General features: G+C 44.2%; 1 protein-coding gene across 12 annotated transcripts; it reads left to right on the forward strand.

Annotated features, from left to right (window-relative positions):
• The first annotated feature begins 46,939 nt into the window (after positions 1–46,939).
• LOC117760025 (ephrin type-B receptor 3-like) lies at positions 46,940–109,141 on the forward strand. Of its 12 annotated transcripts, none has more exons than XM_034582701.1 (16): positions 46,941–47,740; positions 77,497–77,561; positions 82,214–82,886; positions 86,707–86,862; positions 87,911–88,246; positions 90,570–90,706; positions 91,330–91,492; positions 91,909–92,017; positions 93,666–93,718; positions 94,264–94,470; positions 96,234–96,481; positions 96,991–97,206; positions 98,361–98,546; positions 99,230–99,429; positions 102,505–102,660; positions 104,662–109,141. In XM_034582701.1, exons 1-16 carry the CDS (start codon positions 47,677–47,679, stop codon positions 104,768–104,770), a joined length of 3,078 nt encoding a protein of 1,025 aa, XP_034438592.1. In that variant the 5' UTR covers positions 46,941–47,676; the 3' UTR covers positions 104,771–109,141. The 12 variants fall into 12 exon arrangements, with proteins under 12 accessions (XP_034438601.1, XP_034438592.1, XP_034438590.1 ...); XM_034582699.1 differs by having other exon boundaries at positions 46,942–47,740; positions 94,252–94,470; XM_034582705.1 differs by having other exon boundaries at positions 46,942–47,740; positions 94,264–94,386.
• The last annotated feature ends 35,038 nt before the right edge of the window (positions 109,142–144,179 follow it).

Genomic DNA, 144,179 nt, shown 5'->3' on the forward strand with positions numbered 1-144,179 from the left:
CTAACCCCTCTTCTCCCTTCACCTCACATCATGCACAGTCACTGCTCCCCTGCTCACTACTACATCCCCGATGGGCCAGCAGATCCAGATATGCAGCAGAGGAAGTGAGGAGGGAACATCAGGCTCCGCACCGCGTCGAGGAAACACGTCCTTTCACGGTCTGTGTCAGTTTGGTTCAATTCAGTCACTATCGTTCTATCTGTTTACATTGGATGTTTGCAATTGCTTTCCCAGTGTGGAGCAGGAACTGGGCGGGGGGGGGGGGGGGTATTTTGTGTGGTCTGCCCTCTCCCATGCTCCTGAGTCATTTTTTATTTAATAATGATGAAACATTAGATTGACGCTCAGGAAATTCATATTGCATCGCGGCGGATTCTTCAGCCAAACACCAACAAAACTACTTTGTAGATGCACTGTGAATGTTCCCAATGTCAACACGTGTATGTTTTCAATGGTAAAATGAAGCTTTTCTTTCACTCTGGTGAATTATGGTCAGTAAAACAGATGTTCTGATACAACCCTAAACTGGAACATTTCATTTTTCACCATTTATCTCACTGAAATAAAAACAAGGTTGTTTTTGGAGGCAAGAAATCTTGTTTTACTGATCCAGACCATGAAGTGGACAAATAAGGTGTTTTTAGGCTAACGATTGTTTTTTATCCTCCAAAAGCAAAAGTTTAAACTAGAAAAGAACTCAGTAGGGTGCATACCTCCACCAAGGCCCAACAGTCCCCTTATGAAACCACATTTATATTCAGTAGATTTGGAGTTTGATGTGGATATGCATGTCCCCTTGACCTCAACTGGGGTTTTTCATCAAGATTCATGAATTATTCTCTATCTCGAAATGTGAAAGAAAGTGAACAAAAATCCTGGATCTGCACCTAAATTAAATCAGTTCTTCCCTGACCACCAAGTTTTGTGGTAATCCGTCCAGTTGTATTCATGTTATCTTGCTTACAAACATACAAATAAACATACAAATGGAAAGGGCTGAAAAAATACCCTCCTTGAAGACTGGAAGATGATCCTGCAGGGTTCACTTGTTGAAAGGAAACAGTTGAAACCAAAAGAAGAAGTCTGGAATGAGCCAGCAAGTTCTCCCTTCCCTTTTCATGTCTTATTAAAAACATACCCCTGGATAATCTCTCATATCCTGCCTGTTAAAAAAGGCGTGCTGAAACTGCCACCAGAGAAACCAAGGGCAATTGTTTCCAGTGTAAAGTCATTAGAAGTCGTAATGAGTCTCAGGCAGATGATTCCAATGTCCTTTTCTTCTTCAGTCGTCCTTCGTGGGCAACAGACGACTGCGGAGGCATTCAAATGATTTCCCTGATTCTGGTGCAGAATAAGAAGAACAACGAATGATCGGCCCTCGTGGATATGAAGTTCAAAATGGGAATTCAATATCTAAACCATTCCACCCTGGAAAAAATGACAATAGTATTGACAATACCCTCTGTGACCCAGGCTGACTTTCAGCAAAACCCTGCACTTGATTGGATTTCTTTGTGGCATTGATCATGATTCACATGAGGCATGCTATGGAGGTTTTCTGCTTCTAATTCAAGCCCTGCCTGAAGCCCCAGCAGCTGACGTTAATGTGTTTATGTTGCCTTGCGAGTCTTTCTTTTGTGCTGGCTCCAGCGTGAGGATATGGTGGTACTTGCGGCAACAGAACGGTCCGAGTCCTCGACACGTGCATTCAATTTGTTCGTAAAATGATTTAATGAACCCCTTTGTTGCAGAACGGACAGTTGTGTTCGACGCTGATTATTGTTATAAAAAAAATGCCCCTTTACAGAGCATTTGTAATTTTTTTTACTCATACAAAGCCATCAAAGGGCTGCAAATGTCCCCCATTAATTAGGGCGGAATAGGTTACGGGAGAAGTAGCCGTTCGTATTGACTGGCAAAGTGGAAACAGTCCGCATTAGATTGAATGTAATTGCCTTATGGTTAGACACAGTAAGAACCATATGAGAGGTTTCATTTCCCCCTGCTACCCTCTCCTCTTAATGCCACTCCGCTGCTCTGCGAGAAGATACTACGCACTGTTCTATAGCCTTGTTACATTTAAGCACATGCATTTCTGTGTCAGGATAATGGACCTTGACATTGAGATGTATGAGGTGTGTCTGATCCAAGTGGCTGGGCCGGTGCTGAGATGGCTGATGGGGCGTGGGACGGGAATGGGCCCTGGCTTGCTTGGCTGATGAAAATATAGAGCAGATAAAAATAAACAGTCCCCTGCCCAAGTGTTGGGGAATGGTAAGCATAACCCCAATCAAAGTTAATGATGCCATATTAAACGGCATTTATTGAGAGCGAGGGAGACAACATCTGTGACATCTCGCATTCGGAGGAGAGATGGTAAACATGATGTGGCGGTTGGTGGCATTTATAGGCTTGTGAGCAGATGATGGTGAGGATGGGCGTGATGCTGAAGGGTCAATAAGACTCAATGGGATGCTGAGGAGAGATAGTAAAAGCGCTCCACTCCATAATGATGTTGTTTATGTAGAGTCATTTCTTACGCAGCCACAAACCTGCAGACAAAGGTATGATTCATTACTCAATGTCAACCACAAAGGGCTGATTGTATTAAAAGCATCTTCTGCATTTAGTCTGATCAGTTACGTCTCATGAAGGCTGAGCGCAGGACATAAATATCTTTGTGTATATGTCCACATTCTGTAATGTGTGCCCAGGATTTTTTTTTTTGAAGGTTATGCAGGAAAATTGCAAATGAACCAATTCCAGAGCAAAATATTTAAACCGGAGAGTTTTGTTTGTATTGCTACATTTTTCAGACCAAGTATGACTAAATGCCTCCTAATCAAATGGCGCCACTGTGCTGTGACTGCGCACCAGTTGTGAGTCCTAATCTCCGCTTCCCCAATCATGCTGCTATGTCTGCACATCGCTGGAACAACTGGGGTTCCTTCTCTTCTGGGCCTCTCCCGTTTCGTGGGGGTCACGGGGGCCTGACGGGGACGAGGGGAAGGCCCCAGGATGGGGAGGAGCAGCGGAGTTGACTTTGGCCTGAGACAGAGATTTCTGAGAGGAACTGGACCTGGACGTCTGAGCTACACCTGGCCCAGAACACAGGAGATGAGGCCCCAGGCCGGCATTCTTGGCCTGCTCGGCCCAAAATAAAACAGGTGGCGCTGGGTTCACGCTTCTTCGGCTGTCGCTCGCCATTGGCCAGAAGTAAGTATTTATTAAAGTGACTCAGCCACTCATAAACAGATATTAGCAAGGGATTTTCTCCAGCTCAGATTCGGCTCGGGGCTTAGCAAGCTGGGGCACCAAGTTATGATTTGGCAAAGGGACAACTTTCCGACTATTACATCATCGTCTAGGCACTGTGTGATGACCCCTCTAGCAGGATGCTCCAAAATAACAAGGTCAAAAATAATAAGGCGTCTTAGCACAGAACACAAGTTCTCTCAACTTTGTGTCTTTGCTTCTCAGCCGGTCCCTGAGATCGTGCCTTGGGGTCCAATCCAAGGTCAGCCACAAAAATTCATGCCCGACTAGGGAACGATCCAACAATGTACTGTCAGCAGTTCACATCTTTCCCGCTTACTTCTCAACCTCAAAATAAGATAAAAAAACAGTGCGAGTTCTGCTACATCCACAGTCTCGGGTTCTTCGACATCAGGTTGAATTGTTTCCAATCCAAAGATTCTGTGCATCTCTATCATATCCCATTACCTGTGAGTTTCTGTTCCGCTTTTTGGACGAGGAGACGTATTATTTTCCACTTTAATGGCATGATCTTTGTCAGCAGTCTGGAACAGGATTTTCACTTCTTCTTGCTTCAGTGGACAGAACCGTAGCAAGCCCGGCTGAAAAGATGTTGACAAAATAAGTGTGGGAGCTGGTTCACCGCCGGATACAGTACAAGAGAAGAAAGTGGGGATGAGTTGTTATTTTGTGTGAAGTTTTTCTCCTGGTGCAGAGACATTGACCTCACATTCATTTAATCTCTTAAAAACAGAATTACAAGATTTCTGTGTCTTGTACAATGTCTAAAAGTCAATGTTTTTGTCTCGTGTAATTACACAGCCTTGCTTTTTGAACTCTATTCATTCTAAGTGAAAGGGTCAAGCAGTTACTTTGTATAATTGCTTTACAAAATTTATCATTTTGAATATGATAAATTATGAAAAGGGACAAACTCTCCTGTTATGTTGTACCTCATTCATTATTTAAACTGTATTTATTCATGTCCAAACCTTACATCATATTTAACAGCATATATTCACAGCAGGGCTGCTGCAGTCTTGTTTTACTGTCTGCCGAGTAAAATCTTTGCAGCACCCATGGTTGACTGCTTAACTCAGTGACACTGTGACAGTCATTGTTGAAGAAAGGGAGGATTCTTGGTTCTCGTGGAACCTGTCAAGGTTTTTCAGACTGAGCCGTCATCACACAGAAACTCACTTCATCCTTACGTCATCTTCGCAAATGTCTGGCAGGGACAAGATTCCATAAATCGGCCATTACTGTCGATGCCTTTCTTATAAACATGATATAAACATGACGTTATTTCCTGCAAACTTGGCCCCAATTGAATGCGTCGTTTCGCTTTTGTACAGCTGCATTAGTGGTTTGCGAACAGATGTGTCCTAGTAATACATGCATTGTTTATATGCAAAGGATGAGGCAGCACTGATTAGCAAGAGACATTTTCTTTTCAACGCTGTGCCAAACCCTGGTACGCGTCATCGTGCATAGTACCAATATCTCAGTGTGAAGAGGTGCATTTCTCTGCAATGTGCAAGTGTTTCAGGGTTGTAGTCGAAGCTTTGTTTGGCTGTACAATTAAATTTGTTGTTGGAATGCCGACTCCAGAAAGACTGCTCCTTCATTACAAGTTCTCCAAGCAGAACTCACCAGAGGGAGAGGATTTCTGCTCCGGAGATCTGCCTCAACTTTCAGTTTCCTAACCATCGTGGCTAATTAGGGGCCACAAGCCTTTGGTCTCAGCCCCAGAGCTAGTGCTTCCTCACTCTTCCAAAAGGCCCCCAGGCACAGTGGGCATCAGAGGGCCACTGAAGAACTGTGTGGGGCAATGGAGCATACTGACTGTGTCACATACTGGGTCACTGTTTTTACCCAACTGAGCTTTGCCTCTTTATCGGCCCCCAACATCAGGGTCTGCTGGTCACACAAATTAAAGGGGCAATTAAGGCAGAGAGATCAAAGTAGACGACTGGAGGAGAAGCCACTGTGGAGACTTGAGCACTTTTATAAAGCAGCAACAGTCGAGCCTAATAGGAACCTGACCAATGAAAACACATCCCATTGTCCTCTGCTATTTCTCTGAAACAAAAAGAGGATTGTTTTAAAAATGTGTTGCATTCTGTTTAATCACTTGAGCATGCTGTTGCAACTTTACAAGATATGCATATAAACATTTTTGCATTAGCGCAAAGTATAGTTAAAATTAGCCGAGGGATATGTCAATTTTTCAACTTGTCAAAGAGGAGATTAAAAAGAGGGAAAGGTCTGCGGAGGATTTCAACAGCTGTGAGCCATCATTAAGATTCCTGTATCTCTGCTAATTTCCATCAGCATGACAGAGAAAAGGGGAAAAAGAACAATAAACAGCTTTCATCATTTCTCACTTATGTTTCGTTGTCTTGTGCTCGGCAGTAACTCTGTGCCAATCTCATGCCAGTCAAACAATTTCTTCAATGAAATGGGCTTCATGGATTAAAATGTAATTTGCTACAGTTAATGAAAATGCGTTCAGTATAAACACTGCAGAGCTTATTGAGTTGGGGCTTGGGAGGTGGGGGCTGGCTTTAAACAAAGAGAACTAACAGGTCTTTTGTGGAGAGGCTGTCTGATGTTTGCAGATGCTGCTCTTGGGAGGGACGAGATACCATTGGCTAATTTAATTTTGATACGCACGTAACGGTATCTGTCTTGGTGCATGTGGCCTTGTTTATCGTGGGTGCAAAGAGGCATTCTGAAGACCCGGGAATGTGTTTGTTCATACATGTGTCATTTCTCACGTGTGTGCTTCAAATCCTTGTGTAAGTCCTTGCAAATATGTCATGTCTTTGTTCTAATTCTAGCACCTGTCCTGACTCTTGAGAAACAGAGCAGACACAGAAAATCTGGGGCTAATTATAAACCACACCCTGCCTTTATAGCTGCTTTCAGACATGCGCTGAACTCCGCACTTCCACCGTATTTTCTCCGGAAGAGGTGCACGTGTAAACGTAAATGTCAGAGGGAGACGCTCCGCAGTTTCTGCAGACTTTATCAGCCTGGCCTCCTGGTATAATGTCCGTAGAAATCCAGGAGAAGTTGATGTGTGAACACAGAACGAGATTCCCCACTGAATTCACTGCGAGCGAGTGGGGTGGGGGGGGTTGATGTTGCATACTAACCCGCGACAGAAGCAAAACTGGAAAAAAAGACGAAGATGAGTTTGTGGTGACAAGAGCCGACACCGGTGTCTGTGTGTTGTCAAGAAAATCACGTCATCTCCGCAGCCAGTGAATACGTCACTTCCTGGCTCTGTCTGCTGCACCCGGCTGCTCCACTTCTCGCCTGAATAATGCAGAGGATTTGATGCTGTGTTGCCTCCCGCTGTGTTATGCATGTGTAGCCAATTCTCCGAGGTCAGGTCGGAAAACGGCTTGTGTTCGGTCTTAAATCTGTTTTTCCAGAAGGAAAACACGTTGCCGGGCAGCCACACCTGTCGAGTTAGGATTCTGCGTAACCACATTTTTCAGCCATGCCACGTTGCTCAGAAATATGCTCAAAATCATCCTGTGACTTCTATGTGTGACATCCAGAGAGCACATGCCGATCTATGTGTTTCCAACTCAGCAGATTCACCCTTGGAGAAAGTAGATCCCTGCAGAATGTGTGTGTGTGTACATATAGGAATGTGTTGTGTGTGGGTACATGTGTCTGTCCATGATCACATTTTTCTTGAGTGGGTGAATATCTTCTCATTGGAGTGTTTTGAAAGAATGTGTGTGTAGTCACAGACATTTGCATGCTTCACAACGCTTCACACACACCCCTGTGGCATTAATTTGTACACGGCGTACACTCATTAGGCTTGCGCTGCTATGTAGGAGCCATGTAACGGGGCAGGGGTTAGGTTATATCCACCGAGGAGCTGTGCGAGTTCGACTGTGTGTTGGGATTTGCCGAGAATGTTGTTGGCACCGTGTGTGCAAATCTATCTGTCCGAGAGCATTTGTCTGACTGAGTGTCTCCTCACATGTGTTTGTGTGTGAAGAAGCAACTTGTGGCGTGTCTCGTCCTCCTGGCGAGGGACGGGTTTTGCCTCGGAGTGGAATGCACTCTAAAAGCCCTCAGAGTAATTTGTTTTATGGAAAAAATGATCAGCAAAAGCCTTTAACAATCCTCCAATACCCAAATTTTAGACCACAGCACACACTCAGTGTCCATTAATACCCGCTGACAGGCTACAGGGTGGATAGAATAAGGAGAAAGCATAATCGCTGGGACTGCTTAAATGATAATGGATCAAATCTTATCAAGATGTTATATTACTCATCCATATTTCTTACAGATAAATAAACAATCATCAAAGAGTGATTTAAAATGTAAAATAGAAATATTGGATTCAGACGAGGTGTTAAAATGAGGCACGCAAGGGAACCGTGCTTTGGTGCCGGTGCAAACCCCTCTTAAGTGGTTATGGATAGAGGAATTGATTCGTGGGGGGCCAGGGTCAATCCTCTAACCTCCTGGTGATACTTTATTGATCGGAATTCGACCGCGACTCTGTGCCTTGAACATAAATTATCACCCGCTGACTTGTAAACCCAATCCTGCATTGGAAGAGACGCGGCACATGCTAAGTAATGACAGGTCGTCGGCAGCTGGGAAGAGATTCATAACACCAGACACCAAAGTATTAAATATTCAAGTGACAAAAAGGGGGATGAAAGGGTTCTAAGTGTCTCCACTTTGGTTTACGTATTGACTTATCGCCTGCTTAATGCACAAACCTGTGCCCGGTGTTTGACAACTTCAGTGTGAAGGGAAAATCTGATAAGATGGCCACTCAGAGCAAGAAATACAATCTCCTCTCTGCATTTGGCCCCCCATTAAATTTTGAGCAGAGCAATCAATAAGGAAAACAGATGTGTGTATTAAGTTATAAACAGCATGGGGCTCAAAGTGCACAGTCATGACTCCGTAACAACCAGACCGCTTTTGATCTGCAGTGTCTGACCGTTGGGGAATGGAGAGGGGGGGGGGGATTCACCGCCAATGGTAAGTCTTGTGCATGAGAAGGGATGCTGACACGAACGGGGCTGTCTGGCCGTGTGGCTTAAAATAAAGCTGTTAATAAAGGCCTCCGAGGTGAGGGATCGCAGAGGTTGAGTTGGGAGAAGGGAGTCGAGGGACCGCGCTGTCCTCCAGGATGTGGGTGGGACTCGCTGTCGCAGGACCCGAAGAGGTGCTTGTTACAGGAAAGCGACGGCGTCACCGAGAGCAAGAGGATCCACACATATGTACCTCGCCCGCACACTAACATTACACTGGCATCGCTGGCCTATCCATCTCATTGACAGGTCAGTGGCGTCAAGTGCCAGGGAGTGTGACATCGCAGACGCTGGAGTGTGCCCTACACACACACATACACGCATTGCTGGAGCCTCAAGACAACCCCCCCCCCCACCCCTACCCCCACCCCCGACTCACATCTGGAGAGGGGGGCAACTCGATCTGTGTCCAAAGCTTGGGGGGTCGTAGCAGGAAGGACGAGTGGGGGCCCTTTCACTTAAGCTGATCCCTTCCATGCAACCCTGCGGCACTTGCATATGAGGTCAAGATCGTAAAAGCTCAGAATGTACAGTTGCTGGGTTTGAAGAGGATCCGTGGACCACAGTGGGGGGGCGGCGGGTTGGTGGGGGGGGGGGGGGGGGGGGGGGGGCACTGGGGGGTGTTGAGTGTTTGGGTGTTTGTGTGCATGATTTTACTCTGAGTCACAGCTTGCCCTATAACAGTGTCAGAGAGGAGGTACTTGCCTGATGCCTTGAATACAGACTTGACTCTTTCTTTGCACACTGGGGGAAAATAGCTGCAGTTTTTTGACTGTGGAAATTTGTGTAAACATTAATGTCTGTGGGCGGTAGTGGAAAGCGGGAGGTCCCGGGCCAGTTGAGACTTTGCCCAACCTCAGCTGACCATATCTCCCCCATTCATCCGTGTCATGTGGATGGCATTGCATGCATGTGTGACTGTTTGACTTTCCCCCCGTAATGAAAGTTCCACGTGTGGCACATCAGACATGGCTGACGTTAGTTGTCCTTGCTGCTCACTGCTCTTCCTGGTCTGAGGAGCCACTCAGATTGCACACACACACAAATACACTGACACAGACACACACACACACACACACACAAAGCCCCTGGAGAACAAAACAACACATGTTTCTCCATTCGCCTTTCTCTGGGGGATGTATAGTGACAGGCTGAACTGTTTAAGCCTACACTTTCAAACCTCACTGAGACAATGGGGACTCTTCAGAGGACTTCTCTCCCTCAACCACAGAGAGCCAATTGAAAACTCGGGCAAGCGTATTTGAAGTTATTGTCCCAGGGATGTAAAAATGAAGTCATTCCGAACAAAACCTTCTTTTATCCCCTGAGGTATAACTTTTAAAGACACAAGCAACTTGTGTGATCGTGAGAATCAAACCAAAGACATTTTCAGGAACGATTTCAGAGGGGTAAAAATGTGTTTGTCGATTCCTCTTCGTTAATGGGTAATCAATGTGGCGGCAAGAGGGTCACTTCACTGCGAGATGCATTCCATCGAGCTGCAAATCAACCAAACCAACAAGTGCGTCCCCCCCCCAAAAAAGGACTTGTCACTGAACGGCGAGTGAACATTTTCTGACACAATACAAATCGCTATTCTGCAGAGCCGCTAAGAAAATTGCTTTGTGCTTTGGTATTCATCCCTTCTTACTTCCTCTCTTTCTCTCTGTATGCTGTTGGCAGTGGATGGTGACGACGGGATGGGATGGATCTTTAATAGATTTGTCTCGGGCAGCACAATGGGAGGAGGGATCGTTGTTAACATTATAACGTATCGATCGATTCGACTCCATTTCCCAAGGCCCTGTCAGACAGGGGCCATTACTCACAGCAGTCAGCCCCATCACCACCACACACACACACACACACACACACACACACACACACACACACACACACACACACACACACATCCCTTTCTCATGGCTGGCTGTGACAGTGCCTGTCTACATGATTTCACTATGCTCATGTCTTCTGACCCCTTACACTCTCGTTGTATCCTGTTTCTGTACAATTTACTCTTCATTTTCCCTCATGCACTTAAACAGGCAGTCGGGACGTGAGGACATGAATCCTACTTGAACCGAGGTACTGTAAACATCCACCATTGTTCATGCCAATTTATACTTATGCATTGAAGTGTGGTGGTCATGCCTCAGGGCCCAGCATACCAGTGGGGCATTGAGTGTTCAAAATAAATGAAGACAAGGAATTAATTGGAAAGTCTTGTTATTAAAGTCCAGCTGCACCAACCGGCCACCTCCTGTCCATTTTCATTCACATATAGAACAAAACAATTACATTTAGATATAATCATTTGACAGGTGCTTTTGTCCAAAGTGATGAACTATGCAATATAAAAAAAAGCCTTGGAGAGTGAGCGTCGTTACATGTTCCATGTTCCATGTTCCATGTTCCATCGAACCTTTTTTTAATTGGAAATGCTTTTTTTTTTTTCTTGGGGCAGAGCTGGATTCGCATAGATAGAGAGACAAAGGACATATTGAACGAGTAAGAGCTGCACTGTAACCCGCCATAATGTTATTGAGTGTGTTTTCTGACTGTGAGATCAGCTGCAATGGAAGGTGGAGTGAAAAGCTGGCCCTCATGGGGGTGGGGGGGGGGGGGGGGTGATATTATCTAAAATGGGGATAACGGTTACAATTTGACTTTATGACTTTCTTAATCATGCCCTTTGTTGTTCACATACGAAGTACCACAATAACATGTGTAACAAATAAAACAAGGAGAGCTTGAGGATGAAGTTCAAACTCATCAGCATTTCTCTACCCTTAACACAACAAGCTTTTCATTTTCATTTTCAAGTTGTTTTAAAGACAAAGATGGGACTCTGCTGGATATATTTCATTTTGATATAGGTAAGGAAACATGTTCTAAGTATTTCTGCCCAGCTGTGATGGTGAGACGGGCTGTAGTCCATTTATAGGTTGTTGTGAATGAAAAGGCTCATAAACATGGACAAGGAAACCTTCATTTAGGTGGGTGGTGGTGTAATGGTCTCCGTTTAGCATCAACTGTTATAGAGCTGAAAAACAACAAAATGTCCCACTGAAACCAATGTTAGTCATGTCGACGTTTTGAGGGAGAGAAAACAAAACTTTCTTCAAATACAACAATAGTCAGTGAGAAATCTCAACTAAAAAGCCAAGCAAAAGTACACATTCCCAGACTGGGGCCTTTAGACTAGACTCTCAGATCGAGGCCTTAACCCATGGGTGTCTGCAGTGTCTCTGTAGTGACACAGAGGATTTTTTTCTACCTGAGTCCCATGCATTTTAGTGTCTGTTCATAGACACTGATTCTGCTCAACTGTACAACACAGAGTAGGTAGAAGAAAGGCTAATATACCTTCTGCCTGATAATGCCGGACCAATCAGCTCTTTTTTCAACTTGAATGAGCAATTTCCATCAGAAGCCTCTCTCATTACCGTCATCGTTAATGCTCTACATTACAAAGCGAGTGTTAGAGAATACACTTAGCTTGTAAAATGCATTTACCCAGACATCCAGCTTTGTGGGGCAACAGTCAATGGTGAAGCCTCCGCAGAACTGCCAAGGTGGATACTGTACCTACATCATTATACAGAAGTATAATTCGGCCTTTGTTCTGGGTGGAGTTGAACAGCGAAGGGCAGTTGTGGGAATAGTAGGAAAAGACAGAGGGTTCTTTCTGGGCGGCAGATGTCTCCCAGCTGCACAGGCTGCATGGGATGGAACTGACAGGCTTGAAATGTCCAAAGACAATCGGGTTCAGAAGGACTGTCCAAGCCAATATCCAGGGCAATGGATCGTCCCAGATGTTAATGAGTTGCGATTGTTACCCGGCTACAGGCTTGACCTTGTTTAAAGGCCGTGGTGTGTGTGTGTGTCTCAGTTATGTTAGTCAAATGGAAAATGCTTTTGTTCACTACAAGCGCAAGATATCTTACTTGTCGTCTTTTCCCCTGTTTTCCCACACCACGGACATGACATCACTATCCCAGCTCTTTGTCCCATTGTTCCTGTCGCTTTCCAAAATAATAAAAAAAATAACACCCAGCTGTGATAGAAGTGGATCCATCACAAATGGTGAATCCAATTGCCCTGGCCTTCTCTGTCCCTGCCCATTTGATGACCTGCTGAAGATTGATGAGCAGAACACTCCAGGGTCAGTGAAGATACCTCCGTTGCCCCAACACCATGACGGTGAAAAGTCACCTATGATCCATCTTCTTTTCTTTCTCCCGATTCCCCTTGTTGAAAGATGGTATGGAAAATGGAGAGTGAGTTCTGATACTTAAATATCAATTTCCCAGGCGGTCACGCATCACCCTACAGGTTATCTGTCTCCTCTGTTATTCTTCCGAGGCTTGATTGACTCCAGACACATGCGAGCAACAGGCCTGCTGTTTGTGAAACTTTAGTTTTGAATTTCCTTTACGGGGTTACTGAGTTGCTGCTCCTTGTTTATCAAAAACCTGTTCCACTTTGTCGACTAATAAAAAATGTTTGTTATTGGCCTGATTATACAAACAGTTAGATGAAAAGCCTGGAGTTTGCCGTTAGTCTTTTAAGCATAGGATGCCATTTCCCTCCTGTCAGCCAAATAACTAAATTCACAAGCACATAATTGTCCAAGTATGTGCATTTGTGTCCCCAGTGCATGTGTATGGCCCTTTGAGAGACAACTGGGGCCCCAGTGTGAGAGAGGAGCAGGACACATAGACAGCCCTCGCCTGCATCCCAATTTGAAGATAATTAAAGGCAATGAAAAAGGAAACACTATCTGCTGGTGAAAAGGCACCCTCTCTTGCAGGACATGTTCTGGTGCACATCTTTTGTAGACAGTGGTCCACAAAGGATGTGCACAAAGGGCTGAATGAGTGACTGCGCAGCGGGGTTTGAATACTGACTGCAGGAACTGAACAAATTGCTGAGCCCACATGGAAAGAGGAAGCTGGAACCCCTGCACAGGGCACACACTGAGCTGAACACCAATAAGGTCATCTAAAGAAACAGCTGATTCAAGCAAGCATGACATCGGTATTTTTTGCAACTATACCTGGTGCCTGGATAATACAAACAAATCCTACAATATATAAATATAGAATACTGTTTACTATCATGAACCAAAGAAAGTGTCTCCAGTCGTTCATCAGCACAATCCAAACAAAAAATGTAACCTTGAAAGGTTTTTTCTCTTAAATTATCATTCATTTTTCAAATGATGTGTGAGTCAGTAATAAACTAAATTATGAGTGCAGTCTCATGGGTGGGCTAAAATATAATTAAAAACTGAACCTTGAATTTGATTTTACTGTCATTCGTTTACGTTTATTCTTATTTTGTGTCCTCCTGCATCGTAATTCAACAGAGCATCGCATTTTCACCTGTTCAAGGTCATTCATCACACTCTCCTGCATTCACTTATTTCATTATGCCAATAGTACGCCGTGTCTATTTTTAGGATCATCTAGCAAGAAGAAAACAGTGACAGCCACAGACTCACCATGTATTCATAGGATCTTTTTTCCCTGTGTGTCCCTGTCTCCTGCTGTCATCCTCCGTCCTGTGTACTCTTCTTTGTCAGGTTATCACCATCGTGGTCCATGGTCTTCCAGAGGAGGCCTCAGCTGCCCTTGAACTGAAGGAGGGAGGGAGGGGGGGGGGGTCAAGAAATTAATTTGTTGACTGGTTTCGGAGCTATACCCAGCACAGTCAGTGGCCGCGACCCTGCGCGAGCTGCAGTGAATTTTAATCACAGGTGAAGTTGGAGTTGGGGAATAGTTGCAGGGTTGTCCACACGTGAAGGACAGCCGGTGACAGCCCTCACTGCCTGCACTGCAGATCCTGACTCTGTGAGAAACAACATTTGTGAGGGTGTCTGTGTAGGAGGCGGACTGGAGAAAGGGAGCATGTTTAGGTGGCAACAAGTCAGAGATATATTGACAGCACACAGAGATTCATAGTGCTTAATGACACTGAAAAATCTCATATATGGTGCAAACTGACACCTCATGACAGATTGTCCAAGTGTGCATGTGTTAGAAAACAAGGTGGATAGAGATTTATAGAATAAGAGTTTTGTGTGATAGCCCTTGGTTAGAGAGAAGTGAACTACAAAAATCAACACTATTCTTGTGCTGGCAGAACCCTGTGGATTTAAGGATACTGGCCAAGTAAGTGCTTATGAATCAGTCTCAGTTTATTTTATTTTCACTCCATACTTCTGAACATAAAAACTTTTTTTTTACACAACAAAAGGTCATTGTGAAGGTTCTATGTACTCAAGAAATCAATAAAAAGAGGTCAAGTGAGCACCGATGACAGACAGCAGTATGGAAGGAATCCTAAAGCAACTGCGAAGCTTGATCAATAAAGCTGTTTTCTGAACTCAGACAAATGTCCATAAAACTGGTTCAACACATTCCCCAGGGTTCGTCTAACACATTTTAAGAATACAGCAGGAGATCGTCCCGGTCAGGTAGGTTCACAGGCGAGGAGCGGCCCCTGGGTAGAGCATGCAGGAGGCAGGACATATAGCACGTATACATTCTGCTACGGAAAAAAAATGTTTTTGATTAGACCGCATCCACACCAGCATCGGCCCTATTACCATCAAAAGCTCTCAAATATCGTTGTCTTTCCAAGTTGAAAGCTTTGTCTGCATCTTCTATGAATGGCAACTCTTTTCAATCCTGAGATATTTATATTTTTCCAGTCGAGTGTGGCTCGCTGTGAATTTTCTGTAGATTTTCCTATCGTATTCTCACATGGGCTCACTCAGACATTTTACCAGGGGGCTGGCGGAAGAAATGTCTGGATCACCAGACTCAGATATTTGCTGTCACGCATTAAAGCCCCTTCAGAAAATTTCAGGAAAATGTCCTGAATCCAGAGAATGTCTGAAAGTATTTGTATGTTAACACAATCAGCCTCAAAGATACAAAAGGATTGAAACCAATGCATCAGAAGCAGCTTCTTTCCATATGTCATTCTCCCTTGTCAAAACCTGAGCCTACTTTACCCACAATGCAACTTGACCATAGACTCTTTGGTGATTCAGGTGTGTTATGATCGTGATTCTTTTTAATAGCAAACTTGTAATCTTCAGCACTAATTTTCCCAATTTTCACTTTAATATCCCAGGCAAATTATCCGATTCCACATATGCAGTAGTAGCCTACTACCCCAAATCTGTAAAGCTCTTCTTTAATGATGCACTCCCTGATTTCGTAATAACCCCCATAACACAGTAAGTTCCCAAGCTAGTTACATCATATATTTTGAAACTCAACACAGTCCATGGGTGCCTGTCAAAATATCACAGTTAGCGGAGGAAATTAAGGGATTTGCTTAAATCCATGAAATTATAGCTTGTTCCACACACACACACACACTTAGAGGCCCCTGTTATGAAAACCCTTTACCAAATCTACCATTCAGGGAAACAACAAATGTTCCTGTCATGAAAGAGGAAACACATGCTCATAGGAAGTGAACAATTTGGTTTTGCAGTGCATGAACATAGAAGACTTGTTTAGTTGGAAAAAAATATTTTACAACAATACGAGTCACTGATGAAACACTTAACAGTGGGATATCAAATTTCAGAAATGATTTTGATTGGTGTGTATATTTCGGCTGCGGAGCTTTGACTTGGCTGTCTCTCAGCGTGGAAATGGAACGACCCCAAAAAGCAGTGCATCCGCCCGGGAAGAAACAGAAACAGATCTTTTCTTTTTCTGTTTTCTCGGCTAACAGAGGAGAAGACAAGTCAAATCCTGGATCTGATTTTGAGGTGGAAGTATTCTGCTTTGAATGGTGCTTTAAAGTGACTGTTACACGTGAGGCTTGGTTCAAAGATTTTTGGAAAGATTCCTTCTGGCGTAACTTTACCAGCTCAGCTCCTTTTGTGGAAGGAAATAAGTGCCGTTGCCGTGGCAACCATGGAAAAGTGAAGATTCTGATTCATGCTTCTCTGAAATCTTCAAAATCTGACTGCGATGTTTATACTGGAACTATTTATCCTCGAATTGATTGCATTTACTTATTTCCTATTGTTCGGAGAGTGGCTTCGGTCGTTTGCAATGAAGTACTTAAACCTCATGATGTCCAAAACAAGCAACAGTTTCCATACTTCTCTTTCCCCCGTGTGACAGATTTCTGCTGATCCACTAAATGATCCTTTATATTCTGCTCCCGAGGTCCCACAAACCTCTCCACTCGTTCCCTCCGCTTCTATCCATCCGGTCCCCCCCCCCCAAACACTCAGCATAGGGGTTGTGCTTGACTGAAGCATTATAATAGCTCAAGGAAATGGCCCTTCTTGAGAAACTTTCAGGGAGCTGTCAAAGGGAGAAGATTAATGCCTGGCTGGGCTCTCCAGGGGACTGGGGACTGGGGACTGGGGACCCCCCCCACCTCATTTCTCTCTTCCTTACCCATTTTATTCACCCACACCACACCTCCTCCTCCCCTCTCATCATCCTCGCACGGCCAACAATGGCATGTCCCACGCAAACGAAAGCTTCAGTAACAGAATCACGCAAAGTGCCAGACACACATTCATTTAACTTAGTCTCACTTTACTGAGACATTGTTGATATTTGCTTTTTTCCCCCTCATGGGACGCCAAAGTGCTCTGAGGACAATGCAGCATTGATGTTCTCATTATCCCTTCCTAGATGCCGTCTCAGGTTGGCATGATGAAACACGTAAACATTCGAATTACTGTCATTTTATAATCACCTCCACTTTAATCGTTTAAAAGGAAGGGAATTTGCCCGGATCTTTCAGCAGGGGGACAGAAATCTGCTGCCCCCCCCCAACTCTGACTTTTAGAAATAACAAAGTTAAAAGCACAGAAACGCGCAATGACAACGTTGCATTCATCAATGCTCACATTTGCCCACCATTGGCTCCTTCTCTGGCTGTTATCAAAACTTTGCTTCCTGTTGTTGACACTCCTGACACAGAGGCCTGTTCTGTCTCCGGGACTTTCTTCCTCTTTGCTCCCTCTCACTGTCTCTTCCTCCCTCTCCTCTGCCTCTTTCTCCATCCATCCCTCACGCTGGCTGTCTCCCATCATCTTCTCTACATCCTACAGTCGATGTACTTGACACCGAGGTCTGCTCTGCCTCTCTTTCCGTCTGTCTCCAGTCCTCCTCTCTGTCTCTCATCATCTTTCCGCCTTGTGAAATTGAAGAGCTTGACATGTGGGTCCAGTCTGTTTGTTATGTGTCCTGTTTAGATATTGGTTGGCTCCACACTAGGGGATAAATCAGGCCGATTTTGGGTACGATTCACCCTTCCTGACAATCCGCAATAATCAAGGACAGCATGCTTACCGGGAAGCGTCGCTAACTGGATGTTGTAAACTTGTGTTTAGAACTGAAACTGGCAACAACATAAATACAAGTTTTGCCAGGTGGACAAACTTAACAAACCTTCATGAGTTTCTGTCTCTGGAACCGGCACTTGGGAATCGTTTTGTCCTTTGTCTCGACTGGCTTGTTTAGCGTATGTGCATACTCATGATTCAAATATTACAAATCTGTTGCATCTGTCGTTATGTTTGTGGTCTCCCACAATTCTAAGATCAAGATTAAGATGAAAATCAGCAGTGGTCATAGAAGAATGAGGTGGACCTTTTGCAAGACCAATGTCCCTTTTTCCCGACTGCGACTTCCTTCGCACTCCCCTGTGTATTTCTTCACCACAAAATAAATCAGTGGCATATTTGCTAGTATACGCACAACTGTGTGTCATATTGAAAGAAAATATACAAGACTCGGCTCAGCTTTCAAACTGTGCACTGAAAGATCAATCCATATTCTTCCTAACGTCCATGTGGTTGACACGAGATGAGCGACACAGATATACATTTCAAGCTTGTAAACTCGGGCCCTGTGTCCTGCTGCACAGCTGCTGAGAAGATGGGAGGACGATCAACCACTCAAACATTCCTCACACTCTGTCTCTGTTCGCCCCCCCCCTCCCCTTCACCCTCGTATTCCTCAGTTTGCAGAGAGGCAGGGGAAGTCTCAGCGGGGCGCCCTCGCTCTCTCAGTTCTGTTGTGGAACCAGCCGTCCTCCTTGGGGACTGCTTATTTGAACTTTCCGAATCAGAATTTGTAACGATACAGAGCAAAGAAGAGAAGATGCAGCCCACAACAGAGCGGCGCACATCAGACCAAAGCGAGGAGGGGCCAGATCAAACACGCCCCTTATGGAGGAATGATGAACCCTCGGTGTGAAGCCTCCAATCTCATCCACAAACGCGGCTGCCGCATGCGAGACGCCTTGTGCCTCACACACTTTCCAAGTTTGTGACCTCAGTCTATCATTTGCATCCAAGCAGCGTAAACAAGCATGTTATTTATGCGGTATTCCCCGGGCCACCCACCCACCCATCCCCTCCACTGACGGCGCAGAGAGAGAGAATTAAACCCTTGGGGCGATCCATGATTTTCTGCAGCGTACACTTTGAACAAAGAAAGCAGACTGAAACCCCTCCTAGCAGAATTTTACGAGCCAAGATATTTCTTTTTTTACCCAATTCCAATTCACTGTTGTACATTTGTGTTGGCTCGGCTGCAGTGGCTGTGCGATAGAGATGACAGGGCTAATTACATAGCTCAGAAAACGTACACAGAGAAACGAAAACAATCTTGTTTTTCTGAACGTATAGGGCAGGCGTAGACAGCTGGTGGCACTGACCCCAAAGTCACACCGTATTTATTCTGCTGAAATAAACCAGCAGCATGGCGCTGGTTTTGTGCCACTCGGGGCTCGTCTGCGTTTGCGGAATCCTGCTGTTTTTTAAGTTCGGCCAAGTCAAACCAATAAGTTGAAACTAACTGTAATTCAAAAGAATGCACCGTCCTTTTTGATTGGACACAGGTGAAACCAGGCCAGTTCAGCTCTGAAGAGAAAAAGCTCCATGTATAGTGGTCTTAAGTCCTGGCCTGAACCTAATCTGGGTGTAAACTGAACTCGCCCCGAGGGGAAATACTATGAAGACCCTTTAACATCAGGTCTATCATGGATTATGGGGAATAAGAAAGGATTTACTATAAGTGCTCTGTGAAATCCGTTTATGCTGTATCTAGTAACTGCACTGATACGCAGCCATTTGTACAGAGAGCACGTAGTGACGGGACATATCAGTTTAAGTCCGTGTGTGTGGGAGTGGGGAGCTGTCAATGGAAAAATGAACAACCCTCATAATTCACTATTTTCATTTCAATTTCATTCAATAAATGTCAGGTTCAGTTGTTGAAACATTACATGCTCTGGAGTTTTAAAGGGGGTTCACTCCTCAAAGCAGAGAAATTGGCAGAGCTTGAGTTTGTGTGTATAGATTTAAGGCAATTCACAAAACAATTACTGCAGGCCCAATGCGTGTGCACAAACAGGCATATGGACATCTTGTTCACAGTTATAACTGTGTGGTCCATCACTGCAGCCAAAATCTAATTAGGTCAGACACCAACTGTAATGTCTATCTTTATGTTGGCAACAGACACATAATGGCGCGTTTGACAGCTCACGCTACAAAACCACTAAAAACACAACAACAGAGGAACTCGTACATGTATAATTGTGTGACTGGGGAGTTAAGGTCATGATTTCATGATTAAATGAAGGTGTTTTTTTCAAGTATTTCACAACAGGGTAAGCGACAAGGCTCTGGAAATCTTGTCCCTGTTTCCTTTTTAAATGGTTCATATAAACCAACGCGATCAGCCAACTAGTTGTCAAAGCAAACAAATCTGTGCTCAAAACAATATTGTAGAACAAATGAGAACACTACAATATTGAAAACTCAACTCAAAAATACTTGTTAGTCAAGAGCATCTGGTAAAGTAAAAAAAGAAAAGAAACACAATAGGAACTGTAGTCAACATCAAGACCACACATGTGCTAGAGAGGAAATGAGATATTATGTGAAAGCACATTAGTTGTTTGGAAAACATTGAAAAAGATGACGCTGTTCTTCATCTTGCATGGATGTGGCAATATGAGTCCCATTAAATCGAAATAAACCAAACAGAAATGCATTGATTTTCTAAAAAGTAAAATCAGACTTTGCTCTAGAGACTAATTTGAATAAAGTTAAAAACTTGCTCAACGGCTCAGTGGCCATGACCGCCTTTTGAGACATGCGTATGACTGACAGCCATAAAGACTCCGACATGGTCTTAAACTCTTTTCTGGTAGGTCTTTCCGTATCAGGAGTGATTAAGTATGCTTTCCTTTACCCAGCAGCTCAGAGCGTTGAAGGTGTGTAAAGTGTTATTGGCAGTAGCCCTGCCTGACCTTCCCCGGCACAGCTGCCTCCCCTTTAGCTAACAAGGTCGCGAGGGGTCACGGCTTAGCCAACCATGTGACCAGGAGGGGTCACAGGGGAGAGGTTATAAGATCAAGTCCACATCCAGAAAGGCCAGGGTTTAGGGGCACCGCAGTGAATTCAGTCACAAGGGTATGGTGCTAATGGTCAACCTGTTGTTTTGCTCCACAAACAATGGGCGCCAGTTTGTGCTTTACTATACTGTTTAAATAATAAAATAATGCTTTGTATTTTAAATGAAATCGAATAAAATAAAACCTCTCTCTCTTTCTCTCTCTGCCAAAAAGAGTGCCGTCACAGTTCATTATGGAAATGTTTCGACGTCGTGGATGTGTGTGTCCTGCTGAATAAAGCATAAGTACGGAAATGCAAGTCTCCTTTTTTTCTCACATCAAAGACAATCACATGCACGCACGCACAAATCACACGAGGACACCCGATTGTGTCAACCTGCATACATGAATTTTCTTTCCATTTCCTCCTTTGATCAACTTCTCAATCTCCTGTTTTTGTATATCATCCTTCCCCCATTTCATATCGTCACACACAAAGACGCGCACGTGCTAAATCTGCATGCACACGCTCCCCGGCGCACACCTCTGCAGTTGCACACACAGTTTCGCAGCCTCTCCCTTCGGTCTTTGCCTTCCTCTCTTCCCTCACATGGTTTGATTTCCTGATGTCTCCTATTAAAATAATCATATCTCTTCCTGCTCAGTTCTCCAGCCCTCGCAGATACTTTAGCAGACATTCAGAAGCACATGAAATGAGCTGATGAATTTGAAAAGTGCAGGTCTGATGAATTCTGATGAGATTCATGCGTCACTTTGATTGAACCTGCTCACTTCTCTATGCGGTGAAAGAACTCCACAGACTTTCCTGTGGCTCTTTGGCAGCGGGCACATTTGGTCTTACCTATATTTCACCCGCTTTTTCGAAATGAATTATCCTTCCACTTTGCACAAAGCATCATCACCGAATACATTGAGCGGTCCCCTCAGAATATCACTGCTCATGTTGCTGTCTCTGCTTAGCAAAGTCTAACTGCTCATCACTATGTCTCTGCCCCTGCAACCAATTGCCTGTGCAGACAAAACGTAAATATATGCCAAAGAAAGACTGCATTTAAATTGACTAATATAAGAAACAACTATAAACTGTGCACCATCAGTCTCTTCCACCACTGTATCCATACATGCTCTGTCCCATCACTGCTGGGGTTTGACCGGACATTTCAAGATATTAGACTGTTACTGACGGATAAGGTCAATTGTTAATGGGAATGTTATACAACTCAAGGTTTTGGGAGGCTCTTAGTTCTAGAGTTTATCCTTGCATATGAGATGAGTATGGTATGGTATGAGACGGTTTGAGATCAAGCTGAATTATTGAGAACTTGATCTACTTGGTATGGAGTTGGCAGAAGCTTTTTTTTTGTTTTGTTGTTGATATAAGCTCCAAAACATATCTTAATGTGACCCAGACTTATTGAGCCGCCCGGCAGCAGGGCAGAGATACACAAGTTATTGAGCACGCCTTGTACGTCTAACTAATGAGAGAATCCTGAAGTCGGGGGTGGGAGTTTATCAATATGTGAACTTGATTCTGCTATACATCTTGCCCCAAGGCCTCAAGCTGCTGGAAGATGTTGCTATATGACACACAAGCCAGCGAGCTATTGATTCCTGCATTAGCTGATACAATGTACACTCAGAGGATTTAAAGTTTTCAGACATGAACTCCAGAAAATGCCTGGAAGAATGCCTTTCACATATTAACAATGCAGCAGGAGACACATTCACAACAACATTCATGTTAAGGCTGGTGTCTTGGTAGAGCACATACAGGAGGCAGGACATGACATTATTCACCCAAAGCATCTCCAATCTTGTCGTTTTTTTCAAGATGACATTTTTCGTCACAATGCACCTCGTTTTCATCCTGAGACATTTGTCGTCTTTTTGCCTTTTTTTCAATTTTGTATCCGTTGCTGTGAATGTCCTCTTTAATTTTCTGGCTGTATTCTTAAATGGGTTTACTCATTTTCCTCGACATTTTAATGGGGGGCCGACAGGAAAGGTTCAAGAAGAATCACAGCAGAAACTGACATGTACGTTCTCACAGAGCCCTTCTGGAAAATTTTAGGAAAGTGTCTGTAGTTCAGTGCATGTCTGAAAGCAGCTTAAGTGAAAGGCTTAGGGTAGCGTAACAGAGCATTTAAAGAGAGAGAGGGGTAGGTTGAAGTGTGGTGGTTTTCAGTCTCAAAACGATGTGCATGTTGTAGCTTTAAGACCAGGTTGACCTCAGTTGACCCCATGGATGTGATAATCACCGATTGTCCTTTAACCACCATTAGGGTGTTGTGACAAATTCAAAAAACCTGAGAAATGTAAACCGTATCGTTCCGTGGGGGTTGAGAGTAGCATCACTGCAGGAAGATAAAATGATGATATCCACTTGCTTCCCCTCAGGTGCAGCTCAGGCACTATCTTACAAGTCGGACTTCTTATTGAAGCTTCAAAACTTTAGCAGAGGTTAACGTTTATCTCGCTTTAGATAAAAGGAAAACTCTCACTTATGGAATCCCGGGGGGATGGAGGTGATGGATTGATAATAATGAGGTTAGTTTATGAAAAATGCATTGAGGTTAAGCACAGTGGGATCAGATACATGGGCTGCTACTGCCACCTTTTACTGAACACACACACACAGACACACTCACACACACACACACACACACACACGCTCACACACACTCTGTTGTCACCTCCTGGCTTCCAGCAGTCTATAATGCTTTACTTTGTTCCCCCTGTCCACCCACCCAGACATCCACTCACTAATCTCCTTGCCTCATTGATGGCAACCAGTCGGTGTGACTTCTCACAGATAAAGTAGCCCTCAGATCACTCACCCCTCCCCGCTGTCCTTCCCCTTCCCGTCCTGCTGATTTCATCACTTCCCTACTGTCCAGCCATTGGACATTCAGGAGTCGAGTCACAAAGGAGGGCTGTGTGCTCCATCTGTGTCAGGATTAAACTGTTAACTAGGGTGTGACAAGCTGGGGAGGCCATGCCTTTGAAATGCAAAGTGAACATAAATGGGAGGTAATAACTATGATGTTTTTTCTCTCTCTCCTCCACACGAATGTTGGTATGAATTTTGTCAAGGATTAAATTCATTGTTTGCTAGGTATCGACTCAATTCTGCAGAGTGTTTGTTCTTGGTCTCGATCGCCCTGAGGTCTGCTGTGACTTTGAAGTGGTTTGGTTCCAAAAAATTTCAGCAATATTTCTTTAGGCCCTGAGAAATAATAAAATGTCCATAGCCAGAGAACGAAATTACTGGGCTGTTGCATTCCAATTCATCATATTAAAGGAATGTATTCATCCCCCAAAAAAAGAGAATGAATAAAAGAACACATGGGGATCGAGTGGAATAATCCTCTACCCCACTTGTGCTTGGGCCAATCTTTCTCTTTAATTACATGTGAACCAGGTCACTTTTGACAGCGTGGTTAAAGGAAAGATGGCAGCGGCTATGTGAGGAAAAGTCTCACCTCTTGTCACTTGCAAAGACTTTAACCATGTACAGATCACATATGGTGCGTCTGGTCTTGTGGAGACAAATAGGGACAAATGGTCAGGGGTTAGTGGTTTTATAATACCAGACAGCTTTGTGCTGTGAACCAGACTGGTGTAATAGAGAGTTGGCCCTAAAGCCTGAGGTGACAGATGAGGCAGGAAGTGTGGGCCACTTGGCCACCAGAACATCCTGTGTGACTTACTTTCAAAGGGACGGTGGCCAAGCTGTTTTTGGATAGCCGGGCTCCACAGCAGACTGAGTGCAGGTGTCCATTAGACGGCCATTACATCCAAAGCGGCCACATTTCAGGGAGTTAATCTGTAAGCCATCACAAGGCCCCATGCTGAAACAAGACCTGACTCTGAATAACGCAATTATGAGGTGCACGCACACATATAAACATGAATAATGAATGACTGCATGCTGAATAAATGCATTTCCAACCCTGGCATGTTGGCTAAAATCTGCCAGTTTTATTTGTTGAAAATCCAAATTTATGTTAATTTCCATCCCTTAGTATACGGCACTGCGAGCAAAATGGTTTGCATTTCAATGATAAATCCATACTGAGCCTCCACTCAGACATTTAAATCCAAAGTTGGAATTTCAATTGGAGAATTTTCATTTCAGGTTCCATTCATCTCCCCCGCCCTGCGAGCATCTTACTCTCCATCTGAGTGACACCCAGTCTTATTGTCTGTGGTCTATTTATCGGGATGGATGTGCATTTTACTGACAACCACATAATGGGAGCGAAAGCTGTATATTTTCAACATGGCGTAGTGTGGCATTAAGAAAGACTTCAACGCCAGTGGAAACCCGGGATCATATGGGTTACTGGGATGTGGACCAAGCCCACATGACAGGACAAAGAAGCTGCTGCAGATGAGAGGGAGTGAGTGGAGTCGGGACTGAGGCCAAAAGATGGTTACAATAAAAACACATGAGAGCGAGATCAAACCCAGAGATAACATGTTTCTTGTGATGTCTTCAACTTGTGTTTAAAGGGAATGTGGAAGAGAATCCATCTTGTATGTCATGAGGCTTTTTTCCAAAATGGCTCCATCAACATGTTGTGAGTTTTGGCTCTCCAATACACACAGTGTAATGAGCCAGGTCCAGCCCTCCAATAACAGGTCATTGCCAACTTCTTTTTCTTGACTCCTGAGAGCACTTCTTTACATAATGAAATGAAGCCTCCGTTTAATCCTTTGCCAGCAAGATACTTTTCACATTTACATCCAGCGCATCCACAATGGAAATTGTAATTTAATCATGCAGTACATTATTTATTTGCATTTTTCTGGGGCAACATGTTGTGGAGTCGCTGAGGAGACGAGAAGCGAGAACGAGACACAGAAAGATGGAGTGAGGCAAATATAAACGAGTTCACGAGGAGGAATGAGGATCAAGATGGAATTGCTCGCCTGCATGTCTGGCACACGGTTTTGGCATGGGATCGCTCTCCGCTTGTTGGTGCGGTAGCCACTGGCAACTCCACATAGTGGCTTCGTCAAAGATAGATGACATTTTAATCCAATTACGCATAAACCGCATTCTCGTCAGACCTTTCTCTGACCTGAAAAATCTTTCAAACATGTAACATCCATTTAATTGTTTGAAAGAGTGTAAAAGTTTAGCATGAGCTCTTTTTTTCCCCCTCCTTGCTGTGACTCACTGTATGTAAAGCTGTTTTCAGGTGAACTTTTCCCTCTCACAGCTGAAGAAATGCAGCAGGAGATTCCCTGGCTCAGATGCGTTCAGGAACATTTCGGGAACATTCAGGCATGACGTATGAATTCCACTGCAGAAAGCATTTGTGTTTGTTTACAATACATCAACACCAGCGTCGACCCTTCACATCTTCTATGTGTATGGCACCACTTTTTCATCCTGAGATATTTGCGTTCTCCCAGTTTTGCGTCCATCAGGTGTGAGAAACGTCTTCAACATGTCCACTTGTCCGCTGTGAATTTTCTGGACGTTTTCTTGTACTCTCCGTACATTTCACCAGGTGGCTGGCAAGAAAAGAAATCTAGAAAAAGTCCAGAGCGACTGCCTTGGACATTTGTGTTCACACACACAGCGCCTCTGGAAAACCTCAGGAAAATGTCCAGACTTCATGTTTGAAAACCGCTTTACTGTGAGTTACCTTCATATATGGCTATGAAGGAGCGCTGCATTGAAAACAACCTCCAGGATCTTGGCTCCCAATGTGAAAACTGTAACTACTAAGGTATCTGTAAAGTTACACGTGTCATCTAATGTATACTTACTCTCTATCAATGTCTTTTCACGAATGCAAAAAGGGATGTTTTTCTATATGAGAGACAGGGAAAATGTGCACCTCCCCTACATCTTCCCTGGATGTTCCACAGTCTGCAGGGTTGCCCAATCTCCTGCAATATATTTTCAGGTTCGGGGGGGGGGGGGATTATGGCATGACTGACACATTCTATCCTGCCATGAATCTTGCTGAAACAATGCTGTATATGAGATAAATCACAGCTGGCGAAGAGCAAGAATATCCTGACTGAACTCGTCTGCAGCAAACCACACTGTAAAACTCTGTGACATCTTTATGTTCTCAGAGGCTTGTTCCTGCTGTTGGAACCGCTCTGTATGAGTTTAAGATCAGTTATGTTCAGATGTCGGGTCAACAACGGTTCATATTTAACACCAACCTTAAAAAAGAAAGGAAAAAAAGAAAACAGAAACATCGCCTCAGCTCTTCTTACAGTCAAACTAATTCCACCAGTCGAGGCGTTCTTCAGGGCAGAGAGGGAGACCCCTCCTCCTATGGTGATTCACAAACACAGCCCTCTCCTTTCTCATTCATTATCTGCCTATTTGGAAGGACCCTCATCCATCAAGGACCCCGTAATTAGGCCTGTGGATTCAATTTGTCATCCACCCCCTTCATTTTTTGTGCCAATGAGGTGGAGAACAAAATATGTTTAATTCTGACAACAAGCGAATAATTGTAGCTAATTTGTCGCTGGCCACAGGAAGAGATGAGGTCGCGTAGCTCCGTTTTTTTTTTTTTTTTTCAGCTGTCAGATTTGGCAGAGCAGATATCTCTCTGTTTGGGGGGGGGGAATAGTGGTTTTATCAAACAGGTGCTTCATAGAAGAGTTGACCTGGCCTTTAAACAAGAAGTGGCATGCCATCTTTAACACATGAGAGTTGGCAGCAGCTTGATGAATATTGATTTGTGCTAAAAAGTAGAGTGAGGACGATCAAAGTTGCAGTTTGCACTTAAAAAGGCTGTTTTGAGTTTTTCTCAAGGCTGTTGTCAATGTTCGTCATTGTTGATGATTCTGTATTTTTTTTATTATTTCACCATAAAAGGTGTTGCTACTCCTCTGTTATAAGTCATTATTTGACTCTAATCTGAGATGCATTCACCAATTGAACTGAATATTTTTTTGCATTTGTGCCTATTAGCTGTATATTATATAGATGTGGAGGAAAAGAGTAGTGGTTACACTTGCACCAAAAAAGTGCTGCATAAAAAAGTGTAATAATACTGTAGTTGTACAGCAAGTTCACATATTTTGTCATATTTTTTCAGTATCAACGTATTTCGACTTTACAAACCTGGATAAAATATCCTCATTACGTTTACAGAGTGATCCGATCGAAATGTGTTTTCAAGAAAACATATTTTCTGCAGCAGTTTAGTTGTTTAGAGACAGAAGACAAGGAAGACAGAGGTGCTGCTTGTCTGGAATCTCTCCTCAGTCCAACCACCTCCACCTCAGGTGAACCAGCACCATTTCATTCCCCTCACGTCTGAATGCTAACACAAGTGCTAATAACAAGTAGCAGATGTCCAACTTTATGTAAGAACAGATATTTCACACCTCGTGAATAGTAAACAAAGCAAACCTACCAGCAGTATAAACAAGAATGAGTTTCAAGGAGTTAAACGTATCTTGGTCGCACCAAAAAGTCATTATTTAAAAAATAACCATGAACAAGGTAGATATGGATTATATAGACAAAATGTTGGACATTATTTTACCTCCATAGCCCTCAATCCTTCACAAACTTGCACAGACTTTTACACCAGGCACAAATTCAGTCAAGGAAAGGACAGTTGGGTGAAGGAGGTGGGGGGGGGTGCAAACAGAAAATGTAATTTGTTTTTCTCATTCGAGGGATGGCAGCCCAACTGCCACGCCCCCACACCCTGCACAGTCCTCCCTGCGAGCACCTTTCAATTTGTCAGATTAGCACCCCCATTGTACCTCTGGCATGTTCCAGGGACGCTCACCGGCACGGCACAGCACGGCAACCCCCTCCAGAGCACCGGCGCTACCCCCGCTCTCCTCACATCCTTTGGTCCAACCACTCCCTTTCTCTCCAATCGTATTAAGCTAATTAACCCCCCCCCCCCCCCCCCCCCCACCTTCACCAGTTTTGTTCAATCTCATTTAGTTGTTTCTGCCAACCCCCCCCCGACCCTGTCTTTAATCACGTTTCAGGTGAGCCTAATGCAGCTCTATACCAGAACCCTTGCTCTCGGGCATCATGAAAGAAGTGTGTCTTCATGTGTGATCGTTCAAACACTATCGACTGAAAAGGCAAAAATAAATTAATAAAATAAAAGCCTCAATCAGACCAAAAAATGAAAAGAAATCTGTTTCCATGGCAATATGGTATTAGTCAAGCTTCAAGTAGAATACCATATGACTGTTTCAGGTTAGACTCTTCTCTAAAGCTAGGGAGCCAGCAGAAGATACTACTGACAGAATGTACTCTGATCTATTTTTTCCTTTTTCATATTTTTAACCTTTAACCTACTTCCTGGTAGCTGAGGTTTGAATGCTTTTTTGAGAAAAGTCCTGCTCTGTGTGAAAGATTATATTCATGTCCCAAACAAGGCACTGGCCTGTGGAATGAAGCAACACATGCTATTTTAAACCTGAAGAAGAAGCAAGCAAACAGTATTATGTTACCCTCTCTATATTAAATTATAGAATGTTTACATTGCAAATTATCTGAGTTCATGTATTAAGTATTAAATATGAAACTTTGGTTAAGAGCTTATTTTATACAGTTTTAGAATTGTACTTGAATGGCACTCAGTAAAGAACACAACACTGCCAAGCCCCAACAATCTTAAATTCAACCAAGCTGAACCAAACTGCACACACTCATAGATATCAGTTTCCTACATCTGTGTTGTTTTTTTGTATCAAGATCTATGAATAATTTCTTGGAAAACTGGTGAAAATGTCACAAAACACCATATCTTGCCGTGTTCTAGAAAACGAAAGAAGCTTCCTGGATTTGCTCCTTTGTCCAGATCAGTGCCAAACTTTATTTTGTCCAGTGTCACATCCTTCCACCAAGTTTCGCGGAAAGCTGTTCAGTAGTTTCTGCATAATCCTGCTGAAAAACAAGCAAAACAATCAAACAAAGAAGGGCGGAAACATAAACTTCTTGGAGAAGGTCATAATTCAGTATACAGCAGTGTTTGTCCCTCAGAACCCGAGTGTGTTAACAGGGGAAACGTGGTGGAATGTGGTTTCTATTTTATACAAACCAGATTATTTCTATAGTTGCACTTTGCTATTGGAAACTTTGCAGTATTTCCATCACGCCTTCAAATACGCTCACCTTGACTTGTCTATCGATCCGACCACATGCTGTGGACTGCCAGGTGAAATATATAAAACATAAAGGTGAAGTCTACCTTTAATAATCTGACACTTACACACACAGGGAGGAGAGAGCAACACTCCTCTTCCCCGCAGCACACGTCTCATTGCAGAAGAGGATGTGACCTTTCCCCCTCAGGAAGGAACACTTATGTGCGATGAGAGACATTTTGTCACAGTCTCAGTCAAACGTGTCCAGGTTGCCCTCATTTAGAACAACAACCTTGAAGGCAGGATTATTTAGGTATGGCGTGTTTTACATTACACTGTCAAGCAGTTTCCAGTTAATGTCAAGGAGGCTGTTTGCGGTTTGTTGGTGTATAGTTTATATTTCCTCCAGACTTGGTGGAGAGATGGTGTGTGAGTGATAAGTGAGAGAAGAAAAACTTCAAATTCCCATTTGAGATGTTAAGTTGATGATCTTTTGTACAACAAAAAATATCCCTGCTCTAAATGTTTGCCCTTCCTTCTAAAATCTCAGCAGTTATCATTTCACTTCATGTTGTCCCTGGATTTCACTGTCGCCATTGTTTTTAGTCTTTCTTCACTAAGATCAATCACCACTTCACCTACACCCTCTTATCCAACACTTGTGTGTGTGTGTGTGTGTGTGTGTGTGTGTGTGTGTGTGTGTGTGTGTGTGTGTGTGTGTGTGTGTGTGTGTGTGTGCATGGTCATACTTCCGACATGAGGCATGGGCACGGCTGGGTCCTTCTATGTCCTCATCCTCTAAGCCCCTAGCCAGCCCCTTCCCCTATTGCACACCTTGCTGCCCACAGTGAGGGGTATCTCTCTTTGCTATTCATTTTTGGGGATTTCTACGTATTCCTTATTCATTACGGTCGAACTTGAATACAGATGGCTGAACCGTTGAACATTGTGAATCTCTGGTACAAAAATATCCACAAAAACGTTCTGAACCAAATGATCAAATTTAATGTTTAACCTCACCACCTCTCCTCCTGGAAATGCTAACCCTGTTGTTACATTTGAGATATTTTTAAAATCCCTCACACCCTGGTGAAGAGGGAAGGCAAAACAAAGTGGTTAACATCTTCATGTTAGTGGTTTGCTGTGAAACCCCAGAGTAGATAAATTGCAGCTTCAGCGTGGATTGGAAAGTCAGTGTCAAAAATGAAACCTGTGTCACGAGTGGTCGATAATCAAGCTTTCCAAATGTTTTCCAGGACATTAGTGACTTGCCCACCATCGTAATGCTTACAGCTTGGGGCTGTGAAAGTCAATTTCCTCTCCTTAACCGTCACACAGCTTGTAAGTTTGTTTGTTTTTGACACCCTGACTCTCAACAAATTCCTCCCCCAGCTAAACCAATAGAGCACCTTAAAAGCAAGAGCCACACCTCAACCACTGATCCTCGATTTTAAAGTTTGGATCCTGCCTTTTCTTTTGGCAGCATACATGCCAGAACCCCCTCGATGGATTAACGTAATGCTCGGAGAGACAGAGGGAGAAACGAGGAGGGGACGGAAGGAAGGATGAGCCCCTGTTAATGGGCGCTCCAGCGGCAGCTGACAGAAGCCACATTTTCAATAGGGTGTGAAATTCCGGCTCGGATGGGACCTCCGTCTGGGAAATAGCTGTAGGGACAAAGGGTGAGGGGAAACACGTCAGCCTGTCTGCCCGCACTGGTCCCATGAGCCTTCCCATCATGCCCAGGGAGAAAGGAGAGTTTATCTGTGGTTGCCGATGCTCAACCGATCTCCCCATTGACCTCAGAAGGGAAGCAGCCACAAAGGCCAACAAAACACTAGGTGAAGAGGTCCTGCGGTAGTGCTGTGCGGCCTGAGCTGTTACAGAAATAGCTATCGTGAGGCAACACCACCAGTCAGGAGCAAAGGGCAACAAATGAAGATAATGTTTCACATAAATGGAGCGAGAGCGCCAAGAATTCCAGCACGCTATCACTGTAATTTCCACATTGATGTAATGTGAGGAAAGACCTACTTTGATGAAAAGAGGACGCGTATAAAAGAATCAGCTGTCAACTGAAATGCACAGCTGTCACCACAGTATGGCTTTAAAGCAGCCTGAATACTTAGACACAAAGAAATGACAATGTAAGCCTTTTCACAAGAACGCCCCAGCAAGAAGGGAAAGAGGTAGATTTGAACAAAAGGTAACAACCGTCACTCTGGGAAGTTCCGTGTGCCAAATTGAGTTTGGAAACTTTCGTTAGGTTGATAAATGGCCCAGTTCTATCCCATTAGCAAGGACCTCGACCTTTATTGGACTCGGGTCACGCCCCGCTCTACTTCGCCTCACCTCGAACTCTGCGACACATTTCTCCAATAACAGCCCATTAATTAGTTGAGTGCATTACACTGTTCAGAGGTGGGACACTTCTTTGCCTGGAGCTGGCCACCCCGTCTCAGGCGGATAGACACATGCAAATCTGTTTGTTTCATCAAGTGTGAATTCAATTTGCGAGGTTCTTTTTAATCTAGAGCACCTTTGCCCCCAGCGCATAGGAGGAGACCACAGAGCTCCCGCGTCGCCCAAGTTTTGATGAAAACAAAGAAAAGGAAGGGCAAAGGGAGAAGGAGAGGACGACAAATAGGTGATGAAAGGCAAAGGTGGGCTGCCCCCCCCATCAGCACCCAGTCTGAACATTCACGCAGAACAGCAGAAAATGCCCGAAGACAAAATGACAAACAATGACAGATGTAAATAAACCCTAAAAGATAGTACCGGATGGAGAAGCGATAAAGAAAGAAATGGGATAAAAAAAAAAAGAGACTGACGTTATCAGCACTTCTGTGCCAATGCTCGCTGTTTGTAGTCTGTTTTGTCAGAGTGTTTCTCCTGCTTGTCTGTAGAATGTGTTCTGTTTCCCCTGCGGATGCAGCCAGTTGAGAAAACAGGGATTTGCTACAAAGGCAGAACAGCACTGTTGTGCTGGAGTGGGTGAAGGAGGGTACCACAGTCCCTTGTGCAAACTTTCCTGAAAGCATGAGAGGAGAAGTGTGGCTGATTTGTTCACATACATCCAGACCCACATAAAAGAATGCAAACACACAGAGACTTTAAAACACACTTTGATGTCTCCTCACACGACAAACACTTGTCCCACAAAAAAAGATTCTTAAACCCGCCCACTCAGGCCCAAATTCTGTTCTCATTTATCCAGTTGAGTAAACAAAAAAATATTGTCACCGCATATGCACTTACACACAAATAATACACACAGCTACGATTCTAACTCGTCTTCCAAACTGCAGATTCTGGTGATTAAGCACCGTGGAATGTGTTTAGGTGCTCAAGAAGAGACACTGTACTCTCTACTCACGATCCGTCATTCAGGTCTGAGTGGGTGTCCGCCCCTTTTTTGTTGTGTCAGTGGATGCTGATGACAGACAAGCAGTCTTGAGCCCGACAATGTCAGTGTCGAGGCATGCAGTGGCATGACATCGACTGTTATCACATGAATGTGAATCCGCCCCAAAAGCAACAGACTACAAATCACACAAACAGTTTCCATTTCAGGAAGAAGTTATGGGGGATGAGCAAAAGGCTCCCCAGGGCAAATGGAGAGGTTGTCTGTAGATCTATTTTATGTGGCGGGCTGCAGCTTTGTCACAGGAATGGTAATGTTTTGTGAGTCATTGTGGGAGTACAAAGTGATCTCTGTTTACTTGATCTCTTCTGCTGCGCTACAGCCATTAGCATTCTTATTCAGTTAGTTTTGCCAAGAACAATACATTATCAGACATGTTATTTATTTCAAAGTCAACACTTGCCAGGAGTAGTCTTCATAAACAACTGAATGTGCAACGTAGAGGATCACATACCTCGTTATGATGACAGTAGATGCAGAGGTCACCCAAAAATAAAAAAGCAACCGCACACATTATAGCTACTTTTATCTGCTGCCTTTGCTTTCTCATATATAAAAAGAAGATAAAAGATGAAGCTGAGGGAGACAAAAGGCTTGTTAGCCGTATTAGAACAGCAGGGGTTTAAACAGAAAATATGCAGTGTCATCAAAAATGACAAAGGAAGATGTCAACTGTCAGAAAAAGCGACATAAAAACAGATTAAGGCTTAAAAATAATAACTTTTTATGTTGTCACAAGATCACAGCTGAAGCGCTGGGGAGATTGAGCCTTCACAGTTGTATCCCCCAAAGTCTGGAACATGTTGCCTCTGCATGTTGGCTGGCCCGTATTAAAACATATGTTTATTCCTTGGCTCTTAGTCTGGGAGTTGTTTATTTTTTCTTTTGTTCAAAAGTTAAATGTAATTTCTTTTAATATTTGATTGCCTTTTAAATCGATCCTTGTGTTTTTATCGACTTGTTCTCTGCTATATCGATGTTATAGCACTTTGGTCATCTGTTGTCTTTGTTGTTAAATGTGCGTCAGAAAGAAATTAGAATTAGTTTAACAAGAACTGAGAACAAAATACTGCTGGCAAACAAATGATTTGTCCTTCTCCTTTTTTATTATTATTCCACTCGGTTTTCTGTGTTGCATTGTATCTTAGATTTACCATATAAATTCATTAATGTTTGCCATTCCTCTTTCCATTTTAGCTGACTGCAGCTCTGGCTTTTCTTGTTACACCCCGAAGAAAACCCTAAGTTCCAAAATATGTTTTCAGGCTCTGTGTGGTCTCACCCACTTTAGCCTTGTGAGGGTTCAGATACCTCATCCTCCAGTGAGCCAGGTATCTGCTTTGTAGTTCAGGCTACTTTGTTTCATTTTGTCCAAGAAAAACTTCCTTAATTGGATGAAAAATGTCTCTTAGTCTTTCTCCGTGCGACAGGAAACTTTTTCTTTTTTTTTAAACTGTGGAGATGAAACAGAGTGGAACCGTACGGGGTTTTCTATTTTTATTTTTTTCTCAGAGGATATTCTGTGTGATGACCCCAATTTTTCTCTGGGATTACCAGTGTGAAGGTCTGGGGTCTGGCTTTGCTCTGCGGAGCTAACTGTTCTGATGACAGGTCGCAGCAGCCCACAGGGACGAGGACAGACAGTCTTGACAAACACCACACCGCTGTGCTGCAGCACCTCAGAGGGTCACAGTAATCCTACCGTATACCATTACACTGCATATAGACTAAACACAAGGCCAGGTGAGAGAATGACGGAGTGTGGTGTGTGTGTGTGTGTTTGAGTTCACTGTGTGTGTTCACCTAAACATGTATTTCTTTTTTTAAGCACTTGTGTCAGCGTGTGTACGTGTGCGTGTGTGGGCCTGCAGGCCTGTCTCACCCCGTGTCTCCACTCCCACTCTACATTTACGGTGAACAACACCGAGTGTGTGCATGCAACCCAGCTCGTGTGCATGTCCACATAATGCAGAACAGCCTTTACCTCCCGCACCCCGACTTGAGAGAAAAAAAAAAAGTCACAGCCAGGAGGCCACTTTGAAATACCAGGTGCTCATTTGGCAAATCCAGGCAACTGGGGTGTTTACATTTCAGCAACTGAGAGGGGGAAAAGACCAGATGCCCCCTTGAGCTGCTCAGCAGCGTCCATACAGGGATCACTCACATCGCCATGGGTGACAGACCTGTGTGTGTGTTTCTGTGTGTGTGTGTGTGTGTGTGTGTGTGTGTGTGTGTGTGTGTGTGTGGTGGGAGGGGTACAGGCATATATATAGAGCGAGCACTGGGCAAAGTCACTAAACACCCAATGATGACTTGCAGCAGGGAGACGACAAATAATGCAACAATGCTGAAAATCAGCCAGAAGTTTGTTTGTTTTTGCACAAACGATGCTCTGTCCCCTCACACCACACACACACACACACACACACACACACACACACACACACACACACACACACACACTTGCTCTCTTATTTGTCTGTCCCTCTTATTAACCCCCCTGCCTTCTCCCTGAGGCTTGTGAATGGCTCTATTGTCCTCTCCCATTGTTGATGCACAATGGTTCACAAACAGAACTTCCTTATCAGTTAAGAAATTAATAGGCCATGAATGAGAGTGCGGTTTGGTGAATGGAAAGCAATGCATCTCTTCAAACATGCATGTATGCACACGTATATATATGCAACCACAGTGCACCTTGTCCCAGACCGGCACTGCAGGCTCTGTTATTGTTTCATGATGTCTCGTATCAATTTACCGGCAGTAAACTCCGTCTGCCTTGATAAAACGCTGCCTGTCCATTTCCCCCACAGCACCTGCTCACAACAAATCACTGAGAAACTCTTTCCGACCGGTTTGCTCCTTGGCAAAGTGTTTTTGTGTTGTCTGTTTGTATCAGTGGCCTGCCAGAGACTGGTGGTTACGGGTTGGTGTGCGGGTAGGAGCTGGCAGCGTGACTGTGTCCTTGTGTGTGCGTATCTGTGTCGTAAAGATGGGTGGGGCGGCTCGAGAGGGAAAAAGCATATGCACATTCATAACTCGTCTCAGCGTCTGTGTGCATGTGTGTACTCAAGCTGGCATGCTTAGGGAAGATTTGTATGCATCGGTAATATTTTTATATGAGGAACCGCTCCCATTTAATTACAACATCAACATTAATATCTGTTTCATTTGTGCGTTTGTGCGTTGCCTTGTAACAGTCACTGAATGTTTATGATATCAGCTCAAAACATTCTCTAAAGCTCCTTAAATGCTTTCTTAGAGAGTCATACTATCACACTGTGTGCTTGTTTGGGGTCAACGTCAACCCGTGTGTCATGTAAATGTCACTGGGGAATGAAAAATGGTTGAACTGGCGTGTCGCTGTCTGTCAAATGCTTGCTGGGTACAGTCATGTGTTTGTATGTGCGTGGCTACACAACTGCATGCATTCATCCCTCCTGCCACGAGCATACTGTGCAGGCTTGTCTGTGCATGGGCTGGCGTTCTTGAATTACATATCCGCTTTACCAAATTTCCTCCTCTGCCAGGGATCCTGCCTTTCTCCCCTTGGTCTGCCAGTCGGTTGTCACCGCACGCATGAGTAGAGAAAGTGATATTCCAAACGTCATATTTATACGCACACGACCAGCTGCAGTCTCCATTCAGCTTTTAGCTTTGATTTTGTGTTGCATTCAGACGGTATAGGATAGGAAGTCAAAAACTAAACTCTAAAACTAAAAACTCTGCTGTCTATGATTATTGGTTGTAACGATTGCTTCCTGCAACCAGACAAAACACGACAGTGATTATGAGCCAAACAATCCACCTGTATCTATAGCAGCAGAACTTGTTGTGACTCATACGTAGGTGGGATATTATGAATTGCAGCCAAGCATCACTTGTTTCACTTGTTGCCCCTAATATCGATGATGTAATCATGCGTAAGTGCATAGACAAGTCAGAGCCCCGAGGCCAAAAAAATATAAAAAAAGGTTGCCCTGCTCTCTGCACCTCGAGACTAACCGAGGACGAGACAAGTGTGAAACTGCAGGGTGACTGCGTGTGTGTGTGTGTGTGTGTGTGTGTGTGTCATCCGTGGCTAGACTTTAGCGGGTTCGCGCACTCATCTTAGCAATATTTTACTCAAGAGCAGAAAAGGGTAGTTAATGAGTAAAGTGCGTCACATGAAGAGGAAACTTCTGCATTTTTATGAGAGAAAGGATCTTAACTGCTGCAACAGTTTCTTGCTGCTTTGAGATGTGTTGCATTCATATATTTTTCAGAATCAAAGTTATATTTCCCTTTGTAAGATAGATCCCCACATCCAAATGAATTAGTTTAGTAGTGGTTCCTAGTCAAATGTGAGTTCCTCCTCTTTGGTAGCTACTGGTTTGAGATTTCTTCCTTGACCTCAGCACAGTGGGGATTAATGGAAGCTTATTTGTGGGGCTCAGAGTATAAAAAGATTACACTTTAATCGTTTTAAAACAACATCTCTTTTCCCACAAACAGCCTCGCGGCCACTCCGGATAATTCACAAAATACGTCTCTAGTCTTCATAGGGACTAATTCTCTGACAGAAACTAGTCCTCGTGGAAATCTGTGGATTATATTCAGTACATTAAAGGACAGAGAAGCTGCTGAATGTAAATGTCCACTGCTGTAAAACAACGAAGGGGAATCTCACCCACCTGCAATGGAAATCTAACAATGTGGACACATAGAGATGCAATATCACTGCTCAGGTAAAGATTTCAGCTTTTTCCAACTATACATTGATGGATTAAACCCCATGTCTCTCATGTCTGTGTGAGTATCGTGACCATTACTAATGACAGTTACTAATGACACGACAGTTGTATCTGGGTAAATAATGCGTGTACTTAATGTTTGTGGCAGGCCTGGCAGGATCCTGCTGTGTGTTGTTGCGTAGCGTGCTTACTAGTGCTCAGGGAGTATCATCTGGTACGGAGGAGGAAGCTAATGGGGATAAACACACGCACGCCCATACAAATACTCACACATGATGCCATGCCTGGGTAATAAGTACTTTGGTTACATTACGCATAGACAGAGGTAATAAGGATTTAGCACGCACACACACACACACACACACACACACACATACACAGACCACCTCACTCCCACCCACACTGAGGTAATAAGGGCTTGGCTCACATATAAACTCTCACACACACTCAATAACACACACACACACACACACACACACACACACACACACACACACACACACACACACACACACACACACGCACACACACACACACGCTGAATGAGCTGCACCATCCTGCCAGGTGCCTGTGCTCTCTCACATGCCCAGCATCCAGCGAGCCAAGCAAACGACCAGTTAACCAATTGACCAGCTGACTCCCTTCACCTCCACCAGCACCTCTGCAGAACAATTTGCCCACATTTAGATGCTTTGATTCAGCTTTCCCATTTTTTTTCAGCACAGCCCCTTTAACCCATACAAGATGAGTCATTAGAAATATTAGCGCCATTAGCCCAGGGGTTTGGCTGACACTTCTTTTTGGGTTCCCAGATCTTGAGGTGGAGGTGGTGGTAAAGCGCGCTCTGCTTCCTGTTACCCAACTTCTGGGTCATGGTGTGTCATACACCAGCGGCGTGAACGTACAGAGAGAGAGTGAGAGAGCGAGCGGATGAAAGCCATGTTGATGGTAGCAAGGGCCAAACTGAAACCATGTGCTCTTGTGGTTAGAAGCTTTGTCACGACTAACTACATCTGGGAGAGCTGCAGTACAGCCGGACACTGAGGGGGGGAAGAAAATCCCTTTTTCACCTGACTGACAGTAACTACACCGAGCTGATTTGTCGTGAGTTGATGCTGCAAAACAGGAGGAACCAAAGTTATTAACCTCCGCTTTGCTCAATGGCCTCAAGAAGGTCTCCTGAATGAGATATGAGCGGAGCAATAACTAGACTATTACAGATTTTGATGTGCTTTCAAATAGCCGAACATTCCCCCAGGCCTGTTTAATAAGTTAATTTCCTGTCTTGTTTTCGTGGCATGTTGATCGGGAGCTACAGTAGAAAACATCTGCCACCATTTGCCACTGTTGCGAGCCCTCGGGGTCACAGACTGCATGGAAGATTGCATTTTGCAGCTGGACATGCTGAAAGGTCGGGGGTCAACGCAGAGGTTCTGGGTATGGAGGAAGAACGGGGCCCATGAGGGAGACACAGTGTTGACATTGTGTTTGGCCACTTTGAACAATGTTATCTCAGACAGTGCGAGGCTCTGGGCCAATCAATCATTCTGTTATTGGACCAGCTCCGGTGATTATTCATCCTGGACCTTTGATAGCGGCTGGCGTCAAAAGGATCCTGCGTGAGCCTCCTCACTCCCTCACTGTCTGGACTTTGTCCTTGGGAATTTGTCACGGCTGTATTTTCTTCAAAACAGTTAGTTATAGTCGATTGAGTGTTCTTCTCCCAGTCCGACGTGAACGCAATCCATGGGCCGCGATGGAAGCATTCGGAATATTTATAATTGCAAAGGAATTGTGTTGGCACGACAGATATTTCAGCCCCAGATATTTCAGGCTCAGCCATGGAGGTAAATAGACAGCATATAAATCTGTAACATACCTTAAGAGCAGAAGGGGGAGCAGGTCACACATTTGGAAGGCCATGCATTTGCAATGACAAGTAGTAACAACATAGAGCATGGGATTTATCCATTGTGCTAATGGCAAAGGTCTGATGTGGACACTAGTGGCACTGATCTCTGAACTCTGCCACTGTGGCCAAGTCTGATACTAGAAGGAGCAGAAAGAAACAAGTTATTTGTGTGGAGATTTACTAATGACTTTTAGACGATAGACATTTTAGAATAGAATTCATACATGTTTTATATTTTCCAGCATTTTATGTAAATGTTCTACTTATTTTACGAGTAAGAACTTTGACTTTGGCCTTTATATAGTTGAGTTTTCATATTGGTTCAAAAAACACAACAAACAATAAGTGATACTCATCGGAGCACATTCCTCTACCAAGGCCCAACAGCCCACTTAAATTCAATCAAGCTGCACCAAATTTCAGTTCCCTAGATATTCCTGCTCTTTTTTCATCAAGATCTATGAATCATTCTCTGGAAAATCAGCAGAACTGTCCAAAATCACATCTCTCAATGTTAAAGAAAGTCAAAAATAAAATCCTGGATCTGCCCCTTGATACAGTGGGTTCTTCTCTGATCCATCACGCATCCTTCCACCAAGTGGAGTCAGCTCAGTATAAACAAATGGACAGGGGGGGGGGGGACACTTAATCTCCTTGGCGGAGGTAAAAAGGTTTTGTATAACAACATCCGTATAAAAGTTTTTGAATTCATCACAATTCAAAACACATCAAGAGACAGCAATGGGTAACTGGACACTCCAATTTAACGTCGCATAGAAATATTAATAAGCAAGAAAAGCAATTACAGTTAAGGTTAGGCAGCTGAAACCCTGGTTGGGTTTATAATGAGGCTTTAGATGTGGCTGAAAAGCTTCATTTGCCATTGAGAGCCTCATGTAAAGTCAGGAACTGAACCTCAGTTGCCAGATTCGTGATCACTTATCCACCACCTCAGTCTTGATACTTATATTTCCCACCACATAGCATGCCCTGTCACATTCCTGCGTGTTTCTATCCCTGCTCTCTATGTAATCCTGTCACAGCGGTGACACGTTGTTCTCCCTCTCTTTTTTTTTCTTCTTGTCCTCTCAGCGTGTAATTTGCATGCTCAGGCTGTTTGTCAGCGATGCGTGTGTGTGCCTGTATGACGCCGTGGTCCTCGTACGTGTATGACTGCATCTAAGTATGACTGCCTGTCTGCCTAAATACCTGCCTGTCTGTCCGTCAGGCGGCACAAAGACAGTGGGGTCGAGGTGATGGGGGGCTGAGTCATCAATCTGCCGTCAGCTGAGACAGTGAAGTATATCTTTTCTCAGTTGGGTAGAGAATGTGCTGAAAGGTGAGAGATACTCACCAGAGACAGACAGTAGCTGGTTGTGGCAAGACGTCGGTGTCGTTGGTGGTAAGGGAAGTGCAGAGTGGGGGGGTGTTGGCAAGGAGGTGATGATTTACAGCAGCAGGACTGGGGCTGGAGGCGACACAGTGGATGTGGTGTTGGGTGTGTGTGTGTTTGTGTGTGTGTGTGTGTGTGTGTGTGTGTGTGTGTGTGTGTGTGTGTGTGTGGTGGTGGGTGCAGAGGAGTGTGGATGATGGTGGTCTTGAGGGGGTTCAGTCGGGGCTGCATATGTGATCCTGTGTTAAGTGCTCGGCCAGTGGTGAAGGCCTGGAGGATTAGACCCCCACGCATCCCCACCCCCAAAACCCTCGTGAACAGCTCCCCTCTCTCCCACTCACACAGTCACACAAACACACACAGACACACACACACATGCACCTCCTTTCTGCCTGGATTCCAGCTTTGAGCCCTTGTGAGATTCTCCAGAGCCACCCACCAGCAGCTCCTCCTCCTCCACCAGTACTACCAGTGCTCTTTGCCTGTTCACTCACACGTACACACATGTCAAAAGACACTTGAACATTACCAATGGCTCACCGTTCCCTTAATATTGCCAGAGTAAAGCGATCCTCTCACACTCACATCACATTAGACCAGACCAGACATAAGAGCTACGGTGTATGTGTGTATGTGTGTGTGTGTGTGTGTGTGTGTGTGTGTGTGTGTGTGTGTGTGTGTGTGTGTGTGTGTGTGTGTGTGTGTGTGTGTGTGTGTGTGTGTGTGTGTGTGTCTACTTGAACAGATATCTTTGTGAGGTCCATTTTGAGCCTCGATCTTATGGAGGGAGGACATTTTAACCAGTCCTCACTTTCGGACCCACTTCATCTGAGGGGTTAAGACTTGCTTTTAGAGTTAGGGTTAGTGTGATTGTGTTTGTGTTTTAAGCATGCACAAATGAAATGTGTGTGTCTGGGTCTGGCCATATATGATTGGTGAGGGAGAAAGGGTCAGAGCAGAGAAGTCTGCTGAGTGTCAGTAAAGGTCTTGAGTCCATATGTGTGTGTGTGTGTGTGTGTGTGTGTGTGTGTGTGTGTGTGTGTGTGTGTGTGTGTGTGTGTGTGTGTGTGTGTGCATGCTCTGTATTAAGAGAGAAAGTAGAGACACTGATATCCTGGCACGGGATGAGTGGGAGGAAGGATGGATGAGGTTAGCGAGGGTCTAGCGAGGGCGCAGTAGGTGTAAGCTTGAGAAATTTCCATATGGCAGTAAAATGTCTGCCACTTTACTTATTGAGTTTCTTAATGCGAGCCAGGTGCTTCTCCGGAGCACTTACTGGACCGTTCCTCTGTGTCTGTGTACAGTGTGTGTTTATATGTATTTGTTTCATTCGGATCTAATTGCGGACTTCAAAGCAGATCAGACGCTGCTCCGGGACAAAATCTGTGCCCTGAATCTGGTTTTCGGAGAAGTTAAAATGTCCTCTTGTCCTCATTGAGATTATATTATAGGGTAATGGTTAGGGACAAGCATTTTTTGGTTGTGGGTAATGGCTAAGCCTCCAGGAAGAAGTAAAAGAAAAATCTATCTAACGTCTCCAGAAATAGACTATCTGTGTGTGCTGGTGGGTGTTTCGAGCACTAATCTCGACCCGTTAAAGTCATTATATAACAACGGAGCTGTATGTACAGTTTTACTGCTGCCATTCATAGACGGGGGAAACTCTCAACCTTCTCATGTGACACACACTATAAAATGTAGAAAAATAAACCTGCTCCATGAGTTTTGTAAAAACTTAACCATGGCTATAAAGTACAGTACCGGTGATTTATTAATGTGGATGTTCCAGCCGTTGGAAAAAAGTCCCCCCACCTAGTGTGTTGGTTTATATCAAGCCCGTATTTATGGTTTGACACACTTATTTTTTACATTGGCATACAGCGAGAGGTTGAGGAATTCTCTGAGAAGCACTCCTGGTAATCTTAGACCAGGATCTTTTCTCTTTGATCCCGTGGAAAAAAAAAAACTTCAAAAGTTGTAACCTACTCCCAACCAAAATCGGTAAAAAAAAAAACAAATGAAAAACTCAAATCTTAAATATTATCATTATGTTTTCTTTTCTTAGCAAAGTTTTTCTTCGGTCTTTCTACCCCATTTCCTTTTGAAAGCAGTCGGGGGGATATGGAAGTAACAGAGGTGTTAGTTGTAGACCCAGTGGTCGCCCTGTAATGGCGGCCAGGCGGCACAACCTGGGGCTTTGGTGGTTTTGGCAACAAATGAGGCCACTTCAGATCTTTTTACCCACTTCACTTATTAACTCCTTTTCCTTTAAATAAACTATGTGGATGTGAGATAAACAGAAATTCATATGTGAGACTTTGTGTAAGTCAGATCCAAAAATATACAATATATATAACTTGAGTAAATCTGAGGCAACCTTTAACACATCAGAATTATTTCATTAGAACAAAATTCGTATTCTTTTCCATCGTTGAAAGCAAAAAAGTTGACGCAAAAAATGTTTGTATAAAACTAGCCTTTATTTTATCCATCATTCAATTCAATTCAGTTTCATTTGTATAGTACCAAATCATAATATAGATTATCTCAAGCACTTTACATAGAAGGTCAAGACCTTACAAATGATAGAGAAACCCAACAATTTCCACAATGAGCAAACACTTTGGCGACTGTGGAGAGTCACCATCCAAAAGAAAAGAAAAGCTGTTAAGTACATGTTATGAATGACTCTTGTGGACGTGATATTTTTAGGCTTTCTTAAGGCCGTTGTCCCACATGCTGAGCTGCTTTTTATATAACCGAAAAAACACCACTAATAAAAGGAGTTAATTCTTTCATCGCTGTTTTTCACAAGGCTACCTCAAATCTATTGAATCGATTTCTAATAGTTTGGAGAGGCCATAGGCATGACGCATCCATCAAGTTGGATCTGGATAAATGGATGGATGCAGGCTTTTCTTTCCACTTTCTGTAACATGGCAAGATAAGGAGTTAGCCTTGAGTTAACTTTGTGCTACAGTCCACCTGTAGCACAAAGCTTGAAACCGTTGAGTTGAGAGTTTCCATTAAAGACACTTAGAGACGTTTTACAGGTGTTGGGTCTTTTCATGCACTGAGGTTATACCATTAAAAGCAGAATTAGACATCAATAACATTTCCAATCATAATGTTTCAATTTTTTCTTAAATTACAATGCTATAAACATTATGAATTAAAGATATATATGAGCTTTGAATCCCTTTAGGGTTATCTTGGAACTTGCGAAATGATGTTATTATAATGCCTAAATTGCCAATATTTATCAAACACCAACATTTCAGCATGATGAGGGTAAACATTTCTGCCCTTTCACAGACATAAATATCTTTATTTTAAATTGACAAATGTAATTCAGGACAGATGGAAAGTTTTCCAAAAAATTGTGCAACTTCTTTGGAAGTTACATACATTTGCCAAATGGCACAATATAAACGAAATTAGTTTTTATTACCTGTCAAATCTGGGACAGTGGCAACACAGCCTGACTCACAACACACAGACACACACACACCCAACAGAACACATGGTTGCATGTGTCTGCTTGCACCTCACAGGAAATGGCTTCCAACCCCCCTTTCAACTTTATACACTAGCAGAGCAGTCATTTGGCTTCACTTTGACATTTCACAGGTCTGGATTCCTCCAGATACCTACAACATTTCTACCTGCACAACAGGCGACAGATTCCATTGTTGTAACATAAGTGCTAAGCTTTACTTGCACAATGAAGTTGGAGACATGGTTTGGCAATGCACGCACTGCAGATTCCTTACATTAGCTGTATGTGAAGAGGAGTGCTCAGCTCCCCACTGTTCTCTTATCGCCACATACAGCACTGAGCACATCAATATTCAACATGATTAATAATACACACTTCTGCTATTGAGATGCATAGTATTAATGCTGACTGTGCTAAGTTCCCCCTTTCATATTGGAGAACTGCATTTGTCATCTCCGGCTGTTATTTCTGACTTCACTAAATTCATCTGCAGACTATTGATGAATTTACTTATTTTTTATTTAAATGAACTAAATATTTCTCAGCATAAGTGCCAATCTCTTTCAGATATTCTCTACACGTAAGCTTTTGCCAATAACCTGCGAGTTGAGTCACTGCTCGTTGTCAGTGGTCCTTTTAAATCCTCCACAAACAACAGGGATTTTATTTGAGAGAGCAAATGGCCATTTCCCTTCATTTATACACCTATCATGACCCCTAAAACTGACAAATGTTCTCCAAGCGGTTGTATTTGTTTCCTGTAAATAAAAAGAAATAACATATTAAAGGTTTCCCCTTTGGACTGAAACACATTATTCTTGGCACATCCTTTAACTTTGTTTACTGCTGTTTTGAGTATCGGCTGAAGCATTTACACTGATACAATAAAAGGACTTTAAAGCCAGAGAGACAAGTGGGGGGGAGGAGAGCTGTAAACGCCGGGACAGATGTAACTTCAGCGAAGAAGAAGAAGAAGAAGAAGAAGAAGAAGAAGAAGAAGAAGAAGAAGCACTGCTGGTTACACAAACACACACACACACACTTCTGCCTTTGCTCAACCGATTAAATTAAATGTCTGACTGCATTATTATTATTATTATTATTATTATTATTATTATTATTATTATTATTATTATTATTAAATTATTTGCTCACGTAAACTTAAAGAAAGTTTCTTGACTTTACTATTTTTTATTTAACACTCTTAACTCGAAATAGGTGGAAAAACTGTAGTATTTATTAAAACTAATTATCCAAAGCGTGATGCATTTTCTTGGTGAGTATATTTTGTTCTACAGCGACGTTTAGAATATAGAATGTGAGTGTGGTCGTTTTCATACTCTCAGAGAATCTCAAAATGGACGAGGTGACTCTTTTAGATTAGGGGGGGGAAATATTTACGAGTGTCCACCTAAGCTTCTCTGGGATGTTTTAGAGCTTTGCAGTCATGTAAGTATCGAAAAAATAATTTTAATCAAAGGAAGAAAAAAAAAACCTCAGCCGAAACTTCACTTCTCCTTCACATCAAAAACCTAGCGACCCGCAGGGGGCGCTGTGTGTCCATGCCTGTGCAGAGGCTGGGAGTCCCAGGGAAGACAAGGCAGACAAACACGCTGCAAAACCCACTGACATAGAATAAATATACATTTTAAATAAATGAGCAATTAATACGGGTGGTAGATTTTGGAAATTGTGCTCCATATCAAAGTGGCATGGAAATATTTAAATTATATATATATATATATATATATATATATTATTTTGTTCTATTTTTGTCACAGGCAAGTTTGTATAGGAGAAGACTGTCTGGTGCTGCTTTAACTGTGCGTAACTGTGCGTAAAACAAAGACCGCTCGTGGAAGAAGTAAACGTGTCGTGTTAAACAAACTGTGATTTGGTGATTTGGATTTTTGATAATGAATGTGAGACTGAATGATTGTCAAGGTAGACAATTTTTTTATATTTCTGTGCAGCTGCTTCAAACGTAACCCCTCCCCCTGCTGTCCCATGCTCTCTCTCCCTATCCCCCCCTCTCTCTCTCTCTCTCTCCCCCCCCCCCCCCCCTCTCTCTCTCTCTCTCTCTGTCTCTCTCTCGCCTTATTCCTCCACAGCCGTGTGCGCTTCATTCCAGTGCACAAGCCGAGCGAAGCAGACGGTCCCTCGCGCAGCAGCCACAGCTTCTCAACATTTCGCTCAGGGAATAAATATCTGCTCCGACAGACTCGGCTGTGTCTTCCTCCAGGAATTATTCACCTCGGACCGTGGACGCATGTGAGAGCGCACAGCTTCGCCGGAGCTGGGACGGTACACCATGGTTCTGACACAAGTGCGGCTGCTCCTCTGACCGCAGAAAGAAGAAGAAAAAAAAAAACTCTTTGGATCTCATCGAGAAGGCTGTAATTTATTTCCCCCCCCCCCCTCGTTGACTCCCATCGAAAAATATTGCAGGGAATATTCTCCTGGATGGTGAGCACCGCGCACTGGACTACCTGTTTTCAGCCGATTCGCTCCATGCGAGGGGAAGGGACTGGAGGACTTGCGCCCGCCGCCTTCCCTCTGGTTTAACAACGCACGTTTGGAGATCACTGAAAGGGGCGGAAAGCCTGTTGTATCCACGCATTTCCCACCGCGGCGGTCATCTCTCCTCTCTGAACTCTCCCCTCAACGTGTGTGTTGGTGAATGGGGGTAACTCTGGTGCTGGAGGCTTGACGCAGCTGGGACAGGGACTGGACTGGGTTGCGCGGAGCGTCGGATCACCCAGGATTGTATCCCCCCTCCTGCCCTCACTCACTCTCTCTGCCGAGGGTCTATTTACATGTCCGACCTGACTGCTTTATGACAATGGATTACTTTCTGCTTTTATGCAGCCTCTTGCTGCCCATGGTGTCCGCCGTAGAAGGTAAGATTTTTCCTATTCGCATGGTGTGTTGTTGCTTTGCAGGATGAGCGTATTATTCCTCCATAGGCGAGCCAGTGCCCGTGCCTCGCAGAGGCTGGGCACCGCAGCGGGGTGAGGCTCCTTTACACCCAAAATCTCTGTTTTCTGTCATCCCCCGAATTTAACAAAACAACATTTCGTTTTCAAAGTGACCATCTGGTTGGATTTTAGGGATCGTTCGTGGCTTTACGCGGCCAGGCGCATTGGCCGGCGCAGGTTTCAATACAGTATTGTTGTGCGCGTCAACGAGAGCTCATCCATTTCAATTGGGGTTGTGTATTCCTTTTTTTCTGTAGCGTCAGCTTTTGTCGGCTGCTGGTGCTTTCTCCGTCACTTTAAGGAAATTAGCTTTACACTGTATCCCATCGGGGAGTCGTGCACCCCTGTCCTCCCCTCTCCCACCCCCAGACACTTCCCCCCCCAGGTCGGCAGCTTGCATTTTAGTGCTGTGTGAGTGTGTGGCCTTTTGACATGTGCACTGTCAGTTCGAATCCAAAACAAACTCTTGAAAAAAAATCCGATAACACTCTATTTGATCTTTGTTTCATTCAGACAAACCACACAATTATTTTTTACACAATGTGCACAACACTCACTTTGGAAAACGCAGAATATGATTTAGAGATTTAAATCGAATTAACTCTCATTCATTTATCTCTGCGTAAATTTCGATTGGACTTTCGTTCATGTTTATTTTTCCTCGAAGTGGCTTCGACTGTTTATTTGCAGTTAGATATCATGGCAGTCGCTTTCAATAACTGAGCCATCTGTTTTGGCTGAGTGTTGACGTTCGCCGTGCGTAAAATCGATGGGAAATTCTAGCCCTCTTCTCCCCAGCGGAATATAGGCTAGTGTCCCATGTGATGTTTTCCTTCCCTGTACATTAACCAACGACTCCCTCTGTTCGAGATTTTTGGGGGGGGATCAGAATAAGGAGTAGTGGGAAACAGGCTGAAACGGGGGCGAAAGCTTTAACTATGAATGCTGGAGCCCAGGCGAGGCTCCCGTTTGGCTTGTGATGCCAGTCGGAAAGTAGGACAGTGGGCCACTGGCTCAGTGGACGCTTTTCTCTCCCAGCGTTTCTTCTCGACCCGTGCGTAAAGAGTTTATCATTCTTTTTTAAAGAACTGCAACAGCAAAAATAGGACCAGCAATTTTTTTTTAAACTCAGCTTTTTCTTTCACGGTTCTCTACTTGATTTGAAGTGAAGCAGAAACACAGTGGTATATTCTGCGTGCAGGTACAGGCTGGGGCGACTAAAGTAGAAAACTTTGCACTGCATGGAAATGTTACGTCGCTCTTTTTGAATTATTAAACGTCCATTACGAAAAAGGGAAGGATCTAAAGCGAAGTTTTCAGTGTCTTGACCCTAATTTGAGAAAACATCCGTGGGCCTGTTACAGTCGGTGCTGAGAAAACAACACGCTGCTTCTTTTGTATCTTCGTGAAATCACCATTCAGACCAAATTACTTTCCACACCGCTGCTTTCTCTGTCGGGACCAGAGGTAGAGAACACACTGGGAACTGAGGGGCACTGGGAATATAGTGCGAAGCTTATCTGATAACGGCTGTTGCTTTATTTGTATAAAGCTTGATAACAGAGAGGAGAAGCGGGTCAGGGTTTTATCCAGAAGTCACTTTATTCGCTCAAACATCTCAGAACTAACAAACTACTGTTGGTGATGAATTACGCACGGAGTTGATGATATGTAGATCTCTGCACGCAATCATTTGGAAATTGTAGTTTCGGGATATACTGCCAGGGACCCCCCTCCCTTGGACCCCTCTCCGTGACCCCCGCAGGTCACCCGACTTGAAAACACATGGTTTGAGTGTGTTTTGGATTCTTGTGCAGAAGTCAGGGGCTCCACAGGTAAAATAAAGAGAGGGGAGGAGGAGGAGGAGAGAGGCAGAACTTTTCTTGACAATAGCAGTGGCTCTGCCGCGCACCGGCTCGAAGTTGATGTATTTCGTTAGAACAATCTATTCCCTGCATAAGTGATTCCATAAATTGTACCCGACTGACCTGGCAGGGGGTTTACCTAAGCTTTTAATGCAGCCCGGTGATTTATGGCCGCCGCTGCGCAGACTTCTTTTCTGGGATCTCCGGGTTTTTATGGCGGCCTGGTTCTGGGGAGGTTTCCTCCCGGCCTCAGCGCGCTTCTCTCCGGGTCCCAGGGTCACACAGCACCGGGGAAAAGACTTCTGTCGATGATCCATGTTTGCTTCACTTTTTTCTCTTTCTTCTTTTTGTCGTTTTTCCACATCATTTCGAGTGAAAAAGTAGAATAGAAGTTAAATCTTCAAACTTTTGAAATTCGCTTTTAATTATTTAATTATGAACTTAGTACACCCTGGGGTTCACCCGTGTTTGACGGCTACAGTGGTTGTAAACATAAATGCACCATTTCGATCTATTCACTTACTTTGCCTTATTTAATTAATTAATTCGTGTTATTTTCATCTTGGGTGTTTCAGTGTGTTTTATGTGTGCACTGAATTCGGATCGTGAAGTTTAAAGTTTGTCTCCCCTGCTTTAATTCGATCATGAAATTCATTTAGCTGTTTTTGAATTGGTTGCGCTGGTGTCGGGGTCAGGGGAGTGTGTGTGTGTGTGTGTGTGGGGGGGGGGGGGGGGGGGGGGGTTGTCTGTGGCCTCGGTGGGCGCAGGAGAGGCCTTGGCTCTTGAACTTCCAGCCGAGGAGACAGATTGCGTCGATGACAGTCTTGTGTAGCGCACAGGCGGTTTGGTTACTCTCCGGTGTAAATTACTTGTGATGGAGAAAGGAAGCACAGGAGAGAGAAGAAAAAAAATGAGGCACCATAATGATATTCAGGCCAGGGCACCGAGCTGTGGACCCACGTCGATGCCGTTGGTCTGGGTTTATTGTCTTAATGCATCCCTGTTGTGCAGTATAGGATTTAAACTTGAAGAATTTATAATGCCTATTGTTTCTTGTGTATAAGCCTCGGAGCCTGTTTAAGCAACAGTGACAACTTTGTCCGTGTCGGTGCCACTTTTTGTTGAGTGGAAAAGTTTTGTGCGTAATAACGACCCCGTTCTAAAAAACTCTCCTGGTCTCTTCCGCATGAATAAATCTCACCTGGGAAACATTTTTAACTAAACGAAGAGAAAAACATTTCGTACTTGCAGCTCGGGACTCCGCTCCCACTCTCCATGTTTTTTCTTTTTGTTTATGCCGTTGTACTCGGAACTAAGATTACGCACCATCAGGCCCTTTGAAGCGCACATGTTAGTGGGTTTTATGTTGGTGAGATCACACCTCCACGGGAGCTTTCCTGTGCCTGTTTGCAGTTGGCACAGTCCTCATCAGACTCACTCCATTTATTCTGCCCCCTGCTCTTTTTCTGTGAGCAGTGGAGGTCCCCTCACCGTCGTCATCATTAGTTTATTATTAACAGTGTATAGGGGATTGCGTGGCAGCAGCAGCGCATTAGAATGGGGTGGAGGAAGGAGGTTTGTATATCATTATTTCCAGGTGGTGATCATCGCACAGACAAACCTTCCTTTGCCTAAACAAATAAATAATGTTAAGATGATAAATAAAATTCATAAAAATCTATCCCATCTTTCTCTGGCTGGTGAAGAGGGGCTTTCCACCAGACGGCAAATCTGCGTAAAGGTAATTCCCACTAATATAAAACATGCCCAAGTTAAAATGTAGGTGAGGCTATTTGCCGAGGTTTTAACAGGAATCCTGCTGAAAGCTCAACTCTTAGAGCAAAATCCCAAGAACTGTCCTGCAAGTAGCGTCTTGATTTCCCCTTAAATTACAAGTACAAACCCAAATGTGGACCCACATCCAAGCATTTCAAGGCCGTATCTTGCTAAATCAGAATAATCATTCATAATAAACGGGGGCCATTTTGTCCGGCGCATGCACTGGCTGCACTCAGGCCTTTACGCACCAGGCTTTATTTAATAAGAGCGCAGCAGCAGCAGCAGCAGCAGCAGCAGCAGCGTGTGTGTGTGTGTGGCCCGCGATGTTAAACTGTACTTTACAGGAGCTCTTCTCTGTCACATTCAAACGCAAATCACCGAACCAATGTGTTTGGGATCCCATTGAAGTGACAAAGGAAACTATTAGTGTCTCTACGGTGGAGATGGCACGGAGGCATTTAAGCTGCTGAGGAGGCGTGGAAGTGAATTTGCAAAATAAAAGAAGCTATTCTACTAATGACCTTATACTCATTAAATCTATCTATCTATCTATCTATCTATCTATCTATCTATCTATCTATCTATCTATCTATCTATCTATCTATGAATGATAATTATACAAGTGTTATTATTTGACTAAACTTAAATGCGTTATTATTCATTATAGGGCATATGATGCTGCTGGGGGCGATGTGATAAGACACAGTCGCATAAGCAGTGTTCAAAGTGTTAATTGATGCGGTCTTCTCATCGATCGGGTGAATCAGCGCTGCTCAGCCTTTTGAAACCGCAGAATCAGGTCTGATGCGGGAGACGAGCCGAGCTGTCTCCTCGCTCGCAGCAATTACCAATTCATAAGGATGTTCATCAATGCGTCCTGAATCAATTTGCTGGCTGAGGGATGACTTTGCTGATGCGCACATGGGTTACAAAGGGCTTTCTCTCCTCCCAACGCGAAGATGATAATAATAATACCAATACAAATAATCATCATATCTCTAAAATTTTGAATTTAGACTTTCTGATAATAAGACCCAGTTGAAGTAATTTTATTTTAAGTGCAGGGAATGAACAGAATAATAAATAAATGAACAAATAAATACATTTTGATAAGCTAAACATCAAGATGTAAGTGTATATTATTAACATCTAGATATCATCTATCTATTTATCTATCTAATCTAATGTTCAACACAAAACTGTATATTTAGAAAAAAATATATACAATTATATATAAAATTATTATTATAATTATTCAACACATTTTGAGTCTCACAAGGACTTTTACAGTGTGTACAGTTTAAATCCAAAAAGTTATTTCTGCCTTCGCTACACGCCTCTTTGAAACGGCACTTTTTCATTTTTAGAGTCGTAAAATTTGTTATTTCTTACTTGAGAGGAACAAACTGGCACAGAAACGCAGTTTGATCTCAAATTTCACTCTGCCGTACTTTAAAAAAAAAAAAAGCATAAACAAACAAAAGACACCACAGCAACATGAGGGACAGCCGCAGCTCCAGTCCCTCACCAGTATCCTGGTATCTTGACCTCGACGGGGATCCCAGCCAATCGGTAGGTCATAAGCTAGGCAGCAGCCATGTTGAACAGATGTACAGTGACTTAGGTTTGGATTGGCGTAAGGCGCTCAGGAAGAAAGGGGGGAGCGGATGACGACATGTTGGGAGTTGGGGTGGGATGGTATGGGGGGGGGAGCGGTGCGGCGGTGGTGGTGGTGGTGGTTGGGATCTGAGGGGCAGATTTGGAGCAGAGACCCAGAGAGCAGCAGAGCAGACAGACTTTGCAGATGCCATGGGCCTGCGGGAGTGCTCATGTGCACCAGCCGATGGGTCATAGCTTAAATGGCGGCGTGGAAAGATTCACCGAGCTGGAATTCACATGCAGGCAGGCAACAGCCGTGTCAGGCCTGCTCGAGGTCTCCTCGCACCAGGAAGCTAGGGCGACCAATGAAAATAAGGCTGCGTGGAAGGAAACATGGACGTCGCCCCTTCAGCTTTGATTCCTTTGAACAGTACTGCAGAGTTTCTATCGAACGTGAGAAAATATGACACCAGGGAGGATGTCAAGTCAAGTCCGTTTCACTGTATTTGTTTAGGGCTTTGCAACATAATGGCGCTGCAGCTTGACTTTCAGTGCTTGCAAAACAGGATTGACGGGAGCGGAATAAAAAACCAGCAGCAAAAGTACACTACTGGAAAAATGAGAGTGAGCGCATTGTTGTTGCAGTGCTTCAGGTGGCTTTGTAGGTTGTTGGTGTTAGTTTACAGTGAAATCATCTCAAAACTCCTGTTTTTCAGCTCCTATGACAAGTTTCTGTAGATATTAATGACCATTTGTGCACAACAGGAACAACAATAAGCAGCGAGGGCTAATACTCGGTAAAAAAGTCTGTCCTGTGTATCTGACATAACCACATCATGAGTAAAGTGATCCTATGGGTAAAGAAATGGGTTTAAAGTGAATTCATGCAATGATTGATTTAATCCAAATAAAATCTGAGCACATCTTTGGCTGTACTTTACCCTAATTAACCCTTGCTTTTACGAACTTAATCTATAATACATCTACGTGTTGTTTTATAATCAGCCCCCACTTTCTCTCTGTATTGTTGCAATTGCTATAAATCCATATATTCACGGCCATTAAACAAGCCGTAGCGTGGGGGGGGGGGGTGCTTCACAGTGCGACCCTTTTAGGGATTTTCTCTGGACGGGTTCCAAAGCTGTATACGTGAGTATGCGGCTCGCTCGTACGGCTGTCTTGTGTGTGCAGTCCATCCCGGTGTCCAACAGAGGGGCCTTGTGGGATGGCAGGTCTTTGACACCCACTGTCGAGAGCGAGCAGGAGAGGGCGAATGTGTCTGGGCCTGCCCACCGCACAGACACACTGCTGCTGTCTGCAGTCAGCCGAGCAGAACAGGGGAGGGAGGAAGAGAGAGGCGCAGACAGACATAGGGAGAGATAGAGATAGAGAGCGAGAGTGAAGGAGAGATTTTGAGCGAGATGGAAGGTACATCAAAGGGGTAAGATCGACGTATGTATGCGTTTGCGGTTTAAGGGGCCGGGGTGTGTCTGAGTGTATGTTGCTGCCGGTACATGATGTCAAAGTATGCGCCCTCCTCTAACTAAGGTGGATAGATTTATAGTAGTTATATCTACTGGCAGCATTGAGAGGCGGCGATCCCATTTACTGTGTAAGTCCTATCATTTAATAAAATATATATATCTTAAACTATAATAGTATTTTTGAATCGTTGTTTTTTCAAGTGTTCATGTGAATCACGTCAGATTCATTTTTTTCTCTAACAGTTCCATCCCCTGCTTCCTGTCAAGTCCCATTCCCATTTTTGTCAAGGGGAAGCCCAACATATGAAAGTTTTATAGCATTTGTGTGTGTGTGTGTGTGAAAGGATGATGGCTGTTCCATGCTGCTGGTGAAGTCTTCGGTCCCTCCCAAATTATATTAATGGCTTTCAAAATACCGATGAAATGTTCAACATGATACGAACGGCCCATCGGAGTTGGCGTTTTTATAGCCCCTGTCTGCAGCGGATTTCCATAAAGCGCAGCTCAAAATTGCCATGTGTCAAAATGACCAGATTATAAGTGAGTCAGGACCTGGTGTTCTTTCTACCCGCACTCTTCTGACCCTCATTCAGAGGTCACAGGGGGATCTGGATGATTTTGAGCGCGGGGGTGGGGGTGGGGGGGGGCCCACCCTCTAAGTACACTCATGCTTCTCAACAATAGCTGTCCTAACACAATCAAGCTCCAGGGGGTTATGCTTTTCCAGTGGCGAATAAAAATACTCGGAGAGAGGATGTGTATATTTAGAGAGACCGACTGTGCAGCTTTCCACGGCTCGTTGACACGCATAAACTCTCGCACTAACACACCAGGTTAAAAGCACAGTTGGAGACTGGGTCAGCGATGTGCGCTTGACTTCTTTTTGCCGTCGTGGCCAGTCGGCAGATCGGGGCAGTTGTATTATTTGCATGCAGGACCTGGAGCACCATATGAGACATGACTGGGAGCCTGCACGGTCATGTGATGGCCGTTATGCTGCTCGTCTCTTGGCAAGCACAGAACTGGCAGGCGCGGGAGGTTTGGGGGGCGGGGTTTAAGGGGAGGAGGGGGTCGACTTCTCGTAGCAGCAGTCTGATCCACCTCAGGGCCTCCTCCACCATTTTCTTTACGAGCTACAGACTCTTGTAACAAATTTTGCCGATGGAGCAGAAGGAGATCTTTGATATCTGACTTTTAAAATACGGGCAGTTACATCTGTCTGGAGAGCGAATGCCGCTGTAAAACGGTGTGCCTTGAGGGGGAGAAAGGCCACATCACCTGGTTTCAGCCGCTGCCAGTCTTGTTAACTGGAAGAAGAAAAGAGACATGGGGGAAACGGGGAGGGTAATTTCTTCGTATTAAGCCGGGGTGGTGGAAGGTGGGACTTTTTTGGCGGCAGAGGACCTTGCTCCAGGCCTCGTTCCCTTCAAGAGCAGGAAAACAGCTTGCAAATTTTCAAACAGCCATCCTGAGCTGTGTGTGATGATAGGAACGGCTTCAAGGGAAATGCTGAAGTCGAGGAACGATGTGATGGGCTCAGATGTCCACTGTAATTAACCGTAACGCATGTGTGAGAACAAGAGTGTTTGAAAGGTGTATATTTTACTTGGTGAGGGGTCTGTGTGCGAGTGTTCCTTTTTACACGGAGTGCAGCTTTGCAGCAAGCTGCTGTTACACCTTCTTCTGCCCCACTTCCCTTCCGTGGTGTCAAAACCTCTCGCCACCTGCACTTCATCTACACTTCAAAAGGCCCCGCAGGCAAGAAGAGCGCTTCCCGCTTCTATTAAATATTTCTTTCCCTTTTTCTCTTTTTGTCTTCTCCAGAACAGCGGCAGGCTTAACCAGACCTCTGCTCTCTTATCAACTGTGCGCCAAATTCACTCTTAAACACATTCTCGTCTCCCCGCAGCTCACACAGGCTGAATCTAGCACACTTCAGTGGCAGCAGCGCCGATCACACGTGACCTTTTGGCAAGTTATTTACATAATCCCCATGGTTCCGCGCGGCAGTCTCCTGGAGGCACTGCCAGCTGTGAGGAGCATTTATTTAACCCCAGCTCAAGTTAAAATCTAGTCTCGGTGACATAGTGACTTTAATGCGTAAGTGGGTGCAATATTTAGAGGACAATGAAAGGAAGGTCAAAAAGCTTATAGTGGTTATTATTAAGGGAAGTATTTCACGGGGGCATTTTAGCAGATGTGGAGGTGTTGGTTTTGGTCTTTTGTCGCTCAGATGGTCCTAACACCTGTCCATTTGCTAGAGCTGTAAACGGCATAGCTATAAAGTGTGTGTGTGTGTGTGTGTGTGTGTGTGTGTGTGTGTGTGAGTGTGTGTTTGTGTGTTCTCAGCAGCAGTCCAACCAAACACATGGAGGCCACACTGTGAGTTTACTATCAGCTGCAGTCACTTCACAGAGCTGTTGTTTCTCCAGCGGAAAATAGACTTTTCTTTCTTCCTTTTGATATAACGATGCAACCAGCTGCAAGTTTACTTCATTGCAAACTGAACTGAAGATAGAAAGAAATTCATATTTGTCATATGATTCTGTGTCTATATTTCTGTACGTGTGGGCCCATGTGACATGTTGGCTGTTAGCTGTGATTCTAATAGGGATTTGACAATGGGTGCTGTGAAAGACTAATTGCAACGAGTCCGATGAAAGCACCGGACAATATAAGCTGACCCCCCCCCTCTGTGCCAAGTCAGGCCATAAACAGCTTCCCTTTCCCCTCTCACACCCTATGGAAATCCCTTCTGACCCCTCAACTCTCTCACACACACATACACGCACACACTTAACACACATGAATGGTGACAGTTACTTAATCACACAGACATATACGCGCACACACACATGCACACATTACCTCCGCCCAATACACTTGCACACGATGCCCCCCCCCCCCCCCCCCCCCACCACCCCTTGAAATCCTCACCCACGCACCCTCCAGCTTTTTAGCGTCGGAGCCCACACCCCCATCCCCCAGCTCCTCTGCTAATGAATCAATCAGCTGGTTCCATTCATTTCGTTGCTGTCAGACCCCATCGATCAGCCCCTTTCTCCCCCGTCCCAACAGAGCAGCAGGGGAGCTCAGAGATCGAGAGGAGAAGAAGGGGCTTGAAACATCCCGACAGTTCAAAGACTCCAAATTTCGTATCCGCTTCACTTCCCTGGAAATGTGGCATTTGGATGGTGTGTAGCAGTGTGAATGTATTCATGCGAAAAGAACAAGAGAGAAGGAATTTTTTAAAAAAATCTTCGAGAGTTTATATAGTATGTGGTGTCTGACCTTCCTTTTACCTTTGTGAGAGTGGCGTGTTGGCTCTGTGGATTCCGACATCACAGGAAGTCTAGAGATGACAGGTGCCGGATTTCAGGCAGGTGTGAGCTCATTCAATTCAAGGGGATGCCCCTTCTTTACTTTCAGGCATAAACTGCCCAATGTACTCCTGCGTTTGAGTCTCTAGCTTGACTTGATGAGCGAAATGTATCGAGGATCCAACGCTCTCCATGCTCTGCTCCCCCGCCTATCGAGTCAAAGTCAGGGAGGTTATCAGGATTGCAAATTTGGAGCTCTCTCGCCAGCTCTCTCTGTGTGTGTGTGTGTGTGTGTGTGTGTGTGTGTGTGTGTGTGTGTGTGTGTGTGTGTGTGTGTGTGTGTGTGTGTGTGTGTGTGTGTGTATAGGCAATTTATTTCAAAAGGTGTTGAGAGAGGCAAATATGCAGGCCAGAGGTTGCAGGGAGCCAAGGTCAATTGTTGAGGTTAGGGGTGGAGGAGGACAGGAAGGAGGCCAGGGGAAGATTGTGAGATCCATCTGAGCAGAGAAAGTCTAATCTCCTGACTTGGACGTTTGCCACCGTTCTCAGTCCAAGTCTCCACTTTCACACCAGGCAGCATCCGTCCTGACACAGGATTTTTTGCCTGGGAAGGGAGCTTCACCTTTCCACCAGTACCTCTCACTTTCTCTCACCTACAGTCTCTACAGTGTCTTGCTCACACGTAGACTCTCGCTAGGCCAAGACCAAGAGTCTAGGCTTTGATGCGGTCTGATAGGAATCTGCAGGTGTTATTTTAATGAACCTGACAAGCAAGCCGGTGCCAATCAATGGAAACTTTGAGCAAATGGTTTCGAGATCTAATCTCCGATTGTGTCAGAATAGGTGAATCCGTGGCAGATGGAATGAGATAATTATAGTTGAACAAAAGGCAGAGGGAGTGAGTGAGTAAACACAAATCTCAAATAAGCTGGGGTGCAAGCTTTCCAACAGGGGGAGAGTCGTGGATTCATCTGCTCAAGGCTAAATATGTGAGAAATGCAAAACCCGGTTACGCTAAGTTATCGATGGGAGCAAAGCATGGTGTCATTTTTCAAAACAAATCTTGCACTGATTTACGAGAACCTTTACATTCTGTTGCCATTTTATCAGAGCAAGTCTGAGGCTGTGTATCTGCAGTGGTGGTTTCGCAAAGGTTGATCAGGTAGCACCAACTTCAAGGTCCCCCGCTTGCATTGTGCCAGCCAGACAGTTTGGCGCTGTGGCCTGCCAGAGAGGAAGAACCAGAGAGCGTTCAAGGTTTTGCAACAAAAAAAAAGGTGGGCATTAAGCAAGATCCTGTGCAGACAAAGCTTTCTTTTATATGCTGTTTACCTTCCCCCTTTCTTCACCTCCCTGCCACTCTCTTTAGCCTTGTCCCTTTCCCAGCGTTGCTCTTACCCATGATCTCTCCGCCTCCTCTCTGTAACTGTCACTCTCGCCCTTTGTTCTTTCATCTCAGTCTTTTTGTCCATCGTTCTGCCCCCTGCCCATGCTCAGTCCCCTCTCCTCCGGCTGCAGCTTATCACAGATACAGTAGGTCCTAATTGAAGTATTATTTTCCTTTCGTTCTTATCTCACGTCCTCGTGATATCAGAATCCCAACAGCGTCAATAAGCAGCAGGGAGACAGATGCTATTTACTGCTCGGAGACCCTTTGTTGTCACCTACTAATTGATAAGGTCTTGACTGTCGAGATGACTTCCCCTATTGTGCAGGAAGAGAGGAAAGTCTTCGGTTAAAAAGGCGAATGCATGTCATCTCCGCTCGTTCCACTGACCCAGATTGTTTTCTGTACCTTGCGACACCAAATGGTTTTTCTGTATACAGAAGAGAGAGGAAAAAAAAATAAGGATCACACATAGATACCTCAGTGACAGGTCTGACATGCTTTCACCATGTCATTGTCACCTTCTGCTTTTTTTCTTTTTTACCAAACATGTTCCTTGCCTGTCAGATTGTACAATAAAAAAAGATTAGAGCAAAGGGAGCGGCTACATGAAAGTCAAACCTCGGTAGGTTGTAATGCAATATGTTGGTTTAGCTGCGTGGCCGAGGGTGTCTAACAGTGAGTCGTGTGAGGTGTCTGGGTTTTAAATACCTCTGCCGAATGGCTTAGTGTGAAAACAATCGGCACAGACATGAAAGTGTGAGCGGAGAGCACCCAGAGGGGTCAGATAACCCATGGCCAGATGGGGACGGTCAAGTGAATAGGGGAGAGAGATTGTTGGGGGGGGTGGGGTTGTGATGTTTATGCCACTAGTGTCAGGAAAGGGATACAAAGGCATTACTCCCTGTGCCACTTTTGGCCTCTGTAAATCCCCAGGGGTGCAGGAACTAAAAGCGTGGTGATGATTAGAGATTCAATTTGGCTTGCCATCAATCAATGCCACCAAGATAGACAGGATTGCTGCCGATAGCCCCATCCTTACAACCAGATTGGGTCTGTGCCTCTTGGGATTCACACCCTTTTTTCACGCTTTGTTAATTAAGCGACCAAGCTGCCCATGCACTTACTTATTTATGAATCTTGGCTTCGACCGGTGCCGAGGACCACTTATTAGTCCCCTAATTAGTCCCCCACTAATGGCGCGGCCTCCAGACAATCCATACAATCTCAGTCCACGCCGCTGACCCCCCCCCCCCATTCTCTCTATGCGCACACAGAAGCATAACAGCCATACGACCTTGACATTACACAGTCCAGGTTGTCTGGTGTTGTGTTTCTGTGGTACTGCATAAAGTGCCCCACATGGGATAATGAGGCAACACTTTAAAAAATCAATTTCCATCTCCGTCTGTCTAAGTAATTCCTCACCTGTTCATTAACCTGGTAGGAATAGAGCTGACTGGATGTGTTGAGCCTCTGCAGTCATTAGACAAGTAAGAGAACCTGCAGGAACAGAGAGGGGAGGTTTCAAGTTAGTGGAATATTAACAGTTACCCAGAGCAACACGGGTTTGTTGTGAGCATTGAAATAAAACAAATACATGCTGCTGACATTATAACACCTTTTTGAATGAAGTACGCCAGTAGCATGACATAATTCCTATAACCCCAATCTTATAATTACTGTAACTACCAATAAGTCCTGCATTCACCCTGCCCAAAAGCCTCTTTCCCTTCATTTCAATGAAGTCACTGTTCAGGGTCAGTAAGCCCATCCGCTGTGGCCTTGTGTGGCGCGGTTTGAATCCCATAAACACTGGTCCCGAGTCAGATTTACTGGCCAGCATCTCTGGGGATTCATTTGTATTCTACCTACTTTGGCAGTTTCAGGGTCAGGGCCGATGACTAATCAGGTCAGAGCTGATCCACACCCTGCGGTTGGAGCATAACCCACCCCACCTAGCTCCCTTCATGGACCACCAAGTGGTCTGGCTTGTGCATTTGAGTGCGTGTGTGTGAGTGTGTGTCGAAGGTGGATGGGACATATATACGAGCTGGATGGAGAGAAAAACAACCTTGCACCTAGTTGTTGTTTATTCCTCTCAGATTGTCTCCCCATAGGCCACAGCTGAACTGAACCCAGCTGAACAATTCTGCTAATGTGTGAGCTTAGGCAAAAACACATGGTTATTTTTTAACTAGGTGAGTTTGCAGCTATAGCTAGGCAGGGAGAACGTCTGGGTGAGCCTCTCCCGGACAAACCTGGTGCAAAACAATTTTCCTCTAATTTGTGTTTACTTGAATTCACACATTTCCATACATATTTGCACAGTTTGAAACGGCAGAGACAGTTATTCAAAATAAATAAGTTGCTCTCCACCTCCGGGGTCAGAATGGCTTCACATCCAGACACACACACACACACACACACACACACACACACACACACACACACACACACACACACACACACACACACACACACACACACACACACACACACACACACACACACACACACACACACACACACACACACACACACACACACACACACACACACACACACACACACACAAGCACCTTGTCTAATTGAGGACAAAAGTTGTGTCCCCAGATTAGGCAAAAACACGGATGTGCAGCCATACGAAATGGAAATCCATGCTTTAGATACAGGGTATAACGTGTGTGCATGTGTATGTGTGCAAACATGCACAGTGTGTCAGCACATAAATCAATGGGTGCCTGGCGGCCTTGTGGCTACAGCTACTGTGTGTGTGTGCGTGTGTGTGTGTGTGTGTGTGTGTGTGTGTGTGTGTGTATGTGTAGGTAGTGGTGGTATGGAGTAATTGGTGACACAGTGCTCCCTCCAAACTGCCAGCTTTAGTTACACATCAATGAAGGGTGAATAATACATTAGCCAGGATAGCCCATATTCCTCTTACATAGCCCGGGAGAAAGACAGAGGAATGAACAAGTTGATTGAAAATTAAATCTATCGACACCAAAATGTATTCTAACAGAGAAAAACAAGCTAGAAGAGAAAAGAGATGAGCCAAGGTGTAAAGATCATAAAGATACAACCCATTGCTCCGTGTTCCCTTTCCTCCCAAACTTCATCCTCCCTCGCTTCCTGTTTCCCTCCTCCCTTGTCCTGATGTACGGCCAGCGTCTCTCCTTCAGATTTATGCTGCTGTTTAGGAGCCTTAAGGACAACAGGACACCTTCGGATGAAAAGAGGAATTGAGGCATAAACTCTAGGCCAGTCATCTGGCTCGTGTTTAGCGGACTTGCTGGAGTGTGTGAGGGTCCTTGAGCATGGATCGGTGATGCATTTGGTTCTGTAATCATGGGGAAATTATTTAGACATCCATCTTACTAGGACGACGTCAGGACGAGTTTCTGTTTAGGTTTGTGTGTTAGAGAGATAGAAAGTGAATTTTGCTTGTGTCTATGTTAGCCTGTGTGTGTATCTTGCATTTTGGCACTCGTGTCCTTGCAAGCCTTTCTCTTTCTGTGCGTGCATATGTGCGAGTGGGTCCATGTGTTACTAACCACTGTAAGATTTATTCCGTCTGTCTCTGGTGTTGCTGTCAGAGCCCTCTGTGTGTCATGCCAATGCGCAGAGGTCTTTATGTAATTGACGTGGGCCTCCGAAAGCCCCCCCGCCATATGGACACCAGCAGCACTTGGATGCCTGTCTGTCCATCCATCATTTTCTTTTAATTGCCCAGAGCCAGGATTCTGAGCTGCGGCTATCTATCGAGTGGTTTCTCCATAGGTTAAATACATTAATATGTAATAAGGTTTGGGACCTTGCCAATCCCTGACCAAGAGATTGACCGGATAATACCGAGCTGGGCTGATAACAGGTAGAGTGTGCACACTACACACTTTCCCTGTTCTGTCATTTTCATCTCTATTTGATTTCCATCCTCTTTTTTTAATATTCTTCCTCCATATAAGGGAGATAGCCCACCTGTATGTACCACCACATACTGCATACAGGAGGTATATAGAAATACCAAATTTCTCATAAAAAAACTAGGTGCTGCTGTGTCCTTCTTCCAACAACATTAATAAAAACCAAAAAGAACAACCCTTCATTGTACCGATATGTTATTGTTGAAGTCATTAAACAAGTTTTGTTTTGTTACTGAGTTTTTTATTGTTTGCAATATAAACGTAGTTATTATTTTGCATCATAAAGTTTATCGCCCGGTATCCTGTAAAGTTCCACAGCCAGGAACCTGTGTGGCACACAGTGCAAAGTGTATTTCTGGGATTAGACTAATCTGCACGGCATCGATTTTGTTTATTCTGCTAATAATCCTAATAAAACCTTAAGGGAAACATTGTAATAAGAAGGTGATTTGGGCTTCTCGCACAGATTTGTAGCATATGTTGTCAGGAAATGTTTCGCATCATCTTGCAAACCTGGCGATCATGAATCTGAAGCTTATACCACTGCACTGCTACACTTACAAGAGTCCACCTAGCCCGAATGTAATTTGCAGTTCATGGCGAATATGTAAATGTAACATACGTGTAAGGTCAAGCAGATATTAGCATCGACATGGCCATGTGTTGAGCTTTTTATGGATGTGCCCGACATTCTCTCTCTCTGTGCCCGTCTCCTGGCTGCTGCATCACCGGTGCTTTTAGCTGCTAAAGAGGTGAAGTCCATTTGCACGGGGGAGGTCTAACAAGTCAAGTTATTACACCAGCCAAGTGTGAGATTAATTAACTCGGTGGCGATTAAGAATGCAGCTCCGACAAAAAAATCTTGATGCATGCAAAGTGAAGGGAGGCAGAGAGGCACCGACAGTGTGAGAGAGAGCTACCACTCCAAAACAGATCAATGCTATTAATCTCACACAGCTATTGGTGAGTGTGTGACTCCGAAAAACTAAATATCTGTAAAGAAAATAACGATCTCTCCCCTGCACCTCTTATTCCAAATTAATGATTCCAAATAACAAATCATCGCATCTATCTGCCACCACCAGCTTCAGAAATTGAATGAAGAGCCTGGTCCCCAAAACTAAAAGCATAAAGCATTTTCCCTTAATCAATCCTCAACTGTTTGTCATTAACTGGTGTTCACGGTGCAAAGAAAAAAAAAAAAAAAAGGCAGACAGAAATCTGGTCCATCTGTCAAGGTTTTGCAAGGTGGGAATTTGAACCACTTCAAAGCGTCAAAGCTGGTTAGGTAGTTAAAGTCTGCAAACACACCTAGAGAGGCGGATGGGAGTGGTAGCCATATGTGCAAAGGAGAGTCTCCGTCACAAAGGTGGAGACAAAGAGGATAAAAAAAAAGGAAAGGAAGGAAGGATTTGTGAGGGAACAGAGAGAGGACAGAACCAGATCACCTGCCCGGTTAGTAATGTTTTATATAAACAGCATCTGGTATGAGAGCCATTGTTCCTGTTCCTGTTTGTCTCATGCAGCATTAGGATTTTGATTGTTTTACATCAAGCACCACTCCCCAACATCTTTGCGTGTGAGGGTACAGAGAAAGAGATATCAGTGCTTTTATGTGGTCTTTGTGTGTGTGGATTTGTGTGTCTGGAGAAAGGGTGTGTGTGTGTGTGTGTGTGTGTCTGGTGTGTGTGAGAGATCCTCTGAGTCTCAGACCTGCTGAGCCCTGACCTGGCGGGCTGCATTCCTAACTTAAACTGCTCTAACCTTCCCTTTGTTCTCAGTGTCTTTGACCTGAATGGGTAATGACTGGGCCGAGCAGGTAAACTCTGTCTGCTTAACGAGCTGATGTGAGGAGCACCAGTCAGCCCACAGGGTCCGTCAGTCACCTGGTTCTCCTTAACCTTCCTCCTTCCTGGAAAACACAGGACAGAGGGGTGCAGGTGCAATGATGTGCATGTGTGGCAGGGATGGGGGGGGGTTATAGTATAATTACTCATCTTCTAAAATTCCCCATATGCCTTTTTTTCCCTTTTCTCACAGGTAAGCAAGGGCTTACCTGGGAAATTAATATGACTGGCGGTGATAATTGACTTGATAATTACCCTGCAACATCTTCATAAATCAGCGGTTTGCTCAATGAGCCAAAAGACGTCTTTTGGTAGCTGCCGTCCACACTAATCGGAGATTCTCCTATTCTGGCTCTGTTATTTTGTTTATTCTGTCTGTGAGAGTTTCCAAGGAGATGCAGAAAAGAAACAAGCAAACCTCAAAGACTTTTTGGTCTCTACCAATGCGGTGTTCTTTAAACTGTTTTAAAGTAATTGGAAGCCACTGGCATGCCAAAAATGTGGACCGCATCGGGGCTTTGCCCCTCACTGCAGACACGCAGGCAGCTGTTCCGGGTGTAACAGGAAGTAAACGTCTTTAATTAGATTCAACACGATCATTACATGCTGCGCTGGAAGTGCATTGTAAGGTGATCTGATATGTTGGCAGATGACTGTATTAGGAGAGACTGTATGAAGGGAAACATAGGTAGAGGGGGCTGTAGAGCGAGGGAGCGAGAGAGCATGTGTTTCTGTGAGAGACTCAGTGGCTATTGAATGGCAAAGCTGGGTGCTAAGCACTTTTCTTGTGGTGTGCAGCCATTCAAAAAGCCACGGCTTTTATTCAGTGCCCAGTTCCAGCTCTTTCTAGGCTACACCCACAGTGAACAAACAGGACTGTGTGTGTGTGTGTGTGTGTGTGTGTGTGTGTGTGTGTGTGTGTGTGTGTGTGTGTGTGTGTGTGTGTTAATAATAGCTCTCATTCTCTGTTTGTGTGTGTGTTGATGTTATTATTGTTTAAATAATCTATTATGCACAATGTGTGTGCATTAGCATTATGTAAGTGTACAGTAGGGGTCTGTGTTCCCATGTGATTGAGCCCTGTTTGTTGAGTCAGCCATTGCTGACACAAGAAATTGTCTGAAACCTGCTATTAGAGCTGTGAAGTAACTGCACACACAGAATGTGGCTGCACAGGCAGCACAATAGCCCACCTCCTTTTGAACACAAGTGTGTGCGTGTTTGTGTGTGTGTGTGTATTTATGCATGTTTATGTTATTGTGCTTCTGAGACACTCGGGTAATCTCAAGCTTCCACCATCACCAGCAAATACACATTCATTCTCACAGGTGACTGTGTCCCTGCACACACAAACATAACTCAAGCACCAGCAATGACATGTTTCCATTGAAATGCACATGTCAGCAGCTCCTCATGGACAGTTGCTGTCTGCTATCACATTTTCATATACAGTATTTGGGCTGGGAAACTGTGCTGCTATCTTCTCCACGGTCTGTTGCAAGAGCTATTGAGCTGTTATGAATGGGAGTTCTGGTTGGCACAGGGGTTATGGAGGGGAGGAGAGGGGAGGAGGAAAAGATCGGAGACAGTAGGAGAACAGAGAAAAGGACAGCAGTGAAGAAGACGATGGCTCCCTGGCCTGCAGTAAGGCGATGAGCAGAAACAGTTCCCATCAGGCTGCATTTCAAACACAGGCACTTCAGGCAAACACACACACATACACAGGACGTCCACACACACAGACACACACTCGGTCTCTGAAGGCCGCTGCGTGTCAGCATGCCAAAAACACAGCGGCAGTGAAAGAAGTGAGGAGGCAGTGGGGAATACAAGAGAGCGTGTACCAGCTCTCCATCCTCTCCCTCCTTTTCTCCCCTCTGTGTTCTCTCCTCCCTCTTGCTCCCCCCTTTGTTACCTTACTGGCCCCCTCTGCCTTTCATTCCCATCTCTTTCTCTGCTTTGTCTGCTCCCTCTCTCTTTGTCTCTACTTTGAATATATCTTCTTTTATTTTTGCACTCCCATCTCTTGCCACCCCTCTCCCTGCTCTCCACCGTTTTTCCTTGACTCTTTCTCCCCCCCCCCCCCCCCAGTTTTCTCTCTTTCTCTTTCCACTCCTGCTGAAATCTGTGGAGACTCATAAGCGATGTTGGTATAAACGACTGTGCGCTGAACGACTGCCACACCCAAAGCTGGGAATCTTTCTCCCTCACTCTTTCTCTCCTCCGCTCGCTCTCCCTTGCTTATCTCTACAAATAAAACCCATATTGAGTAGCTGTTTCCTTTGTGCCGTGGCTGTATCAGGCAGTTGACTCATATTATGTTTTCGTTTAAACGCCGTTTGTTACTCATTCATTGCCTTTTCGCATCTCGCGCGCACGTTCCATTTTAATTTTACCGCAAACAAGCCAGTTTTGCTCCGAGCTCCGATCCAGAGACGCACCATTGCTCAACAAATAGAGGTTCATTTTCCCTCTCAAGGACAGTTTAACAGTCTGTTAATTGACACACGCTGACCTTGGAGATCAACCCTGTGACGTTCTGATTTGTGTGGACTCCGAGGCCACTCTCCTGAGAAGTCTTTTTCTTCCACAGAAGGACACACGGAATTTGTAGAGATGTGACGGGGGAGTAGGTTGAAGTAGGTAAAATAAAAGGAGCTGCCAAGAACCCATTGGCAGACTTGACGGGCTGAATGTGATGTGGATGGAGTTAGTTAGGCCTGACTTGTCACAATGTTAGCCTGCACCACTAATACCCAGATAGATAGATAGATACTTCTGTGTGTATTTGCATGGGTGTCTACCTCTCCCTATCATTTAAGTGGTACTGTTGAATAAGAATGAGGATTATTACAGGATTAATTGAATCATAATCCGTCTTTCCATCTTCTCATTTGACCTTTGAGGTACTTCATATTCATTGGCGTCTGCGGCCACCTCACACGATTCCTATCGGGCATGTGAGCGACGGAGCGCCGCTTGTTCATTAGCCACATCCGCCGAGGAGTCGGCCGAGGAGTCTGCAGGTTTGACCAGACGAAGCAACAAATCAAAGAATATCGACACGGCTTTATCTCATTAAGCAAATTACTCCGCTGCCCCCCTTTCATGTCCCTCACTTTGTAGATGAACATATAATGAGGCAATTGTTGAACATCAGTCGCGAGCTTTAAATAAATGCCAAAGTACATGCGATAGGAGATGGATAGATAGAGAGAGAGAGAGAGAGAGAGAGAGAGAGAGAGAGAGAGAGAGAAGTGTATCTGTTTTAGAAAGATGTGAGAATTGATTCATCGTGTTGGCAGAATTTCCACTGGACTCTGGTTGCATTGAAATGGAGCTAAAACGAAAAACAGCCTGCTAAATAGTCTGTCAGGAGAAATATCCTTATATAGGCTAGTGTACTCCGCTGTCTGCAGAACAGTGCACCCTGCATTTCTTCACTTCTTTCTACTGACGTGCCCGTGAGCAAGACTTTGAAACCCCGCATGCAAAGGAATGCTTTGGTGAAAACGTGCCTGTATAAAAGACAGGGAGCGCAGTCTTTACAGTATATGTTATAAACCAGTGTCGTTGAAAGCTGGCTAATGGCTGAGCTGTGTGTTGCCTGCTTGTAATTTTGATATGTGTCAAAGAAATCTCTTTATGGAAATCTGAAATGTGCAGCTGCGTGTGTTTCATGTGTATTTGGTGTCTCAGGTGCCTATTTGTTTGCCATTATCTGCGTGCCAGGCTAGTAAATCAATCACAGCCTGCCGAGGTTGCAGTTACACTATATTGTGCCTTAAATATGAATCATACTCCAGGTATTGCTGTCCCCCAGGGAGCGTGAGGTGAAAAGGAATGAAATAAACAGCTGCAGTCACACACACATGCACGCTCACAAACAGACAGCCAAATGACTGTGTCTCGCTTCCTTTCTCACTCTGACTAATACAAAAATACACACACGCACAAATACCCACAAAACACGACAAGGAGATCTGTATTTCCATATGCAGATCCTGGGGGGGAGGAAGGCAAACCTGCTCCTTCCTCGCTTGTTTGCATTTTTCAGTCGCAGTTGGCTGAGTCATTCGCCTGGAAATCAGACGATGGCACCTATGCGTCTCACGCACCAGGCACACGCCGCACAAGTCAACCCCACGCTTGGATTCAGCTATCTAATTCATGACTAGAGCGGTATACTCAAACAGTGTTTACTGTCAGTGTTTGATGTTGAATTTTACCAGAGGAGTAAAAAAAAGAAAATCCAAACCCAGACTGAATTATGAAATGTTGAACAACATAGAGAGAGATGGAGAGAGAGAGAGAGGGGGGGGGGGGGGGGGGGGACATTTCCAGGAAGGACTGCGAGTGAAAAAGTGCTTCATTTATGGTAAAGTTTGAGGCAAGAGTTTCCATGTTAGGTGATGTAAACACTCAGTGTCCCTGCAGAAATCTGGTCCGGTGCCCACTTCCTGGAGGTGGTTAAACACAGACAGACCTGATGGCCTTAACATAATCATTTGCAAATGAGGAACATGACCTATCCAAAGTCATACGCACGCGATGAACGTGACACCAATCCTTATAAAATAATTCCTACAGTATAACAATACTTGTTAGATTATTACTCAGATCTTATTTATTCAAGGACCATTATGCCTCATTAAAAAAAAATCTAAAATGAGAGGTGGAGGCTTTCGTTGACAATCTACTCATTCATTGTAAAAGTTATATTTCCATTTCAGATGATGTCAGCATAAAATGTGCTGTCCCACACGTAGTTTCCAGCGAGAGGTGAGTTAAAGAACTGGCAACCCTAATTAGATCTGCGTGCCGTAAATCAGCATGGGGCTGGGATGACTCCTGGAGAGAAATAGTTCAGTCATCACGTCATCACTGGGAGGCATGGGTGAAAAACAAGAAGAAGGTGGCTAGGTTTTCTTAGACAAAAGACCAGAACTCTGTTATTAAGTCACGGAACTCGGCATCAGCAGTCTTGTGGGAGCTGCACACACACACAGGAAGATAAGTACGTATGAAAGGGGCAGGGAGCGACATAATGATAAATGTGGAATGACATGCACAGTGAACAAAAGCTTGCGCATTCTCTTCTAAGAGCAAAATGTCATGTCTAGCTTTAACAAGTCGGGAGATGAGGTGGTAACTTACAAGATTGCAGGTTCAAAGCCACCGCATCAGCTGGCTGCGGGCTAAAAACTGCATGTCTCGGCCAATCTGCTGTGCTTTTCTTACGTCGGTATTTCCATTGACACGTGAATAATGGCAAAACGTTTGCTGATTAGATGGAGGTACAGTTACAGGGGGCGACGATAGCACTCTTGATGAAATGCAGACACCCACACTATCGAGGATTCCCATTGAAGCTTTCCAGAATTGGATTTCGGAGGCGACCTAAAGTGCTTGTGTCAGAGAGCAAGTAGCCGATAAAACAAGCGCTAATGGCTCACCCCAGCTGTGAATGTGTGTGTGTGTGTTATATTGTTACTACTGTTGATGAAGGGGCTGCGACTTATTCAGTAGCACAGAGCCATTAATGGGACAATGCAAACGGCTGTGAATGCCCTGTCTATGGGCAGTGTGAGGGGTTGGGGGGTTAACAATGAAGTTGAGGCAAAAGAAGGCAGAGATTGTGCACATTCACACACACACTCACAGAGACACACAGAGACTCATGCACAGACGTACTACACACAAACAAGGAGTGAGAGAAACGCATTGTGTATATAAAGATGGACAACATGTCTTTACCTCCTCACGCTGTGCAAAAATTAAGCTAAAATATCCTGCATAAGGATCCGCCCTCTTTCACTTTTGATGATGTTTCACTGGTAAAATGCAAATTTGGAAATACATCAGTGTGACAAGAACTGCCTGAAATGACAAAAAACGTCTGCGAGACATTTGATGTGAACTTTGACTTTTCAGTTTGGTACATGTCCCATCCACTAACATGGAGGAGATCTTTTCACGTTTACTTTGAAAGCGCACACAATATGTTTTCATCTACAGTCAAGTGCATGGAACCAATAATCAAACCTCAATTTGTAAGAGGCCAATGTAAGAACAACTAATCCTGTGAGACAGCATGTTAAAAGCCACAGGGACAATGCATTACAGCAAACAGTAGCTTCAGTTTCAACCACTGACATTCACTCATACATCAGATGACTCAAACACATGTACCATCACTCAAACTTATCAACCGACACACACACCAGCTTCTAAAGAACACACACACACACACACACACACACATTCTGACGCACGTGTATTCCCACACACAATCATAGAGGCACACCTGGTTTTGTAGACGGCTGCCCTAAGGGCTACCTGTTCGTCAGATCCTCTGTTCTTTGTAATTAGGAGAGTTAGTGAGAGAAGGGGAGAGGGAGGGGGGCAGAGAGAGAGAGAGAGAGAGAGAGATGAGAGAAAAGAGGGAGGGGGGGGGGGGGGGGTAAAAGACAAAGAGGTCCTTTCCCTCGGCAGAACAGGAACTAGACTAGACTTCACGAGCCCTTGAAAAAGGCACTATCCTCTTTGGCTTGGTTGCCGCAGACACGCACGTGTACACAAACACACAAACACACACACACACACACATAAGTCAGCCACAACATTAAAACTGATTACTGGCTTTAAAGTGGTGGTGGGTCTTTGTTTCAGTCAAGCCATGAAGTCATGGAAAAACAATTGAAACTACAAAAATAAACAAATAAATATATCACATTCTTTCTCACAGAAACAATCCTTTAAATTGAAGCCACAGATATACATTAAAACCGGTTACTTCCTTCCCTGCTGCGATCAAAGCTCTTTTTCCCCCCACATTTCGGCTGCTTAGCTCCGCTTCGGCTCTGCAACCTCAAAAGCCTCTGACAGAAAAGAACCGTGTTGTGTTTGCGTCTGTTTATTTATCTCAAAGACCCAGCATCACCGGGTAAGAGCTGCTCGTCAGAAGTCGCCTTGACAGACACAACGGGCCGAGCAGACAGGAAGAGAGGAAAAGAAAAAAAAAAAAAAGTGGCACGCTGTTACAACCCAAATAGTACTCGGCCCCAAGGTATCTTCTGACGAGGGAAAAATAATTGAGGCCAGGGGCCCAGTGACACATGCAGAGGGCAAAGACGAGCGTTCATTAGACTCCCCCTCAGGGAGAGATGAAACGAGAGTTAGGCTGAGAGTGAGAGGGAACGAGTGTGGAGGGGAACAAGGTTGAGAGATGGAGGAAGGTGGACTGTTTTGCGAGGCATCCAAGTCGTAACCCTGTTAGCAAACACACACGCACGCACGCACACACACACACACACACACACACACACACACACACACACACACACACACACACACACACACACACACACACACACGGGACCAACAACGTGTGTGACAGCTATTGTGGGATGACTGACAGTGAGTGTTTGCAGTGTGTGTGTGTTGATTGGGTGGAGGTGTGGGTGGTGGGGTCGGTTGTCATGGGAGGAGAGTCCGTTCAGAAATTCCTCGGAGGAATCACCTCCTTGGCCTGTCCATGTCGCACAAACCAATTACCGTGACTGCGAGTGTTTGTGTGTGGGTGCCGGAGGGGAGGTCTCGCCGCAAAATGGAGGGGGACTTCTCCTAATCATCGCACTCTGGCCCCGCACAAAGGCAAAAAGGCTGCTCGGACTATTTGAATTTGAATGGCATCTCTCCTCCTGCTCTCTTTTTGCCGTGTCTCTCTTCCCCTCTCTCTCTCTCTCTCTCTCTCTCTCTCTCTCTCTCTGTGCCCCTGCTTCACACCGGATGACAAAAGCGGAGCCAACAAAGATAGCGCACAAAGCAATCAGGCTAATAGCGCTAATAACTCGAGCGTGGGGTCCTCACTCTCAATGTTGACACATTTCACTGTTTCTGTGGCTAAACACAGGCTCAAGTGTTTGGCAACCAGACGGCATAGTATTTTAATGGAGTGGCTGCCCCCATGCCAGGTTGCCATGTGCTCGTTGTGTTTGACTGTAGAGGGACACAACAAAAGGGCAACCCGGAGAAGATAATTAACCAGTGGAGAAGCCTGAAGAGAAGGATTTTCAAGGGAAGAATCATTAGGGGATTTTTCCTTTTTTTCATTACTTTCTCCGACCAAAAACAAAATCCTGCTGTCATCATGTTTCATTAATGCAGCAGCCATTTTGTTATGATCAGGAAATACTGCTAAACGGAAGGGATTATGTCAACAAAAATGGTTAACATGTCTGGAACAACCTTTTCTCCCAGGGTTGTTCGAGACAGAAATTCGCTTTCAGCTCCCCCAGGGTTTGGTCAGGTTATCTCTCAGTTGTCATCGGGCGGCGTCACGCCAACAAAAGACGATGCTAAAAAGCTCAGAGAAGTTGCGGCATAGCACCGAGCTTAAATCCCTCACCTGTCTGCTCCGTGCGACCCCGGGGACTTGGCCCCTGTGAAACAACTACACATTCCTCTCTCTCTCAATAATAGCCTTTCTTCTCCTTTTCCTCTTCGGCCCTTCTCTCGTTTTTCTTTCTTTTAAGAAGTCTACTTGTTTGAACAAAGAAATATTTTAAGAGGCTTGTAACTCTGTATGTGTGTGTGTGTGTGTGCGAATGGGATGCGGCCATAGGGACGAATGCTTCTGTGCCCTCCCCTGTTATTAGGCCTGCCCTGTCATTATGGGATTAGACTGTAGGGGTTGGCTTTTGCGTGCACACATGCATATGTGTGTATGTGCATGTACTTTTCCCTTGCTTGTCATCTCCCCCCCAAGCCCTGTTTGTATTTCTGCTATTTTTTCTCACACAATCAGCGCACGCAGAGGAAATAATGTCACTGCCATTTCTTTTCCTCGTATTTGTTACATTAATCCCAGGGGCATTTGACCTCCATCATAAATAACACTTTACCAAAGCAGTCCTCAGGTTACTCAAACAGTGACTCGCTAATTGAATAGTCGTCGTGAGCGGCAGGAGGTTGAAAAACATTCCCCTGCGCTCCGCACGTCACATCCATCACAGCACGACGTGAAAACACGAGTGCAGATATAGAGATTGTCAGGAAAAGGAAGAGGGGAGAGAAAGAAGACAAACGAAAAAAGGGGTCAGACCCAACACTTCCTGTAGTGACAAGAGATTGAAAGTAGTTAGAGAGTGGGATAAATAGAGAAACAGGAAATTTGATCCATCATTTCACAGGATTGATGAGATAGATTGAAAGTGAAGATGAAAAAAGTGAGAGTGCATGTGAGGAAGATGGATTAAACAGCCTTGTGCTCCTACCGCCCACGTCTGCAGGCTTCACTCTCCCCTCTGTGTGTGTTCCTCATCAGTAAATTCGCCTCTTCATTTGCCTGATTTACTCCGTTTGCCCCTTTTCTCGCCAAACTACAACCTCCATTCCTCATTTTACACAGCCTGGATTAAAAAAAAGTTCAGTAAAACTTAAAGAGCTACAAGGCAAACAACAGCACTCTTATAGCCACACTTTGGTTGTTTGTCCCTCAACTCGTCCTTCTGGTTTCCTTTCCGACAGTTTCTCATCTTTCTTTCTCTCAGCCGGGTCCATTAGGAAAATAGCCAGCAGCGTGGTCTTAGAGGATTTCAAAGGTTTTGTTTGCTCAGATAGAGGCATTTTCTTGACCACACTCTTATCTTATCTTTCATTTAGAACAAGTCTGTTGGTTTGACACAGAACAGTGAACACTATTTTCTGGTTTGTTTTGTTTGGCTTTTTTAAGAGGGTGTGTGTTTTCTGTGACTGCGCAGGTGTCTGAATTTGTTGTACAGTCATGAATATTGCAGTATGCTTCCACTTCCTGATATGTTATTCACACACACACACACACACACACACACACACACACACACACACACACACACACACACACACACACACACACACACACACACATAATGTGCAGAAACAAATCACAACAGCCACCCACATGCACACACACTGACAGAGAGGGAGTGTCTGGGTTAGGCTGGGGTCACTCAGTGCTTTTGCTTTGGCCCATTGACTCAGGATTGGTGCTCCACTTTGGGCACAATACAGGGCTTAGCACCAAACACACACACACACACACACACACACACACACACACACACACACACACAAAAGTACACACACACACACAGAGTGCAGACCTGGTAAGGTTAGACAATGCAGATGCATCCAGATGGGAGGGTTACTGCCGCTCATGCACTCCCGAATGATCCACCTAACAAACCCCATTGACTCAGATTGAACAGGTGCGTGTTTGTGTGTGCGAGTGTGTTTTGCATATCTCTCGTTCTTTCTCTCTCTCTCTCTCTCTTTCTCTCTCCCAGCCACCACTCTTTTTGACTCCCCCCCTGTTTGTCTTTGTGTTTCACCATGTTGCCATATTCAGCAAGGTCAGCTCTAATGACAAGCCTTTGTGCCACACACAAGGCGCAGTCATAATAATAAACACTCTGCACAGCGGAGGTGTGTCATTTCCACCACACTGGCTTACCTACCTGCGTGGCTGACAGTAACAGGTCCCAAATAACACACTGTCATGGTATGAGTCAGGTGAAATCCTGCTGGTAATGTGCACTGACACCGTTTCTGAGATGAAAAACACGAGTCGACCCTTATTTGCTCAAGTTGACAAATGTGGCTCGATCATTGCGTCTGGTTGCACAGTCAGCGCTCAGCGAAAGCATTCAGGATTTGTTTTAAAGCATATCCACCATCCAGAGAGAGGATTGGAGGCCGGCTGGATAGAGAGAGAGAGAAAATTGTTTGTGACAAAGGTTGTGAGCCAGATTTGACCTCGTGCTGCAAGTGCGTGGTATTCACTACAGTTCCCACAGCCACTCCCAGAGAGACAGCCCTCACTGCATGAACTGGCTCGTACTGAAGCTTCCAGACCATTTTGCCTGAGGGGAACAAGCCAAAGCTACATTTGAAATCAGATTGCATGTTTTGTTTGTGTATGGGAAGATATCTCCCTTTGGCTGGAAGCCTCCTGGAAGTCATATTTCTTTTGCCAGCGTAATAGGCACATACGCATGTCAGCGACACTGTCACTCAAAGCATGTGGGGGCAGAATTCAGTGGGAAACCCCAGTTGTAGGAGCCTCCCGTCTCTACAGAGCTACACAGAACTCGAGACATAGTTTGAGGGTGTTTGGGTTTGTCACCGCTGGTGCTCCTGAAGGCAGCAGACATATGGAGAGGGTATGGTGAAATCCTGGGGTTGTGCTTTTTTATTGTGCTCCCAGGTGCTATTTCCTGTCAGCTTACCCAGCACAAAAAAAGAAAATATATATATATATACAAAGATGAAACAAACAGAGAGATGTAGAGAAAAACAGAGAGATGGTGGTAGGATAGTGAAGTGGAAGTTGAAGGACGTCTTCAGCTTCATTCCCTGCAACCGAGGCAGGAAAAACTGAAACATCTCACACACCCCTTCGTGATAAGGGACAGTAGAAAGAAGCGGCCTTTCTGCCGGTGCCATTTCATCATCTTTTACTGTCTTGTAGAACAGCACAGCGGTCGAGATAATAACGTGGCTGCATACTGCGCCTTGAGCACAAGGTAGTAAAAGACTCGACATTTACAGTCTTCCTTCTCTGCTCTCACAAACCCGGCATCTTTTACCAGAAGAAACGAGAGAGTGGAAAGCTGGGCAGGAGAGGAGGGGAATTGCGGGAGAGATCCCTGTCCACCATTTTGTGTGTCTGTGAGTGTATGAATTCCTCAGTGTGTCTCCCGAGATACTGTAAGTGTACAAATAAACTTAGAGGGTGTACTTGTATGCATTCATGTATTGATTGAAAGTGAAATCAGCTCAAGCGTAATGACCTTTGTCCTGCTCAAGAGCACCTCTCTTGTGATACCCAACTTTATTACCCCCCCTCTCCATTAAAGCCTTCTGTTGGGTAATATATCTTTTGGAGTTTTACAATCTGTTGCTTGCTGCATGTGTGTGTGTGTGTGTGTGTGTGTGTGTGTGTGTGTGTGTGTGTGTGTGTGTGTGTGTGTGTGTGTTTCTGTGTGTCAGAGCGCCCTGTGGGAAGCGGAACTGCTTCTCAGCGAGACTCTGCATTACTTCCTCTCCACTGTATAAAAGCAAATGTCTAATAGCCATCTCATTAGCCAGATGAGGAGCCACAATAAAATGTCACACAATACCTCACAGATCGCCCACCTAGATCTCAGTCCCGCTCCCCCACTGTCTCTGGGTTCTTCCTGTCGTGCACACACACTCACGCATATAGTACTTCTTTGTCTAATTGAATGGAATATCGCTCTAAGCCCTCGCTTTCTGAGTTATTCACCCGGTTATCTGGGAACAACTTCAGTCAGAGCTTCTTATCTGTCCCTTGAACCATTTTACAAGTTTTATGACTTTGTTGTAAAACTATCCCGTTCTATTGATCTCCTCTGTTACCCTGTTCCTCGTTGTCTAACCTGATCGTCTTCTCTCTGCTTCCGTTCACAGAGACGCTGATGGACACGAAGTGGGCCACGACAGAATTAGCCTGGACTGCACACCCTGAGACTGGGGTAAGTTTACGAGGCAACGTATGTGTATTTGTGAGTTTATGAAGATTCGGTCAAATTCATTAGTCAATAGAGAAAAAGAAGTAGGATTTGTGAGTCCAACTTATTTGTTGTGTAATTTTAATTTCCTGTTGCACACATGCCTGTAGCTGTGACTCTACATGTGCACATTTGAGCCTCTAAATGCAGTGCGCCTGCTTTCCTCTTTGAGGTCGCGTAGTCGTGTACACCTTCATCAGCAAATCACTCAACAGGATGTGCTTTAACATTCAACAGGATGCGCCTTTTAGCGAGGAGAATAAGATACACTGCAATCCAATTTCACCGACCCACACAGTCACAGATGTTCCTTTCCTCTCGCCTCATTGCACTCGAAACATGTGAAAAGCGTCAGTTTCCTCGTGAAGCACCCTTTTAAGGACAGAAATATTTCTTGCCGTTGACCTATTGCACATGGAGGCATCCAAATCTACCACACACAAAGTGCCAGTGACAGCCTCCCCCTTGCTTTCCCATGTGGTCTCCACAATGGGCTAAAGAGGAGCAAAAAGAGTCTTGACCCCTCCTCAGCTATACTTCAAAGACCGCCAGCACTCCTCCCCTCGCCTTTGTGTGGCCCTCTGACTTGGCCCTTGTGTTTTGAAAGGTGGGCCCCCATTTTTTTTATATTTTGTTTTTACCCCCAATGCACTTGCAGAGAGGATTCCGCCCCAGCTGTTGGAAGTCACCCACCCTCCGTATTCTCCTCTTCCTTTACTTCCAAGTAACTAAGCACTAATGAAGCCAGACACACTAACCACATCAGCTGCAACAATCAGTAGGACGAACCCCCTCGCGGCCTGTCATGCCCCCCCTCTCCCCTTCCTCCTTCCCTCCTCCTATCTGTCCATCTTCTTTTGCCTCCTTCTGTCCCCCTCCCCCTCGTTAAGCTACAATGCTGCAGCAATGCTCCCACTGCTCCCATGCAGAAGGGCATAGAAACGGGGAAAAACGCCTCCTTATTTCTTTTCCAACCAAACCCGCAACAGATGCTTCTTTTCAAAAGATGATACAGTGAAGAGCCTTTTGCACTTCAGATTTCCCACATTACCAACCAAAGGGGGATGAATTTCTCACAAGCGTGTGTTTTTTTTTTGTCTTGCAAACAGAATGTACCACAGACGGTGTGTGTGTGTCCCTGAGTTATCTTCCCCCCTTCTCTGTTTTGGTGAACACCGTATTGTACGCATGTTTATTTGTATGCTTTTGCTGTCTCGCTACGGAAAAACAGTGCAGCCTGTTTTTGTTACGGGTGACAAATGTTTAAGAAGAGCGGGTACAGTGGCTGAGAGGACAAACACTGTGACATACCAAGCAAGGGGGAGGGGGAAAGCAGAGGGACTGAGATTAAGTAAAATCCAGACACATTTTCATGAAGCGAGAGAGGGAGAGACAGCGAACAAGAGAACCAGACAAGATCAAAATGTCAATGAGGTCAGAGGGTGAAATTGAGGACATAGATTGCGTCAGATCTGCATCTGTCTAGTGTCACCAGGAAAATGGATTTGGTTGTTTTTTTATAAAGTAAAAATATGAAGTCACTTATCACTGGCATTCTTCTTACTCTCCCACAATAAGATGCGGAGCCCCAGCTTTAAAAGCCAGTAAGAATTTGATCCGAAACAGGCAGCTGAGTTGCCTGTGGGAGGGTAAGACAGTGTTAACACACTTGTGTAGGTTGAGTACAAAAAGTTTTGTTCGCAGGTGTGTTGAAGAGCAAAGACTTGGACAGTCTTTGACAGTTTTAGGTACCACTAGTGTTTTAGTCAAAGAGTGTAAGCTAATGGCTAAGAGTAAAATCGTGGAGTGGGCTAGGGGGGGGGGGGGGGGGGGGGGGGGGGCAAAAAGGGATGAACAGAGGTCAGTGATTGGCGCAGAGCTGGACGAGCAGTATAAACTGTGAATTGTATAATATGATCCACATTTTGAGTCTCACAGATCGTGCAGCCACGTTGACTCTAGCTTTCCAACTAAGTCTGATCCTTTTTAAGTTGATCCTGTGCTTAGCCAATCAGAGTTTGCTGATGAATAGCAGGTACTTCTGCTTTGCAGCAAAATCTGTGTGTGTGTGGCTGGGACAGAAAGAGGCCCGCGGAAAAGCAGGGAAAAATCTATATTTTTTCCCCCACCTTGTAATAGTTAGCAGACACATATAAATGGTGCAGTTATAACTGTTAAAATATGGTCCTTTAAGTATAGAACCTTCCAAGACAGTGTCTTCACATACCTCATTACTACGTTTCTCTGTGTTTACATGTGTGCACATGTATTCTATCATATCCCCCCCCTCCGTGTCTGCACTCAGGTATGTGCATTTCTCCGTCTCACTGTCTGCATTCGTCTGGATAGCCTCTAGCGTTTGTGCATCAGTCATGTCCGTGTTTAAGTGTGTGCGTGAGTGTAAGTCAGCACGTATCTCCATCAGGGCTGGTGTTGTTGCTTATTTTTAATTTTCACTACATGTCTCCGTATTGTGTGTTTGTTCATACTCGGTATCATTTGTGTTACAAAACAGATGGGATATCATGGGGGAATTCCACTTTATAACAGGGCCCACACTCAGGGTTTTCCATAAACCATACCCTGATAACAATATACCGATTTTTTAGCTCGTGGAGGTAATGACTATTGTTAGTGTGTCGCCGCCTCCTTCTCAGACCCCCAGCGTGCTAAAACATGTGATGAATAAGCTTGAAATGCCCTTAAATGTTGCCCCAGAGAGCACATTCACATCTGGAACAAACACAAGTATTTCAGCTAATGCTTTAAGCTAATTGTTCTAGTTTAGTTGCTTAATGTTCACCTTGAATAAAAAGAGGTATCAAAACATCTAGAGTAGGTCTGAGAGAACTTGTGCAGCACAACCAGCATCGCTGTCCTCACAACCATATTCCTGTTCCTAGTTTATTCCAAACGCACAGAGGCGTCAGTCATCTGAAAGTAAAATCTATAGATGTGATTGGAAAGAACGAGGAGAAAATGAAGTGAATCTCCCATGTTGAATGTCTTTCCATCTTGTTGGAAGTCAATACCAAGACCTGCTTAATACATTTAGCCTTGGTAAGCAGGCACTCAGGGGTTTGACCACCGGTGTGTGTCTCACTGAGATGTCGTCTCCCCGAACACACTTATACACAAACATGCATAGAAAATGTGCGCTCATGCAGACATAGTGCTTAAACAAACGCACACGACCTCATACATACAACCACAAACACTTGGCCGCATGCTCTTTTGCAGTAGGTGATTTATTACACTGAACTAAATACCCATCGACACCTCATGCTTTTAGCCATCCCATTGACCTGCCTGGTGATTATCGATTCCCCACGGCCGCTTCCTCCCTTGCTCTCGCTCTCGTCAGGACATCGCTTTAATGCCACGACTGAGCTACGCCCATTCTCCCTCTCTCCCTCATGGCCTCCAGGGTCTTGGATTAATAGCCTTGTCTCCACCACATCCATATCACAGCCTTAATTAAGATGTTCTGAGCTCAGATGGAAACAACTGGCTCTGGAGAACAAATTGGTGCCTTTATGCCAGAGTTTCGAGACAGTCAAATGTTCAGAGGCAAACTTTGGTCACAAGGGTGCAACCATGGACATTTTGTTATAGATGTGTCTTGGAGTGAAGTGAATTACAATCCACAGGTTCATTCTCATCCATTTTTGTAGCAAGTCCAATGGGTTAAGGTATAAGCTGAATCAGAATGTTTTATTCCTCTGCCTTGTTTTATTTTGTTCTATTGAAGTTTCCCCTCCTCATTGTCTTTTAAATGCTTTAATGCCTCGCCATGCCATATGGAAATCACCTTGATTTGCTTCTGTATGTGAAATGTGCTATGCAAATAAACTTACCAGCCCTTGGCTTAGCTAAGAAAACATAAATCCACTTTGCGTAATAGGAGAGGGGAGCAGTTCCCCCAGCACACATGCACAAATGCACAAACGATTTAATCATGGTGTTTTCATTTGCAATAGAAAAATTCATTAGATTACAGCAAGTCTTTCCAGTCTAGTTTGCTTTCGCTCATTTAATGAAGCTGGCAATCAAAGTTTAGAAGATTTAATCCCATTTTATCCAGAGTAATTCACCCTCTAGGTAACAGTGAAAGACGTAGAGGGGTGTAAAAACAGAAAAGCATGAAGGTTAACCGGCGCCTTTTCCCTGTCTTTATTAGAGGACGTTGCGATCATTGCTCTGTAATTGAAGCGTAATTGGTTGTGAAGCAGTGTGGCTGCTACTTCCAAACAGATATGAGGTAAACATGCTGTGGTGGCTCTGTGGTGAGGGGGTGACAGGTTGCTGTAATTGTGATGAATTTGCAGTCCTTGTCCCTGCTTTTCGCTACACTCACCAGAGATAAAATGCCTAGCATGGCAAAGGCAAGGGAACCTAATTGAAAATACACAATAATCCAAGAAAAAAAGTCCAGTTGCTTCTTTGTTTCTTGGTCCAAACATACGCACCTACTTTAATTGATGTAATTTGACTGAGTGTACTGTATCTCTTCAACCTTTTATTGCAAGGTGCATAGAGATGGGAGAAAGTACAATGCCACAAACTGTCAGAGATTAACAGCTTCTAACCATGTTCCTCTTATTCTCTCTTCACAGTGGGAAGAAGTAAGTGGCTATGATGATGCCATGAACCCCATCAGGACGTATCAAGTCTGCAATGTACGTGAGGCCAACCAGAATAACTGGCTACGCAGTGACTTCATCCCCCGGAAGGATGTGCTGCGTGTATATGTAGAGATGAAATTCACTGTGCGTGATTGCAACAGCATTCCCAACATCCCCGGCTCCTGCAAAGAGACCTTCAACCTCTTCTACTATGAGTCTGACTCAGACTCAGCTACAGCCACCAGCCCTTTCTGGATGGAGAACCCTTATGTGAAGGTGGACACTATTGCCCCAGACGAGAGCTTCTCCATGCTCGAGTCAGGACGGGTAAACACAAAAGTCCGAAGTTTCGGGCCTCTGTCCAAAGCCGGGTTCTACTTGGCCTTCCAGGACCTCGGCGCTTGCATGTCACTCATCTCAGTGAGGGTGTTTTATAAGAAGTGCTCCACCACAATTGCCAACTTTGCCGTGTTCCCAGAGACAGCGACTGGGGCTGAGGCAACGTCCTTGGTCATTGCACCAGGAACTTGTGTCCCCAATGCCCTTGAGGTGTCCGTGCCACTGAAGCTTTATTGCAACGGTGATGGGGAGTGGATGGTTCCTGTCGGAGCCTGCACCTGTTCATCCGGTTTTGAACCGCAAATAAAGGAAACCCAATGTCAAGGTGAGTGTTTTCACAACAGACTTTTGAGGTCAATCCAGCATTTCGTTATTCATTGTTTGCAATGGCAGATTAATCTAGGGTTTAGAGTGACATACTACACCGTACACAATGCGTAAGTCTTACGTCAGCTGCTGGACTGGCCCAGATTCAACGTATCTATGTACATTCTACTTAACAGGTTATGCTGCAGTCTTACCTTCTTGAAAAGATGATGGTGGGGTTGGGGGGGTGGGGGGGTCCCTATGGCGATCAATAATGTATGACATTATAACTGCAGCGAAAAAAGTTGCATTTGCATTTGAGTCACACCGTTTCTGATGCCTCTATGCTGAGTGAATCCCAATGAGTGAGAAGCAGGAGGTCAAAGTCTCGCTGAAGGACGCTTCATCTGGACACATGACTGCTGTGGACACATCGTTTGCTGGAGAGATTTAATCTGTATTGTTTTGGCTACAGGTTACAGTCTCTATCACTAGATGGCCCCGCTGCCACTATATTATGAGCCATTTATTTGCCTTGTATTCTCTGACACATTAATCCAATGACTACAAGGTAGAATGATACACAGTAGATGATGCTGTCAGCAGGCAGCCATTCACTCGCCTGACCTCAGCATTGCCTGGCAGCTGGTTACTAAATAAATGGAAATGCATGGGAGGTTGTCTGTTTATTAGAGCTGGGAGGCCCTATGATGCTTTCAGGTCTGATGGAAAACATAACGGGTTCACAGAGGTTGAGAGCAAGGTGAATATGAACACCAGGTCGCGCCTGAAATGGAGTGCAGGTGACAGCGGGAGGAGAGGCTAGGATAAATGGAAAATGTGTGTGTGTTGAGGGATATGGGGGCGTAAAAATTAAGCTCGGGGTGCGCAGGTCAAATGGAGGCAGCAGAATGAGAGAGAGAGAGAGAGCGGAGCTGACAGGGTTATTGATCAGCGGGGTTCATAGCGAGGTGTCTGCGCATATGCATTCTGCGTACAGTTCACACATCATCCTCGGTTCAGAGGGCTCATTCCACTTTTTATAGCAGAGAGGGATGAGCCCGGGAAGACCTTTTGTTCAGCACTCGTACTGGCGATCAGGCAGAGAGTGGGCGGATACTCGACTCAGGCAGCTTTTTGTCCATCCCTGGATATCGACTGTGTGTTCACCTTTCGAGGGAGAACATGTTTGAGTGTGAGAAAAAGGAGCACGGTAAATATAAAGCGCGGTGTACAGTATGAGGTTTAAAACTCATTTGTTTGTTCTTGGCAGCTCAAGGTTAAAGCCCTGGCCACTGGGCCCTGATAAAGCGTTCTCTAATCAAAGTTGAAACCACGAGGGATAAAATCTCCCTCTGTTTCTTCTTCTCACACCACCTCTCCTCTGGTCTCCTCTCCAACTATTTTACTCCACCCTCCTTTCTCATCATCCCTTTGGCCGTCACTCCTTCCTCCCTCTGCTCTCCTGTCCTCGTTCCAATGTGCAGTACGTCCTCCAGCTCCACCACAGCTGTTCTCCCTTTCTCGCCGCTGTAGTCTTTACCTCTCCCTCCTAATCTGAAGGCCGTTCCTCTCTCTCATACGCCTGCAGAGTTACAGTAAGGATGTCTGCATTAATATTAATCAATAAGCCTCTCTTTTTTTAGCCCCTCCACTCGTTGGCTGCACATTTTTCACTCCCAATATTCTTTACTTCTTTTCTCCATGCTCCACACTTTCCAATTTCAGCATTCATTCTAATCACTTCCTTAAGCTCTATGTTCTGCATGAGAGGATAAGACACAGGGGAGTGGGGAAGGGTGGTGGTGGTGGTGGGGGGGGGGGGGCGGGCAGGCAGGATTAGCATTTTCTCTGCCTCCACCTCTTCCACCTCTCCCTCCCTTTTTCTCCACACCCTTGTCTCTCTCTCTTCCTCATTCTTTTGTCGTTCCTCTAAGGAGAAAATGGATGAAAGGAGGAGGATGACCCCTTTACTCGGTGGAAGTGATTGATCAGCACGTTCATCCCTTCCCTGCAAAAATATAAAAAATGGACTGTTTTAATGGGAGTGCTCCCTCAACAACTTCCGTTGGGCCAGCATGTTTAAAACCAACACTCCCGTCCCCTGTGAGATGAGAAATTGCTTGTAGTTTACTTTGCGCTGGGTGAACTTCAATGAACCTGCGCTGGTCACGATTCCAAATCAAAGAGAATGTTCTCTCACCTGGCAAAAGCCCCGAGGTCGTTTCTTATCTGTTCATCAGGCGGCACTTCCTGTTAGTCAGTGGTGTGATGACTCTGATTAATGGTGGAAGAACAAATACACTCAGAGCTAATGTACACGGCGCAGTCAACTGGTGGATTTGTGCTAATATTGAACTTTTAAAAATGCGGGAGCCGCGGGAGCAGGAAGTGGTCTGCGGCAGATCTGGTCTCCAGCCCTCTGTGGTTTTCAGAAAAGGAGCAAATAAAACAAACTCAGCCGCTGTGTTTCGTGATTATCATTCAGCGGGACAAACATAGCGCTGTGTCCTTGACATTGAAAAGCTAACACATAGTAGGTCAGCTAATCAACTGGCCCCTGTAAACTCTGCCTGTCTTACCTGCTCCCGTCCCTTTTTTTTTATTAAGCACCGCGGCAAACTCATTCATCTTTTAACGAGATAGTTTATCAAAGATATGGTGCCTGCCAACGTGTTCTGGATCACAGTGCCGCTGTCAGTGTCTCATGGTGGCGTCTGCAACTTATCACCTGAGTTATAAACTTCCAAACGGCTGCTATAAACGGAGCTGGGGCATTTACAAAGACCAGCAGTGTTTCCCTCTGATTAACAAGGCTTTACCCTAATCAAGAACCAGGTTTTAGGTTTATGGTACAACCCTAAACTATGTCCAAGGCGTGGGTCTGTGAAGGAAGTGATTTCAAAGGCAGAAGGAAGCATATGCTGCGAACGTCTGAGTCAGTTGCTCTGGACGATTTCTGGACTTCTTTCTGCCAGCCTCCCGAGTAAAAGACAGCTGCACCGACAAAGATGTCAAGCTGTACAGATGAGATTCGAGAGCTTTTGGTGATAAGGGGGGGACGCCAGTGTCGATGTGCTGTAAACAAAAATACATGATATCAGGAATGTAAATGTTATGTCCTGACTTCATCTTCCGACCAACACCTTAACACTCCAATCTCCTGCAGCATTGTTCACAGTCTGGACCAATGATCAAACATCTTTGCTTTACTTTATTACTTTATTTGTGAGGGACGGTGCATATTAAATACATTTCTGAAAATATGCCAGAGTTAAGAATAAAAGCATTGAAAATACATACACATATAAAAGTAGTATTTCACGTCTGAATTCGGCTAAAGTGTCGTACTTTTTGAAAGAAGCCTCTTAAAATGGAGTGCACTGAAGTGACTTAGGATGTGTGTGTGTGTGTGTTTGCAGACATGTTACTTAGCACAGTAGTGAGCAGAGCCATGTTTGTGTAAATATCAGCATATGGTGTGTGTGTGCCTCTTTCATTCCACGTGTATGCTTGCATTCATTTCATAGCAGACTGAATTCACAAGGGTGTTTTGGCTCTGAAGGCGGTGGATGTAATTTGGGTTGACGCTGTGCTCGTGAGCAGGGGTTAATGCAAACAGATACATGCTGCTCAAAAACTCCCTTTCTCCTTTTCCACCGGAGTCGGCCGAAGATGGAGTCTCCATAATTAAGCAAAAAGGCGACGTGGGAGTTTGAAAAAAAATATTACTCACACAAATACAGAGTGACAAAAAGGTACTACCTGCGTAATGACTGATGTTACTGTAAATGTCTTGAGTTGTTATTCATACGCTTCTTTCTCTGTTTCGCCACCAGCTTGCAGCCCTGGCACCTTCAAGTCCAAACAGGGAGACGGCTTCTGCTTGCCGTGTCCTGACCACAGCGTCGCCGGCTCGGGAGCAGCCAGCATTTGCTCCTGTCGAAACGGTTACTACCGATCGGACACCGACTCTCCTGACTCCCCCTGCACCAGTAAGTGAAAACTGCTTTCTGTTGACCATATAGCATGGGCACGTTTGAAAGTCATAATAATAATGTTTGCTGTACAACTTCTCTATCTTCTTGTTCCCTTTCAAAATACAGAAGCAGGTCCACAAATTCAAATTGTAATAAAACGTGTTGGTAACCATAAAAATGTTATGGACTGTGTGGGAAATGCTCTCCCAAACTTTCCACTTTGAATTGTGCCCTCGACTGGCTGATAAACGCTCTCAGGAGCATGTTCCCACCGCGCCACACGGACGACAAACAAGTCTGCTTGCTTTCCCAACGTTATCCAAAAGCTTATCATCCAGGCCCTCCCCTGCCCGCTTCTTCTGTGAAGTCAATCTGTTTTCACTGCTGACGCCACCTTTACAGACAGAAAGTAAAGAATCATTCTGGTAGCAGCGCCTTCGTTTAGAGCAATTACGCACACGTAGGAACTAATTCATTCACTGCTGAAGAGAGCAGACCATCCTTTTTTTTGTTGCTGGGGTGGGAGGCTGATTCTTTCACAGTGCAGTGAGAGATAAGGCTCTGGTAATTGGATAAGAATTGCCAAGGCTCTGCCAATAGTTTGTCTCCCTCGTCCCTTCCAGCACTTCACGCACGCACACACACACACACACACACACACACACACACACACACACACACACACACACACACACACATTAACATACACACAGTGGGAATGAGCATGCAATTCAAATTTGAACTCCTGTCCCCCTTTTTTTTTCTGCAACGCTGCTGTAACAGTCTCTTGTTATGTGGAAGAAAAAATTACTTACTACTTAATGCATGAAAAATGGACCAATACCACAGCACGAGGAACAATTTTTGGGTCATGAATTGTGTGAATAGCAGTGATGGAATTATTAATGCATAAGAATATAATGATATGTAAACTGTGTCTTTCAATATGAGTCTTTGTCCATTGTCAGTGTTTCTCTGCAACTATTGTGCAGGGACATTAAATTCAGCTCAAATTCCAAACCTATTTTCCTCATCTCATCCACACTTTGCCTTCCACTTGCAGCTGTTCCCTCGGCGCCACGCAGCGTCATCTCCATTGTGAACGAAACCTCGCTCGTGCTGGAGTGGAGTGAGCCCCGCGACATGGGCGACCGCGACGACATCTTCTACAATGTCATCTGCAAGAAATGTCTGCCTGAGCGGGGGATGTGCTCGCGGTGCGACGACAACGTGGATATCTCGCCGCGCCACCTGGGCCTGACCCAGCGCCGCGTGGCTGTCCGCAACCTGCAAGCGCACACGCAGTACAGCTTCGAGATCCAGGCGGTCAACGGAGTCTCCAACAAGAGCCCTTACACACCTCATTTCTCCGCAGTGAATATCACCACAAATCAGGCCGGTACGTTAAGCCTCGGCCTCGTGGCTGCTTGTCAAAGATCAATATTGAATTTGTAGGCATTGCCAACTTTCGAAGGGCTAGAAAACGATAGAAAAGAATGTCGGAGAATATGTTATGCGCTTAAGAAGTAGAGATCAATTTCCTGTATCCATGTAGGAGTGTGTTACATATTTTCTCTTTGAACAGGGATTGAGAAGGAAGACATTCTTCTGAATGAGCTTAGAAAGGGACCTTTTTTCACACACCCACAGCATGCTCTGTGCTAACACTGCTGCAAATAGCAATAGCGAGGCAGTGTGTAGTGTGTTGAACCTTCAGGATTGGAGCTGCCTACAGCTTCCAGCCCACAGCAACGACAGTAACTAGGCCAATGTAGCAATCAGTGCTGAGATGAAACCAGGATTGAACCTCAGCTCATGTAGTTACAGAATAAGTTTGGGTCGTAGTGAAAATCTTGTGCATAATTTACAACACTGGGATTTACATCGTAAATTGGGTGAATGATTTTGAATAAGGTAAATAGGTGAGTTGGTAGGAACATGTGGATAGTTAGGTAGCCAGGTTGAACACTCAACAACCTCAGTAAATTTCAGTGCTGCTGAGCTCACTCTGGACTTTTGTTCCTGCGAGTTGGTCTCGTTGTCGAGGTTCTCCCAGGGATCTTAAGTCGCGCCTTAGATGTGTTTAGTCGCTATGTTAAATTTGCTCTTTCTGCAGTCTTAGACAACACCAGGGATTATCCCTTGCTCCATCCCCCGGCATCTCTCTCTTCCCTCCATGGCCTTGTGCTCATCACCTCTAACCTTGCACTCCTAAAAAATGCTTTACGAATACCTTCTGTCAGTGGGTTTAGGACCGAAAGGCCCCACATGCACATGAGGGCCTCATTGTTTTATGAGGGGTCCCGCACAGGGCTGACAGGAACCGCTGTCCGTCTTTGGGTGCTGGGGGTCAGTTGAGTGGCGAGACAGAGGTGAAGGGAAAGGAGGGGGCATGTAGAGCATCAACTGGGATCAGATTATCCCCCGGTGTAGTCCCAAGACCATCCCTGCATGTGCATTCACCTTTTAAGAACCAAAATAAATACTAGGCTGGTGATAAGCCCCAGGGGCCACCTCCATGGTTACGGCAACATCTTCTCCTGCAGGAGGGCCCCTAATCCCTCGGCTAGAGTAACCAGGGGATCTGCCGAGGAAGTATTGTCATCTGGGGAGAAAGAGAGATGTGGAGGGTCTGGGTGGCTGGGGATGGCAGGGGAGGGAACGGGGGATTGAAGGGAAGGTTTTAGCAGCAAAGGGAGAGAGAGAGAAATAGAAGGATGTCTGGCCATGAACACATAGCAGCAGACAGAGAAAGGAAATGCAAGGGGGAGGATCAAAGGTGCAAAAACTGGGGATTAAAAAGCTTTTAACAAAAATACGGAGAGAGAGTGTGAAAAGAAAATAAAAAGTTAAGACGGCAGTGAAAACGGGCAGGAATTTAAGAAGGTAATTGTGAGTGTAAGACAAAAGTGAGGGACTTTATTTTTTAAGGGAGAAGGTACCACTGGAGGTAGACGGTTTAACGTTTGAAACAAAAAAAGCGATGGAGCAGACCGAGAGGAGAGAGTGAGTCAGAGCTGCAGAACAAGCCTGAACTTAGACAAGAGGAAAGAGACACAGGAAGGCAGACAGCACTCGTCCATTAATAGGCACATGTGAACAAAGAGCTCAGGTGGGTGGAGTGCAGTGTGGTGTAGTATGGTCTTCTCAGAGTGTGTGTTAGTGTCCACAAACCAATGCTTTTATTTGTTTATTTGCGTATTCTTTTGCATATTATATAAATTAAAGTCTATGTGGTGTATGCGCATGTTAATGGTTTTTTACATGACTTCTACAACCACAAAAAAGTAAAATGTGACTGTTCTCAGAAACGTCTTCTGGATGATGGAGTAAAAGGTGCACAATAGTTCAGCAAGTAGTCAGTAAAATGTGTCCGCATGTGTATGCTTGTTCCTGTGCTTGCCGACAGTTGGTGTGTGGCACAGAGAATGGCAAGTACCAGAAACGTATCCATCAGTTTTGCAGTTTGATTCTCACGTCACAGGAGAATTAGATGTCCCCCTCTCCCTCTCCAAGGACTCGGGGAGAGAGAATTTCAGCATTAGTGGGGAATGGTTCTGCATACTAACCATTGGCCAAAGCTTTTCACAAAGCCCACTGCCTAAGGCTTTGTGTTTGGGCTTATGTGAACACACAAAAGGGCAAAGGAGTAGAAAGGATATAACACCGAAAACGATAAATGAAACTAATTTCCCCTCTTACTTGTTCTCTGCCCCGTGTAGCGCCGTCCGCAGTGCCCACAGTCCACCTGATGGCGGCCACAGCGAGCACCATGAGCCTGTCCTGGCTGCCTCCAGACAAGCCCAATGGAATCATTCTGGATTATGAGATTAAGTACCATGAGAAGGTAAGCGGCAATGTTAGTCAACGCCTCTAATTCAATCCAATTTCAATGACTCACATTGGCCTCTGTTTTGTCTGCGTTTTTTGTAAATGTGGGAAACAATGCCTCTGCTGATAAACACATGGTTGCAGCGAGGACTTGCCATTTCCAGTCGAAGCTTGCATGATCATCCTCGCCTTAGACTTCCCCTCTTTTGCTTTCTATCTCTTTCTCTCCTCCCAACCCATTCCTATAGTTCCATTATGCTCTGCCCTTTTCTGCACCCCTAATTCCATCTCTCCCTCTCGGCCTCCCTCCTACCCCCCGGTTGTCCTCCCTCAATCCATGCATCAGAAAGTTTCTGCATATTGCAGGGGGCCCAGAGAGTTATGACGGGACTTGCCTTGGGGGGAGAACAAAGGCACTCAGTGTGTATCTGCTCTGTTTGTTGTCTTGTCCTTCTCCCGTCAGATTAACACGCCGGCTACGATCTGTCTATCTCCATGTCTATCTCCATCTCTCTTTCTCTCTCACCGTCCTGCATGGTTCTATTGGTCAGCCTTGTCAGGGAGGGTATAGCATCCGAGAGGGGATGGAGATGAATGAGACAGCACAAGGGGCTGCTGTTTTAGTATCACTGACTGTCTTTGTCTCTACAGGATCAGGGTGAGGCCATCGCCCATACTATGACTGCCCAGCGGAGCAACGCGCGCATCGAAGGTCTCAAGGCTGGTACGCCTTATGTGGTGCAGGTCCGTGCCCGAACGGTAGCTGGTTACGGTCGCTACAGCAGCCCAGCCGACTTCAGCACCAACCTGCAAAGTATGTCCCATTTTGTTACCCAGAGATGTATTGGAATATCCATAATAGTGCTGTGCATAAGCTTATGGTCATAATTGAGGCTCAAAAGCTCATGAGTTGGAAGCCACCTTTACTATTTTTAATGAAAAAAGTAACTGAAATCCTAGAGAAACTGGTGTGAAGCAATTCATAAGCCAAACTCATCATGAGTAGAAAAGTAGAAAAAAAAGTTTATTGCAGTCCCCTTAAATGCATTTGTTGGTCCCAGGTTGCTTTCCAGTCTGCTTATTACATCATAAAGAACACAAAGGACTGGTTTTAGTTGTACATTTAGACTTAGAGCATGCAGAGAGGAAAAATAAAGGAATTGTAGCCTTTAAATATGTATTTTTGTACGTTCTCCTAGTAAATAACTTTCTTTCTTTCACCCCCAAAAGCCGACCCTCCAAAGTCATGGCAAGAGCAGGTGCCACTCATCGTGGGATCAGCCACCACCACCTTTGTCTTCATCATTGCAGTTGTGGTCATCGCAATCGTCTGCCTCAGGTGAGAATATAGCTCCTCCATTAGCTTTTCAAAAAGTCACAACATGTGAAAGATGCGCATAAGCATCTTGGTCAGCAATGGCAGATAACAGAGTGGCAGAACCCTTTTATACTTCCTCCTTTACTTTATCTATTCTACAAAATGTGGTGAAAAAAAGGTCTTAAAGAAACTCTGCGAAAAAAAATCTCTTTCAGGTGGAAACAAATTGGGATAGCTTCAAATGTCAACTTTGTTTGCATGTCCTCCAAACCACCCCAGATCAGTCTTGCTGTATTTCTGTGCCACCTGTGAGGCCATTGAATGCCAGATTAGCCGACTGAATGTGTGAATAGTAAACAGCTTTGGTTAAAATGCTACTTTGCTCACTGGACACAGCATGGTGGAGCAGCTGTTGGGCCTGATAGGCTTGCCCTCATGGCCCAACACTCTGAGTCCACTGTCAACAAAGAATCCAGATGCGCCCCTGTCTGCTGGGCCCAATTGAGTGGGAAGACGCGAGTGGCTGCTCACACCTTTCAAAAAGTCCAACACTGCATCAACTTGGTTTAACCACACTCGTTTATCCTTATACCACTCATTTGTCAGGCAGCAAATTTACTGTGTGTGTGTGTGTGTGTGTGTGTGTGTGTGTGTGTGTGTGTGTGTGTGTGTGTGTGTGTGTGTGTGTGTGCGCGTATATGTGTGAAAGGTTGGCAATGGTGCTCACTGGGTTCCCTCCGAAAGCCAGTTCAGGCAGCGTCTGACAAGCGTGGGCATCGGTCACGCTAGACTGAATAATAATCTCCCTGGCTCCCCCTCCTCTCCTTCTCCCTCCTGCCTCTTCACTCGTCTATTTTAACACCGCTACATTGTGTCTCTCTCAGGGTCTTGGCTTAGCTCCGGCACCGACTGCCACAGAAGAAGAAGAAAATAGTAATAATACAAAACACGGAGCTTCGGCATATTCCGGAACCAAATTAGAATTTGAAATAAGATGCAAATCACCATCGGGTATTATTGCCCTGGTTACTGGTTTGACAACAAAGGAAGCACATTAACATGTAATTTCAACAAGCCAGCCCCCTCACTCTGTCATCATCTCTGTGCACCCCCCCCCCCCCCCCCACCAGTGCAGAAGGGACACATGTGAGGAGATACAGGAAGACACAATAGAGACACGAGTAAAAGAGAAAAAGAGAGTAGACAAATGCTTAAAGAAGGAAAAGAGAGAATGACAGCAAGAGAGCAAGAGTCCATGAGGAGAAAACAAGAGGCAGACTGAATCGAAACGAACACTGTGATGTCTGTAGGGCTGGAAATGCAAGACAGCTGAGCTTGCTGTTTAACTCTGCTTCTGGGGGTACGAGAAAGAATGGCTTCCACTCGCTGCTCAAGACAATGGTGCGATATCTTTTGTCTAGACTCCAGTTACAGTCCCAAGAATGAATCATTTCACCACCAGGCATTGATACAATCTTTGTCTACAGTGGATCCCTGGCTTCCAATGCAAGAAGACTAAACATCGTAAAAAAAGGCACCACTGTAGTGTGGCTACATCTCTGCAGACATTATTAGGGATCTGTTTTCTCCTCATGCCTTTGTTCCTCTCCAGTATTTGCACCCTGCTGTGAGTCCATGTGACTCAGTTTGTTTTCATCTTTCTCAACAGAAAGCAGAGGAACGGCTCAGAGTCGGAGTACACAGAGAAACTGCAGCAATACAGTAAGTCTCTTTGCCGAGGTGCCCCTCCTTGCCACCTGACTCCACATTTCAGCAGCAATATTCCTGTAACTTGAAATTTTACTGAGCATCCCCACCCACCAAGGAGTAGCTCATATAACTTCAGCTCTATAAACAGATTCTGCATGTGAAGATGCAGAATCTGTAGAGGAAGGAGCTGATTTTGGGGCCTGAAGACTTCTGGTTTACGTTTCTAGTTTGACCGATTGCGTTTACCAAAATACATCAGATAGATTGGCCAGAATGTCGTCTGGACCTAAAACACCTTCAAAACGTATTACTGTCTGTGTTTTGTGTGGAGAAATGTTCAACTTGTTATTATAAAAGAAACTAGTTGGACTGTTAAGGGTGTGAGTCTTTGCCGGGATATCCACTGTCTACACTTGGAAGCCCCCAAAAAGGATATTGTATTGATCTACAGTTAAATAATACATTTTCATAACATTACACAGTTGTAATGATTGTTGAAATGTTTCCTTTGGCTGCATAGATTCACTTTCCTGTTCTTGCTACTGAATCCCCTATAGTAACGCCGGGAATGAAGGTCTACATTGATCCCTTCACCTACGAGGACCCCAATGAAGCAGTGCGCGAGTTTGCCAAGGAGATCGACGTGTCCTGCGTGAAGATCGAGGAGGTCATCGGCGCAGGTAACCCACCAAAGCTCCTGAGCTACAGGGGGAAGACTGCTAGTCACCTCCAGGCCATACCGTTAGAGGACTTCACACCAAGCGGTACTTTCACTCAATTCATCGCTAGCCCTCTTCTTGCCCCCTATCCCTACCACACTCGTCACCTCTTTGGAGACCCCCCTCCACAGTCTTACAGGGCCCAGCACTCTCCTGTCACCTGGAGATATACTGAAACTAGCTAAACTAGCTTCAGTATATTGTTGTTTAGTTAGAGAAACTCACAGTCCTAGCACTCCCTTGTATGTTATGTTAATGTTATGTACATTTAGGGTAAATGTAGTGACATTTGGTTTGGTGAATTATAATTTCACCTGTGCCATAAAGGTGGAGCCCAATCCTGGACTAAGAGAAAGAAAATTTATTTTTTAATCAAACACATATGACACTGCACAAAAATGATTTTATACAAACAAAATAAATAGATCAAACCCTACAAAAGTGGGTTAATGGCTATCTTACATTAAACCGTTTTATCTGTAGCCGCCTGAGGAATTGGAGACTCTTGGGTTTTACAAAGCATGATACCAAGTATGTATTCTTTATATTCATCTCATCACATCCCTCTGAGGTATCATTCCTGTTCAAATGGGAGGGAAAATATTGACATTTTCTTGTCCAGGATTGGTCGTCTCTGACGCTGCCCGCTTTTGACTGTCTTGAGAACCTCTTTATTAAAGAGGGCTTCTGCTGGACCACTATTCGACCCCTTTCCCCGGCACTTACACTTCTTCCAATATGTGGCTGTGCCCCTTCCTTCAGAGTCCCTCCTTTACATTTGATGTCGTAGATAGTTAAACATTTTATGTATTTGATATATTTGATAGTAATATCTCTGCTCAAAAGCTGCAGGCCTGTGCCAAGTGATGTTGAGTTGTCTTAGCATTTTATCTGAGCCAAAATGGAGGACGTTGTGATGGCAGAGATGGGAGTCCCCTACCTTCTGCTTCTGCTACTACCTTTACTACTGCTACTACTACTGCTACTACGACAACTCTTCTACTGCTGAGGCTACTTGAAACCCGTCGCTTCCCAGCATTCGCCTTTTAAGTGACGAACCCTCAACCCCTGTCTTCCCTGTCCCCCTCCTCTCCTCTACCCCCTCCACAATCCATTCCTCCATTCCTCCATGCCCCACCCTCTATCCCCCGACTTCCCCCACTGTGTTATCTCTGCACCCTTGTCGACACACATCGCTCTCATTGTCTGATTCCGTTTCTTGCACTCTTTGCACACGCTTGGTGTAGACTCTAAACGTAAAGCGTCCACAACCCCGAGAACCCCCAAGCTGCTGTCTCCACCGACTTCTTCCTCCTGCGCCCGGTTTTCCAGCACCTCCCAAGCTTAGCACCGCCCCCCCTCATCCTCTCCCCCCCTTCCTCCTCTGTCCTCCTTAGCTCCTTTCACCCTCTCACCCAACTTTACCCATTTGTTTGTGTTATTTCATCATGCATTCTTTTTCAACTCTATATCTTCTTACACTCCATCATCATGCCTCACACTCACCATGCTGTTTCTTTAGTTCGTAGTTTAACAGCATAAAGTCATTGTATGCTCCCCCATCACCACCATCCCCTGACACTGGCCTAGAGTCCTGGCTTCTCTTGCAGTCCCTGTTGTCTCACCCCCGCCCGCTACCCTTCCCTGGCTCCTTGGTTCTAACCAGTTAACTGTCCCCTCTCCCCTCTTTCCCCCACTCTCCTCCACTCTTCCGTCATGCCTCTCTCCCCCTTCCTCTTCTCTCTGTCTCTCCTTCCATCTCTTCTCTTTTTGCTGTTCCTCTGGATGTCTCACCTGGGCTCGCGCAGGAGAGTTTGGCGAGGTGTGCCGCGGTCGCCTCAAGCTGCCTGGGCGCCGGGAGATCATTGTAGCCATCAAGACCCTGAAGGTGGGCTACACTGACCGCCAGAGGCGAGACTTCCTGTCCGAAGCTTCCATCATGGGCCAGTTCGACCACCCCAACATCATCCGTCTGGAAGGCGTAGTCACCAAGAGCAGGCCAGTGATGATCGTGACCGAGTTCATGGAGAATGGGGCACTGGACTCATTCCTGAGGGTGAGAAAATCAGGCACACGCCAACACGTCACACACAAGAGGAGCTCTAGCCACTCCGTATAAAACATGGATCTGCGATTTTATCAATAATGTTACACTGTCCAGCAAATAAGCCAAATCCAAATCTGCCTGATCTTGCTCTTAGTTATCTCACTTTCTTTGAAGCCATAAAAGCTCCTCTTAAGCTCTAGTGCAGTGCCCTCAATGGATATATCACAAATGCTGCATTCAGGCAATTGGTGACATTTACAAAGAGCTTAGTCTCCAATGAATCTCTGCCTCACAGTCACATCACACATTCTCTGCCAGAGAAAGGGAAATAGTACAAGGGAAAGAGAGAGGAGATGTATGGAGGATGGGGAGGTACAATAGAAAGATATCACAGTGAAAGATCCATGTAAGAAACACAAAGAGACAAAAGGACAAATAAAAACAGAAATGCAATATATTCATGTGAACACTTGATGTACAACTCACTTTATCTTTCTCGTTCTCTTTTCCTTTACCAGCTCAATGACGGGCAGTTTACGGTGATCCAGCTGGTTGGGATGCTGCGCGGCATCGCAGCGGGCATGAAGTACCTGTCGGACATGAACTACGTGCACAGAGACTTGGCCGCCCGCAACATCTTGGTCAACAGTAATCTGGTGTGTAAGGTGTCTGACTTCGGCCTGTCTCGTTTCCTGGAGGACGACCCCACAGACCCCACCTACACCAGCTCACTGGTGAGTGTCAACATCTGTATGTGTCTATGTGTGTGTGTGTGTCTGTGTGTGTGTGTGTGTGTGTGTGTGTGTGTGTGTGTGTACTCTCATTCTATTAAACAATGTTTACAGGTGCTGCATGTATGGTTTCAACATCAATACATCACCATTGCTTGATTTTGGCCCGATTCGCAAATGAGTCATTGGCAAGTATTAGGGCATTCAAAAAGTAGATCTGTGTCAGTTTGTTCCCACATGACATGACCAGTAAGAGAGTGTTTTTTCCTTCCCGCTGTGGATGGCAGGAGAGAGAAATCTGAACAGCTTGAATGATGGATCAAAGAAAATATATATTACATACAGATATTATTACTTAATAATGAATTTGTGACACAAAAGTATTCACAAAGGACAGAATTATGGACGGTTTAATTACCATGTGTTTTTTTTGCCACTGAAACTGTAGCAGATTTCAAGAAATTGACAAGCAAATTTACAAGTAATCGAAAATGACTGGAATGTCTGATAAACAATATTGATTATGGTTCCTATTCTCTTATAATGTACAACATGTAAAACTGGCAAAGCGTGTCAAGGCACATAGGAAAGGGTCTTTAGAGATTCAGTCTTCATGTTATAAATGAACATGAGTTCTGGTTCAAAGACGAGCCGCCCGCTCCAGCCCACATACAGAAGTTTCAGGAGTTTAACTTGTCTACTTCTGGATTTGAGGCAGACGACTAAAGAAGTGATTTATTTGGATTGCAAAGTCCCTTCATACGCACAGATTATGTTTATCAAAATGCAAAGTGCTAAAAACACCCAGAGCAATGTCAGTAAGAGCTGAGGGCCAGTCCCAGGAAGTAATGGTGGCTAAACACTGCTACACTTACATTTCACTTTGTCCAAGAGATGACTGTTAAATCATGGTGGTACATTGATGTTGAAAAATACAGTTTGCAGCACCTTAAATATTCTTGTAGCGTCATATGTTCGTTCACATTTTCTCTAACTCTGTTACTAACCCTCTGTGTGTCTGGCGTCTGGCGTCTGGGTTCTGCAGCATGCGCCCACGTGTTGTTGTGTATCAATGTTTCCCTCAGACTGTGTTTTTCTCATCCTCTCTTTCCCCTCTTGTATGTGTGCGACTCTGTGTTTGTGCTCCATCCCTCCAGTATTTCATGCTCACCTACTCATTCGCATATCCACAGGGCGGCAAGATCCCCATTCGCTGGACGGCTCCCGAGGCCATCGCGTACAGGAAGTTCACCTCGGCCAGTGACGTCTGGAGCTACGGCATCGTCATGTGGGAAGTGATGTCGTACGGCGAGCGGCCGTACTGGGACATGAGCAATCAAGATGTAAGCTGATGAAAGGATTACATTTTTTCTTCATGTAACATTAAGTTTCTGGGATTGAATCCATGTTTGGCAGGTGCCTCTCTGTGTGTGTTCTCTTCCTCCCACAGTCTCAAGTCATGCATGTTAAGTGTCCTCCTGTTCTTTTTGATGCCATTAGGTTTCAACTTTTAAAACTAAACTGCGGATTCCGGGATTTAGGTTGCAGCACTAACCACAAGACGTTCACCTGCACAATCAGATTAGGGGGGGTGACTGAAAGGGGATGGCAGAATTGGGAGGTTATAAAGGGGGATGGGTTTTTGGTAATTTGGGTTTAAAGAGAATTGTATCCTACCTCACCCCCCTTACAAATAACCTCCTGGGTATAGATAATGGATGGATATGGGACATTTTTCATCTACTATCATGGTCCTAAACACATTCGCTCTCTACATATCTGCCCACAACTACCTCTCAAAGCTAATTTTCTTCTCTGGCCCTTATTTTCTTTGTATTACCTTTAGTGTTGTTTTTTTTTCTCTCTATCTCTGACTCTTCTATAATTTCCCTCATTCATCCTCTCCTGTCCTCCTTCACTTGTTCTCTCCGATCGACCCGGCTCTCTCCCCGCGCTGTGCGCCCTCCCTCTACATCGATGCTCGATGACTAGAAGTGATTGGGATTTCTCTCTTGTCCTTCCCCAGGTGATAAATGCCGTTGAGCAGGACTATCGGCTGCCCCCACCCATGGACTGCCCCACAGCGCTGCACCAGCTCATGTTGGACTGCTGGGTGAAGGAGAGGAACCTGCGACCCAAATTCACCCAGATTGTGGCCACGCTGGATAAGCTTATCCGCAATGCTGCCAGCCTCAAGGTGGTCACGAACAGCACACAGTCCACAGGGTAAGTCAGAGTATGTCGGTCATATTAAGTTAGGAATCTGTATAAAAGCCACGTCAGGCAAAGCCTCACAGGAAAGGCCACATTGTTCAGTTCAGTGGAGCCGGATATCACAGAAATAGACCTAACTTTTGATTCAGAGTTTCCCTCGAGGTCCTTGTTGAGTTTTAATTGGTGGATTCGTGATTTTATTGTCTAATTAGGGTCATTGCATAATGGATAATACAGCCGATTACTTTCTAAAGATCTTCCCTGGTTTTCCTGAAGTCATATTTTGGAGAAGAGCAGCTGGACTCTTGTGATGGATTACAGTAAAAGGTCATTACTTTATTGAATGAGAATGAGTCACTTGTCTTTCCAGCCGTGAGAGAACTGGCCGAGCCGTTTCATTTGCACCTGAGCCGGAGCGTATCAGAGTGCGATAATGATTTCCACTGGACAAATATTCCTTATCCCAGTTGATACAGCGTGCGTGAGTCACTCTGACTCAGCTGTAACAATCTCTTAACTCAAAATAAAGTGCAGATTTCTTCTCGTACAACTCGCCGGTTCTTACAAGTGCAGCCGCCGCTATTATGCAAAACCAAATTACCGTGGTTCGATGCAACCCCTCCGCTGACTGGGGGCTCAATCAATGATGTCACATCTACATTAACCTGCACTAGCCTTCTCCCTGCGATCTGTTTCTTGGAAAGAATTTGGAGGAGGGAAGGTGGTAGAGCGCAGAGGAGGGGGGGAGGGTGGTGGTGACCTACCTATCTGTCCCTGCATCAGGGTCTCTCTGTCTTGAGGGAGGGCCACAGACAATCCTTGGCTGGGCTCGTGGGGGAAAGCCGGGGTCTCGGTTGGCCACCGGAGCGACGTTCTTAGAAGATTAAGCTTGCGGTTAATTAGCTCGATTAAGGCGATGCAAAAAAGAGATGGGAGCGCCTTTTAATTAGCCACTAACGAGATTTTAAACGGGCCAGCGGAGAGGTGGCCTCTTGCCGACAGACCTAACAAGGGAGGAGTGAGAGATGATACCGTCGTCCTGGTCGGCATTGAAGGGTGCCTGGAGGTTAGCTCGCTCCGTCTGACTCGAAAGTTCTTTGGCTGTGTGCGCACCGTGTGTACTTGACATGACTGCGTGATGTACCGCAGGTGTAAAGCCAAATGTGTTCATCCGTCTACCGTTTCGTCTGCAGAAGTGAACAACATCCACCCTCTGAACTTTTTGAATTACAAAGTAACGACCCAAACCCTCGGAGAATCTTGTGTCCCAGCAAAGGGACATTAAAAGTTAGACTTTGCCTGTATCTGACTCACCAGGTAGCGTAAAGTAACACGGAGCATATCTGCTGTGTTTCTGCTTGTGGCTTGAGGACCCCTTTGAAGCCAACTTTAGAGAGGGACGAATAACAATACTCCATTAAGAGAAGAGCCAGAGTCTGGCGTTAACGACGGCCCGAGGCCTTGGGCTCCGAAGCACAGGCCTTATTAAAAATCACTCCATCTGCACCACTCAATGGAGCCTCTGTATCACTGTTATTAACTCCCCCCCCCCCGCCATGCTTTTCCTCTTTTTTCTCCCTCTTTCTCTCTCCATTCCTCTTTTAATTGTTAATGAATCTAATGCCATCAAAAAGGATGACAGGGATCAACAGAGCAGAGAGGAGGGGAGACAGTGGTGCTCATTCTCTTCGCTCCGCTCCCTCGTCTGTTTCTCCTCCTTCACCTCCTCCTCCTCCTCCTCCTCCTCCTCCACCACCACCCCCCTCTCTCTTGTTCATCCGCACCACTTCGCTCCGAGTAGTAGCAGAGTTTTATTAAAACTCCCAAGGTGGCCTCTCTATCTGCGGCATTGATCGGCACAGTGAGTTAGGTTCGTCTTTAGAAGGGCTTGTTTTAACTGTCAACAGGTGTGTAACAACATGCAAAAATACACAAGAACACAACTAAAATTCTTTCACATGCACAAAGATGCACAGTCAACACACTGGTTTGTGACTCACTCCTTCCATGCACCGCTGGCATCTGCAGGTTCCTGAGCGGGTCCCACCATGCAACCACACACACATGTGAGCGACATCTGTGTTTACATTCCGCAGATATTTCTTTCGCCCGTCATGAAGCGTTTTCCACAAAATGTCTTCTACACCTCCGTGGGATTTTGTTGCACGCAACCAAACCCCGAGTGTGAGAAAGAGCCAGTTCAGAAACAACCCACAGTGTCTGTTTCACACACACCCTGAGAATGTTTTTTAAATGCAGTAATTATGCACTATAAAACATATGGCTTATAGCCTAAGAGTTCGGATAATGTTACTGGCAGCGCAAATCTGGCTCCAACTGTCAAGCGAAACCGCACGGAATCCAGTCGTCCCAGATCAGATTCAAACCACATTTGTAGGTAGTTTGAAAGTGCAGCTCAGTACAACCACTCAGATTAGATTTCAAGTCCTTTTTCTTTCTTCCCCCGTCAGTCCCCCACGCAGCACAGCGGCGTTTCACTGCAGCGAGAAGAACCGCCACCGACCAGCAGGAAGCAAGTCAATCAATCCAGATATCTCTAGGGTTTCATGGGACATATTCTGCATTCTTCTCCATCACTGATACCTCCACATAAATGCATTCTTGACTGAGAGAAAAAACACACACTTGCTTTATGACACCTGTTGTTGTAGCGAAAGCAAAGGATTAAAGATTCTTTACATGAATCTGATCTGGTTGCTTGTAAATTGCAAAGTGGGAGTCATCATTCATTCCCAAATTTGACGTCTGCTCTGTGTACGCTCCCCATCTCGCCTCGCCAGCTGCAGCGCCAGCATCCACCACCCGAGCCTCCAGCCAGTCTCTCATAAAAACTGTGCCCATGCCCCCGCTCCCCGCTCCCCCCCCGCCGCACTCAACTCCCTACATGTGGAGGAGAGGAGGGGAGAAGGGAGAGAGGAGGAGAGGTGGAGAAATGGAGAGGTGGCGCTCAGCATGGGGGCGTTCGGGGGTGAGGTTGGCCGGTAGAGGCAGCAGAGTGACGACCTTAACCCTCTCTCTCTCTGTTTCTCTTTCTCCCTCCTCCCCCCCCTCTCCCCCCATGTATAGGGTGTCCCAGCCCTTGCTTGACCGCTGTGTCCCAGACTATACCACTTTCACCACTGTGGGGGACTGGCTGGACGCCATCAAGATGAACCGCTACCGTGACAACTTCGTCAATGCCGGATTCGCTTCCTTTGACCTGGTGGCCCAGATGACGGCAGAGTGAGTGGAGCGAGAGACAGAGAGAGAGAGAGTGGGATAGAGAGAGAGTGGTTCCAGCTAATCAGGCCTAAAGTGATTGACTGGGCTGAGTTTGAGAGTCAAATTAGTGTTACACAGATTGACCTTGAGGGAATAAAAATAATCTCATGGCTAAATTAAACACGAGGAGATGGGAGGAGTGGGCACAGAGTAGACTCAGACATCAAATGAATAACAGACGTTAAACATAAAAAATATATTTTAATATGTTTGGACTTTTATCAGACGTTTCAGTAAAACATTATTTGGGTCTACCATGAACACAAAGAGCATCAGACCTTTTATATTATATTATTATTGTTATTATTATTATTATTATTATTATAATATATATATTTATATAGAAAACGAGAAACATCAAATCTTCTATACTTTGATCAGGTATGTAATTGACCAATCAGGATATGTTCTCGGTTTAGAATAATGATTATTATTATCGTCTATTGTAATTATTACTATTTGTTTATATATATATATATATAGACACAATCCAGGGTACTGCTGAATAGGATCCTAAACTTTTCAGTGAGCACTCGAAGCCGCCTCCCCACCGCGTTCTCCAGTTGACCTTGACGACTCACCCACCTTCTGTCGTGTTTACAAACAGGAAATGATGTAATGGAAGCCATGGAAATTGGAGGCCAGTGATGATCAAATAAATGAATTAAGATTATAATGATAAATAAATCATCCTCATTAGCGGCATAATAGGCAATGGAGGTGGAGGTAATTTGTTTCAATTTGGCCCGGCTGACAGGTGTGGTGTACTGTGGCTCTCTGTGGCCCTTAATGGCCAGTAATTCCTCTAATGGCGCCCATTTATTATCATTTCATCCACCGTCGCTGTGCTGATGGAGATGGCAAAATATGGAAAAAAAACAAAAAAAACCCACTTTATTTGCACACAAATTGCAGTAATGAACCCTTATCTGGATTTGGAGAGGACGTGTGTGTGTGTGTGTATGTGTGTTTAGGTGCACAGTTTTGTACGAAAATAAATAGGGCCGCAAAGTCAATGAGACAAGCAGAGTGTGTGGCGTCTGCGTGTAATATTAGATTATCCAGCATCTGTGTGTTTGTGTGTGTGGGACTGAATGGAGAGGACGCAGACGGCCCCAACACTCAGCTAATCGCTGCCGCAGACGCCGTCCGCTCTCCCCTCAGCTATCGAGTCGGGAAATCAAACAAGCGAGCGGAAAGGAGAGATTCTCGTGATATTATTGTACAGCGTTAAACCAACATGACTGATGATTAGATTATGTAGTTTGGTTAATGACGGCCGAAGCAGGTGCTCCCTCCCTGGGCTTTTTAAAAATATTTTTAAAGTGTAGTAATAATCATCATTTAAATTTTTTCCTGTTGCAACTTCCACTTTAGGTTTAGACCTTTTACTTCCTCTAAAGTTCACCCTGCTGGGAGCTTGTGTGAGGTTTCTCCAGACTCGCTTTTCTGGGATATTTTAAAGCGAAGTGAAGAATGTTGTGCAACAGCGGCCAACGTAAAGCTGCTTTACTGGCACACACACCCCCTCTGAGTCTAAATGACAGGATACTGAGTAATCTGTCTAATATCTCAGAAAACAAATCTTCTGCTTCTCAGCTTCTGTGTGGCAGCTGGCTGACTTCACACCAGCCTGCCACTTAGTTACAGAAGCAAAGTTTGCTCTTTAATCATTAACTATCACATTATGGCTCTGCGACTCCGCTCGCCCACCTGCCCGGCAACAGCAGCATGTTGCATTAACGCCGACATTTGCTGTAGCTGTGCGAGTGTCCCCGTTTTGTTGACACACCCTTAGGAAGTCCATTTTATGGGTGATTGCCAAGGTTGCCTGTTCCCAAGGTTACCTGTGGGGTGAAAAAGTGAAATTTGCTCTTCTGCTTCGTGTGATGTTTGTCCACTTCTACGTTTGACCGAGCCACCTGGCCTGACCCCTGTGTCCTCTTTCTCCCCGCTCCACAGGGACCTGCTGCGGATAGGAGTGACACTGGCCGGCCATCAAAAGAAGATTCTCGGGAGCATTCAGGACATGAGACTACAGATGAACCAAACACTTCCTGTCCAGGTGTGAGCGACGGGACACACGGACCGATGCAGTCGGAAGGACAGCCAGACAGGACAAAAAAGGGGGAAGGAACTGTGGCAGAGAGAGCCATTGGAAAACCCTAGCTGCCTGACCCACCTCTGCCAATTAGACGCAATGAAACTGGCTTGCGGTGCCTCTGAATCTTTTTTTTTTTTAGTTTTTTCTTAATTTCATCACCACTTCCATTCCCTCTTCCTGCTTTTTTGTTATTCGTCATTGTTCCTTTTTTTTTTCATCCAATCATAGTTTGTGTGTTTTTGAAGGAGGAGTTAAGCCCCTTATATCCCATGCGTGCCTCACCGGCTCTGGTGTGGGGTGACGTTTGCATGCATGTGTGTTTTAGTGAAGTTGGCCTTAGCCCCCGTAACTGAAACTTCACACTCTAAACCTCCTGCAAGAGCCCCCCCCCCCCCCCCCCCCCCCCACGCCCTCTGACCCCCTCAACCCAGCTCTGATGGACGTATTATATATTAAAGAATGAACACCCTGCTTTAAAAAAAAAGAAAAAGTGAGCCAACGTTCACACATGAGAAACAAACACAGGACGTGTTTTGGACCCACAGGAGATAGCGGACAATTCTTTCCCTGGTAGAAGTCGTTTTTACTGTGCACGTGTGTGTCGTTCTCCATCTTCATATTGAAGGTGTGTTATCTCAAAGGGGCACTCGCTGAAGAAGGGTGAGGCGGCGGAGGAGGAGAAATGACGGGCTGAGGTCAAAGCTCAAGAGGACGACAGAGGTCGAGAGGGTGCAGCCACATTTTTGGGACACTCGTGCTGGCTCTTCAGTTTGACCTGAAGTGACTCAGGATCGCTCCGCAGCAGCTTGGGATCACTCGCTCATCCAGAGTGTTTTTACACATAATAATGTTTTTAACTTTCGTTTGTCCACACTTCATTGTTCTTCTCGCCTTTTCCCTTTTTCTTTTTTTTTTTTTGACTCTCTGACACATTTTTTGGGAGATTTGTGGTTTTAAAATGGCCGGCCAATCCTAAGCCCCCCCCCACCACTGGACTATGTGATAAAGGGGGACATTGACTGTGGCGCTATAGAAAGACCACTTGGCCTTCTGTGTGCATTTTTGTACGTGTGCGTGTGCGTGTGCGTGTGCATGTGTGCGTGGATGCGTGATCAAGTGTGCATGGATGTGCGGATGTGTCGAGTTGCACACAAATATACTGTACAGTATGGCTTCCGCTATTCGCCACCGTGGAGAATTAAAGCATGAACTGAACCATGACAAGGAGCAAATATATCTGAAACAATTACGCTATAGTCTGTGGACAACTGTTAAACATTCTTTTTTATTGAATCCAAAACAATGAACTTTGGACATACACACACGCATATATATAAAAATATATATATATGTGCATCATGCCGAACCAGAGGAACCATGACAGACACCTTACTTTCTACTTACTATTATCTGGATTTAGAGATAATCAAACTTCTTGTTTTCATTTCTTGACATCCTGCCCTATGTATTTATTTGTACCTTGCCCGCCAACCACAACCCCCCCCCCCCCCCCCAGCACCCTCCCTCCAATCAGATGGTCCCTTGGCCATCTGGGACTGTGGACTGAACAATCAGAAGGAAGAGAAAACTCCAAGAGGATTCACCTGATGAATAGATGATTATTAAACAAAAAAAGATATTGCATATAAATTGGATATTGTATTTTTGTTGTTGTTCTAAACAGCCTGTACATGTTTTGTAACAAAAATACGATAAATAACAAAAAGAAAAAAATGGTGTTTTGACAAAATGGAAGTCGTTGTTGTGAAATGATTCAGGAGTTGGAAAAAAAATACTGAAAGAAGATAAGTAGGTGAAAGTCTGGACTTTGACGATCCCATGGTAATAACATGTCGTCCTGCTCTCTGTCCGTCACAGTGTGAGTGTGTATGCACATGCAGAGTTTGTGTGTTTGTGTGTGTGTGCCACCCCAACTGGATATTGAGCTTCCCCTGTTCATTCTCATTCTCGACATAAAGAGCATTTGTGAATCCCAGAGCTACCAATTGTCTTCCAGGCACATGTTTTAATTCAAACCTCCTATAGACGTAGATGTGGTTTACCTGTGCTTTAATTTGACTTATTTACCATAACCTCAGAGGGATTCTCACTATCCATTGTATGTAGGACTGTTATTAAGGAGTCGTTCGGGTGGGTGGGGGGGAGGCACAGAGATGTTGCAGCCTACCTGTCAATCATTTCAATGGTCCCAGACACGGAGCTCCATCACAGGACCTGCAGTTTCGCCTCGCTGCAACACAATCCTCATCAGAGAATCCAGAGCTGTCAGAAGAGAGACCTATTGGTCTTTGTCTGTCAGGTCGATTAATGCGGCAGCCAATCTGGCACTGCGAGCGCCGCGAGCGCACAAACATACGGCGGGGCTGACCTATCATTATCTCTCTTCATTTCCTGTCTGGCCTGCAATCATCCTGTCTCAAGCTGCTGCATGATTAGTACAGTGCAGGATCAACAGCCTTGGCAAGCAGACAGCCGAAAATCTGCAGGCCCTCATCCTAAATGATAGCAGCTGCATCGCGGAGGCCGTACTATTTGCGCCTCCGACAGAGGGGTGTTTGATGGTAGCGGATTAAGGGATGGGGCTGCGTCATCGGTGCGATCTTCCAGTCTCCATGTTGTTTGGGTTGGAGCTGATCAATGCAATATGTGACTCTTATTAGTTAGGTGTGTAATGATAGCGTGATGTGAGTGGCCGTGCAGTGTGTCTTGCCATATTACTTTAGTCAGCCACTTCTTAGACCCTTCAAAAAGCCATTGAGAATATTATGCAAAGCAGCAACGTGTTCCCCATTTTCTATTGTTTCATCTTACCCCACGTGCAGATGTTGTCACCACTCAGAGCTCACTCTTTAAAAAGCCTCTCTAACCTGCAACAGTTGTAAAAACTAAATCAAGTCATTTTAACAGTCACACTATGCCGGAAATAAGTCTCTGATTTTTTCATTTTTTATTTCTGATGCCCAGAATCGGACGTGCACGTTATCAACGTTATGAGAATGTGTTGAAAGTGCCTGTTAGACGGGCACACGTGTTTTTCTTATCATCATTTCGGAAGAATTTTGTTTTTTTCTGAAGAATTTAGATCGCAAAGAGCGATAGAACACACACACACACACAGGGGACAAAGAATTACTGCAATCAGAGGCTCACATTAACTCTCAGGAACAAACAATATGGATCCCTTCTTTCTCCACTCAGCTCAATCATTTAATCAGTTTAGTCCCACTGTGGCAACACACAAGACACCGCCGCTGACCATAAAGTAAAGGTGTGTGTGTGTGTGTGTGTGTGTGTGTGTGTGTGTGTGTGTGTGTGTGTGTGTGTGTGTGTGTGTGTGTGTGGCGGCATATCAGAGCTAAACACAATCAGATGGCAGACGTGCCCACTCATGAAAAATGGCAGCGCGTTGGATTCCGCGTGAACTATTGATGAGGTGCACATGGTGCGCTGGGATCTGGAGTCCTGTTCACCGAAGTCAACCAGCCGTGAGTGATGAGCTCAACTGGCACTGTTGCACATCTTAAAATGATAAAACTGCCGCCACGTCAACTGCAAACAATTAATCATTAAGTGGATTCACACATTCGAGGGAGGGTTTAATATTTAACATTCTCACTGAGGAGAAGAACTCGCTCTCATGTGTTTGTTTTTTTTCCTTTTAGTTTTTTTTGTTCATCTTCCAGACTGGTGAAATTAAGATGGACTGCTATGTTTGTGTGTGTGTGTGTGTGTGCGTGTGCGTGTGTGTGGAATAAAAGGATTGTCATTTTATACAGGAACATTTTGATCAGCAGAGTCTAGGCCTTGTCAGATGTGGTTATCTCTTTGTGTGCCAATAGGATTCAGCGTATCCCAACATTCCTTCCATCTTTTCTTTCCCTATTTTACATCATCCACAGATCATCAAATAATCCCCCCCCCCCACATCCTCACCGACAAAACCCCCTTTTATTAGCAACTTTTCTTTCTTCAGTTGTCTGTTTTAAATAAATATACACACTTCTGTCCTTTCTTTTTGTCTTATAACAAACTCTCTGCGGTCTTGGTCACTTTTGAAAAGTCCCTCTTCATACGTGGAAGCGAGATGTTTCAGAGAGTACTGTATATGTGTAGTGAAGTGGGGGGGGGGGGGGGGGGGGGGGGGGGGGGGGGGCGGAATACAGCGCCAACAAATGCAATTGTTAGTTCCTCTTTGAAAAGCATTGAGATGTATTTAATGGTGCAGACATACACAACTAATTACTAAAAATGATGATGCATTCTTGTAGAAATATTTTTAAAAAGACCCTTTTTGCAATTAAATTATTTAAGAAATGTGACCTGGTCTCCTCCTGCTGACTCTGTGTGTCTTTGTGTTGCGTTTTGAATTGATCATTCATCTGTGTGGAATGGAAGCGACCCAGTCTTGCACGAGGTACGTACGCCAACTCATAATCGCCACACATGTTCTGCAGTCGAGTCACTTCCGAAAGACAGACAGGTTTCTTTTCTCCACCTTATCATTTATGGCCGTCTCTCTCTCTCTTTCCTCTAATCATTAACCGAACATCGTGTGGTTTTTTTTCTCGGCGGCAACATTTCTCGTGTGTGAAGTGGCACCTCTCCCTCAGTTCAGATAATCTGCTGGAGATAAACACAGAGCACTCCCAGGTGCAGCGCTGCACATCTCTATTAATGTGCTCGGTGTACCTGCAAGCAGGAATTGTTCATTTCTCATCCAAATCTGCCACTTGATGTTTTTGTTTCAGACAGGTTGAGGCTGCATTGTTCCCCTTGCCTTGGAAGAGCCTGAGGACATTTAGTGTAACACTGTCTGTGAAAATATACTTTTTTTTGTATATTTCCGTCTTTCATCTTTATAGCTACAGGCACCTGATGAATGGATATTGATCCTTAGGAGATGTTACCCAGAGTTCATTTATTTCTAATGCTCCCTTGAAGTCGTTGCTGTGAGATAAAGGCAACTGTTCTAAAAGCGGTTTTGCCAAATTTAGCTGTGACAGGCTCGACATAAATCACACATCTGTCTGGAGGAATACCACAAATGCAATGGTGTAGTTCTAAATCAGACATTTTCAAAAAAGTTGCCGTCACAGCAGGGCCGCTTTTCCTCGCAGGCAAGTTTGCAAGACACGTTGTCACAACCGAATCAAAAAGTTTGCAATCCGCAGTAGTTGAATCAATAACGTGCAATTCCAAAGCTCCCCGCATTGTCTTTCAAGCCCACTAATTAATATGAGCTCCACTCATCTCCGCAGGCACTGAGCCAACAGTCTTGTTTTTTCAGGAAAAAAGGGAGAAGATGCTCAGATCATAGATTCTACCTCATCTGCCCTGCACCTTGTCCCCTGGCTCCCCTCTTCTCCCTTTCCCTGTCCAATTAAATTCAGAGCCGAGGATCGCAACGGTCTCGGTGTCTGGATAGAGCAGATATTTTCCAAGCGTCACCCCCCCACCCCTCTCTAGATGGGCTCGGTGAAGTTTCAACAGAGGATTATGTGGGTTCTTTTTGTTTTGCAGCAGGCAGAATAAATTTCATCTTGGATCTCTCGGCCTTTTACAGCCTCCTGTTGTCGTTAGATGACTGACTCAGTTGACACGTATTACAGGTCCAGCAGCATTTCATGGAAACTAAATATACACTGCTCGAAATACACTTAACACTTAATCATCACACTATGACACCAAGTCAGTTACACTTCAGGGACGTGAATCTGTCCATTTAGGAAGCACAGGTGATTGTGACTCAATTTCACCTGCTTTGGTGTAAATGGACGTGACAACAGGTGCGACAGAGGCAAAAGCAAGAGAACCCTCAAAAAAGGAGAATGGTTTTACATGTGGTGGCCACAGACAATTGCTCTCTCCTTATCCTTCCAGACTGATTCTTCTCTAGTTTTTTGTTCTGCTTGTGTCCTTGTCACCTCTGGTAGCATGAGGCGGTACCTGCAGCCCAATCAGGTTGCACAGGTAGTGCAGCTCCACCAGGAACCCGACCGCCGACTCATCAGGAGCATGCAGACGTTGCATACACGCACGTGGAGTCATGAGGACTGGAGTGCACTACTGAGTCACATTATGAGTTGCTGTGATGAAATTGACGCAAGTCGGATCAGCCTGCGATTTAAATTGTTTTACTTTGACTCTGTGTGGTTTTTGAATCCAGCCTTTGATGGGATGAGGATTTTCCATTGACCGTTGTTACGTCATCTTACTCTCAACAAATTAAAGATATTCAACTTGAACAATTCAGTGTGTCTGATGTGTGATTTAAGTAACTCGTTTTGAGCAGCGTTGATTGTTCTCTATCTTGTCATTTGTTGTCAAGCCCAGTTTTCTATTTTTCCATTGTGTCACCGCTTTGTCAGAGGAAACTTTAAAAACGTCCTCGTGAAGAATAAGCGACCTCATGTACCCCGAGACAGAATGGGGACCGTATTATAGGTTCTGAGCTGTTTTGACTGGCCCAGATAGCGGCTGCTTGTTCAGTGCTCGATACAAAGTATAATCTGTCAGTTTGAAGAAAATGTGGACCAGTGCCAGGATAAACTGGAGCTCTGTTTACTTTCCTACGGGTATTGACGCAGTGTCACATTACTCCAGACTGGAGAGTATTGATTGCATGTTGGCTTGTTTCATCAAAATGTGTCACATGATGCAAGGGAGAATTATTGAGACGTCAATAAAGATTAATTTCTTATCCCCACTTGTTCAGCGAGACGGCATTAGCATAAATATCGCTGTGCATTAGTGTGTCTTAGCCACATGTCGGTCAGGACGAGGATCAATGCAAAACATGATCACACAAGCATAAGAAAAGGAAGAAATCCGCTCCCTTACACCCTCCTTACCCGCCCCTGCCCCTCATTTCCAAAGCCAGACTCTGTCTCCTTTTATTCTCTCTTATTCCCTGCAGACTATCCCTCGCCCCCTCCCCCCTGTCTTTCGAGCTCGCAACACCCCCACACCCAGTCCCTGTCTACTTTCTCATCCTGCCCCATCTCCTCTGCCATAATCCCTCTCTTTCACTTTAGCGTGGCACAGCTAATTGGTCACGTCTGTACTGTGACATGGGGACCTGACATAATTGCTGGACAAATAGCGAGGCGTTTAGCTTCGGACCTGTCTCAGCTAAGCTGTGCACAGACACCAGCTGACTGGAAAACCCTAATTACCACTCCAGCTCCGCCACTCGCTAATTGGCAAATGCTTCCCACAAAGAGGTGTGTGTGCGTCCCTGTGAATGTGTGTGTGAGTATACTTGTCTGCAAATAAATAAAAAAAAATCAATAAAATCAGTACTATAAAAATAAGGGATATAAATAATATAAATCTGCCCAATGTCCTCCCATCTCCTCCATGTGATCAGTGTAAATCTGCAGGAGCCTCTCTGACCCAGCTTTTCTGAACAGGCCCAAACCTGCCCCATATTTGGTCAGACAAGAGGTTCTTTGGCATGAAGGTTATTTATCTGAACCTGATTTGGATATTACATTATTTAGGTATTTTCTTTCTCTACTAAATCATGTGTCTCCGTGCGAAGAACTAGCGCTGTATGCATGGAGTGGTAATTGCAAGTAGAGTAATATTATGGATCTGGAAGTTACATACTGTGCTGGAGGTAAAGGGTCTGAGAGTTAACAGCTCTCTGCTGTATAGCACATGGAAAAAATAAAATATGGCATGATGGGTAATCGTAATAAACTATGTGATATATGGCAGTCACAGCCGATTGCCTTTCCCAGTATGATGCTGAACCTGACCGGCAACAGCATCCACATGCAGCACTATAGTTACATATTCTCTTTAAATATGCTGTGTGTGTGTGTGTGTGTGTGTGTGTGTGTGTGTGTGTGTGTGTGTGTGTGTGTGTGTGTGTGTGTGTGTGTGTGTGTGTGTGTGTGTGTGTGTGTGTGTGTGTGTGTGTGGAGGTTCATTTTCACGGCCGTCTGTCAGCAGGATTCAAGATCTATGGTAAATCTTTGTAAAGAGGTGGGGCATGACCCAAGGAAGAACGTGGAGTTGATCCCGATAAATAGGCGGATCCTACATTTTAAAAAATAACCTTCTTAAACATAGGAAAGAATACAAAGATAGGACATTGACCGTCTTTGTATTCTGTATCTTTATTTTTAATAAAGAAAAATATTATTTAAGAAAAGGATTTTTCAAAATGTGTCATTAATTTCCAAAATTTGCATTTCCATGTCTAAAGTGCCAATTTTATTATGGCATAAGCCATGCTGCTGTTATAACAATGCTACATTCTTGTCTTTTGGCATCTGTTACTTTAACAAGATATTAATTGTGTACCGACAATTTTGGAAAGAAAGAAAGAGAGAAAGAAAAAAGAAAGAAAGAAAGAAAGGAAACAGTTTAATAGTTATATGTCAAAGTGTTTTGTTAAGCTCGGCCATGTTAAATTGTAAAATATTTCTGCAGTGGATGAGTTTTTCCTCTAGTCAAACGCCCCTGAAATGTGCAGACCATCGCCTCATTTCACAGGAACATCACAAAGGATTATCCTATTGCAAAACCCCTGAAATATTTGACCACCCGCTCGCATCACCCCCGTCCCCAAAAAGGGGACCCAGCCTGTTCTGCCCCAGAACAAGCATCCTATTGTTGGGTGTTTGGGTGCAGCTGCATGGTCTTTCTCTCTGATGAGCTGAGCATGTCTGCCAGGGAAACAATGTTCATCAGGGCCGCGCTCAGGGACCACGGGGTGACCCGGAGTTCACGGTCAAAGCTGGACAGTTGGTGGGAATCTGTCACATGCGAGAGGTGTACGGCAGCCTTCGGATACGGCGAGGCGATTGAACAAGCACATCAAAATGCCCGCTGCGCAAAGATAAGATGTCCCCGTGCCTGCAGTTATCAAGATGGAGCCTTAATTTACAGTAAACAGAGCGTAATACCAGTACCATGATGCATAAATCACATGGCCCGGTATGAAAGTACACTGACGTGGGCTGGCAGCTCAGGGGAACAGAGCGCGCATCTACAGCAGTGCATACATGATGCTTGGTGAGATAATGTATTTACTTTCTTCCAGCCCCCTACTGAGCTCGTGTCCTCAACGCGGTTCAGCAGATGTCGAGCAGGCTCGCGTTTGTGTCTTTGTGGGAGTCGTGTGCGCTGCCGTGTTTGCAAAGGACTTCGGGCATGTTTACATCACAGAGAGACAGGGCTGAATCATCATGTCAGACAAAAACATCCTTATGGAAACGTTCATCTGTATCTATTTAAATTGTATTGATGGCTTTTTAATGATTGGCCATTAGGAACATATAAGGTAATCTTTTAATCGGCTAATGAAGCCTCCTGCAGGAGCCTTTTGTTGTCTGTCTGAACCTGTTATTGAGACAAAGCATCGCAGCCAATGAAAAATAACAATAATCATTCTCAGTTTAGCTGACGTGATTATGAGGAATAAAATCCCAACAAACATCTGCCGGCCACCATTTCTTTCGATGTGAACAATCCAGCTGCGCCTTCGATAATTTTTTCCACCGCTAAGGATCATTAATGGCTTGTGCTTTGTGCTCATAAGAGGCGGTTGTGACGTTTCCCCGTCAAGGTCATTTTTCCTCTCCACTGGTGTCATCTCTAGGCATAAAGGGAAGGGCCTTGTTCCCGCCTGACATCTCATTAACTGCTCGTCGATATTTATCAGTCTTAATCAGAGCGGTGGCAGGTCCAGTGTGATTACTTCCTGGGTGTGAACGCAATCACACCTCGTCCTCCCCGCCGTCCTTGATTTACTGGGAGAGAAAACAGTCCGACACGGTTGACGAAGTTTCAGAGAGGACAGCTTTAGAAATGAGAAGGGACTGAAAAGAGCACAATCTGCCATATCGCTCCTTACTGCAAACAAAATGCACATGATGAAAATACATCGTCATCCGCACTCAGCAACAGTGACAAACTACTTGTTTCCTTTGATTGAAATTCAAAGTGTTTGTAATTTTGTCCACAACAAATAGGAGGGTTCAGAAAACTGTCAACATTTTACATTTCAGATATGCAACACATTACCCGACCACAGGAAATATTTGATTACATCTGAAGAGGAATGAATATCCACAATAATATTCACACATGTATTAATTTTGTCTGTTAAATCAATAATTTGTTTGCCTCTAAAATTTGTTTACCGACACACTTCTTTGGCTCAGATGGACAAAATCACTATTAGATAAAATATCACACAAATGTGAAAAAAAAAACCAATGTATAATTATTATTTTATTTTCCAAAAATGCAGAGTTAGTCAAAAGGGAACCAGGGAAAATTCTTACAAATGTAAACATTTTAATAATGAAATTATAATATAAAATATAATAAAACATGATGAAAAAAAAAATGTTACTATGCAGAAGATTAATATACATGTTTAAAGCAACATTTGGCTAAAACTAATTCCATTTCTGGACAAAATGACCCTGATCAAGGGGGGAAATTAATTTCTTGTTCACACAAAAACAATAGTCACTTACTTGTGCCGTCAGGTGTCCAGTCTTACCCTCTGACCTCGCTAAGGACTCTAACACGGCCAAAGTGAAGCGGTCTAATGTCAGGTGGCAGCCACACAAAGGTGAGGCAGTGGGGGGTGTCTGATAATGTGTTACCATTCTTGTGGGAGTCGCAGCTGTGTGGGTTCGAAGGCCAGAGAGGTGTTTTTCTGTGGGACCATGTGTCAACTCATTACGAACTCAGCTTCCCCTCTTTGCACCGCCATTGACCTGTAAACAGCTCAAGTCGCCCGGAGTTGTCATGAAACAAAGGCGAGGAGCGAAAAAAGTGCTGCTTGAGTGTAAGGCGTGCACAGCGGGAAAGCCGAAGCGCTTCTCCGCACCAGAATAGGATGAATCATGAAAAGTGGGACATTGTCCAATTTCTCAGATTACGAGGCGATATTACGTCTGGATATTTTGGGGCTTTTTTCTTTTTTTTTCTCGCGCGCCGTTGTCTGTTGTCTGTTGCGTTCGCTCTGCGGCGCTTCTCCAATCGCGTCACCGGGCACAGTCTCAGCACCAGTCACGGCCTGTCAGTCGCCGCGGCGGATTCTGATTGGTCTAAAAATGACCGATATGTGACCCCGCCCGCGGCCAGACACTCGCAACATGGCGGACGGGGTCACGCGAAGGCCAGATCGCGATGCATCCTGGGTAAAATCTGCCCTGTTTTTTTTTTTCCCCGAGAGGGAGGAGGGCAGTTGTGAAAGCAGAAATGTAGGACAGCTGGTAAACAGAGAAGCAATCACTCCGTTGAACTAGACGGGGATTTAAATAAATATCCAGGCGTAGAGGATGGTTGTTGCCCTAATGCTACACCAGTGAGCATTGTGTTTAATAGCTGTATTGAGACAAGCTAAACACACAGTGCTCACATATGGCTCATTAGCAAAGATTTGCATCAAGCCTAATTTAGCAGAGTGTGCTATCAGGGTGTAAATGGTGTCCAATGAAGAACAATAAAGGCTTTCGATGGAGGCGTAGTTAGCGCCGGCAATTACCTCTCATTACCTTCTACATCGTTAAGGCCGTCATATTAAACACGTAGAAAATGTGAAATAAAGGCAATGCCGCACACATCAAAGACTGCCCATAAACCCGGCTTCCATAATAAGATGAGAATGTGCTAATTCGTGGAGCAGCATTATCCAGTGCAAGGTTGCAAGTGTTGAAGAGGAGGGCAATGACAGAATTTGAGGGGAAATGACTGTAACTGCAGCGATGTCCTGTTTGTTCAGGTTTTCTTTTCTGCCCTTAATCCTTTTACCACTTAATCCCACATTTGACGGTTACACTGCAGTATTGTGCAAATACAGAGGAAGTTTTGAATTACAAAGCCATGTGATTTTCAGCTATTGGAGCTTTTACTACAATCAGGGTGGAGCAATAGCTGAGAGGTACGGTGGCCCCTGAGGACAAAGCATGAAGACACAAGTGCAATCGTTCACGCTGCAAATACAAAAGCACTCAAAATAAGACAATACAGGAAACAATGAAAACACAACCGTGAAGAGAAATAAAAACACATGTGACAAGAACTGCTACACTGCATCCCAGAGGAGTAATAACATCAACATGATACAGATACTTTTGCTTATTTACCTTAACTAACTTTACCTTTAATTTTTTTTATATTTTAGGGCCTAAAATCTGCTCTCTGGATTTTGGAAATGTGAGCCTGGCCGCTCATCCCAGCATCTTGCCGCCTGGCTCCTGTCCTGAGTAAAACAATCTCATCCAAGCAAGCCCAGAGTTAATTCACTGCTGGCTCTGTTGTCCGTAGCTTTTTGAACTGTGTTATAATTAATTTTGGAGGATAGAAATAAAATTGGTCTCAGAGTTGAAATGTAATACTGTACCTCCAGCTTTTCTGAAGATAAAGCTGAAAGGATAATAAAAGCATGTTTTATTGGGCAGTTTAACAACAGCATGGCCTCTGTGAACTTTAAGATTCTATGTACAGATGACAACCTTTACTTTTGCTAATATTAATGTTACTTTTTCAAACTGAGCTCGTCATTCCGCCTCACACTGGATTTGGAGCATGTTTCCCTTAATATTTGTACTTTCACTCTCTTGCAGGTTTTGTTCTTAGGAGCCTCCATTGAAAGGAGTTCAGTAACTTAAGTTCACATTTTTGTAACTAAAATAAAATGTAGTTACTGAATTTTGACGTGATCTGCTGTAGAAACTCAGGTTTCTCTGTGTAAAGACACAGATTGTGATTTTAGATGGTTGAACTTGGGTGACCAGCGCGTGTGTCTGCCTGCGACTGAGTCTGTGTGTGGTTGTACCTCTGCCTGTGCATGTTTACTTTCATGTCTTCATACTCCGCTGCAGATGGATGCATGTCTCCATGGAGGCGGTTTTGCCACGTTGACATATGAGCACCATCCCTGCCTGACGGGAGCAGAGAAAAGGATTAGTGGCAGGTTTGAACAAATGATAATCTAGACATGCTTGACAACAACAGTACAAGCACACCTCCTACCTCCCACCATGCTTCAGTGGTCCCGTGTGATGTGATAAAAACCATCACATAGGGTGAGAGGCAGGGCTGATGGTTGAAACACGAGCACAGGCAGAGCCCGATCCAACAGATATCTCTGCTCCTGACACGTGAGGACTGCTGAGTTGAGAAGAAGCTGCACTCTTAACAAAACAGGTTCAATAATACAAATGTGAATTTAATATGCACATGATTTCATTAGGTAGGAAACTAGTATACTAAGATTTACTTTGACTTGATTTTCTAACATGGTGTAACCCTATGAATATCTCATATTTATGCAACTGACATAAAGAAGCTGCCTGGGAAGGTAAGGAAACGTCCCCCATTGGACACTCACAGTGTGAAATAAAGCAGCTGATCTGGTCCATTCTTGTTTTTTCCTAAATTGTATTTAACTTGTGCAGTGCCAGTTCTAAACCTGCCTGTTTGGAACGGACAGTTTGCTTCCCCTGTGGTCATTAAGTGAAACAGAAAAAGTGACCTGCAGGTATTGATCTGCAGCAAATAAAGATCTGCTGCAGGACACAGTCCACAGAACTCTGAAGCTGCACCACCGCCGCTGCACAAAGACCTGTTCACCTGTTTATTAAAAGTTCGTAATCACACTATAATGTGAGCTGCAAGGCATTTTGAGTATTTTATGCCTCCACTGGTGTGAAAGTGGTGTCTTTTGTTATGAAATGTAAATACAAAATGGTCCTTGACAATAACATGCACTTTAACTCTGATGTTTTGCTTCTGTAGGGTGACAAGAAATACTTCAACATGTCATCTACAATTCATTGATAGAAGTTATCTGCAAGAAGACCTTCAAATATTACCAAGACAACCAGATACCATGTTTTAAAGGTGTCAAAGAGTGTTCATGTAGTTTTTCTTTTTCCTGATGCACAGAGAGTTTCTCCAAAGAGCTGAGCCCCATGCAGTAGTTTTGCCCCTGGCTGCTAAATTGCCCTCCCTTAAAGCACTTAAGGGTCACATCTCCTTGCTCAAGGGCAGAACAACAGCAACGACAGGTTGAGTTTTGGAGGCACACAGATATCTCCTACACCTTCCTGTTTAGTCTTCTCAAATTGGTTTGAACTGTCGCCCCTCTGGTCAAAAGCTCAATTCTCTCCCTGTTAACTTGCCACTGTGTGCAGTGGAGATAATGTGGCTGTGGATACTGACTGAGCGGATTTCTCCTCAGGACTCCCTCTCTCTGGCTTGGTGATTATTGCCAGACTTTACTGCCTCTACAAGGGAACATTACCTACAAGCTCACACACACACAAACGGTGTTCACAGAGACGCACATTCACACACACACACACACACACACACATTATATGAATGCACAAACATGCATTCCTGACTGCACACAGGAGCTCACACGGTTCACCTTGAACACAGAGATACTGATGTTCCTCGGGAAGGACTTTGAGAACAGTGGAGGGGAATTGAATCGATTTGATGATAGTGGAGAAGTGGTGATTATGGTAATATGTCTTTGTTATGGCCAAGAAGAAAAAAAAAGAGAAGAAAACATAGTTATACTCTGAAAAGGACGATGCTGCCTCCTTCTTTGACTGTTGCCTTCATTCTAATTCTCATCACTGCTGCCCTTTGTTCTGAGGGTCAAGAGCAATTGTGTTTGCTCGAATCGGGCTCGGCTCTGTGGAGAAATTATGACGTATTGAAAGTTTAACACGGTGCCGAGCTATTTCTTCCCTCTCTCCTCCTGCGTCCTGCCTGCGGACACAAACTAACGACTGAGGAAATTAAGTGTGCGTGCAATCAATGTTGCCCATGGGAGACAAACTGTCCATGTGCTCCTCTAATGCTGTACATCCATTCCACCCACCGTCTCTTCGCTATGTGACCGCTTGCTCCTACGAATGCTTCCAACAATCCCTTTCATATCGTTTCTTATTTTACCAGAAATGTATGAGCATATATTTGCAATTTTTCCCATTCTAATTACTTATTTACAGCAACAGCTAATAACTGGGTAACAACAGCCACATGCAAAATAAAGGCTGTCATTAGATGTGCAGTGTACACGACCAAAGGGAGAGATTACATTAAAATATTTCCACAGTTACCAAAAACAGATTCAAAATCCTAATGTAGTTTGAATTTATCCCCTGAGTATTGAGTGTTTACCACGTGAAAGGCCTTTAAATACAAGTATAGAACATCGTGTCCCGGTATAAACTGTAAGAAGCTTTTTTTGCGGAGGACTGAGACGTGGAACTCGCGTACATGCACGGTGCACAAGTGAGGAAACTGCCAAGTGTGATGAATAGCTTTCAATCAGGCCACAGAATTGCTTCACGCACCTCTTGGAAGGGGGCTTAGTCAGATAATTGCTCTTCTGAAGAAAAGCTATTCACGTTACGTTTTGGGAAATTCATTACAATCTGATTTCATCAGTGGTAAGCATGAAAAAAAATAAAGTAACCTTGTGAAAGATGGGGGGGGGGGATCATTTAAACACATTTTTGTGATTAGTCTAAGGTTTAAAAGTTGTTGAGATGAATAAGGACTTTGCTGAATGAATATTCGGCAACAACAGTCTCTCAAATTTGCAGAGCTACTTTTGCCTTCTTAGCTTGAAATGACAAAATCCTGCATCTTTTATTTTGTCACTCTTAAAGATGATATGTTTTCTTTTTAATATCTGAGAAACAACAGCTCAAAACTCCAAAAATAAAACTCAAAAGAAAATGTTGTTTGTACCACAAATTAAACAGTGCAGAGTGGCATTCTGGGTATCTGGAAAAGTGCAATTCAACAAGACCAGAATGATTATATACCAGAGTCAGGAAACACAAAGTTGCCTTGTAGGGCTCAGCCTGTACCCAGCTCATGTTGTTGATGCGTCTACATGTATCTTCACTCTATAGTCATACTGCAGGCCTGGATGTGGGAGTCAATATAAACTAGTTGCTTTATGTCTCCCTGGTCTCGGTCGCCATTGTCACTAATGCATACATAATGTACATACAGTACACTGAAAAACAAAAAAACTAAAAATTATGCCAGTGAGATTATCATAATTTTCCTCAGACATATAAGATTAAAAACTCTACTTGACTAAATTTACATTAGATTAACTAATGATCCAATGAAAAATGAACCACCATGAGCTCACCCATCTCAGAAAACCTACATGTTGAGGTTGAGAATACTACAAGAGTGGTTGTTCATATATTCTTCTGGTGAACACAGTAAACACAAACAAATATGAAGCCAACAAGAGGGAACTGCACTCCAGAAACCACCGTCATTCTCTCACCTTTGTTGTTAGTGAGCACAATTCAACCTGTCCAGAGCCAGTTAGCCTGACAGGTACACCAGCTGGCATGATGGGAGGGATGAAATCCCACTACATGTCCAGTTAGTGCTCGCCTGTCCAGCCGTGCCAGCCACACAGTGTGTCAGTGTGCAGGCATGATTTGTCTTGTCCTGAGGCAATCAACCTGCTTTGGAACAGGAGGAGTGAGTCACATCCCCCCACACTTCCACCCAGGAAACAAAAAGACACCCAACCAAGCTATTAAATCAAGGTTTTACAAGCATATAAATATTTCTGCAAAGACAGTATGGAGATCAAAAAGGATGTGATGCAACTTATAAAAAAAATAAAACTTCCAGTAGGCTTTATGTATCTAACATATGTAGTCAGTTGATCTGGATTCGGAATGGTGTAAATTTCAATCAGTAACTTTGTAGTTTAGTTTGGCATCTAGAAAGTAAAGCACTTGTTTAAAAAAGCAGTCAACCTTAACACCATTTCAAATAGACTTTAATTTGAACCAGGATATAAAGTTAAGGGTGTAAAGCCAATTACTGGGGAAAGCACACAAAAGAAGTGGAAAAGTTCCTCCAGCTCAGGAGACGTTTAGCTAAAGGCTAAACAATCATTTGCTAAATTCAGGGCTGGATAAACAACAGAAAGAGCTGGACACACCTTTGCCTGAATCTAAAAAACAGAGGCTGAGCTTATTGAGTTCTCATAAGGACACAATGAGCAGACCCAACATCACTAAGAAGAAATAACAGAAACTTTTAAGTGCCTGCCACTTCTGTGAGTCCCAGAAACACCAATTTAATAAACTAAGACCACCTACCCAGTAGGAGGTTGGGGGACAACAGTGGGAGAGAATTGCCGACTCCCCAAAGTAGAAGGCTTGTCTGCAACAAAGGATGTTGATGAAACCCTCCAAGCTGGTTGTCATCAGATGAGCACTAGAGAGGAAAACAAACCCAAAACTGAAAATGGAACGAGGCGAGTTGGACAGACAGCTCTGGACATTTTACAGCTCACAGTTGCTAATGGGGCTCCAATCACACAAACAGTTTGGAATACAGAGGAAGAATTGTTGGATGGAAGATCATTGGTTCTTCTTAACAATAGACACGGGACAACAGGGGCAGGGATGACGGTACAGTATCATGCTTGCATCTGTCGGATAATTTGCTAGCTTCTTAATGGTATGTCAAGAACGTCATATGAAAGTGTGTGCATAAAAAGAGAATGCATTTACTAGATGGGGTTTTGGTAAGGTTGAAGTTTAGGATAAATCATATGGAGTTGTCCAATTTGGTAACACCAGGCAGAAGCATAGAAGAAAGCACAATCCAAGCTGCGGAACATATTGTAAGTGTTGCAACCAAAGAGAACAGCATAACATAGGGGGGGGGGAGCGGTACCTTGGTGGAATAAAGGATGGAGCAGAGCTGTAGAAGTAACATGTCACAAGGGAATCTTACAGATATATCCCCTTTATATAAATATAAAGGGGAGATGAGTGGAATCCTGTTCCACTCATGGCAGTTAAGGAAAGTCTGGTGCCATGTTTAGGTAAATGTGTGGGAAAAGGAAGTCAGATAAAATACCTGCATTGTTTAATGGGGACAGACCTGCAGTGTCAGACAGAGTAGGTGTTTGTGTTCGGGAGGGCATTCGCTGCAGTACATAGTGGGAAACACCTTGATGATATCTATAGATAGACTGAGAATGTGAGGGAGAAGAAGGGTCATATGACAACTCGACAACTAGATGTGGACTTTGCAAAGTTGGAAATCAAATATCTTTGAAAGGTACTGGATATACAGCCTGTCTGGATCAGCTCCGACAGATACCTGGGGAAACCTTGAAGCTAGAGCAGAATCAATAAAATACAAATCACCATAATGATAAGTTTCCTTTTTGCAAACTGGGTCAAACTGGGCCCATATGGATGAGGGGAAAGAGAACTATCCACGGTCAGCCTTTGCAGAGAGTGTCTGGATTTAAGTAACTGGGATGAATGAAGAATAATTATCACAATAATCTCCAAATCTACACAGATGGTTCTAAGAACAAACAGGATCATGTGAGAATTAGTTTGTATGTACCCGAGTTTCAAATGTATATTTCCAAAAGACAGACAAGAGAATGATATGGTATCACAAAATAACAAAGTGGGTCATAACAAAGAACGTTAGGAACAGAAGGGTGGAAATCACCGTAACAATATAAATGGCACAATATATGTCGTGGGAAAATCCAGACTCTGTCATGTTGGCTGTTGTACAGAGGTGTTTTTTCATCATTATAGGAAATTGTCTTTTCAAAGTACCCAGAACAACCTTCATTTTTAGGAGAATTAGAATAACTGTAAAGTTGTGGTGAGGACCTGCTTGAAGCACCAGGTGCAAACGAAACAGTTTTTTTTGGGCCGTTAATAGATGCATTTAACATATTTCTAGAGTAACACTCCACTTTTCACGTTTAAATGGTGGTGTCCAGACAAATAGATGATGACAATGAACTTGTGCTAAGGTCAGAGACAGAGTAAACTCGTTGTGCTTGCTGAGCAGCCTGATCGAATGAATGAATGGGTGACAATATTTAGGAGTCCCTCATCCAGCATGTCTATCGATGCTGAAACTGGAGCAGGGTGAGGTGGAGACAGGTCAGACACAAGCTGACATTGTTGGTCTCTTTGAACCAGTGGATGAACAACATGAGGTCATAGCCAAACTGGGAACATGGCGCCAGAGAGGTCATCATGCTGTTCCACTATCATTAGGGTGGAGGACATGTTGTGCCCTTGCACCCCAAAGTGCTCAGGACATGGAACGTGCAATCAACTAGACAGTCACCTTTGAACCTGAGCCGCGTTGGGTCCATACACACATGACAGTGGTTACTGCTGTGGCCTCTGGGAAGGTTAAGTGTGAGTAGATCATGGTAATGTTTTGAGGAGACAGTGATTATGGTTTATCCCATAAACTTCGATGTGCAGCTAATACAACACCAGTGAAGCGAGAGTCTGTGGTGGATTGTTGAGTACTGGTCTCTCAGCCCGACAATGTCAGGTTGCAACACAAATTTATTCCACCAATGTGAAAAAAAACCTAAATAAATCTATTAAGTGCAATATAAAATTCTGATTTTCATATTACTGCCGAAGCACTATTCATGTTTTGAAAAATGAAAACAGTGAAACGGGGTGTCTGAGTTTTATTTTTCTCTTTTTATGTATTTGTGACTCCAATTTAATGTGATAAATCAATACAGAGATTATATCCGAGATTAATTCCAAAGGATAAATCAATTATTTTATCATGACAGCATAATAATACATGATCTACAACTGTTCCACCTCGGAAACTCAATAGTCTATGCAACTCAATATTGTTTCATTCGCTTCCCTCAAAGACTGGTACATTATCCGAAGCCATTACCTACCTCTTTCCAATTCAAGCTTACTTTGCCCCAAAGTGGAATAAAACACGATTAATGATTTCAATTACTCTGACCCTGCTCGCCGTTTACAGTGCCTGGAGTCTGGGCGAGGGAGCTGTGCTGCATAAAAGCCGATGGTGAAGGACATTTACTAGAGGAATGATTCAGTGAGGGGGCTGGCAGTTTGTGCTGGCTCATCAGTGGGGGAACAGAGCTTCTCTTTGTGCCGGAGCCTTCCTATTGCTCAGCGTGGAAACCCCACTGTAGATTCATGCTGCTGATGCTGCTGCTGCTGGCCTGCCATTCTCTCTTACACGTCACCGGATGGGACACCTGTGTAACGGCAGGTTCATCGCTTTAACTTTAAGAATAAGCAAAATGCCTTGAAATGTAAATAATGTACCCTCGGCTAAATTTATTTTTAAAACGTCAAAACTCAAGGAGGTGAGGTGAAATGAGAATATTCTTATTTTCTGACTACATTAATTAAAGCTTATGAAAAGCATATGCACTATATCAGAGTGTACCCACCTTGCAAACAACGTAATGAAACTCCAACTCAACACTAAACCAGATAGGGAAGACCTGATAATAAAATAATTATTTGTTTAATAATCGGTCGGCACATCCTGCCTTGCTGCACATGTAGAACAGTGCTCCCTTTCTTTACCATTTCTATTCCGGACATTTTTCATGAAACATATTCAAATAATTTTATATCAGATGTATCAACGTGTGATATTAAAATCTCGTGCAGAGTCAGCATTGAATCATAATGAAAATACAGGAGCTGACACTGCTTATTTCTTGTTTTGCAACAGCAGGATGTTATCTGATCTGAGGCCAGCAATGGAAAATAAAAGTCAAAAGCTCTTGCGCAGACACGCGTTTTAAATTACTCGGGCTGATGAACGGAACTATGAATGTAATTTATGATGTAATAAAACACTTAAGTACCAATAAGAATGATAACAGGTCAACAAGTCGTCCCACTCAAACAGGTGCTGCAAAGCTGACAGGAGAGCGGAGCTGTCTGTCAAACCCTGACTGGTCCGCACCAACATGGTCCTGAGGGGAGGTCTTAAAAATACCTGTTTGGATGAATGACGTTTTAAGTCACTTTGCACTCCGGTGCTGCTAAACCTGAACAATTAGTCAACAGGAAACTGGCATTAATCAATATATGTCGTGTGTAATTATATGTATACATATCAAAACATTATCTAAACTAACATAGGTGTTGTTAGTTGGTTTTAAGCTCGTGTTTTCTCCCATAACTTGGTGTTTCCAGCTCAGAAGATTTGATGTGCCAAGTGACCATGACTGGGTCTGCAGGAGGCAGAGATATTTTTTTATCCAATGCTGATTCACTAGACCGAACAATTAAGAGTGTGTTGGAAAAGGTCTCATATTTAGGGCTGTGTGGTTCAGGACAGATGAAGTTTTATTCTTGACGGGTTTCAATTGGAACATGTGCCACAAATACTAAAAATGCACGTGCTCCATAAGGTGGTCTGGATAAAAGCATATGCATGAAAAGAGGATGGGACAAGGGGGTAGAAGAAGGAATGTGAGAAATGCTTTGAGTGTTATCAATTGAGAGAGATTGGGCGAGGCGGGTGGGTTGGGGAGTGCACATGCTCGGCTCGAGGTCAGAAACATAATACCTTTTTATTTTTCATCTTCCCGGGTGAGGTTGAGAAGTCACAGGTATGGCTGCAGATTAACAGAGCTCTCCTGGGTCGTCCACATATAGTCAAGACCTTCCCCCATCGTCTTCACATAGAAAAAGCCTTTAACAAGATGGTTGCCTCAGTTCATCTGGAATATATAAGAGTGAAGAAAAAGTACAAGCACAGACAGAGTTTCTTTAATTACCTGGACCGCTTCTCACTTTTAAAGGGAATAGCTCATGATAGCAGAAGGTGGCTGATGACACTGCATTGGTGCATTAAACAACCTAAGGTACGAGGTTTGAATATTGAAGATTAGATAACAGTGTTTAGTTTTGCACATATTTCTTGTGAAGCTATCTAAACTGACCAGTGTGAGGGGAGCTGTTTTTAAAAATAGATATTATGCGCATGTTCAGATGCATAATTTGACTTGAAAATATTTACATGCTCTTATGTTCAGTAAAAGCACAATATTCCACAAACTTTCCATTGCTGCAGCCTCGGTCTGAAAAGCTTGGTTTTATTTCTTGTCTCTTTAAGGCTCTCGATAAGGCCCAGTCTGCTCTGATTGGTGAGCTGGCCTACTCTGTTTCGATTGGTCAACCACTTCAAGCGTGTGTAGAAAATGTTGGCCCTCAGCTCTCATTTTACCTGGCTTTGTTTTTCGTGCCAAATTAGCCGCTAGGTGTGCGTTATGTAAGGCTGGTCAGGAGCAGTGTTTCCTGTGGGGTAGGGGGAGCTCTCTTCACCACAGACTTTGGGCATTTTAATTTGCAGACCTTTTACATTTTAACACTCAAGGGGAAAGAAACTGAAAAAAGCATTACATGTCTCCTTCAGAAATCGCTTCACAGGGGTATTATTTGGTGATGCTGCTGTTCTTTCTTCCACCACGACAGTGGATATTAGGATTTTGTGACCTGGACCGATTGTGATGTTCACAGAATCCCAGCCTGTCATTCGGCGGTGCGTTAAGTATCAGTGTGCTAAACAATTATTACAACAAGAAAAAAAAACCAGGTGTCTCTCTTCAAGCTACACTTCAAAGCTCTCTGCTGGCCTTTGAAGTCACAGCATGCCAATACCTGGGTGCAACAGATAGACAGCAATCCCATTTGTGTATAATTCCTCCTTTTCATATGTCCACAACTGAGCAAATAGGAGGAGAAGAAAAGATAGAAATACAAAACAAAACGTGCTAAGTGGATTCTTTCGTCGCCTGTAATCTCCCTGCACTGTTGAAACGCCTCTGGAACTAGGCGGCGAGGTCGGACAGTAACAATATCCTTTTCAGCAGCCGATGAAAGCGTTTCAAGTCATTCCCCATTCTGCGCGGGCCTTTGTGCCCCTTATCCACTTATTCAAATCAGTATAAATGGCAATGTGTCATATTAGCAGGCTGAGCAAAAGAACCGAAAAAAATGCTTTGATATGTATGGAAACAAAAGTGAAAAGACAAGCAGAGAGGGCAGCGTGAACACAGGCCCAATCCACTGATCCTCTCTAGGCTGCTCGGTGACATTCTCGCTTTGGTGGAGGTTGCAGACCGGCAGTGTGGGTGTGTGTGCGAATAGTTGTCTACGCGTTTGTGCAGCTAGGAGCAGTGGATTTAGACGCAAGGGCTTTTTAGGCCCCACACACAATACCCCTCTCACACACAGACACCTCCCTCCAGATAGAGGGAAAGGAATTCTGGGAGTATCAGTCAGCCAGACTGGGGCCCGGATTGACACAGTGGACTTGGAGTGACAGACGATGCAAGGAGAGGGGGGGGCTCTGAGAGTAGCTGGAGATGTCAGCACCATATCCGTCATCCCTGCGTATTAGTGAATCCAACAACTATGAAGCGTAATCGTTAATTAGCCGGGGCATGAACTCGACTTGAAAGAAAACCCTGAACATTCCAAGGTCTTCCCACAGTCCCTTGTGCTTTCACCCCCTCAGCAGCGGCCCAATCTTTACTTCTACACAAGAGAGGATAATCGTGGCCCTTCTTCATCCAGCAGTCCTGTTTTATCGTTTGAAAAAACAAAACAATCGGGGGAGAGAGAAAGGGGAGAGGAGAGGGGCGGGGGGGGGGGGGGGGAAGGCCATTCAGAGTTCTGAGAATGTTGCTAAACAGGATTAGAATTAGTGAGAATAGAGGTAAACAGTAGCGTGCTGCATGGGGGGGCCAGTGGGATGAGAGTTTGCTCAGAGGGGCTGGGTGGAGAAGACAATAGTTAGATTAGCCATCTGTGGGGCTTCTGGTGCCCGGCGTCATTAACCGGCTTAGGGCCCCACGGTAACACCAGACACCCTCCTTCCCCCATGCATTAAGTATCCAGCCTTGTGAGACTTGGGAGTGTGTTTGCGGGGACGGTTGGGTGACAGGGGGCGAGATAACTGTGACAAGGTAATGTCTGATGCAGCTGATAATTGCATATACAAACACACACACACACACACAAACTCATAAGTACACTAATGTGTGCTCGTGCACATCTGCTTGCACACTTTTGTCCTCGCCAGCACACACACAGACACACACAGAGAAATTTTGCATAACCTCGCCGCGACATCAATAAGCCCCCACCACTGCACCCCCAAATCCCAGTTCAGGGGAACACAGTTTGACATTTGCTTTGTCTCCTTTTTTGTCTCCTGAGTAGATCAGTGGCATTTTGCATATCACTGAGCATCGGTTGGTGGGGACACATGACCAACACTGGGACATTATTCAAGTATTTACCACAGAGCTGAGAGGAGCGAGGCTGAGGTGGAAATCTCTTCTGCTCAGTTTGGGCATTGATGTTGTTTCAATTTACAAACGGGGGAAATTTGATGAGTATCCATTATGCTAACATTGGACTCCGTGGCCCTTTTCCTCTGTGGTGCCAAAGTCATTTTATATTGGTTGACACAACTTTCAATATTTTCTAGCCTTAGTTTTATTATTTTTACATTATTTTGACATTACTTTGAATGTGTTTACTTGTTGGCTTCAGAAGCCATGTTTCAGGCAAATTTGAAGCAGGTTTTGGGGCAGATAAATTACTTTATCTCAATGACTTCATTTTCAGAAGGTGTTGGTATAGGCAATAATAAACAAGTATTTCCAATGTGATATTTCTGATGAGATTTCACTGGCACGTTCTTGATCCTCTTTTAACTCTCTCAGACATTTTTTTGGCGCTTTCTCTGGATTTCGGGTCTAAATTCTTCTTCAATTTCTTTTCACTTTCTACTTTTACAAATGCAAAGTCTGTTTCCTGGTTTTTATTTTGTATTATTTGAATATTTTTTTCTAATACTGTTTTCCTCCCTAATATTGTGTGATCTTCAAAGTAATTTTAATGGTTTCCTTTTGTTTTTCCTAAATCATTCATTTTTTTAATTTCTTGTTGTTTTCAGATAGCTGCATTCAAATCCTTACAAATAAAAATTATATTTAAAAATGTAAGAAAATAAAAATCAATAAACTATTTTACAAGAATTGTTGCAAGGAAATTTTTCAATATCAAATCTAATCCTGTTACTTGTCATAATATCAATATAATATGAAATTCCAAATATCCATAATGTATTTTGAATGTACAAAAATATATTATACCGTGATTAAAATGTCATCATGGCTCTCTACAGTTGTAATTGTGACTATAGTGAAAATGGGATCCTACCTCTCAGTCTGTTTTTTATGAGTGCCATTAAATGCCACAGAGACAGGGCGAGATGCTTTGGACAAGAGCTGTTTACAGGTGAAATGTAATAATGCACTGAACTTACAAAATATGGAATCAGCATGGAAAGATGTTTAATAGATGAGCAAAACAAGAGACGACAGAAAAAGACAACAGATTGATGAGCTGTTGCATGTCTATGGTAATATTTCAACTTAACTGCCCATAACCTTCACTGCGACCATAAATCATTCATGGCACAATTACAGCTCTCCATGTTGACTCATTAGGGCTTACCCCTGTCAAGTGCTTATATTATGGCCCTGACATTAATGTATAGCTCACAGCAAGACGTGGAAATGCATGTGGTGACTTCAGTGCAATCACAATAATAACCTGGAATCTTCAGCCTTATGTATAAAGCTCAGTTGCTGTAGTGTAATAATCTCTTTGTCCTCACAGCATCTATTTGATTGACACTATTCATTTTGGTTTCAACCATCACTTGAAATGTATTTGTTTAGTCCACTAACACATGACAATAGTTGGATTTAGTTAGTTGATAAAATAGATATTTCCAACCTTCAATGGCTGAAGATTGCAGCCACGTGATCACGATGAGACAGCTGATCTGTTACCATGGTAAAATCATCCTTTTCCTGAATCTACTGTACCTGCAAAGTCTGAAATAATCGTAAAAAATCATATTAATGTGCACGGTTTATTCAGATGATATGGTCGAGATGCACTGCGGGACATTACTGTTCTAATCAAGATGTCCTCCATGTTACAGCAAAGAACACTTTCTTCTGTCACACATGACTAGTCCCCCTCTTTTTCACCTCTTGCCATCTGGCTCTTGACTAGAGGTTACCTAATAAGGTCATGGCTGGGCCAGCGCGTCTCCCTTTATGTTAAGCAACAAGACACCTAGGTGTGTGTCTCCTGCTTTGTATGTGCCATTGTAAGCTCACCTTGTAATCCTCCCTGACATCTCAATCCTCAATACTGGTTAAAAAGGTGTCCTACATGCAGAGGCAGAGAATAGACATTGTTCGGTCTAATTGTCAACGTGCCGTCCCAGGAGCGGGGGGGGGGGGGGGGGGGGGGGCACTGGCACCGGGGAACTGCTGGATTAAGTAAGATAGGAGGAATGCAATGTGTTGCATTGGGTTACATTTGATGGACGGGGATTAGGGGAGGTGATATGCACTTAGCACTGAAGTCTGGCAAAGAAGTGCATTGTGACACGGTGGTTTTCAGTTTGGTGGGTTGTTTACCTTTATGACTCAGGAGAAATATTCTCTTTAGGGTATAAAAAGATGGGAAGCACAGTGCAACTTCATTCAATATTGGAGTCATAGCAGGGTCAGCAAACCTCCTAACACTCCTGCCCTAACCATAAGTCATCCTTTATTTTGCATCAGCAATTGGCATTTTCCCTTTGCAGCAGATCATTCAGTCCTCTTGAGCATGTTAAGGGTTGAGCATGAGGCCATTTTCATGAAATTGAGGCACAATGATACATTTAAAACTGGGTGAGTTTTAACTGGTGGAGAGCTGTTTGCTTTGGACTGATTAGTACCATTGTCTCTCTGAGTCCTTTTGATGGAGCCACGCAAACTGGAGTACCACTTTCAAATGACGGCCATGTGCAAATGACATCCCGATTAATGGATCCCACAATTGTTCATAAGCACTCCACCTGCCAGAGCGGTCCTTGAAAAATGCTAATTGGTTGTTGTCCCGTTTCCCCGTCACCTACGAGTGCTATTTGGAGTGCCGTAACATTTGGGTATGACTAATTGGATTAGGGTGGAGGTTCAGCTTAGACCCACTTCCTCTGAAAAGTGCCGGATCTATAAAAAAAAAAAGAAAAGAAGCAAAGCTCTCCACCCCTTGTTTCTGGCCAGTAATTACCAAAAGCGCTTCAATCAGACAACTGTGTTATGATGTCCTTAAGAAGCAGCCAATTGAATTATTAAACATCCGCCCTTGCTCACCAGATGTGATTCAAAGTGTTGGAGTCACGAATGTGCAAAGATCAGAATCACAGGATTTATTATTTATCGTCTCTAAAACTAAGTCAGACTTCTTCTCCCACCTCGACCCTTACTGAATTTATGGATGTGAGTCAAGGATATAATCTTCATTTGTAGGGTAGAGCCTTACTGGAAACTCATTACATTTACACCTGGAATGAATGTGTGTCTCTGGTGTCCACATTAAAATCCAATTGAGATCAGATGGGGCTTAAGGTTACGTTACACCCTCCTCTTGTTTTGTAGGTAAGAAATAAACAAACAATTAAAAAAGATTAAATATAAGAAGATGGTAGCCATCTGTGCTGCTGCATGTTTGTGTTTGCTTGCTTTTGCGACTGGTCGTACCTCCATCCCCAGATGTCTTGAATAATGTGAGGATGAGGAGAGGAATTCTCTTTGTTTACAGGCTAATGGTTGCTATAGCTGCTACTTTGGAACAGATGCGTGTGATTATTATGTATTTGTTCAATGTGGACTGACGCAACTGCACTTGTGTTAAATGTGGTCACAATACGTCCCCGAACCCCTCAGAGGTGGTTTGGCCATTCGAATCACAATCCATCCTCATTGTGTCGTAGGTGTATTTATATATGTTCTCTTATGTTGTCTGTCACTGTCTATTTGACTTATAAGGGACGCAGGATGATTGAAAACAGGTGAAACACATGAGGAACAGGTTCAGACGATCACAAGGACGAAAGAGGAAAAATACAGGAAATAAATCTGGAGACACACAAGGAGCAAAACTTCAAAATAAAACAGGAAACTGAGAACTCAAGCAAAATGTGCATCGTCAAAAAGTGTCCATAAACAAGGCATCAATGTGGTGAGGTTGACAGTGGACTTGCTGTGATTGAGCTTCCATATCATTTGGCCACAGCATTTCTTTGAAAGCCATTGTAATGTGAAGGTGAAACAAAGCAAGATGTAGCTAATTATTTGTATTTTGGAAGTTACCATAGGCAGCTATAATGAAGGTGGTTCATTTAACAGAAACATCATTAGTTGTTTGATAACAAACTGGAGACTCATGTTATGTATTACTGTTTCATTTCTAATGTTGAAGGGAGTAATACATAAAATCACTGACATGTAGGTAACTCTTAATTGTCTCTTCTTCTTCACTGCTCAGTGTTGGTTTCTGTCTGTATTACTCCTATATTACCACTTTCCACTGAGTAGCGTACAACGGCAGAACATAAGCAGAGGTTTTGTGCGTTTGATGAGCAGAGTTAACTGCAGACGAGCGGCTGAGGGGTGGACAGACATAGTGATGGGACTCATTTGCATATTCATACATCGCAAACACTAAATGAGGTGAAGGTGTGGAGTTACTTCCAAGCCATTTTGAGGCCATAAAGATTTTTTCCAATTCTCAATCTGAAATTATGTGGAACACAGATGAGTTTTTATGGGTTTAATCAAAGCTCAGACAGGACCTTCAAGTACTGCATTTGCATTCTGATGCACAAGTTCGAATGAATTACCGTGACTCTATTTACCATATTAAATATATAAAATGTTTACGTTGAAAATAAAATACAGCATGAGATACTTATAGATACTTGATTGAGTTAACTCACAGCAGCATAAAAGTATAACAGTATAAAATAAACTATGAAACCCATTGTAACGTCTCTTTAATCTCTTTAAAAATGCACCTAAAGCATCACTTGTCCCATAAGGACCAGCATTGAAAAGCATTCATAAGCAGAGGAATAAACTGTATATATATACACTTCCTGTCAAAATGAATACAGTTATGATATGTCCATAATTAAAATAGATTATTTTCTTTCACTTCTGTCCATTCAATGAGAACTGTGCTAAAATGTATGAAAGATAAGAACGTCATGAAGGCCAATCTGGTTAAACAGTGTGATTATTCATACTGTCAGACCTTTCATGAAAATTAAAAAAAATCATATAAACCTTTAACACTGATTAATGTTGCTATTCAAAAAGGAAAAACGATTCATAACAGTATAATCTTAAACATAAAGCTGTAGTTCTTTATGAGTTCACAGATCTTGCCCTCTTTGTCTGTTGTGGCCCAGACTATTTTCTGGAAGTCTCTGCATTGTTCCCGTTGTGGTGTTCCTTCAGGTACTATACCTTACCATCTGGGAGTGATGGAGAAGGCTCCTTGGGGGATTGTGGAGATTAGGTGTCTTCCTAGATTAGGCCTGACAGGGCGCCACGGCTCATCCCCTCTCTCCCCTGGGGTATTTACACAGCACTTGGCTTACCCACAGGTGGCTAATATGCAGTTAGCAGGGCCTCCTTCCCCCTATATGGCATGTGACGTGTACATATGTGTGTCTCTCCCTCTGTGTTTGTGTGTGTGTGTGTGTGTGTGTGTGTGTGTGTGTGTGTGTGTGTGTGTGTGTGTGTGTGAGTGTGTGTGTGTAGAGAAATGAGAGTGATAGATAGCAGTATGAAGGTGCCAAGAGGATGCCAGATAATCAATCAAACCTATATAGAAGTGCTCACATGCAGAAGTGTTCACGCTACAGTATCACAGCATGTACATGCACAAGTACACAAATCAGCTACAACTTTACAAGTGTTAATGTCAGTGTACATACACAGTCTCACAAAGGCCGCCTGTGCTTCTACACTGCTTGTAGACAGTGTGACTAAATGCTTCATGCGTTTCTCTCTTCTGAAAGGTTGCAGATGGTGTGAAGAGTCCGACAGCTGCTATGTAAAAGTTTGCATGTTTTGGCCAGTGCGTGTTTTGCCTGTAAAATTGATAATTTGAAATGATAGCTTGACTAAGTAAGATAACGTGCTGTATAGGAGATGTAAAATTCTCTATATCTAAACATGGGTTTATCATTCTCCCTCCCTACGGTGTATTTATTTGTAAATGGTCGGTTTACTGTGAAAGATTTGTGTGATCTGTTTGCAGATATGATGAACAGACACTGAAGTGTGCGATGAGATGTTGGTTAGTGTCGTCAAGAAGGTTGTGTTTGGCCCCGTGAGCATCCAGGCTTCCCACACTTCTGTTTTCCTCATAGAATATAGATCAAATAATACAATTTTAATGTATAGCCCATATTCAACAAGAGTAAGGAATATCTACAAATACAAAAACATGTTAACAGGGAAAATACGAAACATAGAAACCTCACAGAGCCACATGTGAGGGATCCCTCTCCCAGGACGGACAGAAGTGCAATAGATGCCGCGTGTAACTAAACACATCAACAAAATAACAGTATTTACAACACTGATTAGCAGAGACAGAGAGTTTATGTGTCTGAGTTTTACAACCTGAGCTGAACATGTTCTTTGAGTTGACCTCTCTAATGGAATGGGCGTTTCTAACTTAGCATCCAGAGAGAGAGAGAGAGAGTGCTGGCTAATCTTACAGATGGTTCTTATCATGGATTTCTGAGTTTTTTTGAGTTTTTTAAGAATATAGAAAACAAATGGAACATTGTACGAGTTAAGGCAGAGGACTGAAGCTGAGTTTGCATCAGCCGATCAACCACCCGCTGTTTCGTTTGCACGTCATCATACAGCTGGAGATCATACGGACGATCCTATGACCAGCTGTGTAAAATTCAGTCATGGCATCGGATGGATTTTGCAAGATTGTATGCAGCTCGTTTAGTATACATCATCATTTAAAAGTAAATACGGCAAAAACTGTATATATTACTTTATTTATACAGAAAAAAATATGTTTATTACTTTATCTATGAAGCTAAAATGTATTCATAACTTTATTTATACAGAAGAAAATGTTTTTGTTATGTTTTTTGTTGTATAAATAAAGCAATAAGTACAGTAAACATATTTATTTCTTTATTTATACAGCAAAATCTGTATTTATAACAGTATGTATTCAGCAAAAAGTTTATTTATTTCATTCAAACTGTAAAGAACCTTTAGCACATGATGTATTTGTTTATTCCGTTGCAGAACTCTGAAAGGAAACAAACCAACAACTTGCTCCCTGTTGCCACTGTGGTCCAGTAATAGGTTTTTGGTGTTTCTCTGTCTCCTGGGGTCTTGTTCATATATCCAATTAATTTTATCTTGTGTATTTATGTCAGGTGGAAAGTATTGTTATTCATCATCCTGAGTAAGTGTAGCTTCTGGTTCACTTGGCGTTTTAATCCATTACAAAGTGAGCCTGCTGACGGTAGATGTGGAGAGGATGAAAGCTGTGACGCTTGTCTCGTTGGAGCACAAAAGGGAGAAAGTGCCGATGGAAATTTCACCGGGTGTTTCGGGCTCAGATAACACGAACCTGTGTCTCTTCTAAAGTGGAGACTGATGGGAGCAAAGTGTGCAGGTAGAGCAACACAAACTGCAACACACTGGTACTTTTTCACTGGCTGAATGTATTGTTATCACAATGAGAAGGGCAGAATAAGCCCTTCAACATTATTGTATGTCATTGTTGTAGCTCTTAACTGAAACAGATGCGGTGGGAAGAAATCTGTACATTGTCACATAATGTTGAGGCTCTTGGGGAAGATGTGATTCAGCTTTAACCTGCAGCGCAAAGCAAAACCTTTCTGTAAGTAAACATCCATTATTCAACATACAGCATCCATTCAACAAACATAGACTGAAACACTTTGACATTTTGGTAACATTCACAAATGTCACACAACAGTCACTGACTTTGGCAACATGTTTTACATGAGAAAAGGCAAACGTGTAAAAATGCCAAAGACAAATAATTTATTTTTGCTGCAGCACTGAAACCAATGATTATTGAATATTAAATATGTCGTTGCCTTCAATAATTTCACTCTGTGGAAGGAAAATTTAAATAATTCTGAAGCATAATCAACTGTGTGCAGACCTTTGTCCACTGCTTCTCAAAAGGAACGAGGACATCAGAGACATCCAGGGATATACAGACGACCTGCATTAAGAATGAAGCAGGGCAAAGCAGACTGGTTCAGTGAGTAGGAGTTCATAGTGTGGGTTTGCATTGTTGTCAGATCCAGTCCAGCTTGTGGCTTTTGTTGTGCTTCCATGATCTCTACCATTTTTGTTTTTTTACTGCTGCTCTCCACCAACGTCTGTGGAAGAAGCTGAACCAGAAGAACCTCATTAAAGTTCCCCAGACGTCGGCTTTGCTCAAGTGCCCATGAGCAAGAATCCCACCCAGCACCCAGCTGACCCTGACATCCCAGCAGAAGCAAAACAGACCCTGCTTTGCTTTGAAGGTTTGTTTGTCTCATTTGAAAGCATTATATATATATCACACTAATCTATACAGCATTAGCATACTATATAAGCTCCATTATGTATGCATGCCTCAATTTGCATAATTCCCCCTAACTGTCTACTGTTATGTTTGTTAATTAATTTACAGTGAATGAGCTTATTATCTGAGCCTCCATGGCCAAAGGGGCATTCATTTCTTGATTAAAGCAGGAAAAACATGGTCCCAAGCTGCGAGAAAGAAGATGTTTCAGCAACGCGTGAAAAGAAGCCAGTCATGGTTACACTCGTCATCGGACAAACCACGAAGACAGCTTGACCTAAAAGTGCTGAATGTATACAGACTCTCTCGCTGCTTTCCCCTTCAACAGCCAGTATCAAAGTGTGTGCTTGTAAGAGGCTTTCCACTGGTTCCCCCTGCACAAGTCCACAGTGTGGGCTCTGTGTGATCCTCCTGAAATTTAAGTCAGATTTACTGTCAGACTTTCTCTATTTGAGCATGTATATCCATCCAGGGAGGGTTTGATGTGTAGCACTGCCTTTACTGCACAGACACACAAACAGTGGAAGATTTGAAGAAACAAGCTCACACACACACACGCACACACACACACACACACACACACACACACACACACACACACACACATATGTATACTGCATCTTCAGTATTCACAGCAAAGAGATTGTTATGACTTTTTTGTAATAACTTTGATGAGCATTTAAAAAAAGCATTTATAAATCTTCAAAATGAATTAAGAATTTTGTCGGGACTCACACACATTTATTTGTGTAGTGATCATACACAGATATCATTCAATGTGCTTTACAAAAATAAAAGAAGCATAACATGTGCAGGTAAGTGTTAAAAAAACATTGTATATGCATTAGGTGCTGATTCCAGAAGTGGGCAGCAACTAAATACCATTATTGAACTACTGTATATCAAGTTTGTCAAAAATTCCATTGGTCTCATAACAAAATAAATCAATTATAATTGACAATCATTTGTTAGCACCCTTTTTAACTTATCCACAATGTAGCAGTAGTTATCAGATGAATAGCATTTAGAAATAAACACACAAAACAAAACAATTGCAGAACGTGTCCTGTACATCATAACCTTCTCGGCACAGATTTGTCCTTGTGATGCATTGAGAAATGTTTAATATCGTAATGCATGTATTCAAAAACCTGATCACTCACCATTTTTTACTTTTTACTTATGCTGTGGATGAGGAGGTAGGGGGTCGTCCACTAACCAGAAGGTCAGTGGTTCGATCCCCAGCTCCTCCATTCCACGTGTTCAAGTGTCCTTGGCAACAAACTGAAGATGTGATGAAAGATGGAGAGAGTGCTGCACATAGAGGGTTTGATGGTACAACTGTACTGTGAAGCGCTTTGATACCATTCAAACACCTTCCACAAAGTGCGTCATAAAATAGCAAAGTAGAGATAAGGCCGGGTTGAACTGTGTCCGTCATCCACTGAAAAGATACTGAAAAGAAGTACTGATGAAAAACCTCTGATTGCCGTGTTGACATATTTACTCAAAAACGTGTGAGGAGAAAAAGTTGTTTGGGGTTTTCCTCTTCTCTTTGACCCGCAGCTTTCAGAGTTTTCAGTGAAAAGCGAAAACGCCACTGACACATTCTTTGAAGCCTGTTTTTCTATAGGCGGATAAAGACATGTAGCTCTTGAAAGAAGCTCTAATCCCACATGTGCACCCAGACCCAAATGTAGTCTACACAAACACCCACCAAACACGGTCCCTCTGCGTCCTCATCACAGACAGATTCCAGCGCTTTTCCAGACTCCAAATAAGATCCATCAGGCGATAAGGCATTCTTTTTGTTAGTGTACACACTTCTCGGGCATTTACTACCCACAAGCCCTTGCATCCCATGTGAGTATTATAAACTCAGCGTGCGCAGTTTGCCTCCACTGTGTTCTACAACCCATCAACAGATGGCTGCATTCCAGTCCGGTTGAGTAAGTCTCAGCTTGTTACAGATACTTTAAACCGAGCATTCGTTTCTTTTTTGTTGTCTTTGACAGAGGATCAGCTTGAAACCTCGAATGCAGCTCGTACGGCGGGTGACACCTTGCGAGCAGATGTGCTCCGGGATGTAAATGAGCAGAACGAGGAGGGATCTCGAGTGTTTCTGGGACGTCAGTGGTACATTTGCCTGGGAACGAGGTTGTAGCTAATGATGAGCCTAGATAACCATAGGAAGACTGATGATGGTAATAACCATTACTGGGGCTGTTTGATAGGCCCCATGGTGATACTTGTTTACAGTTATTAGTCAGCGCACTACCCTGAGCTGTACGATGCACATTAATAATGTGGGTGTTAGGAGAAGAGAGCTGACGTGTTATGGGTTAAATGCCTGAATGCCACATTTGGACAGGAGTGTGTCACCGCTCATGTACCGGTGTGGTTGTTTTCCCATGTGCATGCACAATACATGCCAATTGTTTACAATTCATAGTAGTATACTTGTTTAATGTGCACGTATGAATGGTTTGAGGTGTGTCGGCATATGTGTGTGTGCATAAGTGTGTTTTCCCAGCTCTGTTTCTGCTCAGTATCCGTCCGCAGCAACGCCATCCATCAATCTGTCGACTCCCCAGCCCACCGTATCACCTTTCCTCTTCCTTCTTGCATTCTTCCCATCCTTCCCTTTTATCTCACACCTCTCTCTTTCTCCCTCTCTCCCTCTCTCCCTCTCTCCCACTACCCTACCCTTTATCCTACTTCATCCCTGTCACCTACTCATGGTCCGATTTTAGGCCTTACCATAGCATGTTGCCACTGCAGGATAAATAAAACTGATGGTTCTCTACTTTTAATTAAATAAGGGGAAAGAAAAATTCCCGAAGTTGCAGTCACAAGACTCTCGTCAACCAACACGCTCACACATCGAGACCTTTTATTCTGCTAAGGCCATTTCCTCCACTCCTGGGGGCACCCTGTGGAAGGAGCTGAGGTCAGTGTAATTGTAGCACCCTTGATCAATGCTCATTTGCCTCTATGGCTGCTGTTGCCCGCTCCATCTCTCTCTCTCTCCCCTGCACGATAGCAAACTGCAGCCAGCCATGCATCATTCATGAGGAGCGTGAAGAGAAACTCTGCAACTCTGAGGCCTTCTAACCTCCAGGCCAAGGCTGGCCCCTCAGTGCCCTTTTGTGAGTTATGTTCTCTCCTTCCTGTCTGCAAACCTGACAAGGTGTTCTGTTGTTGTGTAGAAGGGTCATGTGGGGCAACAGGATTTGACCGTCAACAGACAAGTATGGAGTCAACAGAAACATAGAGTGACTCAGGGCTGGAGGCAGTGGGTTGTCTCTTGTGACTTAGATAATGTAAATCACTGTGTCTTTTTCACCATTTTCTCTATTTATATCCGCAGAGAAATCAATTCTTAACTCAGTTTCTCACGTAGCCTAGAGTGCTGTGTGCAATGTTAATGTGAGGACCTGGTTACAACCTGATAAAGTTTATGGATTAATCATTAGAAACATACAATAAAACTACAAATGGCCGGTGACTATCTATATCCAGAAGGAAATAGGCAGTACAAGATGGATGTGGTTGTCAACAAGGCGGTTAAAACAGTGTTTAACAATGTAAATAGTCCGATGATGTATAGTACCTTTAATTGGCACGAAGCAAATGCTACATCCCTAATTGCTCCAGCATATATTTTTTATTTCATCATAAACCCTTATAATATCTCTTAGAACATGGAAACATTAGATTAACTTGCTTTAACTTATTTTTCCTTAACGCCATCGGGTCAAACTGTGACTAACAGCATTATGGGTTTTTGGGTTCAGGACACACACGCTCACCAGCGGCGAAGAAATGCTGGCACATTAAAATCAGGAAATATTTCATGAAATGGAAAGCTACTGCACACTTGTTGATGTAACGTGGATGTGAGGATTTCATTTTATTATTTAAAGAGAAGCTTTGACAGCCAAATCAGTTTTTTATTCATTATTCTAAAATATTTTCATCCTTTTTATACTCTAATGGCAGGACACTACAGATAAAAGTAGACAGGAGAAACTAGGTGGGTGGTATCTTTTTTACTGCTGTGACTCACCCCTCCCAACACATCTTATCTCCATACAAATTTGCACAATACAAAGCATTGAATCTACTAAAATGAGTGGAACCCCAAAAGGAAGGAAATAAAAATTAATTCTTCATCAAGAAGACAAATCCTTTCCCTTTTATCTGTACATCCCTAGGCCACGAAAGCCAAGGTTGCAAATTAACACTTCATTAGCCATCACACCACTGCACAGAAAATCACAATCTTGCCTGTGTCACTTGTTTTTCTTTTTTACTTTCACCTCATCCACAAGACTAACAGATAAAAGTGCGAGCAGGGAGACGGGGTAATCAGGGAAGCATTATGTAAATACCTTCCTCTGCTGCTGCGCGGGAGCCACGTGTATTTAAACTTTCCTGCTGTTCGCTCGTTTCGGTCTCCACTGGCGCCCGTTCATTAGTCAGGCAAGCCCGGCAAAAGGGCTAATGCAGAAAGGCGATGTGGTATCTGCAACATCAGTTGAGGGTTTTTTGACTGCAGCTATTCCATGGTCAGTATAACAAGGCGAAGCTGTGAGGCGCAGTGTGACCACGTCTTTTATGGCAGTGGAGCTTCCTTCACAGACCCCAGATGCAAAGCTGGTATGAAAGGTGGCGACAGTCTGGTGTCGTCTGTGGGGGTGTGCAGGCGCATGCATCTTCCAGGCAAAAAGACGGACAAGCTCATGAAAGAAAAGCATTCCTATAAATATTGTGCACAAAACAATAAAGTTGCCGTGTGCACACAGGCCTTGTGGCTGTGACTGTACCTTCCACTCTCCCCAGTGTCTCCCCCCTTTCCTCCTCCATCGCCTCATCTCCACTTTGATCACTGCCCTTTCTTTTCACAGGCCTCACTCCTTCTGTGGCTCCGCACACAAACACTGTCTCTGTGTGTGTGTGTGTGTGTGTGTGTGTGTGTGTGTGTGTGTGTGTGTGTGCGTGTGTTTCTCCACCTTTCTTTCTTTCCTTCCCTCCCTGGGTATCACCGAGTCTTTGATCTGCATCACAGACTTGCACACCCATTTCCCCCCCATCCTGTGTCTCCTATGCTGTTCATCCGTCTTTCTCCCCCATGCACCTTATGATCCTATAGCTTTGTTCCTGTGGGTCTCTTCCATAGCTTACTGCCACGCGTTCACTCAAAGCGACGCATACTTACATACTGACTTTAGCCAACCAACATCACCCAGTGTATTGTTGTTTATTATATTCTCAATACAGAGGGTGGAAGACAAATTGAAAATAATCCTCTAATTCTGGCAATAGCTGGAATAAGCCTGTGTCAACAATCAACAGTGACTTTTGCAGGCTGATCTGTGGATAATGATTAGATAAAGAGGACAGCAAGTAAATTATGGACTACTTCAGCGTGACTTTTCTGTGGTAGACTTTTAAAGAGATAACGATCCTTTCACATGGTACAGAATGAGTTGGTGTGTCTGGTTTTCCATCAGCCTCAAAGGGCACATGTCACTCTGCTGCACATCCACCTCCACTGGCTGCCGATGCCCGAATCAAAGTCATGTCACTAAGGCCGGCCTGCAGAGCGGCTTCTGCGTCCACTTGAACTCACTTTTATGGGTTATGTTCCTTCTCAGCCACTGTGCTCCTCCACGGAGCCATCGTCTAGCATTACTATCCGTGCTCACACGGGCAATCACAGCAGACTGTTCTCATTCGTGGTCCGTTAGAGGTGTATCGAGCTGCCAAATGCCATCGGTTCAGCCAGTTCAGGGGCAACCCTCTCTGTTTTCAAGAACGTCTTGAAAACTCATCTCTTCCTACAACACTTCCTCCATAAAATGTCGTACTGTGCACCTGATCTTCTATAACAGGTTTACTTCAAGGTCTCCTACCACACTGATGCTTGAGTGTTGTCTCCCAGTTGTGAGTTGCTTTGGATGAGAGCTTCTGCCAAATGAGTGGAAAGGTAAATGTAAAAAAGAGGAGAGAGAGAAGGAGAACGATGAGAGGCAGGAGTATCACGGGGGCCGCAGAATCTTCCGTCAGTCCTCGTGAATCCCCACCTCATTTGAAGAAGGCAGTAGCCATGGTAACAAGGACAAAGAAGGGTAGAGTGAGAAGTACGTATAAAAGAGAAGAGTGAGAAGGGAAAAGGCAGTAAAAGAGGTATTAAAAACGGAGAGGGATATGAGATAGAGAAAGAGAGACAGTCAAAGAGAGAAGGTATGAACGAGCAGACACTGAGGGGTCATCCCCTCTGAGGTCTGACCCCAAACCAACAGTAGGTCCGTCCTGCTGCGTGGAGACGTGAGCCCTGTGAGGACTGTGACATTTTCAGGCATCACGTCTCAAGGGAAGTAATTTCGCAGACACCATGGACTGCTGCAAGAACTTCCATTTAGCAAATTTGGCCCTCCGGGATGATAACACATCGGGGGCCATTTACCACCTTACTGGCCTTTGTTTTTCCTTAGATTTCGATCTGTGTTCATCTCCGCGACCTGTCCTTATTATGATAGGTCAGTTATTTCCCTCTGTGCTGGGTAACAAAGCTGTTTCAAGTGCTTGTAGATCCTTTGGCATTTTCTCAGTTCCTAAGAGTCAGTTCCAAAGAGAAGGACAGTTGTAATGTTGTAGTGTTTGTCTTCATTGGCAGTCTCAGTGGGATTGTCTTCTTCAAGTGTTTCCCCATGGGCACAACCTTGGGAGGTACAATCTGTTGGAAAGCCTTCAACACACAAACACACTCAAGCTGGTTCTGGCAGCGGCAGCTCACAGCCAGTGTACGAAACACTACAATGCAGCACAGTTCAGAAGATAATGTCATCCACTTCATGGAGCAGTTCCTGTACAACTGGAATTGTCAGAGGCTACTTGGTTCAGTTCTACTCACAGTAGGTACCAATCAACCTTAGTGCTCAACATTTCTCCAAACCAAGGACGACATGGAGTTTATG

The sequence above is a fragment of the Hippoglossus hippoglossus genome, chromosome 4 (assembly GCF_009819705.1).
Source record: "Hippoglossus hippoglossus isolate fHipHip1 chromosome 4, fHipHip1.pri, whole genome shotgun sequence".
In the NCBI taxonomy this organism is placed as follows: domain Eukaryota; kingdom Metazoa; phylum Chordata; class Actinopteri; order Pleuronectiformes; family Pleuronectidae; genus Hippoglossus; species Hippoglossus hippoglossus.

What these genes read in the sequence shown, in the direction of transcription:
- LOC117760025 (XM_034582699.1), top strand. Translation starts at nt 47,677, where the DNA reads ATGACAATGGATTACTTTCTGCTTTTATGCAGCCTCTTGCTGCCCATG. An exon ending in CATGGTGTCCGCCGTAGAAG is followed by an intron (nt 47,741 to 77,496) that starts GTAAGATTTTTC and finishes TTCCGTTCACAG; the next exon opens with AGACGCTGATGGACACGAAG. An exon ending in AGAGAAACTGCAGCAATACA is followed by an intron (nt 93,719 to 94,251) that starts GTAAGTCTCTTT and finishes TTCTTGCTACTG; the next exon opens with AATCCCCTATAGTAACGCCG.